The following is a 144,179-nucleotide window of genomic DNA, read 5'->3' as shown; positions in this document are numbered from 1 at the left end:
ACCTCTAACCAAGAGGTTTTCAGAACGTGAGAGGTTAAGGAAGGTTAGGATTCACAGAACAATTAAGTGATCAATAGAAGCCTCGAGCAAACAAGAAACTGGGGGGCTAGGAAGGCACAGGGGGATTCAGCCAGTCAGAAAGAGTCTTGTGTTTGCGAAAACCCAAACTTAATATAATAGCCCATCCAGCCCAAACTAGGTGGGGTCAGTGACCTGACTTGACCAAATCACTGCTGCTCCTGCTTAATATTATTAGTATTAAACAACACACCCCAGAGGAGGAGTTTTCGGCCATTTTTGAACAAGGGATGTATGATGATAGTGGGGGAGGCGACATGTTTTATACATATTAAGGGGAAACATGTAGTAGGTGTATCAGAAAGACTGTAACCCGGATAAAATGGACCAATCTGTTCTCTGAAGGGCAGGGCTTTGTCACAGGAGCAAGTATAAAGGTTCCCCCATTTCTGTACCTAGTGTTCCCTCTTCCCCAAGATGGGTAGGGCCCACTTCTGGCCAGAAACATTAAAAAGATTCCTTAATATTTTTCTTTAATAAATTTTCCTTGATATCTGATTTTCAGTGTCAAGAGTATTATTTCTAACATTTTTGAGAAGCAATTGGAGTTAGGTGATTTGCCCAGGATCACACAGCTAGTAAATATTAAGTGTCTGATGCTGGGATGCATTTTCTTTATTGAAATAAAGGAATTAGATTATATAATTTTTGAGAACCCTTTCAGTTTTAGATTCTATGATTTAATTATTAATTAACATCAACTTGTTAATTAACATCGATGATTAAATTATATTAATTGATAACAAATTAATAAATAGTTAAATATTAAGTAAATTAAATTATTAATTTGCCAAACTAAATATTAAACAGTAATAGCTGAATGAATTAAATTAATTATTAAATGAAATGCTAAACAACTTAAATAAATATTAAATAATGATAAATAATTAAATGTTAAATTAATTAATATTCAATATTAAATTATTTTTTCCTTTGCCTTGGTAGGTCCTAAGAATGTATAGATAAGAAATCAACTTTTTTTGATTCTGAACAAAACAAGCTTTAGAGTCTGTCTACTCCAGTTGACCTGATGTGAGGGACATTCCTCTTAACAACCCAGATGGGGAAAAGTTTACAAATGGGTCCAGTTTTCTTGAAAATGGGGGAGAAAAGGCAAGTTAGTCTGTGATGACCCTCAATAGCACCTTGAAGGCTAAGCCACACCCCCTCACCACTGGACTTCTGTCCAGTAGGCTGAACTCATTGTCTTTACTAGGGCTTTGGAACTGGGAATGAAAGTGAACATCTATACTGGCTGCAAATAGGCCTTCAAGTTTTGCGAGCCCGTGGGGCTATATGGAAAGCAAGGGGACTTTTGACAGCCAAAAATCCTCCTATTAAGTATGCAGGGGGAATTCTCCAAGTATTGCAAAGTGTCCATGGGCCTAGGGAGATTAGGTGATGTTTTGTAAAGGACACCAGAAGGGGGATTCATCTCAGGCCAAGGGGAACAGGCTTGCAAGCTCAGCTATCCGGGCTGCTGCCCATTTGTCCCCGGCCATGGCACCTTTAATTCTCCCTCAAAGGAACAGGCCCGGGCTAAAGAAAGGGGGCACACCCTTTCTCTTTCTAGGTGGTTTCAAACACTCTCGGACAAACTTCTAATCCCAGAGGCCAGCCAGTAGAAACTTCTCTGTGGCTTACACCAAGCTACTCACTTGGAACAAATGCTCTCCAGTCCCTCGGGAAGCCCATTTTCACTGGGCACAAGCTGGGAAACACTGAGACAGCTCTGCCAGGCCTGCCCAGTTAGTGCCCAAATCAATCCTGAAGGGCCGTTCATGCCCCCCTCTCCTGAAGGCCGCCCAGAGGAGGGGTACCCAGCCAGGGTAGGACTGGCAGATGCACTTGACAGATATGCCCCTCCTTGGGGGCTGCAAACTGCTTTGGGGTTTTGTTGACACCTTTGCTATTTGGGTAGAAGCCTTCCCTGGCAAGACTGAGAAAGCTCAGGAGGTATCAAAGGGTTTGCTCAAAGAAATCCTGCCTCGGTCCGGCCTGTGCAGCTCTTTGCAGAGTGACAAGGGCCCAGCCTTCACTTCTCCAATAACTCCAAAGGTGGTTGCTGAGGCACTTAAGATGACTTCCCAGCTCCACCTTGCCTGGCAGCCTCAGGCTTCTGGGAAGGGGAGAAAATGAATCGCACCCTCAAGAGAGTCCTGACTGAACTGTGCCTGGAGACTGGAGAGGACTGGGTGAAGAACCTCCCATTAGGACTTCTTGGAGTCCACATGGCATCTGGGGAGAACATTAAGCTGGGCCCCTTTGACGTCTGCGTGGGAGGCCCTTCCTCACCTCGGACATTCTCGTAGCCCCAGAACAGCATCGGGTCGCTCAGTTTGCCACCCGGCTCAGGGCAATGCAGAAGGCCCTTCCTGAACACCCAAACGAGCATCTCCCTAAACCTGCAGATGCTCATACTCAGACTGTCCCCACCCCAGGAAATCATGTTCCATTGTGTACTGAAAATCTTGGAAGGCTCAAGATGCTGACCCCCTGGGGATAAAGTGGAAAGGACCAGATAGGATCATTCTGAAAGCTTTCCCAGTTGGACTCATGTTTCTAGACTTGGAAGTGCTACTCCTACTGCTTCTTCTCCCTCAGATGTTCCTGAGTATTCCTGTGAACCCAGAGAGGACCTGAAACTGCTCTTCTGCGGGACTCCTGGAAACGCCAGAAACATCCTGGATAGAGAAGGGTGACATGGCCTGTGTCCTTCTCTCCCTCCCTCTAGTTTTCTTTCCTTCTGGTTATTTTCCATGTTCCAGGTGTGCCTTTAACAACGCTTGGAGGAAGAGAGCTTTGCTCCTAGTATTTTCTCTCTAGCTCTCTTGGGGTCATTCTGTGGGTCCCTGCCAGTGGGGAGATAACTCCTTAGTCAGGCTGGGGAACTCCATGGGCAGTGGGGGCATTCAGGATTGTTGGGTGGGTCCTCAGCATCCTCAGGGCAGCCCACAGACTCGACCTGATGCAGTTTTTGCAAAGGCCCCGTTCCCAAACGTCACCATCTCCACCCTGGATGCACCCCATTTGTACTAGCTACCCCCAGGGGAATAACTTTAACCTGACTATCCCCTGTTTTCTTGCCAGAAAGGATCTGTTACCCACATAATAATGGTAGGATATCCTTTCCAAAATTATCCTGGCCAAGTCACTCAATGCTTCTACACCATCTTCCATGAAGCTTCTTCATCACCTCTGGAGAACTGACATTGCTGCTGCTATAATGCCATGTAATTATAATCATCCTTAGAGAGGACTAATGGAAGCTGTTACAAAACTTGATCTCAGGTGCCATGTGCGCACCTAAGGGGTGTGTGTCTCTTTGCAAAATGGGCTGTTCATTCTCGCCAAGTTTCTGAGGGACCTGTTAAAAGGAATGCCTCTGACTGGAACCCTCCTCCACCTGGACTCCTCTCTCCCCAATGCTTTCCCCCTTTTAAACATTCTGGCGCTTGCCCCCTGAGCCACCTGAGTTCTCCTTTCACTGTGTATGATGCCACTGCTCCCACCCCTTCTAGGAGACAAAGACAGGGAAAATGGCCTTTGACACTGAAGGAGAGCTACAGCAAGGCTAGTCTCCTGGGCAGGATACTTAGAACATGAGACTATCTTCTCCAACTGGACTGCCACAGTCCACCACGGGCCAGTGAAACTTCTCACTCTCTCCGAGAGATCCAGGAATCCCTGGGCTCTCTTGCTAAGGTGGTTTTAGATCACGGATTGGCCTCGGACCATCTCCTTGCCTCCAGTGGCAGTGTCTGCCCCCTCGCCAGTTCCTCCCGCTGCAGGTACATCAACAACACGAGGGAGGTTGCACTTCCCAGCAAGAGGATCTTGGAGGAAGCGGGTTGGGGCCGAGACATTCGTGAAAGTCTCCTCTCAGCTTCCTCCCCAGCTTTCCTCTGGGTGCCGTCCCTGGTGTCTGTCCTTACCAACCCCTGTACTGACTCCACTTTTAATCATCCCTTTTGGCTCAGATTTGGCCCCTGCATTTTTAACCTACTTGTGAGGTTTGTTTCCTCCAGACTCCAAGCTATGAACTCCCAGCTGCTCGTTCAATTGGAATACCATCGGCTAACTGCTTCTGACACTTGGCACCCTTCTGAATGCTGCTGCCGCCATCATCAAGTCACCTGCCTCCCTTCCCCTCCTCTGGCTGGACCCCACTAGGCAGAGACTGCTCTACTACACCCCTTATCAGCCTGAAGCAGCTCCAGAAAATGAGGCCGCCATCCCTTTGTCCCAAATGAATTTGGGGCTCAAACTGCTTGAGAGGGGAAATGAAGGAGTATAGATTCTAGGGGACCCAGTAGAAAGGAGCTCCCCCCCCGAACCTGGGGGTGCTTCTGTTCTAACAATCTGTCAGTGATCCTAAAGTCTTCTGGCCTAAGAATAGTCCTACAAACATTACTGACTGTCAAATAATCTGTTGGTTGGTGATAACCAGTTCCTGAGATAATAGTGAATAGACCACCCCTCACACCTACTTGTAAGCCATAAAATTAGCAAATAAGTAACATGACACTCAGATCAGTTTTGTCCTATAAATCTATTTTCTCGTGTCCTTTGCTAATAATCCCTTTTGGAACTTAGCCCATTGTTATCAGCATAATAAATCTTTTGCCCCTTAATTTGGAGACAGAGTTTTGCAAATTCTTTCGCCATACCTGTGACACTGACCTGGGGACCCGCAAACGTTGTTGGGTCGCTTTATCCCTTAACAATGTTTTTATCTTGATCTCAAGATCATTTCCAAATCTGCTAGTCTTTATATAGTCCTTTAAAATTTACAAAGTGCTTTACAAATATTATCTCATTTGATCCTTGTAACAACCCTGTGAGGTGGATGCCATTATAACCATTTTACAGTTGAGTAAACTGAGGCAGACAAAAGTTAAATGATTTGTCCAGGATCACACAACTAGCAAGTGTTTGAAATTAAATTTGAATTCAGGTCTTCTTGACTGTAGGCCCAATACTGTGTCCTATGGTATCCCCTAGCTGCTTCTAGGATTCTATGAATTTTAGAGCACTGGAGCTCTTAAATGTTGAACTTGGGCAACTAGGTGGCATAGTGGATAGAGTGCTGGGCCTCCAGTCAGGAAGACCTGACTTCAAATGTAGCCTTAGCTGTGTGACTCTCACTCTGCCTCAGTTTTCCTATGTGTAAAATAGGCTGGGGAAGGAAATAGAAAACCACTCTAATATCTGCCAGAAAGAAGACAGAAAACTCCAGATGGGATCATGAAGTATCAGGGATGATTGAGCCAAATAACTAAATTAAAAGTTAAAAATACCATTCAATTGTTTTGCTCCCCTAATTAGGAAAATCTAACAGGTAGAGATTTGACTCTTTGATTTAATTTAATCTCTTAACACCTCCTTTTTTGGGGGAAGGGAGCTGACTGCAACAGAATTCAGGTTACCAAAAATATTTGGTCAAAGAAACAGCAAAGTATATTGTAATATCTATTAATAAGCAGGCCCTGGAAGGAAGAAAGCTTGGCAAAGAACCTATCACTTCCCCACCCTTTTTAGTACTTCCCTCAGTCCTTGAGGGAGTGGGGCAAACTAGTGGCATCAGTCTGAGTCTGCTGCTTCAAGATACCTATAGAGCTAATGGCTCTCTTTAATCTCTGCCCCCCCGCTTTTAGCCATAACTCAGTTCTATTTTCTCTTTTCATTAGTTGCTGCTACTTTGTCTCCACCTCAGGTATTGATGCTTCTGTTCTTTCTCTACTGCTAGATTCTAGAAATGATCTCCTCATTTCTGAATTAGTTCCTCCTTTCAGAGAATCTCTTCTATAAGAAGCAGAGATCAGGAAGCGACAAGGAGCAATAAACTCTGGCCTTTCCCCAAGTCAGAGAGCAACTCAGTAGAGTACCATCTGAGCAGTTGGTGGAATGGGATGGGACAGATGCTGGCTGGAGGTTGCCCTTGCTTTTCTATGGACTTGTTTGTACCCTTTCTATGTCCCTGATTTTGTAGATACAAGCATTTTCTATTTTAAGTGTTCATTACAGGAATTCATTGATATTCTTCGATATTGACGGCTTCAGATTCAGAATCTGAGGCAGTCAAAGACTTGGAGCCCTACAAGTCAGAAGTCCAGATGTCCATATAAGCCCTTTGTGTTAGGAGGGAGCTTTTAATACAAGGCATACATTAGGAGCCCGCATACAATCCTGCATTGTTCTTTTTTCTAAGACAGAAACAAAATGGTCTCTATGTAGTAATCCCAGGAAACAGGCTGACCTCACATTCTGTATCTAAAAGCAGGAATTTTAGGTACAAGTTGGTTCCTGGATGGAGTTACCGTATTTGTGGTCGTCCACCAAAATGTGCTGGGTTATCAACAATCAATAAGGAAGCGTTGTATGAGAAGGCTTTCCACACGATAGTCCTCAAATTGTCACAAAAATTCTCTGGGCTGGCCCTTTTATGAAGCCACTATAGATTTGCATCTATGAGAAGTCGGAGCAAAATACTAACAGGAATTCATAGGGAATATAAATAGGAAAGTAGGAAATTAGATGTAAATATGTGACATTTACAGTGTTGAGCCTAATGTAGGCTGCATCTACTCTTCCCCATCTGGCTTGCATAAGACATGAATGTAACCCAGAATGTGGTGTTGGGGTACAGCTTATCTTCCTGGCTTCCCCAAAGCAGCAAAAACAATAGCTATGGTTTCCTCCTAATAAATATTGTTAGTCCTGTGAGGCAGATCCATCCTACTTTCACATTGGTAGTGAAGGTGGCAATATATCGAAGGGACTCAAAAACAGAGATTTAGGGCCACTTAGAGATTCAGAAGTAGCTGCACACCTGTTCCAAGAGTTCAGATGAGGAAGATGCTTTTTATTCTCAGCATCAAGTGAGGCTTCTTAGTAAGCTAGCATCCAGAAAGCCAGGTGGCACATTAGGCCTGGAGTCAGAAAGAACAGAGTTCAAATCTAACCTCAGACACTTGTTAACTGTGTGACTTTGGGCAAGACATTTAACCCTTGCTTGTACAAGACCAGAGAAGGAAATTGCAAATCTCTCCAGTATCTTTTCTATGAAAACCTCATGGACAGTTGGTCCAGGGGGTCACAAAGAGTGGAATACAACCAAATGACTGAACAAACTGCTACTTGCAAATCTTTGGAAACCACCAGAAGCCCAATGAATTCCCATGATTTCTGGATCCTTCTTTAGCTAATGGATGACCACTCTTGGTCTGATCTTCTCTTGGCACTTCTCCTTTGTCCTTTCCAGTGAGGTTATATTATATTACTGCTGATTCTATGGCAAAAGGCTACAACTTGCAGCCACATTGGACTCCTGCTCCTTAAGACTTCTCATCCATGTCCTCCTTCCCTAATGTTATTGAAAACTGATTTCCTGGTTAAAAGACCATGGCTTGGAAATCTCTGCCTCATCCACCAATCAGTAGTTCCTTAGAGTGGTCCATGATGCAATGGGCTGAGCCACAACCACTGTTGCCTGGGGTGGTAGATGATAGTAATGTTGATGGGTCCCCAGCCTTTGTCCCCAGAATTTCTTCTCCCAAAAAGACAGAAAAGGGGGAGATGATAGGTCAGAGTGAGGGTCTACTCAAAACTGCATACTTAGCTAAGACATGCGGAACAATCAAACCTCTTGTTTGTTGCTCCAGATTTGTCTTCTATAAAAATCCCATCCTGTCTGACTGACAGTACCTTGCTAAAACACATCCTATCTCCTTACCTGGTCCCTTCTTATCTCTATTTCCTAATTTACAACCTTGTAAGCTATTAGCCTGCTCACTAAACCCCAATTTATCTGCATATAAAGACCTCCCAAATTATTTCTAATTTGCTAGACTCCCTTTAGCTCCCATCAGCTCTGGAATAAATTAAACTCTTTTTGACTTTAAGAGAATCTCTTTGAATTCTTTCAAATTTTGAACCATGACTCTCATACACTTCAATATCAGCTAGAAAATGAAGCTTCTTTCCTTTCGAGTCCACAAGATTTACATGATTCTTTTTCTTTATAGTTTTTAAAATTTCTTTTATTTAGTCTGCCTACTGGGTGAATTGTTCACTTTGGGAAAACCTTGACTAAAATGTTATTAAATTATTAATTGAATATATTATACTTGTACATAGAAGTTCTTTTAAAAATTTAAGGAGGCTGATGCTGAGTGAAATGAGCAGGGCCAAGAGATCATTATATATTTCAACAACAACACTATATGATGACCAATTCTGATGGACTTGGCCATCCTCAGCAATGAGATCAACCAAATCATTTCCAATGGAGCAGTAATGAATTGAACCAGCTACACCCAGCGAAAGAACTCTGGGAGATGACTAAAAACCATTACATTGAATTCCCAATCCCTCTATTTTTGCCCACCTGCATTTTGGATTTCCTTCACGGGCTAATTGTACAATATTTCAGAGTCTGATTCTTTTTGTACAGCAAAATAATGGTTTGGTCATGTGAAAAAAAAATTAAGGAGGTTCCTAGCTGTGTGATCCTGGCCAAGTCACTTAACCCCAATTGCTCAGCAAAAAAAATTAAGGAAGATTCTGTGAAGATGGCAAAGTACATCAGATAATTCCAAGCTCTCCAGATTTCCTTCACAAAGCAAAACTGCATCGCAGAGTGAATGTATATTGGTGAAAAACAAAGTAGAGTTGGTTTAGAACAGAGGTTCTCCTGGGACAATGGGAGAAGATGAAAAGAAAGACCCCAGGATAGAGGTTTGACAAATGGGAAATATAAACACCTCCAGACTAGCTCCCTTGAAACAGCAAGTGAGGAGCTCGAGAACTAGCTGAGTTTGGAGGTAGCCTTGGCACCAACCAGAGGTACTTTCATCTCCTTGAAAGTGTTGGGGCTAAGGGGTTTGAGTCCCTGAAGAATGAAGAAATTTCTGCTGATAAGGAACGCTGGGCCAAGCAATGCTGTTGAAATGTAGTCCTGGGCAAGAAGGAACCAGCACACACCGGGAGAATGCAGCAGCAGTAGGGCAAGTATGCTACTGGCTGCTGGCACTTGCAGAAGGGTGAAATTCTTGGTTTTGGATTCCAGAATCTTTTTTAAAATATTTATTTAATTATAACTTTTTATTGACAGAACATATGCATGGGTAATTTTTTACAACATTATCCCTTGCACTCACTTCTGTTCCGAACTTTTCCCCTCCCTCCTTCCCCCCCTTCCCTTAGATGGCAAGCAGTCCTATACATGTTAAATATCACAGTATATTCTAGATACAGTATATGTGTGCAGAACCGAACCGTTCTCTTGTTGCATGAGAAGATTTGGATTCAGAAGGTAAAAATAACCCGGGAAGAAAAACAAAAATGCAAACAATTCACACTCATTTCCTAGTGTTCCTTCTCTGGGTGTAGCTGCTTCTGTCCATCATTGATCAATTGGAACTGAATTAGATCTTCTCTTTGTCTAAGAAATCTACTTCCATCAGAATACATCCTCATACAATGAGATCGAGTCTTAAAAAAGAAAATGACTCTTTGGAAATTAGAATTGGGCAAGGGAAAGCCAGTGAAGTTATAACAGACCAAGAAATAATAAAACAAAATATAAAGAATGAAAAAATAGAAGAGACTGTGAGACATTTCATAAGAAAAACAACAGACCTAGAGACCAGATTAAGAAGAGAAAACAAGAATAATTGGTCTGCTTGAAAGTTATGACCAAAAAGGGAACCTTAACACAATACAAGAAATAATTAAAGAAAATTGTCCTGAAATGATAGAACAAGAAGGAAAAGTAGAAACAGAAAAAAAACCCACTGATCATCACCTCAAAGAGATCTTAGAAGGAAAACATGTAAGAACATTATTGGTAAAATTTGAAACTTCCAGATCAAAGTGAAAACTTTACAAACAACAACAAATCCTGAAAATTCAAATATTCTGGAGCTATAAATAGAATTGCATAGGATCTACCAGTGGCTACAATAAAAGACGACATGTTCTGGAATAGTATATATCAAGTATCAAAAAAACTAGGGTTGCAGCCAAAAATATACCCAGCATAATTGAGTATAATATTGAATGAAAAAAAAGAACACTCAATGAACTGTCAGATTTTCAGGATTTTGTCTGAAAAAAATTTGAACTCCAGAAAATTTACCATGTAAGAGCCAACATTAAAGATTAATGGGAATGGGATAAAAAAGGAGGGAAAAGGTGGGGGTTGCAGAAGAGTCCTTAATAGGCTGATCCTTCACTTCAAAGATTCTCATCTACCTGAGAGCCAGTATGGTTTAGAAATGGCCAAGGAATGGTTGGTGTGGTGTTTGCTGCCAAACAACTCCAGAAAAAATGCCAGTGGCAAAACAGAGGTCTGTATACAATGCTCATAATCTGACCAAGGCCTTTGATACTGGGTTCCAAGGGCTTGTGGAAGATCATGGCAAAAGCCTGGAGAAGTTTATCAGTATTGTATACCACTTCCATGACAGCATGCTTGCCCAGGTTCTAGGTAGTGGTCAATATTCTCACACATTCCCGGTCACCAAAGGAGTGAAGCAGAGCTGTGTACTTGCTCCCAAGCTTTTTAGCATGATGTGTTTTTTGTTTGTTTATAGCAATATTGTTGGATGCCTCCAATAAGGACAAAAATAGCATCAAAGTCAACTACCACACTGACAAGATATTATTTAATTTGAAAAGGCTACAAACTAAGACTAAAGAGGAGAAAGAATTTTGTTCTCAGATGATTTTGCCCTCAATACAGTTTCTAAGGCTAAGATGCAACAAAGTATGGATCTATTCTCTGCTGCTTATGCTAATTTTGGCTTAACAATTAATACCAAGAAAACACAGTTTTTCCACCAGCTAGCACTGCACCTTCCATCCAAGGAACCACTGGTTATAGCAAATAGGAAAATTTTGAATATTGTGGATAAGTTCACTTACCTTGGCAGTATTCTTTCCAGGGATATACACATAGATGATGAGGTTGATACACACATTGCCAGAACTAGCTCAGTGTTTGAGAGGCTCTGAGGGAAAATGTGGGAGAGAAGGGGTATGAATGAGGTTGCTTACCAAGCCGAAGGTCTATAGAGTTGTTGTGCTGACCTCATTGTTTCTTGGACTGTCTACCAGCACCATTACAGGAAACTTAATTGCTTCCATTTGCATTGTCTTTGGGAGATTCTGAAGATTACCTGGCAAAATAAAGTATTGGACATTGAGGTCCTTTCTTTTCTTTTTTTTTTAAGATATAATTTTTTTGTTTTTATTATAGCTTTTTATATACAAAACATATACATGGGTAATTTTTCAACATTGACCCTTGCAAAAACTTCTGTTTCAACTTTTCCCTTCCTTCCCTCTACTTCTTCCCCTAGATGCCATGTAGTGCCATACATGCTAAATATGTCAAAATATATGTTAAATGCAATGTATGTATACATAGTTATACAGTTATCTTGCTGCACAAGAAAGATCAGATTTAGAAAGAAGGTAAAAATAACCTGAGAAGAAAAACCAACAATGCAAGCAAACAGTAACAGAAAGAGTAGAAATGTTATTTTGTGGTAGATACTCATTTCCCAGTGTTCTTTCTCTGGGTGTTGCTGGTTCTGTTCATTACAGATCAATTGGAACCGATTTGGATCCTCTCATTGTTGAAGAGGGCCAAGTCCATCAGAATTGATCCTCATATAGTGTTGTTGAAGTCTATAATGATCTCCTGGTCCTGCTCATTTCACTTAACATCAGTGAATGCCAAATGCCTAAAAGACTATTTTACAAAAAAAAAAAACAAACAAACAAAAAAAAAAAACTCACACAAAGTAAGTGCTCACATGGAGGTCAGAGGAAGTGCTATAAGGATGTTCTCAGATTCTCTCTGAAGAACTTTGGAATCCATTGTGAGATATGGGAGACACAGGCACAGGACCACCCAGCATGCTATGTCCTCAGCAAAGAAGGTGCTGTGCCCTATGAACAAAGCAGAATTACAGTAGATCAAAAGAAATGTGCGATGTTGAAATTTAGAGACACCTTCAGTCCCAATGTTCATAAGGACTAGATGTGCCCCATCTGGGGTAGAATCTTTCAATCTTGCATTGATCTGATCAACCATAATCATTTTGGTCCTCTTTAAGAACAAAGGACAATAACTAATCAACATGTATACACACATATATATGTAAAATTGTACTATGCATACTTCTATTTATCAATTCTTTCTCTGGAGGTGAATAGCATCTTCATTCATAGGTCCTTCGTCACTGATTTGAGTATTTATAATACTCAGAATAACTTATTCACAGTTATTCTTTGAACATTATTGCTGTTACTGTATACAATTCCTCTTGATTATGCTAATTTTATTCTTCATCATTACATGCAAGCCTTTCGGTGTTTTTCTAAAATCAAGCTATTCATTATTTCTTTTTTTTATTATAGCTTTTTATTGACAAAACATATGCATGGGTAATTTTTCAACATTGACCCTTGCAAAAACTTCTGTTTCAACTTTTCTCCTCCTTCCCTCCATCCTCTCCCCTAGATGGCAGGCAGTCCCATACATGTTAAATATGTTAAAGTATATGTTAAATAAAATATATGTATATATATTTATACAGTTATCTTGTTACACAAGAAAAATCGGATTTAGAAAGAAGGTAAAAATAACCTGGGAAGAAAAACAAAAAGCAAGCAAACCACAACAGAAAGAGTGCAAATGCTGTTGTGGTCCACACTCATTTCCCAAAGATCACTGGGTGTAGCTGGTTCTCTTCATTACTGAACAATGGGAACTGATTTGGATCCTCTCATTGTTGAAGAGAGCCACGTCCATCAGAATTGATCCTCATATAAACTACTTATTATTTCTCACAACACAGTAGTATTCCATCATATACCACAACTTGTTTAGCTATTGCCCGATTGATGGGTTTCCCCTCAATTTCTAGTTCTTTACCATCACAAAAAAAGCTGCAAAAATATTTTAGAATATATAAATTCTTTTCCTTGTCCTCGATCACCTCGGGAAACAGACCTAATAATGATATTAGTGGGTCAAAGAATATATACAGTTTAATAACTTCTTTGCACATAATTCCAAATTGCTCTCCAAAATGGTTGGATTAGTTCATAGTTCTACCCACACTGTATCATTTAAAAGTTTTTTAACAATAGCTTTTTATTTTCAAAATACATGCAAAGATAGTTTTCAACATTCACCCTTGCAAAACTTTGTGTTCCAAATTTTCTCCCTCCCTCCCCCCACCTCCCTCCCCTAGACAGTTAATAATCCAATATATGTTAATGAGCAATTCTTCTAAGTGTATCAATTTTTATCAACAATAACCTAATTTTTCCACATCCCCTTAAACATTTGTGGTTTTCTCCTTCTATAGTTTTATAGGTATGAGATGATACTTCCAAGTTATTTTAATTTTCATTTCTCTAATTAATAATGATTTAGAGCCTTCTTCATAAGACTCTAAATTGCTTTGATTTCTTTATTGGAGTTCCAGAATCTTTATCCTAACTCCCACTCTCATAGACAAATCTTGGGTCCTAAGAGCTTGGCTGAATCTCCCCTATATGATTTTAGGGGTTACTCCAAGTAGTCAGGAGTGATTCTGTAATGGGATTAGTTTGAGCCCAGCCTATACTTCTACTACCGCCTTCATCCCCACAAGTGTATTTCCTCCTGAGATTATCAGTTGAGAATAATTTTATTCATCATAATTTTATTCATACTTAAGTAATTTTTAAAAGGGAATATTTATAGGGGCAGCTAGATGCCACACTGGCTCTAAAGTCAGGAGGACCTGAGTTCAAATTTGACTTCAGACACTTAATACTTCCTATCTGTGTGATCCTGGGCAAGTCACTGAACCTCAATTGCCTCAGAAAAAAAGAAAGGAGATATTTAATACAGTGGCACAGTGAGAAGAATTGGTACAAAATATTCCTCCATCAAAAATCTATAACACTATTTCCCACAAGTACATACAGAGTCTAGAGGAAAGTGGACATAACTTTAGAGGCTCATGTGACACAGAGGCAATTAATCCTTTTCTCCCATTCTTGGGGTACTCATGAAATTCCTGTAGGCATAATAAAGTTTTTTTGCTGGGCTCCTTTTGGCACTGAGAATCCATGTTGAGTCTGTCTTTGACTATCATTCAAACAAAGCCATCAGCTAATCTGGTGATGCAATTAAAACACCTTTATAAAAGGTGGATATTGGAGGAATCCTTTAACTTCTGGGGCATAATCATCTCTTACCATATAATTTGGAAAATTTCAGTCAACTTTTGTATGAGCAATCGACCACCCACCTTGTAAATCTCAGCTGGAATAGAAGCAGCACCAGGTGTTTTGCCACACAAAAATAGCCTAATGGTCTTCAAAATCTCTTCTTCAATTGAAACTTCAGTTGGTTTCAACTTGAGGTAAACGGTCAATAGCTTCAACATTGATGGATGGTAGTCTGTTGAGAACAGAATGGAAGTGTTCAGCCCATTTATCTAGGATCATGTTCTTATCATTAATCAGTGTAGCACCATCAGCATTGAGTAATTGAGATGCACCATAGGTCTTTGGCCCATAAATGGCCAATGGGAATACAAGGAGTTGAACATCCTTTGTATCTTTCAAAGCTTGCAAGATCCTCCTATGGTCAGCCAAAGTGAGTGGGTGAGACTCAAAGCCTAAGCTGAGGTCTCTCCTTCCCTGTAGCCTGATTCCTTCTCAGAGTTTTATTGCAATGCCATATGGACCCAATTTCTGGAAAGCCTTTAGTTCAAACTAGCTTGAGAACCACTGAGGTATAGCCAAGTTTTATTGGCCTTTTCTGAGCATGATTCTTGTGTAATGTCATTCCAGTTCACATGACTTTTAGCACTTAGTCTAGAGTCTATGAGTGATTGTATTTTCACCTAATTAAGGCAAAAATTAAGCTAGACATTTTGCTATAAAAGAATAAGATCTGATTATAAAAAGAAAGTTATTATCTAATTTGTATTGTCTAAGATAATATAAATGTAGAAAAACATGTAAAGGATAGACAAAATTTTAGAAATGTAATGGGTTTTATTAAGGTCAAGGAAACATATATGGAGAGCTTCCATGACTGATTCAAGATCATACAAGGGAGTAGAAATCAAGTCTGTAGTTACCTTCCCATTCTATTATGTTTGGATACAGTAAGTAAGGTGTGGGGATTCAAAATAAGGACAAACTCTTGAGTATTTTAGACATTTCACAGCCAGTATCATAAAGTGATCATCCTAGTTCAGACCCTGATCACTTCTTTTTCTCTCTCTCTTTCCTTCTTTCTTTCTTTTTCTCTTCCTATCTTTCTTTCTTTTCTTTTTTAAAATGATATTTTTATTTTTCAAAATACATGCAAGATAGCTTTCGACATTCACCCATGCAAAACCTTGTATTTCCATAGTTTTCTCCCTCCTCTTTCCCCTCTCACCTAAACAGCAAGTAATCCAATATAGGTTAAACATATGCAATTCTTCTAAACATATTTCTACATTTATCATGCACAAGAAAAATCAGATAGAAAAGGGGGAAAAGTGAGAAAGAGGAAAAACAAGCAAAGAGGAAAAACAAGCAAACAACAACAAAAAAGATGAAAACATTAAGTTGCGATCCACATTCAGTTCCCATAGTCCTCTTTCTGGATGCGAGTGGCTCAATTGGCCTAAATCATCTCATTGTTGAAAAGAACCACATCCATTACAGTTAATCATCACATAATCTTGTTGTTGCTGTGTATAATATTTTCTTGGTTCTATTCACTTCACCTAGCATCTCTGTGCCTCTCTGAAATCATCCCACTACTAGCCAATTTAATACACATGTGGTATTACCTCAGAATTATTTCAATGTGCATTTCTTCATTCCACAGTGACTTGCAGCATTTTTTTTTCATATGGCTACAAATAAGTTTGATTACTTTATCCTAAAACTATTCATATTTTTGATCATTTATTAATTGAGGAATGACAACTTAATTCCCTATATGTTTGAGAAATGAGGCCTTTATCAGAAAAACTTGCTTCAAAATGCTTTTCACAATTACTACTGCTATCTGTATTTCCCCCCATTTATTCTATTCTCTTTTCCTCCCTGTCCCTCCTCAAAAGTGTTTTGCTTCTGACTACCTCTTCTCCCAATATGTCTTCTCATTTATCACCCTTTTCTCTTCTCATATCCCCTTCCCCTCCTACTTTCCTCTAGGGTAAGATAGATTTCTATATTCAATTGAATGTGTATGTTATTCACTCTTTGAGCCAATTCTGATGAGAGTAAGGTTCCCTTCATTCCCCCTCATTTCCCTTCTCTTCCCCTTAACTGTAAAAGTTGTTTGTTACCTCTTTTATGGAAGATAATTTATGCCATTCTACCTCTTTCTTTCCCTTTCTCTGAGTATATTCCTTTCTTACCCCTTAATTATATTTTTAAAATATTATCCCTTCACATTCAACTCATATCTGGGTCCTCTGTCTATATATACTCCTTCTAACTGCCATAATAATGAGAAAGTTCTTGGGACTTGTAAGTCTCATCTTCCCATGTAGGAATGTAAACAGATTAATGTTATTAAGTCCCTTATGATATCCCTTTCCTGATTACCTTTTTCTCTTGAGTCTTGTATTTGAAAGTCAAATTTTCTATCAGCTCTAGCCTTGAATGCTTGAAATTCCTCTATTTCAATGAATATCCATTTTCCCCTGAAGGATTATAGTCAGTTTTTCTGGATAGATTGTAATCCTAGACGTTTTGCTTTCTGGAATTCATATTCCAAATCCTCCAAAGGATTGCCTTTAATAGAGAAGCAGTTAAACCTTACGTTATCCTATGGCTCCACAACACTTGAATTGTTTCTTTTCTGAATGACCTGGGAGTTCTGGAATTTGGCTATTATATTCATGGGAATTTTAATTTTGGGTTCTCTTTTAGGGGGTGAGTGGTGAATTCTTTCAATTTCTACTTTACGCTGTGGTTCTAGAATATTAGGACAGTTTTCCTTGTCAATTTTCTTGAAAAATAATATCCAGGCTTTTTTTTTAAATCTTATTCAATTGAGGAATCCTGGTCTGATCAGCTCAGCTGTCCCAGCCCCCCCACCTAGATAGCCAATATAACAACTTCCCTCAACTAAGGTCTTCACAGATGGCCCTAGGTAGTTTCTGCCAGCTGACAAAGCATTCTACTGAGTATTCTAGTGGGCACTGCCCAAACTCCATTTCCCAATAGGGCTTTGCCATTATAGAAGTCAGTCCCTTGGTAAACTGATTTCTATCCAACAATAAGTGAATTCTTTCACTCTAAACCTGTGGCCAATTTAAAGGGGATCCTTAACAACTCTCTTATTGCCACTAACCTCTTATGGAAGAGGAATTGAGAGCATTCAAACCGCCTCAAACATATCCCATCAGTTGACCAATCTTGTGATTTCTACTTTTCACATCTCTTCTATAGTCCCTATCTCTCTAATCTCTACATGGCTATATAACCCTAGTCTTGGCCCACATCATCTCTCACCTGGACTACTGCAATAGCTTTCTAATTCCTCTCCCTGACTCAAGGTTCTCTCAGCTCAAATTCCACCCAGCCCAAGTCACCTCCACTCCAATTAAATAAATTCTAGTAGCTCCCCATTATCTCCAGGATTAAATATCAAGTGCATTTCAAGCTCTTCACAAACTGACTCTTTTCTACCTTTTCAGTCTTCTTATACTTTACTTACCTTCTGCATCTAGAAGTCACAGTGATTTATTTCCTGTTTTTCTCATGTATCATTTCATTCCTTTTTGCCTTGGCTCAACCCATAAACTATACTATGCTGTTTTTCCTCCTCATTTATTTCTTAGAACCCTTGGCTTCTTTAATGGCTGTTCCAATCCCACTTTATACAGCAGGCTTTTCCCAACACTACCAATTGCTGGAGTCTTCTCTCTCTTGAGGTTATCATCAATTTACTATATATGTAGCTTGTATACTTATTAGAATTTAAGCTCCTTGAGGACAGGCACTAGTTAACCCTTTCTTTGTATGGCTTAGCACAATGTTTGACACGTAGTAAATGCTTAATAAATGCTTACTTATTATTTCTATGAGTTTTCTGCATGTCTGCATATGATTTTAATGAACTATTTCACTACCACCCCGATCTAGGGAACTGTTATCCCATTACCCACACCTGGAGGAAGTTTTGAAGGCCAATAGCAATCCATCTCTAGCTCTAGCTCTATGTAAAGAATATCCTTAGTACCTTTTAGGTGCAGTGTGGACTCCAAAGCTACCTTTCCTTTAGAGCATGTCTAATTTGTCCTTAGCTCCTGATGCTCTAAGGACACTCCAATAGAAGCTGTTGGGAAGTCCAGATTTTCTCGATTTTTAAAGTTCACAATCTCATCGCCTAGTCTTTTGGGGGTGGAGACAGAGAGAGAGATCAAGTCCTTCCTCCTCCACTCCTTCAAGGGTAATTCCCTCTCAAAAAAATCCCTCACCACTGGATCTTACCATTTAGCACTCAGCTCTCTATTTCTGGAATGTTTAAACTCCCAGACTAATTCAGTATTTTATTCATGGACCCACTTCATTCTCTTCAAGCAATCCTATTTCTTATGTGACATCTGCTCTGGACTAGTAATACCACCCTATCTTGGACTAGGAGTAAAAATCATAACACTTAATGAAACAGAATAACAGTAAGAGACTAACTTATAATTTACTTACCTGTATATCATTTGCAACCCCTCTTCTCTCCAACACAGGCCCTCCTATTTCAGTGTGACTTTTTAATACCTTGACATGCCAAGTTGAGAGGGCAGAGTGACTAGTGCTCAACTTGGCTCAGGAGGCTTTTAATCCAACATTAATCCCACTAATTTTGTGATCCTGGGAAACACACTTCATTTTCATTTTAGTTCCTTCACCTATAAAATGGGGAGAATAATGCCTACCTCATGGGATTGTTATGAGGATCAAATGCAATACCGTTTGTAAAGTGTTCTGTAAAAAGTTAAACCACTATGGAAAGTTATTACTTAAGAGTCATTCTAGAGGAGGACTTAAGGTAAAAAACTATAAATCCAAGGGCATGATTTAAAGAAAAGAATCCCTGGGTGTTGGTAACAGAAAAATTACCACTAGCTGAATACCACAGAACTTTCTTTTGGGGGATACTCTGGGCTTTTTTAATGACATGCACTTTAAGGGCATCACTTCCCAGAATATTATATAGAGGTCTAGTATACATGGTCTAGTATAGTGGGTTGTCTTCAAACTGGGAGCCCTGGTATGACCCCAAATGGTGTGTGCTCAACCAATTGGTAGGTAGGAAGATGGGACCCATCCTACCTGCCCGTGATAAGCAATCTTGGGGCTAGTCTCCAAAACTACACCTAGCTTTCACATTTTATCCTTCCAACACTCCCCACTCTGTTCCTTTTTATAGTTTTATAGGCTTCCAACCTCCCTTCTTCAGCAGCTGGACATTAGCCTGTCAAGCCAATTATGAACTAATTGAGACCTAGGCACCCACAACAGTACTACTATTTTCCATTTGGAAACTTACCTAGTCTCTATTCATAGTGTACCCATTTCCTGACCCCTGAACTGTGGTCATGCACAAAGAGTCCCAAAGATCAAAGGAGTGTAATTTACAAACTGTGTCATATATTAACCAAAAATCATATCCTGGTGATATGTACTAAACTAGAGAATCCATTTAGGTTTTGCTGTCAGGGCCTTTTGGTCCTGATATAGAAATCTCAGACAAGTTCCAAACATCTGCAGTAAGACCAGCAGGACACCCAGTGGTGCTGATAGTTTTGAGATGATGTGAACATATTAACATTAAAGCATTGCTGATAACTTTGAGACTATAAAAAAAAAAAAAAACTAAGCCCAATGTGATATGGAGAAGAGTTAGTCTGCCCTCCATCAAAGGGCTAAAAAATGAGACTCCTTACTCCTACCCCCTTAGCTCTTTTCCATCTCTCTCTGGGTCCATGTTGCCAAGTATTCCCAACTCTAGTTCATGGTTATTAAGTGACTCATTTCCTCTCCATCCACTTCCCCATGCTGCCTGCATTCCTTTATTACTCCATCCCATCTCCATGCCATTTGCCTCTGCACCCCTTTTGCCACTTGTGTTTGTACTCACTTCACTCCTTAAGCCCCAGGTCCCTCACTTATCAAAATGGGAACAACAATAACAAGGTTGTCATGAGAAAAGCACTTGTAAACACTAAAATGCAGGAGACTTGAGAGTTCATTGTTAGGATCCTCATCTAGGTTTGCTCCTCCCCCCCACGCCCTAAAGGAGGTCCTGATCTCTCCTCCTTGAGTCAAGTTTTCCACTGTAAGCAGGAGAGTGCCTGGATTTTTTCCCCTCCTCACTTAGGTCTTTTTGTAAACGATTACACACTTGTGGGATGGCAGCCTGGTTTCAGGACCTTTACATTCTAGTTCTAATCTAGATGTTCCAGGCTTATTTCACATGGAATTCCTTTCACATATTCTGAATCACAGCTATCTAGTCCCCAATAATGAAAATAATTCCCATTTGTACAGGACTTTAAGGTTTCTAAAGCAACTGGCCTGTGATCACACAGCTGAGGCGGCATGAGGTGCCCAGGGGTCCAAGAGCTGTTTCTGATGCCAACAAAACTCTGTGAGTGTGTAAAATTCACTGCCCCTTTGCGGGCCTTGGTTCCCTCATATGCACAAATGGGGACAACGAGATTGGTAATGATGTGATTTAGGAGGTTCAGCACCAAGTGATGAGGTTGTAGGTATCAAATGTTGGGATTTGGTCATGTGAAGAATTCACAATGTCCATTATCTTTGGCAAAAAGTAGATTTATTTAAGAGAAGAGGTTTAAGACAAAATGAAGAGATAACAATGGACAGGCATGGGAAATGTGAAATAGATTTGGGAGAGCCTATAGTTAGCAAGGAAAGGGGTTTTAATAATTAACGCTGGAAAGGATAAGTTCCCCAGTGGAACTCACAATTAACCTGGAGAGAGGGAATACCCCATGAGGTTGGAGGATGCCATAAGCTACAGGCTAACTAGCAAAAGAGATTTAGTACCCTAAGAGAGTTAGCCATAGGGAGAAAGGATGGAAGCAGTGTGTGGGGATGACAGGAGCAGCACTACATGGCAGAGGGGAGGAGGATGAGAAAGACATCACGAGGCAGACTATTGTGGTGGACTATAACCCAAAAGAGGTTCAACAAAGATGGTGTGAGCCATGGACCGATTAATAGGGGAAATTTAACCTCGGATTTCTGTCTGGACATAGCAAGGTGGGGCTACCCATGATCTCCACAGAGGATAGGACCATGAGGCTAAACTGATCCCCATTAGTATCCTTCCCTGCCTGTCCTAGGGAACAATTCCGTCAATAATGCAGTCTCTCTCTGCCAATTGCACCCAGTTACTCAGGACCTGAGCAGTACTACTGTTTCACAAAGTTGTTGTGAGGCAAGTGCTGGGTGAATATTACTGTAATTACTTTTCTAATTATGATGCTGGAATGAAATTCCTAATGTGCTTTTGGTGATCTGTGTAGATGTTTATATTGCTGTCACTCTGACCAAACTGGCAACCCAGAAAAAGTTCTGTGGGCTAAATAATGGTGATAACATAAGACAAGGATACAAAGGAAGCTTTCAGTAGGCCTTTGTTCAATCTGCTTGGCTGAAATTCCCACTCCTCAATCATACCAGAGCATGCAGAGCCAGGGCTGGTTGCCATTCTAACGATGCCACAGGCAAAGGACACAATTGGATTCTTTATGTCTAGTGTCACCAAGAAAATCTGAAGGAATTGCCATCTCAGAGAGGGGCAGATCCTGAGGACACATTATAGGAAGGGAGGGGAGAAAGAGAGTTGAGGCAAAGGAACATCCCCAACATTCCATGCCAGCCTTCTCATTTTAATTCATGTCTGGAAGCATAGAGGAATGTGGATTTTATCAGTGGTCAGAATATAAGCAATTTGTTGGACTTTTGATGGAGGTAGGGTGAGATTATTCTTGATCGACCCCCTTCAGAAAGTGCTGTGGATGACTGGGGGAGAGAGTGAGACTGATGTCTTTGTGCAACTCGTGCGAGGCTATTGGTCATCCTTGAGAATGGAGGACCGCCACCAATCCCATCACCCCTCCCCCCACTACCACCAACAGAAACAACAACAAGGGTTCTGCAATGAAATTTCTGGACAGAGAGAAAGACTTCCAGAGAAAGTGTTGTGAGTTAAACCTTGTCACACATATTTCTTGAACATGTGCCTCTATAATTATAGTGGCCTAAGTTTAAACTTCTCCCGCATAGGCTGTATTTGTGAGAAGGAGTTAGGTTCTTAGGAGAATGTTTTTGTAATAACTGTTTACTTTATCTGAAAGTAGTGGTCACTACCTTCTGAACACCAAATCTTCCAATTGGGCAGAACTTGGGGATTGATGTTATTTCTTGTTCTTGTTGTTCTTGTCGTTCTTTTAATCAAAAAGCAGGGACAATTTATTATTTATTCTGTGTCATTTCCATTTTTGATTTCTTGAAATCCAGCTCTGAAAAACCAATTATATTGAAATACAGCCATCAAAAATTTTAAAACAAACAAGTTTATGGACCTCAGGTTAAGCACCTCTTTATCTTAAAACTTTCTGGAACTGAATTTTTGTTTCTTTTTTAAAAAAATTTAATTTCCCAAAAATTCATGTAAAGATAGTTTTTAACATTCAGCCCTATAAGGCCTTCCAATTTTTTTTCCTCCCTTCCCTCCCTTCCTCCCTTCCCCAAGACAGGAAACAATCCGATAGAGGTTAAATATGTGCAATTCTTTAAAAACATATTTCCATATTTGTCATGTTGTGCAAGAAAAATACAACCAAAAGGGAAAAAACCATGAGAAAATAAAAGATAACAAACAAACCAAAAGATGAAAATACTATGCTCTGATCCACATTCAGTCTCCATAATTCTCTCTCTAGAGATGCTATTTTCCATCCCAAGTCTATTGGAATTGCCTTGAATCACCTCATTGCTGAGAAAATCCAAGTCCATCCCAGTTGGTCATCACAAAATCTTGTTGTTACTGTGTACAATGTTCTCTTAGTTCTGCTTACTTCACTCAGCATCAGTTCATGTAAGTCTTTTCAGCCTTTTCTGAAATCAGCCTGCTCATTATTTCTTATAGAACAATAATATTCCATTTTCTTCATATACCATAACTTATGTAGCCATTCTCCAACTCATGGGCATCCACTCAATTTCCAGTTCCTTGCTACTGCATAAATAGTTGCTACAAACATTTTTGCACATGTGGGTCCCTTTTTATGATCTCTTTGGGATACAGACTCAGTAGTGATGGATCAAAGGGTATGCGCAATTTTATAGCCCTTTGGGAATAGTTCCAAATTGCTCTCCAGAATGGCTAAGTTCATTGTGTCTTAAAAAGAACTATATATTAAAACCAAATCATTCTGACTTTCATTGAATGGCTATTATTGAATAATAGCCTCAACCCAAGCCTTATGGTTCATTGTTTAGGTTTTGATGGATCAGAAAGAGTGTAAATAGCAATTGTTTTCTGTTCTGGCCAAGAGGTTCTTCCCCTCCCAGATTGGTATCTTTGTAATGGTGTGAGGGATGTAGAAGACCCTTACCCAAAATGATTAGTCAGAGATCACTCAGTAGAAAGCAGAAAAGGTATTTATTAATAAATTGTCATGAGAATAAGCAATTCCACTGCAAGGAGGGAAAGAGAGAAAGCTCGCAGTAGGGGGGCTAAAGATTTAGGAAAGATATACAGTTTTTATAGGTTTGGTTACAAAGGATTACTCATAGGTTGGGGAGCATTGAGAAATAGGTGCCCTCTCCTCTAATTGAACCAATTAAACATCGGTGCCAAAGGCAGATTAGAACGGAATGCTTTGTTTCCCTGGTTCCAAGAGGAATCATCAGTCAGACCTTCAAACTTCAGATTATTGAGCTGACGGCATTTAATAATCTAAATATTGATAACATTGAACAAGGATAAATGTCATCATTTCTGGTTAAGTAAATATATCTAAAGTTTTAAGTAAATATTGGCTTGAACACACCATACTTATGCAGGTCACAGAGACATAGAAATAATAAAAAATACAGAAAAAGAATTTAAACATTCCTGTAAGTTCTCTTTATCTCTCCATTCCACACAATGGCAAAGTCATCTTTTGCCTTATACAGTTATCTAGTACTTACTCATTAAATGGGTATGGCCTCAGACAAAAGATCTTATTTTATTTTATTCTATGCTTCTAATTGTGAGGGATAGAAATCCTATCCAAAAATGACTACTCAGAGACCTCTCAAAGTAAAAAGCAGAAAAGTTGTTTATTTAATTAATTCTCATGAGAATGAGCAATTCCACTGTGAGGAGAGAAAGAGAGAGAGCTCACGGTAGAAGGGCTAAAGAAGGGGATAAGGTATACAGTTTTTATAGGGTTTAGATACAAAGGATTACATCATGAGTTGGAGAACATTAAGAGATAGATACCCCCCCCCCCCTTAATTGGATGTTATTCGTGCCAAAAACAGCAAGATTCCTAGTTCTGGGAGGAACCATACATCAGGCAACTAATTGGCCAGATGTTGGTAACTTGAACAGTGATAAATGTCATCATTCGAGGTTAAATACATATGTCTAAAATCTAAGTATATATTGGCTACCGCTCAACATACTCACACAGGTCACAGAGACCTAGAGAAACTAAAAATACAGAAGAGGAAGTTAAATGTCCTTGGAAGTTCAGCTGCTGGAAGTTCTTCACCTTATTTTTACTACATACAGCTGCTGGAAGTTCTTCAACTACACACACACACACACACACACACACACACAGCTCCCCCCTTCTAATATGTAAATGATTTTTATCATATTGTCTATGAAGAGCTTACACATTGCTCAAAGTCAGTTAACAGACTTACACATTATTTGTCAAGTTCACTATCAGAACCATCTCCTTCCAGCACCCTCCAGCCTCTTTTCTGGAGGATCATCACCTTAATAGCATCCTCTGGATGCAATAATTTTGATAGAGGACCGTTGAACTATTCTGGTTATTAATGTAATTATACAGGGTAGACATAATGGTAACAATATAATATCACTGATTGCAATTAGTCCATACCATAAAGGTCGTTTCCACCACCTACCATCAAATCAGGACCACCAACTATTAGAAAAAGGGGATTTCCACTCCTGTGCAGGCACATGAACTATTCTGAAAATGCCTTTTGTAATTTCTTTTACCACTTTCTTATTATCATCAAATTGCATGCAACAAGTGGACAAATTTAATTTTCCACAGACTCCTCCTTCATCTGCTAGCAAATAATCTAAAGCTAGTTGATGCTGTAGAACAGCTTCTTGTGTTTGAGTGACTTGATCAGCCAGCAAATCAAGAGCCTGAGCAGTGTGGTTAGTTGTTATCTCCAGAACTGCTTGTAATCTAATTAGCCTATTTAATATATATATGTATTAGTGTCCTATACCCCCAGCTTCCATCCTGAGCCCATGTGGCTGGCACATACTCTTTGATGATTCTTTCTGGGGGCCATGTATTTCCCATCCATTAGCATCACCTGTTTGAATCAAAGAAGTATCTATGCTAGTCATATTCCTAATTGTTTGTCACTATCTTCTGGAAGGAAGAAAAACTTGGCCTTATTGTACCTATATAACAACTCCCAGTCTAATTCCTTGGGGGGTGAGCATATGCCATCTGGCCACAAATCCAATAGTGTCCCCTTAAAGCTGGTTTTTTCTCATGACAGAAGATAAAACCTCCTGTTGAGGGTGGGAAATATATATCATCCTATGGGCCTAATTACGGTCCCCCTTTCATGGTTTTTGAATTACACTTCCAAAGTTGCTTTTGAGGCATCCAAGTGCAATTACAATCATTTTCCCCAGTAAAATCTATATTACTCCAAAAGTTACCAAACATTTTTCTAATAGTTCCATTACTATTTTCCCACTTCCATCTCATTACAGTACTAGCAGTACCTGGCTTTGTACTATTTAACCTTAAACATCTCCATAAATCTCAGAGTGTTTGACAAGTTGGTTTCTTTCCAAATTCCCTCAAGCATTCTTCACTACCTTCTACTGCACATGGATGAGTACATTTAATCACTGACCCATCGTCACAAACAATACTTGTTTTATTTTATCTATTTTTATATTTACTACAATCTATAATATCTACCTTCTCTGGCCGGTGGGTAAAAGTCCATTCGCATTTACTTTCTCCCATCCAAGGCCCTGTGCCTGTTTCATTTAAACCATGTTCTCCTGGGACAGTATTTGTTCGTTTCCACTGATGTTCCTCCTGATCTGACAAAAATCTTATACCATCATGTACAACTGATCTATTACTCAATATCCAGGCTGGAAATAAAGGGACAGGTACTCAGGGCCATTGTGTGAGTTGTTTGGGTCCCCTACATATCCAGCAGTCAGTCAATTTAGAGCTAGTGGCTATTGTTTGGATCAGGGTTTGAAAGGTATTTTCATACCTCACTGCTCTCGAGGTACCAGTACAAAAGTACTGCGAGGTACCCGCATAAAATCATACATGCATAGACAAGGCACAGTCTCCAACCCCTTGGGTTTGGTTCACACCCCCATTCTTCCTAATGGTATATAATATCCCTAATTCCTAACTATACAGTTCAGCAAAATGTAATATCTAATACAAACAAGAAAAGTCCCAAGAGAGTTCCCCAAATGAGACAAGTCAAAAAGATTTTACATGAACAATTCATCAGTCTTTGCTAAGTTTCCTGTAATTTCAGCCGCACTTTCAAGGTTCCTGGATCAGTCTCTACTGCCCACTTCTTTGGGGCGTCCACAGGACCTTTGACTCGCGTGTGATGTGTCCAACCTCTCTCTTTGGTGCGTATCGCCATATCTGAAGTCAACAGGATCTGGAACAGTCCTTCCCAGCTCAGGGTTAACTTGTCCTCCTTCCACATTCGAATCAGGACCCAGTCTCCAAGCTAGAATTTATGTACTGTGAATCCTAAGGGAGGAGTCTGAGCAATAAGCCCTTTTAGTTATAAAGTTTTCAGATGTTGCAGTACAGACATGACATCTTTCCTTAAAAACAAATCCTTGGTCTCAAACATTGGATCCAAGGAAGAATTTTGAATCCCTTTTGGATAAGGGTGACCATACAATACTCATAGGGTGATAATCCCACATCCCTCTGGGGTTTTGTTCTAATTCTTAATAAGGCAAGGGGAAGCACTTGGTCCAGGGCAATTGTGTCTCAGCCAATTTAGTCAGTTGCTGTTTAATTTCCTTATCCATGCTTTCCACTTTACCTGATGAGGGCAGATGCCATGGGGTGTGTAAGTCCCAGGATATTTCTAGAGGTCGGGCCACAGATCAGATGATTTTAACTGTGACATGGGTGCCTTGTTCCGAATCTACCTGCTCCACCATCCCATTACCTGGAGTGATATGTTCAGGGAGGACTTTTACGACTATTGAGGCAATTGCCCAAGCAAGTGTGGGAAGGCTTCCACCCATGAGGTCAGATGGTCCACTACGACCAACAGGTATTTGAGACACCCCACTAGTTCAGTAAAGTCCATCTGTATGCTTTGGAAAGGCCTGATACCAGAGGGACTTCATCATTTCTGGACTTGTCATTGGGCCGCCCTATTTGTCCTCTGACAAACAGGACACCCGCTGACCAGTTGCCTGCTATTGTGTACAAGCTGGTGCCACCAACTTAGCACCACACCACACAGGTCTTGGACACCTCAATGACTGCCCTGATATAAATGTGGGAGCGCGTCTCATACCTGCTGTGGTCAGTACCTCTCTGCCGTCAGGGAGGAGCCAGTGCCCCTCTTTATCCTCCTGAGTGTCAAGGTTCTGGGTTTCCTGCTTCTCTTCTGGGTAAGGGAAGGTGGAGGTAGCGGAGGCAGAAATACCAGAACTAGCACCATCATCTCTTCCATACTTACAGATTCCTCTTCTCCAGCCCGTTTCCCCTCCTCATCCTCAAAGCAGTTTCCCCTTGTCTCAAATGAATCTCCTCTTTGGTGCCCCTGCACATGAATCACTGCAACATTCTTAGGTGACATAAGATTAGTCAAAATTTCAGTGACCAATGCCCTGTGTGCCAATCCCTTTCCTTTGCTCTTCACCATTCCCTTTTCCTCCCATATTTTCCCAAATATATGAACAATTCCCCAGGCATATTTTGAATCCTTATATATATGATTCCATTCTTTCCTTCAAGCAATTTTAGGGCTTAATTTAATGCATATAATTCACAAGTTTGAGCTGACCACTCTTTTGGCAAGGATCCAGCTTGAACCAGAGTCAAGTCCTCCCCATCAACAATAGCATATCCATTTTTCCTTTTCCCCATTAACTACTCGTGAGGACCCATCTATGAACCATTGAGCTCCTTCTAACAAAGGGGCCTCCTGCAGATCTTCCCTAATCTTAGTTTGGTAATCCATCACATTTAGACAATCATGTTCAAAGGACACGTGTTCCCCAGGGGAAGCAGATAAGAACATGGCTGGATTAAGGTCATGGTCTGGTGAGAGAACCAAATCATCTCTTTCCAGTAAAATTGCTTCATATTTAAAAATCCTTGAATCAGTTAGCCCCGTCCCGGCCCTTTGATTCAGAATTGATCGAACTTGGTGCGGGACACTCACTATTAAACCGCCCCCAAAGGTTAACTTCCGACTTTCTTCTACCAAAAGTGCTGTGGCTGCCACTGCTTGAATACAAATAGGCCATCCCTTTGCCACTGGGTCCAACATTTTTTGACAAAAAGGCTACTGGGTGTTGCTGCCTTCCCCTTAATTGTTTCAATACTCCCGAAGCCACCCCATTTTAAATGAAAAGGCTTTTCTAACGAAGGCAAAAGTAATACAGGGTTAGAGTCGGGTTAGGGTCGGGAGGCATTCACGCCTGTTTAAGTTGTTCAAAACTGTTCTCCTTCTGGATCCCATTGCACTATATCTGGTTTCTCTTCTAACAAATGAGTATATAAAGACTTGTTAATAATGCATTTTCATCAATCCAGGTTCTACAGTACCCCAGCAATCCTAGAAATTTTCCACAAGAATCCCCTCCACCCGTACAGGGTCTAATCTCTTTTTCCCTTCACTTATACAATGACTTAAATATTTTACCTCACATTTCACAAATTGCAATTTGTCTTAAGAAATTCTCAGTCCCCGTGTCCCTAAATAATTTAACAAACTGATAGTGACTTGGACAGGTCACTCCTTTTTCCTCCCTGCCACAAGAGGATCATCTACATACTGTAAGACTTTTTAACAATAAGAAATTTATCTCAGAATGCTCACACAATTCTTATATACCCAAGTAGATGTTCCATAAATTGAATATTAAATCAATCATTTTGCCTTCTTTTTTTTTAAATATCCAATACATAGAAAAATCCCAAACTACATATTATCCGTAACAAAAACATTACCAAAAGGACAGAGGCAAAAACAATTATCCTTGGAGTCCCTTATAAATAATTGGTATCAATACAGTTAATTAAACCTTCCTATTTTTACATAAAAGAATCTGAAAAGTTCTTAAAAACATCAATTAAACCTTTTTGAAATAACCCTTTCAAAGTATATATCACATTTCTGATTATATTCTTTAAACACAAAAACTGTTATGTATCTAAAGAAACAAATGTTCAATCAATTAACATCTTGTAAGAGCAGTGTGTCCCCTTTAAATCAGTTTGCTTTCTTCAGCCAAAAGCGGCTGAAGCTTTCCACTGCTACTCTCCCCCTGCAAAAACACATCCCGTCTCACAGCCGTCTCTCTGTGACCCTTCTGACTAGATGCTCCATTTAAACTATTAATTGCTTTTGTAAATCAATCTCTCTTTTCCCCTTGTCTTTAATAAATCACCTTTTTTTAAACTTTAAACTTTAAGATTCACAATTTATTTTGAACCAAATTTCATAAAACTTATAATATAGTTTATAAATTACCCAATACTTTTAAAAAACAATATACCATTTAAGTAGGGAGATAAAAACATGACCTTCCCCCCCTTAAGATAAACTACTGGCATTTTGTTTAATAACAATAATTTTGAATTTCAATTTGAAGTCCAACCAAATAATAAAAAAAGAAAAGTTTTTCTTTCAGTTGTAAAGGCCACAATATTTAAATAATTTTAAGATATTTTACCAAGAATAAATCTAACCTGTGCAAGGCAACAGTAAAATTGTTTCCCCCAATTTCAATTTTATTTCAATTTCAAAATTATAGTACCTCTTTAAAATATAGTAAGTTCCCAAAACTCTTAATCAGATGTTGCAGACAAACATTTACCCAGTTTAACCTTCTTAAACTTTCTGTTCTCTAATTGCATGAAGACAAACTTTCTAATAATGATTTTTTCTTTCTTCTCCTGATACAATTTTTTTAGAAACACGCTTAGTTTTCCCACAGGTCCAAGAAGTCAGAGAGCCCCGTGTTCAGCTATTTACTTCTCGTAATCTATTTTTATTCCTCCCTTCCAATATCTGCAGTTTCTTGTTTCCAACATACCAATTTAAAATTATTTTAAAATTAACCCATACTTTAGTTCGTGAGATTTCCTGAAATCTACCTAGATATTCCATTCAAACTTCTTTTCTTTAGTAAGTCAGGAAAGAGTTAAACACCAGATCCTTGCTTAACCTTAAACATTTTTTTCCTTCTCTCCCTCCTCCCCCTTCTCCCCACAAAGCTGAAGCTGTTAGCTAAAGGTAGAGGGAGAGAGAAAAAGATTTTTCAAACTTTTTTTTCTTCCCTAACCCACTGCCTGCAACACAGAGGCTGGATTCTTATCTCTTATGAGCTCGCTAACTTTACACACAGAACAGAATGCAAAGCAGACAAACAGACACACACAGACAGACCCAGAGCTCTATTTTTCTTGAATTTCCTAGCTAACGTCCTGACATACATCTTTGGACTGCTTCTGTCCCATTTTACAACTTGGTCTCAAACCAAGTTGTCAGCTGAGGTCCTTCATTACCCTCATGCCTGCAGTCACTTGAGAGAGGCCTCCTTAGAAAGTCCTTTACCGTTGGGTCCATAGGAGTCCACCAAAGCAATTTTTAGGAGGGCTAGTCCCTCGGGTCTCCCTTGACCCAGCCAATAGACCCCAGACTTTCCAAGCTCACCTCAAGAACACGTGTTTCTTTTTAGACTGCTGCTGTGGCCTGTCAGGACTCTATTTCTCTTTTTTGTCTTCAATTCTGCTTCTCACTGAGTATCTCTGCCTCGGGTCGTTTGTCAGAGAAGGAGGGAGGCTACACACTCAGAGCCAGAGACCACGGAAAAATTAGCCGTGGGTGCGCCTATCCCGTTCGGGGTGGGCAGCTGTCTCCCCCAAAGACTCATCCCGGACTGAGCCCCCAAAGACTCATCCTGGACTGAGCCCCCCAAAACTGTGAGGGATAGAAATCCTATCCAAAAATGATTACTCAGAGACCTCTCAAAGTAAAAAGCAGAAAAGTTGTTTATTTAATTAATTCTCATGAGAATAAGCAATTCCACCGTGAGGAGGGAAAGAGAGAGAGCTCATGGTAGAAGGGCTAAAGAACGGGATAAGGTAGACAGTTTTTATAGGGTTTAGATACAAAGGATTACATCATGAGTTGGAGAACATTAAGAGATAGGTGCCCCCCATCCCTTAATTGGATGTTATTCATGCCAAAAACAGCAGATTCCTAGTTCTGGGAGGAACCATACATCAGGCAAATGATTGTCCAGATGTTGGTAACTTGAACAGTGATAAATGTCATCATTTGAGGTTAAATACATATGTCTAAAATCTAAGTCTATATTGGCTACCACTCAACATACTCATGCAGGTCACAGAGACCTAGAGAAACTAAAATATAGAAGAGGAATTTAAACGTCCTTGGAAGTTCTTCACCTTATCTTGACTACATGCAGCTGCTGGAAGTTCTTCAACTACACACACACACACACACACACACACACACATAATCATCTAGTATATTAGATGGGAGGAGAATACAGATCAGGTACAGGATACAGAGGACCTATGTTTTGAACCCCTACCTACTCTTGCTAATCAAGTAATTTTCCTTTTTTTTTTCAAGATTTTATTTAAAATTTTTATAATAATATCTTTTTGTTTTCAAAATACATACAAAGATAGTTTTCAATAACCACCATTGTGAAACCTTTGTGTTCCAAATTTTTCTATTCCCTCTCCACTTCCCCCCTCCCCTAAATAGCAAGTGATCCAATATAGGTGTAAACATGTGCAATTCTTCTAAATGTATTTCCACATTTATCATGCTACACAAGAAAAATCAGATCAAAATGGGAAAAAGCAAGCAAATAACAACAACAGCAAAGGTAAAAGTACTATGTTATTATATACATTCAGTCTCCATAGTCCTCTTTCTGGACGCAGACGGCTCTCCCCATCACAAGTCGATTGGAACTGGCCTGAAAAGAGCCAAGTCCATCAGAATTGATCATCACATAATCTTGTTATTGTTGTGTACAAGGTTCTCTTTACTCACTTCACTCAACATCAATTCATACAAGTCTCTCCAGGCCTCTCTGAAATCATCCTGCTGATCATTTTTTATAGGACTATAATATTCCATAACATTCAAATACCATAACTTATTCAGCCATTCCCCAACTAGGGCATCCACTCAGTTTCCACTTCCTTGCCACTACACAAAGGGCTGCTACATTTTTGTGCACATAGGTCCTTTTCTCTCCTTTATCTCCTTTGGGATACAGACGCAGTTGAGACATTGAGACAAATGAATCTGAAGGAGAGAGGGGAGGCTGATGACTTTGCATAGCTCTGCCCCACTCATTCAATTCACAAGCGAGTCAAAACATCATCCTTATGATGTCTTTGGACCTCTTCAAGGACAAAGGACAAACAAACAACAGTGATGTAGATCTTCTAAGGATTTGGTGGAGAGAATATTGTTTTCTTCTATCAGGTTAAATCACTTGGGCCAGACTGGGGTTATTTTTCTCCCTAAGGGAGAGACAGGGAGCAGTAGCAAGTGTCAGGCAAAGCAAATCAGGACCTCTATCTTGATTCTCATTTCTCTGCAGACCCTGATGTATAGGATCCTGGACCTGAGAGCCTTGGGAATGGCAATGCTTCTAGACCATTTCCCACAGCCATCATCCAGGGAAGCAATCTCTAGGGAGGTATCATTTGGCAACTGCTCCTGTGAATGTTATAACCATAGTTAGTAAAGATCCAGAAAGAAAAGTTCATCAAGGCCTGGACATATCTAATGGTTCAACTTCAGAAATTGATAAAATTTTTTATCAGTGGAAATTATATTAAAGAAGAGGTATCAAAGGATGGTGGCTTAGTAGTACCAAACCTAAAACTATATTATAAAGCAGCAGTCATCAAAACCATTTGGTACTGGGTAAGAAATAGAGTGGTGGATCAGTGGAATAGATTAGATACACATGACACAATAATCAAGGCCTATAGTAATCTAGTATTGGATAAATCCCCAAACTCCAGCTTCTGGAAAAAGCACTCACTATTTGACAAAAACTATTGGGAAATCTGGAAAATAAACTCGGCATAGACCTACATCTCACACTTCATACCAAAATAAGGTGAAAACGGATATGTGATTTGGGCAAAAAGAATGATACCATATACTGGCTAAGAAACAGAGTAGTCAATCAATGGAATAGATTAAGTTCACAGGACGAAATAGTCAATGACTATCATAGTCAGTGTTTGACAAACCCGAAGACCCCAGATTTTGGGATAAGAACTCAATATTTGACAAAAACTGCTGGGAAAATTGGAAACTAGTATAGAAACTTGGCATTGACCACATCTAACACCATATACCAAGATAAGGTTGAAATGGATTCATGATTTAGACATAAAGAGTGATATTATAAGCAGATTAGAAGAACATAGGATAATTTACCTCTCAGACCTGTGGAGGAGGAACGAATTTGTGAGCAAAGAAGAATTAGAGAGCATTACTGATCACAAAATAGAAAATTTTGATTATATTAAGTTAAAAAGTTTTTGTATAAACAAAACCAATACAGAGAAGATTAGAAGGGAAGCAGTAAATTGGGGAAACATTTTTACATTCAAGGCTTCTGATAAAGGCCTCATTTCTAAAATATATAGAGAATTGACTCAAATTTATAAGAATTCAAGCCATTCTCCAAATGATAAATGGTCAAAGGATATGAAAAATTTTCAGATGAAGAAATTGAAATCATTTCTAGTCACATGAGAAAGTTCTCTAAATCAATATTGATCAGAGAAATGCAAATAAAGAAAGCTCCAAGATACCACTACCCACCTCTCAGATTGGCTAAAATGACAGGAAACGATAATGATAATGTTGGAGGGGATGTGGGAAAACTGGGACAGTAATGCATTGTTGGTTGAATTGCAAACTGATCCAACCATTCTGGAGAGCAATTTGGAATTATGTTTAAAGGGTTATCAAAATGTGCATACCCTTTGATCCAGCAGTGTTACTGTAGTTTCTTCCCAAACTACAAGTTGGCCTTATATCCCAAAGAGATCATAAAGGAGTGAAAAGGACTCACATGTGCAAAAATGTTTGTGGTGTCCCTTTTTCTAGTAGCAAGAAACTGGAAACTGAGTAGATGCCCATCATTTGGAGAATGGCTGAATAAGTTATGGTATACGAATGCTTTGGAATATAATTGTTCTATAAGAAACAATCAGCAGCATGATTTGAGAGAGGCCTGGAAAGACTCCCATGAACTGATACTGAGTGAAATGAGCAGAACCAGGAGACCATCATACACAGCAACAACAAGATTATAGGATGATCAATTCTGATGTGGCTCTTCTCAACAATGAGATGATTCAGGCCAGCTCCAATGATCTTGTGATGATGAGAGCTATCTACATCCAGAGAGAGGACTGTGGGAACTGAGTGTGAATCACAACATAGCATTTTCACTTCTTTTGTTATTGTTTGCTTGAATTTTATTTTCTTTTTTGATCTGATTTTTCTTGTCAGCAAGATAATTGTATAAATATGTATGCCTATATTGAATTTACATATATTTTATGATGTTCAACACATATTGGATTACTTGCTATCTAGCGGTGGGGGTGGGGGGAAGAGGGGGAAAAATCGGAACACAAGGTTTTGCAAAGGCCGATATTGAAAAATTATCCTTGCAAATTTTGCAAGGATATTTTGAAAATGAAAAGCTTCAATAAAAAAGAATGATACTATAGACAAATTAGGAAAACAAGGGATAAATTACCTATCAGATCTTTGGAGAAAGGAAGAACTTATGACCAAAGAAGAACCAGAGAACATTATGGAAATTAAAATGGACAACTTTGATTACGTTAAATTAAAAAGGTTTTGCACAAACAAAACCGACAGAAACAAATTTAAAAGGGAAGTACAAAGCTGGGGAAAAAAAATCTTTACAGCCAGTATTTCTGATAAAGATCTCATTTCTAAAATAGATAAAGAACTGTGTTAAATTTGTAAGAATACAAGTTATTCCCCAATTGATAAATGGTCAAAGCATATGAACAATTTTCAAATGACAAAATTAAAGTCATCTATAATTATATGAAAAAATGCTCTAAATTACTATTGATTAGAGAAATGCAAAGTAAAACAACTCTGAGGTACCACCTCATACCTCTGAGATTGGCTAAGATAACAGGAAAATGTAATGATAAATGTTGAAAAGGATGTAGGAAAATTGGGACACTGATGGATTGTTGATGGAGTTGTGAACTGATCCAACCATTCTGGAGAGCAATCTGGAACTATGTATGCCCAAAGGGCTATAAAACTGTGCATGCCCTTTGACCCACCAGTGCCATTGTATCCCAAGGAAATCATAAAGGAGGGAAAAGGATGCACATGTGCAAAAATATTTGTAGGAGCTCTTTTTATGGTAGCAAAAAAATGGAAAATGAAAAGATACCCATCAATTGAGGAATGGCTGAACAAGTTGTGGTATATGAAGGTATATGAATATTATTGTTCAAAAATGAAATAAGCGAAACAAGCAGAATGAGTAATGCATTGTATACAATAACAGCAAGAATGTGCGATGGTCAACTATGAAAGACTTGGTTCTTCTCAGTGATCCAAAGCAATCTCCATAAACTTTGGGCAGAAAATGCCATCTGCATTCAGAAAAAGAACTATGGAGACTGAAGCTAAATCAGCACATGCTAGGTTCACTTCTTTTTTCTTTTTCTTTTTCTCCTGTGGTTTTCCCTTTTGCTCTGATTTTTCTCTCCCAACAATTCATAAAACAATGTGTATTAAAAACAAACAAAAAACATAAATAAATGAATAAAGAGAAGAGGTATCACTGTCCACTTTGATGCCTCACCCTAAGGACCATTGGGGCCTTTTCATTTGTGTTGAAGCTGAAACCTTTAGTATGTGCTGTTTCCATAGAATGTAAGCTTCTTAGAATAGGATCTGACTTTTGTTTGTATCCCCAGCACTTAGTACAATGCTTTGTACATAGTAGTTACTTAGTGTTAATTAATTCAACAAATATTTATCTAATGTCTATTACATGCCAGAAGGATTGGCTAAATTGTCACTATAGGGAATAGAATCCCAGGCCTGAAGTCAGGAAGACTCAAATCCGGCCTCAGACACTTACTTATTAGCTAAGTGTCCCTGGCAAGCAACTTCACTATATTTCCTTCAGTTTTCTCATTTAGAAAATGAGCTGGAGAAGAAAGATACTACAAGTTAGGAAGACCAAAGAATGAAGCAATCCTTACTCTCAATGAGTTCCTATTCTAACAGGGGAAACAATAAGTACATATAGAAGCATAGACTTGTAACTCTACTTTCCCTCTCTCTTCCCAGGCCTGGGACAGTTTAGGGGAATGACATCCCTGGGAGTTACATAAACAAAAGGCTACAAGAGTCTTGATTGGTTGAGAGGTGGGGAACATTATGTTGAATCCTAGTATTGGTGTTATTAGGATAGCCAGAGAGACTTGGGAGACACAATATGGGAAGAATAGCTCCAGGGAAGAGTGTGTGTGTGTGTGTGTGTGTGTGTGTGTGTGTGTGTGAAAGAGAGAGACAGAGACAGAGAAACAGAGAGAAGGAGAGAGGGAAGGAGGAAGGGAGAAAGGAATTGAGGATGACACCTAGGTTTCAAGCCTCAGTACCTGAGAGAATGATGGCACCCTGAAGAATAATAGAAAAATAAGGAATAAAGAAGGATTTGGGGAGAAAGATGATTACATTTTTGGACATGTTGAATTTAAGATGGCTATGAAACATCCAGTTTGGAATTTGTCTAAGACGTAGCTGCAGTTCCAAGTCTGGAGGTTAGAAGAGAGGTGAGGGCTAGATCATTGATCTGAGAATGATCAACATAGAGACAATTGAATCTATGAGAACTTTTGACATCACTAAGTAAAATAGTATAGAGAGAAGAGGGGCTAAGACGACATCCACCTTTAGTTTAACCCCCTTTCCAATAAACACTAGTTATACAAAACACCATCGTGAATAGCCATAGCAAATAAGCCTATTTATCTAAGGGACTCAATGGAAGTGGAGGGATAAAATTGTCTGACTGACTGCTGCCTCCCTTCCCAGTCTTCACCAGTTGAATTTCTATGTACTTTTTAAAAACCCAAAAGATCCAGCAAGGGAGACTGAGAAATAGTCAAGTAGTAGGAGAACTAGGAGAGATCAGTGTCACAAAAACTTAGAAAGAAGAAAGTATTATGGAGGAAAGGATGGTTGTGCATTAAAGGCTGTAGAGAGATCAAGAAGAATAAGGATTGAGAAAAGACCACTGGATTTGGCAATTAGGAAATCACTAGTAACATTGGAGAGAGCAGTTTCAGTTGAATGAAGAGGTTGGAAGCCAGAATGCAGAGATTTTAAAAAGAGTAAAGGGAAAGGAAAGGCAGTGAAGGCAGTGATTGTAGATAGCCTTTTCTTTTCTTTCTTTTTTTCATTCCAATAGTATTTTATTTTCCAAATACACGTAAAGATAGTTTTCCACATTCATTTTTGTAAGACTTGGTGTTCCAAATTTTTTACCCAAGATGGGATGAAATGGCTTTACTTTTGCATACATACTTGTGCAGAGTATTCCTTGGTAAGGACAAGGGTCACATCATCTGCAATAGGGATGAAAGAGGATAGAAGGCATATAGGTGATGCGAGATGAAGAGGAGCAAAGAAGATATCTCTTTTCAGTAAAATATGAGGCCAGGTTCTCAGCTGAGAGGGTGATGGGAGAGAGACCATGGGAGGTTTGAGGAAGGAGGGAAAGGTTTGGGAAATTTGCTTTGTTGAGTGAGTTAATTGGGGATTGCTTTGCCACAGTGAGAGCTAATTGTGTGACTGACTGCTGGCCCCCTTCCCAGTCTTCACCGGCTGAATTTCTATATATATTTAAAAAAACCCCAACCGAATTTTGCCTCCTCCAGGAAGCCTTTCCTGATTGTTTCCCTGCTCCAAATCTGTGATATCCTTTTTCCTATTGAACTTCTAGCCCTCGGCTTTTCAGTTTTCTACTGTCCTTAGAAATTTGTTATTGGGGATTATAGTTACATGTCTGTGTAAACTTCGCAAAAGCCCAATTTTGATTCTTCCCTAAATCTACATCTAGTCCTCTGCATATGACAGATGAATCGTAAAACTGTCCTGCGCTAAGTTTTATTTCTCTCTTCTATCCTGTTATTCCCTATTGATGTCCATACTTCACCTAACAATGCAAGCAGTCAAAATAGACTCTCTGGGAGCGTGGATGGGCAAGAACGTGACCTTAACTTAGGGACTCGCTCCTAATCTCACAGCTAGATAGAAAACTACAGTACAGCCCCCTGCTTCTGAACAACGGATACGTTTATCCATACGTACATTTCCATGCCATGCAGAGGGTGCTTTGCCACGGAATTGGAAGGAAGACAATTGCATTTGCTTTTCCACAGTGACCCACGTGGTTTCGGGGAGTGGTGGTTTTGAAATTCCGCCCCTTCTAATTTTTAAAGAATTATTTTCTTCATTAGCTTTTTTTACTTCTTTCTGTATATGTCCAATTGAGTTTTTAAATGTATTGTTTTGGTCTGTGGAATTTTTTCCCATTTCACTAATTTTTTTTTAGTGAATTATTTTCTTTTTCCAATTCACAGATCCTACATTCTTGCGAGTTCTTTGTCTTTTCCAATTCACAAATCCTACTTTCTAGTGAATTCTTTATTTTTTCCAATTCACCAATTTTGTTTCCCTGCACTTCCTGGGAATTTTTTAACTTTTCCAATTCGTATTTCAGGAAGTTGTTGCTCTCTTGTAAGGCTTCTCTTTCCTTTCCCCATTTATCTTCTAACTCTCTTTTGAGACTTTTAATGGTCTCTTCTATGAGAGCATCATGTAAAGGAGGACAAAAAAAAGGAGGACAAAAAAGGAGAACAAATAGAAACTAATGATTCATTGAGACAGCAAGAATCAGTCAAGCAAAAACAAAAAAATGACAAACTGGAAAAAAAACCATGAATTATCTACTTGCAAAAACGACAGACTTGGAAAATAGATCTAGGAGAGATAATCTGAGGATTATTGGACTTTCTGAAAACTATGATGAAAAAAAGAGCCTAGATACTATTTTACAAGAAATCATCAAAGAGAACTGCCCAGATGTAATAGAATCAGAAGGTAAAATAGGCATTGAAAGAATTCATCGAACACCTTCTGAAAGAAACCCTAAAATAAAAACCCCAAGGAATATTGTGGCAAAATTTCAGAACTATCAGATTAAGGAAAAAATTTTACAAGCAGCCAAAAAAAAACCATTTAAATACCGAGGTGCCACAATAAGGATCACCCAAGATCTGGCTGCCTCTACATTAAAGGAAAGAAGGGCCTGGAATATGATATTCCGAAAGGCACAAGAACTTGAGATGCAGCCAAGAATAAACTACCCAGCTAAGCTGAGCATTTTCTTCCAGGGAAGAAGATGGACATTTAATGAAACAAATGAATTCCATTTGTTTCTGAAGAAAAAACCAGAACTAAACAAAAAATTTGATCTCCAAGCATAGAACTCAAGAGATGCAGAAAAGGTAAAAATAACTCTTGAGAATTGTATTTCTGTTGTGGATATACAAAAAGAATACATGTATAATTTGATTGTACTGATATAACATAAAAAAGGGAAGTAGATATGGAAAAGGGATGATGGCAGAATAAGGTGGGAAGGAGGGATAAAAAGAGGGAAACCACATCCCACAAAGAGGCTAAGGAAACTTATCATATCTGAGGGAATTTAGAGAGGGGGAGGAACATTGTGTGAATCTTACTCTCATCAGAGTTGGCTCAAAGAAAAAATAATTGACATTTGTTTTAGAGAAAATTCTCTCTCGCCTCATTAAAAACGGGGGAGAGGAAAAGGGAAAAGAAAAAGAGTAATAAGGGAAGGAAGGGGGAAAGACTCAAAGGGGGGGAGGGAGGGATTATAAAGAGGATAAGTATCGTGATACAAGAGGGGTACATAAGTTTAAAAGGGGGAAAGAGGGTTGGGGGAGGCAAGAATAAGTAAAGCACAATCTGGGGTTATTAGGATGGCAGGAAATACAGATTTAGTAATTCTAACCGTAAATGTGAATGGGATGAACTCCCCCATAAAGAGGAGGCAGATAGCAGACTGGATCAAAAGTCAGAACCCTACAATATGTTGTTTACAAGAAACACATTTAAAGCAGGGGGATACATATAGAGTAAAGGTAAAAGGCTGGAGCAAAATCTATTATGCTTCAGGTGAAGTCAAAAAAGCAGGGGTAGCCATCCTTATCTCAGATCAAGCAAAAGTAAAAATTGATCTAATTAAAAGAGATAAGGAAGGAAACTACATCCTGCTAAAGGGTAGCATAAACAACAAAGCGATATCAATATTAAACATATATGCACCGAGTGGTATGGCATCCAACTTCCTAAAGGAGAAGTTAAGAGAGTTGCAAGAAGAAATAGACAACAAAACTGTAATAGTAGGAGATCTCAACCTTGCACTCTCAGAATTAGACAAATCAAACCACAAAACAAATAAGAAAGAAATTAAAGAAGTAAATAGAATATTAGAAAAATTAGGTATGTTGGATCTTTGGAGAAAATTGAATGGAGATAGAAGGGAATATACTTTCTTCTCAGCAGTTCATGGAACCTATTCAAAAATTGACCATATATTAGGACATAAAGACCTCAAAATTAAATGCAAGAAAGCAGAAATAGTAAATGCTTTCTTTTCAGATCATGATGCAATAAAAACTACATTCAACAAAAAGTTAGGGGGAAATAGACCAAAAAGTAATTGGAAACTAAACAATCTCATCTTAAAGAATGATTGGGTGAAGCAGCAAATTATAGATACAATTAATAATTTCACTCAAGATAATGACAATGATGAGACATCATACCAAAATTTGTGGGATGCAGCCAAAGCGGTAATAAGAGGGAATTTTATATCCTTAGAGGCTTACTTGAATAAAACAGAGAAAGAAAAGATTAATGAATTGGGCTTGCAACTAAAAAAACTAAAAAAAGACCAAATTAAAAACCCCCAATCAAATACTAAATTGGAAATTCTAAAATTAAAAGGAGAAATTAAAAATATTGAAAGTAAAAAAACTATTGAACTAATTAATAAAACTAAGAGTTGGTTCTATGAAAAAGCCAATAAAATAGATAAGCCTTTGGTAAATCTGATTAGAAAAAGGAGGGAGGAAAATGAAATTAGTAGTCTTAAAAATGAAAAGGGAGAACTTTCCACCAATGAAGAGGAAATTAGAGAAATAATAAGGAGTTATTTTGCTCAACTTTATGCCAATAAATTTGATAACCTAAGTGAAATGGATGACTACCTCCAAAAATATAGACTTCCCAGACTAACAGAGGAGGAAGTAAATTGCTTGAATAGTCCCATTTCAGAAAAAGAAATAGAACAGGCAATTAAACAACTCCCTAAGAAAAAATCCCCAGGACCAGATGGATTTACATGTGAATTTTACCAAACATTTAAAGAACAATTGGCCCCAATGCTATATAAATTATTTGATAAAATAGGGAATGAAGGAGTCCTACCAAATTCCTTCTATGACACAGACATGGTACTGATACCTAAACCAGGTAGGCTGAAAACAGAGAAAGAAAATTATAGACCAATCTCCCTAATGAATATTGATGCTAAAATCTTAAATAAGATATTAGCAAAAAGACTACAGAAAATCATCTCCAAGATAATACACTATGATCAAGTAGGATTTATACCAGGAATGCAGGGCTGGTTCAATATTAGGAAAACTATCAATATAATTGGCCATGTTAATAACCAAATTAACAAAAACCATATGATCATCTCAATAGATGCAGAAAAAGCATTTGATAAAATCCAACATCCATTCCTATTAAAAACACTTGAGAGTATAGGAATAAATGGACTTTTCCTTAAAATAATCAGCAGCATCTATTTAAAACCATCAGTAAGCATCATATGTAATGGAGACAAACTGCAACCATTCCCAATAAGATCTGGAGTGAAACAAGGTTGCCCACTATCACCGTTACTATTTAATATTGTATTAGAAACGCTAGCTATAGCAATAAGAGCTGAGAAAGAGATTAAAGGAATAAGAATAGGCAATGAGGAAGCCAAATTATCACTCTTTGCCGATGACATGATGGTATACTTAGAGAACCCCAGAGATTCTGCTAAAAAGTTATTAGAAATAATCCACAACTTTAGCAAAGTTGCTGGTTATAAAATAAACCCACATAAGTCATCAGCATTCTTATATATCACTAACAAAATCCAACAGTCAGAGTTACAAAGAGAAATTCCATTTAAAGTAACTACTGATAATATAAAATATTTAGGAATCTATCTGCCAAGGGAAAATCAGAAACTTTATGAGCAAAATTACAGACCACTTTTCACACAAATTAAGTCTGATCTAACCAATTGGAAAAATATTAAATGCTCTTGGATAGGGCGAGCAAATATCATAAAGATGACAATATTACCTAAACTAATCTATTTATTTAGCGCTATACCAATCAGACTCCCAAAAAACTATTTTAATGACCTAGAAAAAATAACAACAAAGTTCATATGGAAAAACAAAAGGTCAAGAATTTCAAGGGAATTAATGAAAAAAAAATCAAATGATGGTGGCTTAGCTGTACCAGATCTAAAATTATATTATAGAGCAGCAGTTACCAAAACTATTTGGTATTGGCTAAGGAATAGATTAGTTGATCAGTGGAATAGATTAGGTTCAAGGGATAAAACAGTCAACAAATATAGCAACCTAGTCTTTGACAAACCCAAAGATCCCAGCTTTTGGGATAAGAACTTACTGTTTGATAAAAATTGCTGGGAAAATTGGAAACTAATATGGCAGAAACTAGGCATTGATCCATACTTAACGCCGTACACCAAGATAAGGTCAAAATGGGTTCATGACCTAGGCATAAAGAATGAAATTATTAATAAATTAGAGGAACACAGGATAGTTTACCTCTCAGACCTGTGGAAGGGGAAGGTCTTTATGACCAAAGCAGAACTAGAGATCATTACTGATCACAAAATAGAAAATTTCGATTATACCAAACTGAAAAGTTTTTGTACAAACAAAACTAATGCAGACAAGATTAGAAGGGAAGCAATAAACTGGGAAAATATTTTTACAGTCAAAGGTTCTGATAAAGGCCTCATTTCCAAAATATATAGAGAATTAACTCTAATTTATAAAAAATCAAGCCATTCTCCAATTGAAAAATGGTCAAAGGATATGAACAGACAATTCTCAGATGAAGAAATTGAAACTATTTCTAGTCCTATGAAAAGATGCTGCAAGTCGTTATTAATCAGAGAAATGAAAGTTAAGACAACTCTAAGATACCACTACACACCTGTGAGATTGGCTAAGATGACAGGAAAAAATAATGATGATTGTTGGAGGGGATGTGGGAAAACTGGGACATTGATGCATTGTTGGTGGAGTTGTGAACGAATCCAACCATTTTGGAGAGTAGTTTGGAACTATGCTCAAAAAGTTATCAAACTGTGCATACCCTTTGATCCAGCAGTGTTACTACTGGGCTTATATCCCAAAGAGATTATAAAGAAGGGAAAGGGACCTGTATGTGCATGAATATTTGTGGCAACCCTGCTTGTAGTGGCTAGAAACTGGAAACTGAATGGCTGCCCATCAGTTGGAGAATGGCTGAATAAATTGTGGTATATGAATATTATGGAATATTATTGTTTGGTAAGAAATGAACCAACAGGATGATTTCAGAAAGGCCTGGAGAGACTTACACGAACTGATGCTGAGTGAAATGACCAGGACCAGGAGATCATTATATACTTCAACAACAATACTATATGATGACCAGTTCTGATGGACCAGGCCATCCTCAGCAACGAGATCAACCAAATCATTTCCAATGGAGCAGTAATAAACTGAACCAGCTACGCCCAGAGAAAGAACTCTGGGTGATGACTAAAAACCATTACATTGAACTCCCAATCCCTATATTTATGCCCACTTGCATTTTGGATTTCCTTCACAAGCTAATTGTACAATATTTCAGAGTCTGGTTCTTTTTATACAGCAAAATAACGGTTTGGTCATGTAGACTTATTGTGTATCTAATTTATATTTTAATGTACTTAACATCTACTGGTCATCCTGCCATCTAGGGGAGGGGGTGGGGGGGTAAGAGGTGAAAAATTGGAACAAGAGGTTTGGCAATTGTTAATGCTGTAAAGTTACCCATGCATATATCCTGTAAATAAAAGGCTATTAAATTAACAAAAAAAGAAAAAAAAAAAAAGAAATTCCGTCCCTAAAACGCCGGCAGCCCGGCAGGGTCCAGAGGGCGAGGCCAATCGCCAGCTCTGCCGCCGCTTTACGCAGCTCTCTAAGAAGCGGCTCCTGCACTGACAGCGGAAGGGTGCTCGGGCTGCTCCAGATGCTTGCCCCTTCTCTTTGCCTTTGCCTTTGCCGCCGCCCAGCTGTGCTGAGATCATTTCCTCGAGGAGGCGGGGCCTGGGAGGCGTGAAGAAAGGGCTGGGAAGAGAAAGGGAAAAGTGCTTGGTTTTGTGCTACGGGAAGGCTGCATCATGGCTAGCTATCGCCAGCCCTCGGAGGAGACCCTCCAGGCCCTCCGAGACATGGCCAATCGCCTGAGGATCCACTCCATCCAGGCTACGTGCGCCTCCAATTCAGGGTAATGTCACATTTTCGTTTTTCGCGGGGAAAATTGAGCGAAGGAAAAGGCGCTTTACCGTTATCCTTCCCCTTTTACTATTATCCACCCTCTTCCCCCGTTTTAGGTGAATCGATAGAGCTGGATAAGCGGAGGCATGGGAAGCTTAGGCGCTCCCGGGTGGTCTTGATTTTTGAGCCGGGGGTCTCGCCAATTCCTTTGTCACGTTTTGGTTTAGTGGATGCTTTGTTGTTCGGTTGGATGCGATGGATGGGGCGGACGCTGGGAGTGGGGGTGGGGCGTGGCAAGTCAGTCACCGCCCCTTTCAGCCCCCGCCACGTGGGCCAGGCTGAGGGAGGCTGGGGTGGGTGTGTCTCGCCTTAGCATCTTCCCAACTGAAGCCTCCTGAGAGGAGGAGGAAGTAAAATGGGGATCTTTCCAAGAAGGAAGGAATATAAAGGAGCAGGTGGCCACAGTAAATTTCATTCATTTGATTTCCCTTTTTTTTTTTTTTTCGGAGAGGGTTGTATTTCATTTTGCCTAATTATGTAATTTCATTCGTTTATGAGACAGGGCTACAGATTTCAGTTCAAATGCTTTGGAGGGGGGCGAGGAAAATTTGCTTTCTCAGATAATGGAGAGAACTTAAATTACCTTTACTTGGGATTTCTGTCCAGATTTCTATTACACGCCTAAGAGAAAGGCAACTGTTGGGGTCACATTTGATAAAGGTTTTGATTTCTCTGATAAAGACTGTCTTTGGGGACTGCTGTCTAAGATGGCTGCTGAAACAATAACAAAAGGCAGGATGCTCACCTCCCTTAGACTCACTGTAGCAAAAATCTGAAAAAAGCCAAGAAGCATTTATTAAATATTTATTATATTTCAGGCGTTGTGCTAAATACTGGAAATTTGCACCAGATTAATGATCAAAAAATGCAGTGAAAAGCCACAGCAAGGGGTGTCTAACCCAGAACTGCATTGTCAGTCATTAACCCACTGGAAATAGGAAAGGGACCCCTAGCAAAACCTGCTTTATTGCAGGGTGGAGACTCTCAGTGTGACCAGAAAATGACTAGAGACATACTTATGTATATATACATACATGTCACACACACACAGTCTGCAAGATCCTTTCAGGAGGCAGCAAGAACACAGGACTCCCCTGTAAGCCATAATATATTTGATATTACAAAAAACAACTGATTTGAAAAATGAATAAATGAGAATTTAAGAATCACCGGATTCCCTGAAAAACATGATTTAAAAAACAAACAATAACAGTTGACATTTATATAGCACTTACCATGTGCTGTACTGAATGTTTTGCATTTATTATCTCATTGATCTTCAAACCACCCCTGGGAGGTAGGCACTATTAGTATTCTTATTTTACAGCTGAAGAAACTAAGGCAGATTTACCCAGAATCACAGAGCTAGTAAATATGAGCTTAGCCCAGCACCTTATCTATTGCTGTCTAGCTGCCTAAAAAAAGTCTGAATACTATAATTCTATACTATAATCATTAATGAAATCTTTCCTGATCTATCAGAACCAGAGAGCAAAGTAAAGATAGATTTCACCATTCACTTCCCAAAAGGAATCCCAAAAGGAAACATTCCATGTAAATGTCAGCCCAAATTCTGAGCTTCCCCATCAAAGAAGAAATACTGCAGCTTATCTAGAAATAAGCTATTTAATTATCAAGAAGTAATACTCAGATCACAGAAAACCTGACAGCTTCTACTAGATACTGGAAGAGAACTTCAGAGTGCAATATTTGAAAAGTCAAAAGTTATAGGCTTCTGGTTAAGGATAACTTACTCTACAAAACTAAGTATAGTCCTACGAGGAAAATGGAATGTAGGATTTTAAAGCATTTCTGGTGAAAAGACTACAGCTGAGTAAGAGCTTTAAAATGCAAACACAGAATCCAGAGAAACATAGAAAAGGAAATTTATCGGAGCATTTAGAAGAGGTTGTATGATGATGCATTCATTGCTAACATTCGAAAGGGAGAAAAGGCCCTTTAGAACCTTGATATCTTCAAAGGATGTTGAAGGAGTTGAATAAAAAAGCCAGAGGACCTTGAAGGTTGGGTGTGGGTGTGGGTAGATTGGACCTGTTCTGAGGGTTCAAAGAGGAGAAAGAGGCGGGAGGGTAAAAGGAGAAAGGCTGTGATATGGAAAGGTGGAAGGGGATGCTGTTTCTAATAAATGAGGCAGAAGAAAAGTACCACAGAGTACTTTCTAAATAAGAGGAGAGGGTAGGGGAAATGGGCATCAGATAAACTTTACACTGTCATCTGACCCGGACAAAGAAGCATTGTATGCACACACACGCACAAACGCACACAAACATAGCAGAGTTTGGCGTAGAAATACATCAGACTCAACAGGGAAGCAAGCAGGGATGGGGGAGTACGGTTGTGAAGGAGAAAAATGTCAGGGTGGGAATAGTTACAAGCCAAACGAACTTCCTGATCCCAAAGGAGATTATAAAGAGAGGGGGAAAAAAAAAGCCAAGGCAAGAACTAGAATCTGAAGAATAACAATGAAATTTTGGTAAAGAAATATAATTTAATATTATTACTCTGTAAAAAAAAATGACCAAAGAGAATTGTATATGTTTAACCTCTCGGGGAGAGGGAGGGGTGATGGAGGGAGAAAAATTTGGAGCACAAAGTTTTGCAAAGGTGAATGTTGGAAATTATCTTGACATGTGTTTTGAAAAACAAAAAGCTATTATTACATGAAAAAGAAATGACAAAAGACAACTGTCTTTGTCCAGGATTAGAGAATGCTGGATGGTGGGAACTGATTCAGAGTGAAATTATTAGGACCAGAACAGTTTATACAAGGATAGCAAATATTGCAGAAAAATGACTTTGAAAGACTTAAGAACTCTGATGAGTGCAATGAACAATCGCCGAGAACCTGTTAGTGAATCATATTTCTCACTTTCCGACAGAGAGGTGATGGAAAGGAACAGAAAGACATACATTGTGGTATATGGACACATGTAACTATGTTTTGCTTAGTTATTACAAAGTTTTTTTTTTTAATGGGAGGATGGCTTGGGGAAGAAGAGGGCTCAATAAAAGTAATGTCAAGAATGGGATCACTGAAACATTTCAAATGTACAGAAGAAATTACAGACCAACAGGATGAATCAATCAATCAATTTATTTTTGATTTAATTTATTAAATACCTACTATGTGCCAACCACTGTGCTAAGCACAGGGGATACGAAAAAAGAGAAAGACTGTTTCTGCCTTCAGAGTGGAGGAAGGAGAGTGTACCAAGCATGGAGGACAGCCAGAGAGAAGGTCTGGAGCTGAGAAATGAAGTGTTTTATTTGTGGAATAGCTAGGAGGCCAGTGGCATTGGAACAAAGAGTAGGTTTGTAAGGTAAAAGGGGTTGAAGTGATGAAGGGCTTTGAGAGCCAAATGGAGTATTTTGTATTTGTTACTGGAGGCAGTGGGGAGCCATTAGAGTTTTATTATGTTGGGGGAGCCATGATTGAATCTCCACTTCAGGAAAATCACTTTACAGGCTGAATGGAGGATAGATTGAAGTGGAGAGAGCCGTGAGGCAGACCTCCCTCATCCCCAGGAGATATTGCAATAGTTCAGATGTGAAGTGTTGAGGGCTTACGCTAGGGTGGGACAGCGTCAGAGAAGACGAGAGGGAGCAGTGGTGTTAGAATATTTGGGAGATGCTGCAGAGAGAATTTTTATCAGACAATAATAGTAAAACTTTGGTTCTGTAGGAATTGATTTGCAAATGAGCAGTTTTGACCACTTTTGAGATAATAATGGGATTGTTCTGCTTATTATTATTGTTTTTATTTAATATATGATATGAAGAAAAGGTGCTTATTTATAAAATGGAGACAGATGCTTTAAAGTATTCACAGGTGCTCCAGGGTTAGCAAACAAATTAGTACTATGTATCTCTTATCCAAAAACTGATGAAAATTTGGGTCAGGTGCAGACTACAATTAAGTACTATCACAGGGCATCTTCATGCCTTTCATCCATTTGCATTCATCTGCCCTGTTAAAAAACTGAAGGTTCATAGCAAAGATGACCAAATTGTGTTTTATTTCATGGTGTCCTTTAGGCCATTTTTGCTACCCACCCCAACCCTCCATTCCCACTTTTCTTTGAATTTTCTAATGTTCTCTATCCTTTTACATCAAGGTTCTCAACCTTTCTTGGGCCATGGACCCCTTTGGCAGTCTGATCAAGCCTATGGACCCATTCTCAGAATACTTTAAACGCATAAAATACATAGGATTACAAAGGAAATCAATTATACTGAAAAAATATAATATTCAATATTAAGAAACAAGTTCACAGGTTCCAGATTAAGAACCCCTTTCTTCATAGAGATAGTCTTATTATTTGAAAGGAAATGAGAAAAATAAGTATACAACTATCCCTTTCATATCACAGGGGTGGTAGGGTGGTGATTAGAGGTGTGACACCTCTCTTGTCTGGAAAATTTGCATAATTTTTTGGCCTTCCCTTTGTACCAGAGAGGAAAATCTGAATTAAGTTATTCAAAGATAAAATGTTGCTATTATACAAAACTGTAAATATTATTTTATAAGTTTCTGATTTTCTGAACTTTTTCTATGTGGTCTACTGGTCTTTGCATGTTGTCTTATGGCTTCTGCAAACCTCCTCCCAAATTCCCATTTAATTTCTTATGCTGACACTCAATATATCAGAACAGCAGTGGGGTAAGTCACAATGTGGAAGGGATAATGGTAGTTTGTAAGCTTAGAGGCATCAAGGAGTCAGAAGACCTGGGTTCTAGTATGTATTAACTTTGCCACCAACAGTCAGGGAGATCTTGTGCAAGTCACTTGGTATCTCTTAACCATAGTTTTTATTAAATCAAAAAAGATTTATTTTAAATGCCTTCAAAGTTCTAGGCACTATAAATGATGGTGATCTCTAAGTTTGTAGGGCTACAAATTTGGAAGAAATCTTAGAGGTCGTCGAGTTCAACTCAGACCTAAAAAGGAAGCTACTCTTTAATATCTTGTAGTTACTTTTTGGTCTTTTCCTGGAGACCTCCTTAGGTAACACAAAGTAGGAGATTAAATGTTTGATTGATTGAAATGATTTCCAACTGAAATGTGTCTCTTTGCAACTTCCACCTACTGTTCCTATTACAAAAATTTTAATCTAAGCTAAATATCCTCACTTCCTTCCATTTATTTTCTTTTGACATGTTCTTGAGTGCAAATCCCTCATCTTGTACATGTGCAATTGATGTCTTAACCTAAATGACCTAAATCACATATTTTGTCTCAACATGCTGAAGCACCATTCTAGTTTGACATTTTGGCATCTCTATCATCCAATATGTTAGCTATTCTTCTATCTTTGTCTCATATAAAAATTTGAGAAGCATCCTTGATGTTCTTGAGTCTCTAATTTAGGAGAACCTTTTTTTCTCTGATTAAGCAATACCTGAAGACAGGCTGAAATTCCTTACCAAATTGGTGGTTTAGTTTTACAGATCCTTGGGATATTTAGTACTTGGTATGATTATTTGCTTTATATTCATCTCAATATGAGACAGTATTCCATTGAGTATGACAGTATTCCAATCAAGTGACTTTTAAAATTTGAAATTTAAAAAAATTAAAAATTAAAAAAATTTAAATTTAAAAAAATTTAAAATTATAAACAGGAACTCTCATGATGCCAGTCTATGAACTCTCTCCTCCTTTCCCTTTTTAACTTGAAGAAAAGAGTTGTTTTTAATAAGAATGATGTTTTTTATATAGTCAGTGAACGGACATAAAATTTAGTTCTCAGGATTAGATTTTTCCTTCTGTAGATTTCTAAAGAGATGGTGGTTTTGCTTGTTTTGTCCCCATGTTTTGTGTATATTTTATTAGAAATTGTTCTTAGTGCCAAATACAAAGCAATTAAAAGCACATTGATTTATTAAGAAAGAGAAATATCATTGATCTTCACAGTACATTCAGTATTTCTTGAAAGAAGTCAATATTGTATATTTGATGTTCTAGTGGATTTAATATTTTATAATATACTTAAATAAATTCTTCACTTTCTGAAAATGCCATAGATCATAATTCAAATGAGAGCAAACCCTTGATGCTTGTCAAGCCATATTCTAGAAGATGGACTTGCTTCACATATTGTAGTTGCTTGATTATTTTTGTTTTGATTTGAGAAGAGTACAGTGGACAACTTTGGTGTCTCATGATTTTAAAGTATAAGGCAATACATGCAATAAACTTTTATTAGGAAATGGTTCTTGGTTTCTTCCCTTTGGCTAGTCATCATAGGCTGATAGAAATGGTTTTATTAGTCTGAGAAACCTCATGTTTTAAGGCTGATCAGTCAGTTGTATAACTTGTCGTGAGTAGTTTAATGTATAAAAAAAGAAAATATTGTTTTTCTTTCAGCCACCCCACATCCTGCTGCAGTGCAGCTGAAATCATGTCTGTGCTGTTCTTCTACACAATGAAATACAAACCAACAGAACCAGGAAATCCAAGCAATGACCGGTTTATTCTGTCAAAGGTAAGAGTACCTGGGTACTCTTATAGACATCTTATAGATGTTATTTCTCCCTATTCTAGTTATTTCCTATTTTTGATTTTTCAAAATCTCACTAGGAAATTAGTTATAGAATTATTTAACTGGGAATACAATGTGATCAAGATTGGAGGGAGGAAGAGAAATACTCATTTTTCCTCATAGATTTAGAGCTAAAAGGAATGTCCAAGGTCATATAGCCCCTCATTTACAGTTGAAGAAACTGAAATTAAATGACTTGTTAAAGGTCACGTAAGTGTCCTACAGAATTCAGACCCAGGTTTTTTTTTACTTGAAATCTAGTACTCTTTCCAAGACTCCACAATTTTAGTTTTCAGGTGGGAATGAGAAATTTATGCACTGATATCCAGTCCTTATATTTCCTACAAGGATATTGTGAGTGTAATCCCTGTGATTTTTTTTTTTTAAATTAAAATCTTTGTTGACTGGAGAACATTTGTAAAGTCTTCAGTTTGGACCTGAGTGAACTTTATTACTTCTGAGATTCCTTAACAAATGCCACTGGAAGCTTTTCTAACCAATGCGAATTCTCCCGCAGGGTCATGCAGCTCCTATCCTGTATGCTGCTTGGGCTGAGGCTGGGGATGTTAACCGAGCTGATCTTTTGAACCTGAGGAAAATTGACTGTGACCTAGAGGGCCATCCTACTCCTGTAAGTTCATTTTTGTTAAGTCTCTGCTAGTTTAACTGACACTCATAGTGGGGGAAGAAGGGTATAGGGTTTTTGCTAATGATTTAAAGGTAAGTAAATTCTTATAATTGGGGATTGGAATGAAGAAAAGAAGAAGCAAATGCATGTAGTAGTAGAGGTAGCTGGGAGATATGAGAAAGAAGCCTTAGATATCAGGGTTGCCATAGAGGAGCAGGAGAAAATGAATCTATCCCTGCCATTTGCTTGCAAAATATACAAACAAACAAGAAAAACAAACCAGGGTGTGGCTTGCTTTTGTACTCATGTTTTTGTTTTCATTCTATTTTTTGTTTCAAAAAAAGGGAATTTCCCCTTTTAACTAAAGACTTTTAAAAAGTGGCCTGGAACACTAAGATGTTAAGTGACTTGCTTATGGTCATGAAGTTATTGTGTGTGAAAGACAGGACTTGAACCCAAAACTTCTTGATTCTGAAGCCTAAAATAATGTTTTTGAAATCATCAGCCTTGGAAATATTATGTTACTGTTCTATTATTTTCTAACATTTTACATATTAGGGATTAGTAATAATACTATTTGTTGGATATCATCTTTCCTTCAAGAGCCTGAGATGCTGTGGATACAAGTTTAAACATTTAGTCTCAAATTACAAGCAGAAAAAAAAGGGGGGGCAATTATAACTCACATTTTTATAAAATATTTCAAGGTGTACAAAGTTCTTTCTTTACAACCACCGGTGAAGTAAGTAGTAGAATGAGGGGCTGGCAAAGAGGAGAAACATTATAGTAAAGATTCACACAAAGAGTAAAGGTGATAAAATTAAGGGAGTTAGGATTCACATGAATGAAATATACATATATATTTATGCATGTCTGTATACATGTCTGTATACATATGTATATATGTATGTATGTATATGTATATGTGTATATATCTATACATGTCCTTTTACCAAACTCAGGTTCCTCCATTTATAATTAATCCTCTATAGCTAAAGCTTGTTTTGCTTGCAACTATTCCTTTATTTACCTTTTTTCTTAACAGCCCACCTCTGCTCTTTCTTTCTCTTTATTCCATTTTTCCCCGTTGATTTTAACTCTCCATGTGTGTCCAGCTTTCTTTTGCCTGGTTCAGATCAGCATGAGAGTGTCACATGATGCTTGGACTCCTCATTTCCACGTTTATATATTCTTCTGATATACTCCAGTTATGAGAAATAATTCCTCCCTCTTCATCATTTCTTTTCTTGTGTAGTCTCTTATTCTTCTCTTTTTAAATTCTCTCAAATCAGACCAAAAAAAAGCAAAAAGTAAAACTAACATCCTGAGTTTATCTTTTTTTGCTTTTTCATTGTTCCAATGAAGTAGCATTTTGAAGTGACAATGGATATAAATATTTTATCATCATATAGCCAGCCCCTTCCAATTACTCCAATGTATTTACTTTTCTGGATTTCTCTTATCTTCTATGTTTACATTTCAAAGATTCTACCCAATTAAAGTTGGATAGAAAGCTAAAGTTTTCTCAACAGTAATGCTTCAAAGTCCTCTGTTCTACTAAAGGGCCTCTTTCTCCCCACTGCAGCATCATATTCAGTTTTGCTAGGTAAGTTATTCTTATAACTTATTCAGCTCCACTTTTTCCAGTGTTAAAAGAAAGTGGATAGACTCTATTATGCCTCAGGTGAATCCATAGAAAGAGGGTTGACAGTCATGATCTTAGACAAGGCAGTAATAAAAATAAACATTATTTAAAAAGATAAGTTGGAGATACATTATGCTTAATGACACCTCATAGGTAGAGGATTCTGAAAAGATGGCAGAGAAAACTTTTGACTCTCCAAATTTCCTCCACAAAAAAGACAGACCATCACCTCAAAGCAGCAGAAATAAACTTGGGGTAAAGTAGTTATCCTCCCAAAATAATTTGAGAAGATCCCAGGAAAGACCAGGTCTCCCGGGGTGGAGGTTTGGCTTAATTTTGTACACCTACAGGTCAACTCTGCAGAAGCAACAAACAAGCCTTGGGGGGTAGTTGGGTTGAGAGGTAGCCTCAGCTTTAGAAACTTTCATTTTGTAGACAGTGTGGGGTATGATGGCTGAGTAGGAGAAGATTGAAGGACCTTTCACTGTTGAGAGATGCCAAGCATAGCTGCGCTGACCAGACCCTTCTGGCCTTATGGCTGCAGGGAGAAGGAACTAATACATACCTAGTTTTAATTCTGAAGAAGAGAGGACAGCTGTAGTTTGCAGTCACTGGAGGGCCCATAGGGAGCAAGATCATTTGTGGGACACTGGAATTGAGGGTCTTAGCTATAGTTTAGGAATGGGGAAGACAGCCTAAGATTGTGCCCTGAGATAGATTTCAGAAAATAAGTTATAAGGACCTGAGGCTTGGATCAGCATTCCCCATTTCTCTGGACTAGAACTTCATTACACTAATAGCTGATAAAACCAAAATAAAACAAATAAATAAAATGAGTCAGCAAAGGAGAAAGAACTCAATAACAGTTACTATACAGATGGAGAAAATCTGGGTTCATAGTCAGAGGAAGATAATGGAGGCTAAAAAGCCTTTTCTTTATCAATGAGAAATGTCAAATGGTCCCAAGCACCAAAAGAATTCTTGGAAGGACTTTAAAAGGACTAAAAATTAAGAAAAAAATAAGAACAACCCAAGAAAATCAAAGAAATTATGAAAAGAAAGTCAATAGACTGGAAATAGAGAATCAAAAATTTAAGGCATAAAATAATTACTTGTAAACTAGAATTGGGCAAGGAGAAGATAATGACATTCTAAGACATCAAGAAATCATAAAAGAAAATCAAAAGAGTAAAAAAAATTTCAAAGCTCCCAGGTTACAATAAGAAAAAAATTTAAATATCATGGAGCTACAATAAGCATCACACAAGAGCTAGCAACTACCATGTTGAAGCACCTTAGGTCTTAGAAGACAACGATTTGTAGAGCAAAAGAGCTGGGATTATGACCAATGATAATTTGCCTAGCAAAATTAAATATAATCCTGAATGAAAAAATGGGATTTAATAAATGGAAAGACTTTCAGGTTTTTGTGACAAAAATAACAGAACTTAAGGGAAAATTCAACTTCCAGGAGAAATATAAGGTTAACACTAAAGACCAATTATAAGGAACTCAATAAGATCAAATTGTTTACTTCTGTATATGTGAAAATATAATCAGTACTCTTATGATTGTCATCATTATGTGGGTAGTTTGAAAGAAAATCTTAGGCTATGCTGAGTAGGATGGGGCAATTCTAAAAAAAATTACAACTATGTAGGAAGAGATAAAAAGGAAGAATTATCCTCATACAAATGAGGCATAAAAGGAAAAATTGCTATAGAAGAAGTTAGTGGGAGAAAGGGAGGGAGTGCTGGAAGCTTATTCTCAATGAAAATGGGTTAAAGAGGGAAGAATATATGTCTATTTATCTATGTAGAAGGGTATAAAAGTCTTCTAAGTTCAGAAAAAATAGGAAGGCAAGGGGTTAGGGTCGGGATAGAGGATAAGGGAGGAACTCTTAGAAGGAAGGGTAGGTAGGTTAAGGAATAGAAGGGCAAGGTAGCAGGTAGAAATAAAGCAGAGGAGTAAGGAGGGATAGGAATACGGTAAGAAGGAGAGAGGAAAATAGGAAGAAGGAAAATGCACAACAAGTAATTGTAGCTTAGAATGTGAATGGATTTACCCACAAAACAGAAACAGATGGCAGATTAAAAAACTTTGAATCTAACTAGATGTTGCTTTCAGGAAACATTACAAAAAAAAAGATAAACACAAAGATAAAATAAAGAGCAGGAATAGAATTTAGTATGTAAAAAAGCAGGAATAGTAATCATGATCTTACACAAAGTTAAACTTAAAATAGATTTGATCAAAAGTGAAAAATAGAGAAACTTTGTCTTAGCAATATTATTTAAGACAGTATATAAATACCTGAGTATTTTGCCAAACTTGTCAAAACACACAGGAACTATATGAACATAAACACCAAATACTTTTTATACAAATAAACTCAGATCTAACTAATTAAAGTAGTATTGTTCATGAGTAGGTAAAGTCAATATAATTTTCAAAATAAATAAACAGATTAGGTAAAACTATCAGTCATCCCAATTTAATTACTAAAAATGATTTTACTAAGTTAGAATAAATATTAAGAAAATTCATTTGAAAGAACAAAAGGTCAAGAACTTCAAAGAAACCAGGGGGGAAAACGATGTAAAGGAAATAGATTCAACATTATCAGACCTTGTGAGAACATTGTTAAAGTGTACAAAAAATAATTTTGACTATTTTAAGTTAAAATTTTCTTGTATAAATAAAACCTATGTGGCCATGAACAGAAACAATGCAGAAAATGGAGGAAAACTTTCATAGACAATCTCCCAGATAGGATGTGATTGATGTTGGGGTACAGGAGCCACCTGCCAGTGGCTGCTGGAGGTCTAACTCAGACCTGTAGAATGGATCTCTTCCTTTGAGAGGATGATGATGATACAAGGAGACTGAGAGGCAGTTGATTGTCTGATCTCCCTCCTCTTCCCTCTTGCTTCCTATTTCATTCCCAATCCACAAGGAACATCTGCGTTAGTAAAGGCTGCTTTGCAACTCCTTCAAGTGTTAGGATTTACAGCTGTGGAGGCTTTTGGAGAATTGACCTGCCCCTTCACCTAGGCATGGTCCTTAACAGATTGAGGTGTAAGATTGCTGTAATATAGGAAGTGATGAGCTGGTTGATTTAAACATGGAAACACTTAGACTTACGAAGGAAGATGTGATCCACCTTCGGAGAAAGAGATGATAGGAGGAGATATGCATAGGCAGGTCTTACGTATATGTGTATGAGTGTCTGTGTGTACGTACATATGTATATGTTTATAGATATAGATGTATATGAATATATATCCATGCTTAATTGTAGCCTTCTTTAAGGTGATATGGGAGTGGGAAGGGAAAAAATTTTAAAAAGTGCACTGCAGAGAACAAAAAATCAACAGCGAAGCAAAGAAAAGCTGTACAGTTTGGAAAACAACGTGCAGTATTTATTATATAGGTTTTTTTCAAGTAAAAACTTATTGTTTTGTATTGAATCCTCTTTTATGGTCTGCTGTGCACATGGAAATTAAAAATTGTTTTTTCTCATTTTTGTATTTAAGTTTAAAATAAAAAAATCACAAAAAAGATACCTCCTAAGGAATTGCATAGCATATAATTACTTAAAGGCAAAACTAATTGAACTGCCAGGAGAAATAGGCAACAATTCAGCAATTGTTGGGGACTTCAATGGACCTCCCACTTTTTCTTGAAAAGACTAGTAAATAGATAAATCATTATTTAATTTGATCAAAAAGAAAGGAAAAACAAATTACTAAAATTGAAAATGAAAAAGGAGAAATAATAAAAGGTTTTAAAGGAAATAGTTACAAAGGACATATGAAGGAAGGTGCTATTTACCCTCCAGAGAAAGATATATATAGAATTATATATATATATATATGTATATATATGTATATTTGTGTTTAATGATAGCCATTTCTAGGCTTGGGGAGGGAAGAAAAAAAAGAAATGTTCACGATAACTTTATTATTTGTTTAAAAAAAGAATAGCAAGTTGTATATAATAGAATCGCAATTTCATGTGGTCTTTTTGTGTTAATGTTAATTTTTTATTACGTTATGGCAATGCTTGGTTTTATTCCTTAAGTTAAAAAAGAAACCATTTTGCCTAATTATGTGCCAGCAAATCTTATGATCTAAATGAAATATACGAATGCTTTTAAAAAACAGGAAATACCTAGATTAATAAAATAAGAGACTTTACACAATTTGATCTTAGAAAAAGAATTTGACAAAGCCATTAATGGACTTGTAAAGGAAAAAAATCCTAGATTTAACTTAGTTCTTCTTGACATATACAAGAGCAATCTAACTCCAATTTTATCTACAAATTATAGATAGGATTCCTACTTTTCTCTATTTTTGCAAACGCCTGTTAAATGACAATGTTGCTAATTCCTAAACTGGGGAAAAAATAGGAAACTGCTGGACCAATGTGTTTAATGAGTACTGATGAATAATTAGCAAAGAGGCTACAGCAACACAGTCAATTATTCACTATGATCAGGTTGGATTGATTTCAGGAATACACGATAGGTTAAACAAGATAGAAAACAATAAGCATAATAAAAATATTTTATCATTTGAGGCAGAAAAAATTTGATGAAATATATCCTTTTATGTTTAAAAATTCTTTTAATTAAAATTTTTAATTCTTTTCCCTGTCCTATTCCTACCCCAGTCATCGTAGGAGGGGGGAAGAGGAGAAGGAAAAAACCCCAAAACATAACATATCTAGGCATTTAAAGATTCTAGTGTGTTTTTTCCTGTTGACTTTTCAACATTCACCAATAATTGGCAAACTACAATGAATGGCTATCTTCTTTCTGTTAGCTGGATGGCTTTGTAGGTTCAGAGTGATAGAATTATAGATTCCCTCATGGATTGTTTTCCTGTCCTGGTTGCTTTCTTAGCTCCCGACAGCAGACTAAGTTGGATGCTCAATCTAGCACAATACTTTTAAGAGCCAGCCACACAGCTACTGCTTGCTTCTCTTCCACCTCTTTCCCAGAAGCTGTGTGGCCACATATGTGGCCTCAAGTCCACAACGATTCTGAGTCTACAACTTGCCTTGTCTTAGGTTAGGTACAGGTCATTTAGATCTCTTCCTCATCCCATCCTGGGTCTGCAACATTATTTTGGGATTAGAGGGATACGGCTCTCTGTTGGCTCTTGTTCCTGATTTCTTGGTAGTAGAGCCATACCAAAAATACTTTATTTTTCCCCTGATTTTAATCACTGAATGGGTGTTGCCTCAGTCAAACTCAGGCCTAGGAAAGACCTCAGCTTTAAAAGGCCAAGGCCTCCCACTGCATCCAGGGCCATCTCTAGTCATCGTGATCTATAGCTGGCCACTGGACCCAGATGGCTGTGGAGGGGAAAGTAAGGCAAGTGACTTTGCATCGTTCTCCTTCCCTCAAATCCAATTCCTTTGCATGTCATGGTCCTCTTCCAAAATGAAGGACAAACAACAACCATAACACTTTCTCATATACTGTCTCAATTAGAAATTCACTTGGGTGGGTCCTAATTAAAAAATGCTAATACCTCTAAGGAAGGTTAAAGAGCTTACTAATTCATATATTAGTGTAAATTAGTGAGATCTCTTTTCCTTTTAGGGCCAAAATAAGATTAACAACACTAGGATAGCAAAAATTAGGCAATTTTGGAGTTAGGGGCATTTCATTGGATACGGAAGACATAGGAATTTAGCTCAAAATTAAGTCACTGACAAGAGGTTGGAATTTGTGGGCCTGGAATAAGGGACCAAATTGTTCGGGAAGGAGGAAAACAGCATGGGGTTGTTTAAGGGTCAAATATAACAATATATAAGATACTTTATAAATGTCATATAAAGTATTAAACTTCTATACAAATATCATTCATATTAATTGTAATAATAATAATCAGGAGATCTAGGTTTGAATCCCTCTTAAGAGGTAGGCAGATATCAAACAAAAACAGTTTATTTCAAAATATTGCTTAATGCCAGTGCCCTAATCGGGAAAGGGGAGGAAAACACTCATCTTCCATCCGGTGCTGTGTGGTACCCTGGCCAAGAACTTAGGTAATACCATAGGTCAGCTATATTCAGGATTATTATATAAACAGACAAATTTCACATACACCAAAATAGAGTAGCCCTTTTTGTGGTCGACAAGAACTTGGAAACAAAGTAGATATCCATCAGTTATGGGCAGCTAAACAAATATGTGAATGTAATGGAATGCTATAAGAAAGGATGAATATGATAACTACAGAGAAGCATGGAAAGACATATAAAAACTTATGCAGTGAAGTAAATGGAACTAGGAAACTAGAGCATTGTAAATGAAAGTGAACACTAATTATAATGACCCCAAAGTTGGTCCAGGGCTAAGGGGAGAGTGAAAGACAGATACAGAGACAGACTGACAAGAGAGAGACAGAGAAATAGGAGAGAAGAGAAAAGAGAAATATAAAAGAGGAGACAGAGAAAGAGAGAAATATGAGGCAAAAAGACAGATATGAGAGACAGAGGCAGAAAGAGAAATATGAATGACAGAGAAATGTTAGAGAAAAAGAAACAGACACAGAGACAGGGAGAGAAATATGAGAGACATAGACAGAAAGGAAGACAAGTATGATGAGAAAGAGAAACCGGACTGAAAAAGAGAAATATGAAAGAAGAGACACAGAGAGATAAGAGAGAAAAAGAAACAGACACAGAAACAGAAAGGGAAAGAAATATGAGAGAAAGACAAAGAGGAAGAGAAATATGAGAAAGAGATAGACACAGACAGAGAAATATGAGACAGAGAAACAGAAAAAAGAGACAAAAATATGAAAAGACACAAAGAAATGAGAGAATATGAATATACTGTCAATTATAATTGATATATTAGTTTTATTGAACTACTTTTTTTCTCCTTTGTTACATAGAATGGCTTACTGGCCATTTTTTTTTCATTATGCAAAAAGAAAAGCTGTCACTAAAATACATCTTTTTTAAATCAAGGAAGGACATGTCCATAAAGTGCTCTGTAAGTCAAGTCAGTTCATAAACATTTATTAAGTACTGACTGTGTGCGAGGCACTGCACTAAATATAAAATATTAAAATATAAGATTTATATTTTATATGATAAATCTATATTTTTATAAAACTTTGTTTCATAAAATGTAAAATTATAATATTAAGGTATAATGTGTCAGCTTGTTATTAAACAACTCATTTCACAACAAATATTAAACATTGAGTAGGAGTTGTACTCATAGGAAGGAATCTGAAGGAAGGAAAGTGTTAAGATCGTGTATTTTAAGATCAGCACGAGACAGGAATTCAGGTTAGGGGAAAATCGTCAGTCTTTATTCTCAGTGAAGAAGGATCGGAGGTGGAAGAGAATCGGCGATAGCAATGTGTGCAGCTGAGTCAAGAAGCTAGCTCGACCAGCAGCCACACAACCAGCAGCTCGGAGTCTCGAACTCAGCCCAATCTCTCCCAGCTTGTCTTCTTCCCTCTCTCTCTGCCTCCACCCACCAAAATCGTCATTTCCTATACAACACATCAGGACTTGCACGGAGAGTGGGCAGGGACCATTCTTTATCCAATCATGTATATTAACAGAGTATAGCCCAATTACTATCTAGCCTCATGTACTTGGGACCTCAGTGCATCAGCTCAAACCTCAGCCCATTACAGGAAAGGGTCATGCGTTAAAAGGCAGATGGAATAAAACTGGGAGAGAAAAGGGAAAAGCCAAGGCAAGGGACAAGTAAGAGAAAGGCGGGTTGGTAGCATTGAAGTACCTATTGGCAATAGAGGGACTAAAAGAAAAGAGAGAGACTGAATTGGGAAGGTAACTAAAAGAAAGTCTTTCTTATCAGCTGGTGGCAATGACCCTAAATTCATGCTGGAGTCGGAAGACCTGAAAGTTCAAATCTGGTCTCAAACACTAGCTATGTGACCCTTGGACAAGCCACTTAACCTTGGACTGCCTCAGTTTTCTCAGGTGGCGAATAGCACCTCCCTCCTAGAGTTATTGGGAGGATCAAATGAGGTGATATTTGCAAAAAGCCCTTAGCCTGGCAGAAGTAAATTCTATATAAGTGCTTATTCCCTTCCCTTTCCCTTCTTGTCCTTTATCCTTATTTTGAGAGCTTTGGCATCAACTCTATATCTTTGTGTCTGAGCCTACTTATTCTTGGAAATGGTGTTCTTTGCATGCTTTCATTCTAATTTCACATGTCTTTAACATAGTACTTATGTAACAAAATTGGTTGTGCTTTTTTTTCTTTTTTTAAATAAAAAATTAAAGCTTTTTATTTACAAAACATATGCATGGGTAATTTTTCAACATTGACCCTTGCAAAACCTTCTGTTCCAAATTTTCCCCCCTTTCCTCCATACCCTCTTTTAGATGGCTGGTAGTCCAATATATGGTAAATATGTTAAACTATGTGTCAAATCCAATATATGTATACATAGTTATACAGTTATCTTGCTGCACGAGAAAAATCGGATCAAGAAAAAAAAAAAACTGAGAAAAAAAACAAAATGCAAGCAAACAACAACAGAAAGAATGAAAATGCTAGCTTATGGTCCACATTCAGCTCCCCTGGTCCTCTCTCTGGGTGTAGATGGCTCTCTTTGTCACTGAACAAGTGGAACTGGTTTGAATCATCTCATTGTTGAAGAGGGCCCCATCCATCAGAATTGATCATTATATGATCTTGTTGTTACCGTGTATAATGATCTCCTCCTGGTCCTGCTCATTTCACTCAGCATTAGTTCATGTAAGTCTCTCCAGGCCTCTCTGAAATCATCCTGCTGATTGTTTCTTACAGAACAATAATATTCCTTAACATTCATATACCATAATTTATTCAGCCATTCTCCAATTGATGGGCATCCACTCAGTTTCCAGTTTCTTGCCACTTTACAAAAAGGACTGCACAAAAAGGAAAAGGATGGGATGTGTATTTCCACAACAGTTATTCTTGTGTAATCTAAGCTTCAAATATACCATTAAATCTTGGAATTCAAAAGCAGACAAACCTGAACATGAACTCTAAAACCTACTTTCTTTAGCTTTTCTGGTTTCCATCTAAGAAAGCAAATTCTCTTTTGAAAACAAAAAACCTTCAGCATACATACTAGATACCTGGTTTGTACGTGGTTGACTTGGGAAATTGGCAAGTATTTACCATGCTTTGCATTTTCTTCTTGACTTTTAAGTTCCATTTAAACTGCCATCTGGAAGGGAAGCCTTAGGTTTGTATAAGTATGATCTAGAAAATGAACATCAGTAACAGTTTGGTGAAAGAATACATTTGTTTTTGTTTTTTTTTAATTGGTGTATACAGAATAGTGATCTATTGTGGGGAGCTACTAGTTCACAAACTCTCTCTGCAAATGATAGTCAGCAAGTATTCTGCAAGTCTGATATCTTAGGAGTTTCCTGGGGTATTAAGAGGTTAAATGCCTTGCCCAGGGTAGCATAGCTAGTATGTTCCGGTGCTGAGATTTGGACCCCAAATTTCCTGACTCCAAAGCTTCTTTAAGTGCTAAGACAAAACCAGAATAAGCCAATCTATCTTGTCTACTGTAGCTTGATAATATGACAGTTTCATAGTTTCAAATTAATTTAGTTTGTCTTTCCTTCTTTCTATGATAGAGACTTTCCTTCGTTGATGTGGCAACTGGTTCTCTTGGTCAGGGACTTGGTGCTGCCTGTGGAATGGCTTATACCGGCAAATATTTTGATAAAGCCAGGTAAGAGATTGAGCTGTAAGACTACTTATTCATTTGCTTTTGGAAGAATTTTCCTTTTGATCTCTTTTTTTTCCCCACTTTGGAAATCCAATGGATATCTTCAGGTAAAGATTATACTAAGTAGAAAGGTAATAAAGGGCACCAACTCCTTAAACTATTTCTAGAATCTCAGATTAGATTGTAAGTAATCTGCTTCTAATTCAAAAGCTGGCTTTTGGAGACATTTAACTCTTGCTTTGTATATTTTTATCCTTGAAAACACTGGCAAAGATCTAGTCCAGTGCAGGGCTTCTTAAACTTTTTTCCACTCTCGACTCCTTTTTACTGAGAAATTTTTACTCAATCCTGAGTATCTATGAATATAAAATATCTACAAATCAAATCTAGTCCAGTGCAGGGCTTCTTAAACTTTTTTCCACTCTCGACTCCTTTTTACTGAGAAATTTTTACTCAATCCTGAGTATCTATGAATATAAAATATCTACAAATCAAACATTTAGTGATAATAAATAATAATTTCACAACACCCACATTCAGTTATAAGATCCCATATAGGGTCATGAGCTACAGTTTAAGAAGCTAGACTAAGTTTAAAAATAGCACATTACAGTTTTACAAAGACGTATATTAATATATACAGAGATGGCACAGTATAATGGAGAAAAGGCTGACTTAGAGGCCAGGAAAACCTGGGCTCAAGTACTGCCTCTGACACCCATTGGCTTTGTGTGCTAGGCAAGTTATTTAAAACCTCTCATTGCTCAAGGCAACTTTCTGATACAGCAAATTGCAAAGAAGGTGCCAACCTGCATTGATAGAGGGAGATTTCTTCACGTGGCAGCTTCTCATCCCAGTTCTGATCTTTATTCTTTGTTGGTGTAGAATGAGCCGCTTCTTGATTTCTGTCGTTGCACTAAGGAGGAGAATGGGCAGTATTGTAGAAGCGAATAAGGTCATCAAAGAGTAATGTATGATGTATTACTTGTCACTGCACCTATGTAGCTTCACAGGAAGCCCTTGCTTGACAACCATTCTTTTGAATGCTTCACTATGCTGGCATTCAGACAGTAGACATATAGTATGTCACTATACTCAAAGCCTTTCTAGCTTGATATAACCTACTAGAGCTTACCCTCCACTAGACTGAAGTATAAGCCCCTTAACATTTAAAGATGAGAAATACAATATGGTGCTTTTTTATAAAAATGAAACTGCATTAACCCAAGGAAAAAATGTATAAATTCAGCTGCCTTTCCTTTGTTCCTTATTATCACTTATAGGAATTGGCTTTCTGGAAAGTTGGATTTTTTTTCCCTTTCCTTTGTGGTCCTGAAGTAATAAAAACCCTAAGGATGAACTTTAGAATTCTTTTAGTAACCCTTGGCGAAAATCTACTTTGAGTGCCAAATTTTTTTGTTAATATAGGTATTGAGTTTAAGAAGAATGGTAGCGCTGGGTAACCGTCCTCAGGAAAGCATCATCTTGTCTGTCTCTCAGTTTCTCTCTTGGACTGATTGACTCATCTTAACATGCAAGGATGATGAGATTTGTCTTTTTTGGATCCTAGTTACCGGGTGTACTGCCTCATGGGAGATGGGGAATCCTCAGAAGGTTCTGTCTGGGAAGCTTTGGCTTTTGCCTCTCACTATAAGCTGGACAACCTTGTGGCAATCTTTGATGTAAACCGTTTGGGACAAAGTGAAGCTGCTCCTTTGCAGCACTGCACAGAGATCTATCAGAAGCGTTGTGAAGCTTTTGGGTAAGGAATGACATTCCTTTTCCTAATTTCTTTTTCTTCTAGGTGCCATAAATCAATAAAGAGTCAGCAAACATTTATCACTATGTGCCTACTGTGTGCCGAGAGCTGGGGGTACAAAGAAAGCCATAAGACAGTCCTGCCCTCAAGGAATTCACAGTTTAATGAGGATGAGGGAGAATAACACCTAAAAAGAAGCTGAAAAGGGAAGGGTAGAGCATGAAGGAATCCTGCAGCTGGGGTGGGAAATTATCTGAGGAGGTGAGAGTTTCAAGATTGAATTCATCTTGCAGAATGATGAATTTTTTTGGAACTGATAAAGTCCAGGAAAGTAGTTGGGTAGAAAATGATGAGGTGAATTCCCTGGGTCCCTCTCTTAATAAAGGTGGAGGATCAGAGAGGAAGTCTTCAGTGTCTACTCTCTCCCTTTTCTAATAAGGATAGAAAAGTCTCAGGAGCAGGGGGTGCTGAGAGAGAGTGAAATTTCAGAGTTGATTTCATCTTGCAGAATAACCAGTTTTTAAATGGGATGAGGTCCAGAAAAACAGCTGAGTGGGAAATGCTAAAGAGAATCCCGTTTGCTCTCCTTAAATCTCCAAAGAGATCTTCTATAACCAATTGTCTTTTGCTAGGTGGAACACCTATGTTGTGGATGGCCATGATGTGGAGCAGCTATGTGAAATCTTTTGGCAGGCAACTCAAGTGAAGAACCAACCTACTGCTATAGTTGCTAAGACCTTCAAAGGCCGTGGTATTCCAAGTAAGCAAATGCTCCCTCTAACCCCACGGCAGGAGAGAACCGACACAAGTTTGACACTGACGTTGACGTGGGCTGAATGAATAAGCAGTGTTGTTCATGGATGAATGACCAATTTTACTTTGTGACTGTGGATTTCCTAGACTTGCAATAAGCTGGTGATATCTTCTCATTTCTAAAGTGCGAGGACATGTTCCTGTGCAAACTCAGTTCCTTGAACTCAGAGGCTACTCTATGTATTTAAGTAGAGAGAATGATTTTTTTCATACAAACTTGTATTTCATATGAGTAGGGTATTCCTAGTGTGGAAATTCCCTTCACTAATATAGATCACTTACTCATCTTAGTCAGGTACCTGGAGAACAGATAATAAAACATATCTCTTCTGGGAAGAAGGGTGGGGGACTCTTGGGTCAGAATGGTGAAGCATTGGCAACCTTGGCCAATGTTTTTACTTCAGTGTAGGGACATATTTCCAGAAATGACTGACATTAAAAAAGCAGCATCAAAAAAATTTACTATAGAGAGTAAAAGTTGCCTGGAACACTGAGTCACACGACTAGGACGCGTCAGAAGTGGACTTGAATGCAGGTCTCTCTGACTTCGAGGGAAAGTCACTCCCCTCCTCACCTCCCTCCACCTCTCACTTGGTCCTTCACCTGGGAACCCAGAAACACTACAAAATGGCGTGGGTATTGTACGCCCACTGTGTACATTCTGGCTCGGGCTCTTTGCACCTCTGGCCTACACCCTTGTGATGGCCTCCTTGCTGCTTCAGGTCTCCCAACTCTAGAAATGATCTAAAGTATGGGTTTGGCCATGTCACCATTACTTAATAAGCTCCAGTGGCTTCCCTATATTCAAAAATAAAGCCTTCTGGCAACCTAGACCCATTTCCCCAACTCTGCCTCTTCACTACTTGTTTTTCATGCCTGGAATGCTCTGCTCCATCTTTTTTCTTGATTTCTCTTTTTACTGCAAGACTCTGCTCAATCCTATCTTCTTTTCAAGTCTACTCTTCACCTCAAACTATTACTGTCCTCCCTCTGAGATTGCCTTTCTTCTACTCTGGAAATATCTTGTATGTACCTAGTTGTTTGCATATTGTCTTCCGCATTAGAATGTGAGCTTCTGGGGGGCAGGAACTTTCTTTGAGCATAGCACATGGTGAACTTATTAACCTATTAACATAGTAAGCAAGCATCGGGAGTGGTTGACTGCCTGCTGTAACTGAAATGGGCTGTTGGGAGCTTTGACCCCTGGTGGGTAAGAAATGCACATGTTGTTATGTAATGATTTATAATTTACCAAGAGCTTTATTTGCATACATTCACATTTGAATTTCACAGCAGCCCAGCATTTGCCCAAGGTCTTAAGGATGGTAAGCGGCAAAGTTGGGTTTAGAATTCACACCCTTTGGATTCCAAACCTACAACTCTTGCCACTGCTAGGAGTGGCAAGATTTTGTTGCTGAGCAATGCACAGAGTTTTCTGTTACTTTGGCAAGCTCTTTTCTCAATTACCAGCTGCTGCCAGAAATGATTGCTCATATTGCCACCAAGCTTTTAAGCCTCAGTGATAGAGAAATGTTTAGTGAACTAAACTTGAAAACAGACCAGCTGACTGTTGAGGGCCCATCACTTTCTAACATTGATGCTTTGTCTTTGTTCACTTTGCTGATCTGTGTTTATTGCTTGATTCTAGGCATTGAAGACGAAGAAGACTGGCATGGCAAACCTATGCCAAAGGACAAAGTGGATTTCATTCTTAAAGCCATTGAGAGCCAGATACAGAGTAATAAGAACCTGATTCCTCAACCACCTGTGGAAGATGTCCCTGAGATCAATATCATGAATGTGAAGATGCCTTCTCTACCTGCCTACCAAATTGGGGACAAGGTAAGCTAGGATGATAGTTTTTAAGGATTAGTGGTAATAAACTAAGTCACAAAGTTAAAATTAAAATTCTTCATTTGTCTTGTAAATAGTCTCATGAAGTATTCACTAGGCTCTTTCAATACTGGTTTATGAGCAATAAAAATAGCCTTTCCCTCTCTCTTACAGTCTAGTATTTATTCTGTGTGGTCCTATTTACTTGACTTTGAAATGTCTTTATATGGAAGAATTTCTGCATTCTTGCTGCTTGGTAGTGTCCTATTTTCACCTTGGACCTAGAACCTGTTCACATGCATTTGTGAACTGCTAAGATACTTGGGGCTCTGTTTTGGTCTTTCTGACTCATAGCTCTTCAGAAAGCCTTTCTGGATTTCTCTTCTGCTTGCTAGTGTTCTTTCCCTCCTTGGCTGATCTGGAGGAATATTATCTGTTGACATGCTATAGCCCCAAGTTTACTGTAAGCTCCTCTGGAGCAGGGCATCTTAAAGTTTTTCTACTCGTAACTCCTTTTTACCCAAGAAATTTTAACATGACTCTGGGTACATAGGTATGCAAATAAAACATTTACTGATAATAAATCATAATTTTGTGACCCTCACATTCAGTTACAGGACCCCATATAGACTAGTGGTCCACAGTTTAAGAAGCTGGGTTCTAGAGCAGGGGACCTGTATTGTCCCTTATTTGCCTCTAAATCCTCAATGCCTGCTACAGTGTCTTGCACGTAGTAGGCACTTAGAGCTGGAAGGAACCCTCCAGAGAAGGGAAGAAACTGACCTAAGTTCACAATTAGTAAGTAACAGGGCTTTGAACATGGTAGTTTAAACCCATGTCCTCACACCCCAGATCCTATAGTCTCTCCACTACATTTAATACTTGATGAATTAATTGTGTTGAATCAGGGGATCAAAACCAATATTGATAGTGATCCTGCAGTTTTTGCAGCATGGGAGTTTTGAGGTTCATATGTCAGAATCCTATTTGAAGTAAAAAGTGAAATAAAACAATTGTGCTTATTTTGTATGTCAAGGAGTCCACCACCACTTTTTTCCTAGATGGGGATTTACTAACAGATTTAGTCTCTTGGCAAAGTCCCCTCGCTGTACATCTGTAATTTATCACCCTTTTTCTTCTAGGTGGCCACCAGAAAAGCCTATGGTGCTGCCCTGGCTAAGCTAGGCCGTGTAAATGATCGTGTGATTGCTTTAGATGGAGACACGAAAAATTCCACTTTTTCAGAGCTGTTTAAGAAGGAGCATCCAGAACGCTTCATCGAGTGCTTTATTGCTGAGCAGAACATGGTGAGTGTGTCAGTTGCTGCAGGTAGCTCTCAGAGGACATGAGTTACTCTCGTCTCCTAACTCATTGCTTTCTCTGTTATAGGTAAGCGTGGCATTGGGCTGTGCCACTCGAAACCGGACCATTGTGTTTGCCAGCACCTTTGGTGCCTTCTTTACCAGAGCTTTTGATCATATCAGGATGGGAGCCATCTCTCAAACTAATATCAACCTTAGTGGTTCCCACTGTGGCGTCTCCATTGGTATGAACTGTCTCATACCTAATCAGAATTCTATCTGTTCATTGTTTTTTACTCTTAGTTACAGAGAATTAATTATTGTAAAGTATGTCCATAAAACCATGAGTCTGAATATGTTTTGTACTTGTTTTTGTGTGGGAGTGGAGATGGTACAGGGTCCAGACCTACATCCCAATGATGTAGGGAACTTCTGGTGTGAAAACTCTCTCCACAGATACAGATCAGCTGCTGCTGATCTATAACTGATAACCTCTCAGTATCCTAGATGAGTCTCTAGTTCTGCCATTTGTTCAGTATTATGCAGCTAGTATGTGTAAGAGGCAAGACTTGAGCTGACTACAAGGCCAATTTCTATCTACTTTACCATGTAACCTCTTATGTTTTAAATAAGTCTTTTGAAAGAAGAGGTCATGTGATCTTGGCTCATCAAACTACAGGCAGCCCATTAGACAGCCTGTTTCACTGTTTTCAGCTTCAGGAATTATAAATTAGCCTGTATTTATTAGGTGCCATATATGACTATTGTTGTGCTAGATCCTGTGAATGGATAGAAAAAAAATGGGATAAGTCTCATGCTTAAGAATCTACCTAAGTTAAGGTAAAGCTAAGGGATGGATTGTAAGTACATGAAAGAGATCAATATAGGACAGAGGAGATGGAGTTTGAGCTAGGTCTACAAGGCTTTAGCTAAAGGGAGAAGGGTAGCCACCCAGGTGGGGAAAATAACATTAGCAATGGCATAGAGATGAATATGGTGTTTTAGGAGGACACTGAGGAGACCAGCCTTATTGGAATGATAAATATGTGTCTGGTAGGATAGAGTCCAATAAGGGTGGCTCTAGAAAACCAAGCAGACGAGTTTGCACGTAAATGTGTGACAGACAATAAATAGACGTTGTAGGCTTAAGCAAGGGAATGACATAAGAGAAAATGGGTGCTTTAATAATAACATGGGACTTAGAGCTGGAAGGGATCTGAGAGCACATCTAATCTAGTCCAGCCCAGCCCAGAGACATGAAGGTGATATGCCCGGTCTTATGGAGCTGAGGTTCAAAAGAGGCCCTTTGATCTCAAACATGGTTATCTTTTTCTACTATACCCAGTGTACCAACTTGTGAAAATTCATATGTAGATAATGTGTAGAGATAATACTTCCAAGAAATGCTAAAGAAGTGTGAGCTGTGAGGGATCACAATTCAAGGAGACGTGAATGTTCAGCGTCAAGTGTCTCAGAGTGAGCCAAAATAATGACGATGAATTTGGTGATTTAGGTGATCACTCCTTGGTGAGCAATAACCAGTAATGACTGGTGTAGACCATATAATCATGGAGTTGATCATAACAACAATGATGATGATATTAGTTAACTTTTATCTAGCACTTGAAGATTTATGTATATATCTCCAAAAAAATTATTTCAGAAGCAAACTGGGTTTCTAAGTAGTTTTAAAACTTAAAAGTGGTTTTAAAAAGTTTGCCTAGAAACTCTCCCTGAGCTTGATTATATTAGAGGCAGAGGTGGCCAGTAATTGGGGCTATGTGTCTACTTAGATCAGATTCTGATCTTGCACAGGGGTTGTGCATTATTTTTTTTAAAAAAGTTATCTTGTGAAGCTCAGATGGTACAGTAGTTTAGATGGTTATCCCCTTCCATTATTTCCATGAAGGGCTAGAGAGAAGTTAGCTTATTGAAGAGAAAGAAGGTAACCCTACTTGTGAGGCAGGAAGACTATAAATAATGAAAGCTTGAGACCTGAACAGATCTGGCCTCTGTATATCCCTGGCACTGTGCATTCCACATATAATACATTATTTGGAGAATTGGATTGAAATGGTTGGTGCTGGCCTGAGCTAAGTTCTCTTTTTCTTATGATTCCTCTCAGGTGAAGATGGGCCCTCCCAGATGGCTCTGGAGGATCTGGCCATGTTCAGAACTGTTCCCAATTGCACTGTTTTCTATCCAAGTGATGCTGTTTCTACAGAATATGCTGTTCATTTGGCTGCCAATACCAAGGTATATTTATAGCAGAGGTTCTTAACCTGAGGTTTGTGGACTTGTTTTAAAAATATTTCAATAACCTATTTCAATATAATTGATTTCTTTTTTAATCATATATGATTTATTTTATGCATTTAAAAACATCCTGAGGCTTTACTTAACTCTCATAAAAGAAACCCTTGATTTAGAACGATACTGGCTTAGGCAGAAGATGCTTCTTAGGATCACAGGTTAAGTAAGAAGGGACCTTGAGAGTTCATTTAGACTGGCCCTCTCATTTTACACAGATGAAACTGAGGCCCAGTGAGGTAAAATAACTTGTCACTTGGAAGTAGTAAGTGATTGAGCTGGGATTTGAATCCAGGACCTCTTACCTTCCATTTAATAATGCTTTTCCCACTGTACCATGTTGCCCTTCTGGTCTCTGTTACTAATTTGGGATTAGATTTTGTCTCCATAAGGCAGTCAAATCGCCACATTTGAGGGCCTTGTAGATGAGACATGCTTTGTAGTTGGCATTGATTTATTTCATTTTCCTGTAATTTGCAATCTAATGGATTACTAACACTGAGCATTGTATGTACTTATTTCTATGTTGTTTCCCAGCTGATTAGGAAGCTCCTTGAAGGCAGCAACTGTTTTTTGAGGTTTTGCCCTTCTTTGTGTATCTAATGCTTGGTACAGAACTTGGCACATAGTAAATAGTTAATAAATGCTTATTGATTTGGTTGATTATATGACTAGAAGCCTAAGCAATTAAACGAAGAACACAGATATACAAACATTTCATATTCTCATTGCTAAAAACAAATTATTAAGATTGAGCACTTCTTCCACCGAAGTCTTTATTATGGACTCGGTGGTTTTTGACTTAATTCTCAAAGGCTCTGGCAGTGGAGCACAAATTGTTGATGTCATTGAACTGGGCCCAACCATGGAGGGTAGGTTTCTTGTTTGAGGACCAGCCAAGCTAAATTTGGAGAGTTGGAGAGGGGAATTAACCATTGAGCCACAGCAGCTTTTAAACAATAGTGTTTGAGGAATGAGAATATACTAGAGACTTTTGAAGTGCTAGACTGAATATTGAGCTCTTAAATATCTTGGGCTTCTTTATTGTGATGTGTGAGGATATTAATAGATATATTAATTAATTAATATTAATAATAATGCTTCATTTTGGTGAGAGGAGTCAAGTCATGCTAACTTGTCCCAGAATTACCTTAGTGATGGTAAAAGTGTTTTTCACATCCATCTTGTCTGAATTGTATTTGCTGAGTTTCCATCCAGTTCCCCATCCCTAAAGGAGGAAGGCTGCCTCATGAAAGACTTGCAGATATAACACAGAGTATCTCAGGTATATCTGTCAGTTCCAGTAGATATTTTAGCATGTAAAGCTTATCTCTGATGAAATTAACTGGGTGCCTCCTTTGTTTTGTGTCTGAATGGAAAGGTCATTGTAGTAATGACTTTAATTAGATCTTTCCTTGTCAGTTTTTTTGCCCAGAATACAGACTTCCTTCATTAGAAGAGATTGGCATTAACTCTTACTAACTTGTTCTTCCCCCTCCCCCCCACCTTTTTCTTTCTAATTAATAATTTTTTAAAAGAATTTATAACTTTGATTTCTGAAATATAAACTCTTGTTTTTATATTTACTTTAGGGAATGTGCTTCATCCGAACCAGCAGACCAGATACTTCAGTTATTTATTCTCCCTTTGAAAACTTTAAGATTGGACAGGCCAAGGTAAAAAAAAAAGGCTTTAAGTTCTCCCTTATTTTCTCTTCTTTTCATGTGGATGGTTTTCTGTACTTCATTCTCTCCTGTGCCTTATCCTTTCTGTTCTGAAAACTGACTACTTTTCCTCATTGCAGCAAGCCATCCGTTGTTTCTCCTCATGGAGGAGGGACATCATTCAAGTGAATAATGTTAACTCTAGCTTGAATTGAACAGTTCTTTTATTTTCCAAATTGCTCACAAGACTAGTCTACTAGTTGAATTCTAACTAAGCAGCATCCCTGAGGACTCATTTTCCTTGTCTGTAGCAGCTTCCAAAGGGTTAACACATTCAGATGTTTGCTTCATTTGTTTCAGAGCTGACTATTATTTATGCCAGTACTCCAGTCTATTGCTAAAAAGTCAGTTGACTGTTTTTAGAATTGCTATAAAAAAGCATTTTTATAGAGTCCATTGCTTACCAGTAGGCAGCTTAAAAACAATACCCTAAATCAGTGGTGTCCAACTTAAATCTGTACACAAAGATCCCTGTAGTTGCCTATTGATCTTTTTTTTTTTAAGTGTAGTGTTATTTATATGTTTTTATACTTTAAAAAGCATTTCACATTTATATTTTAATCTGGTTCAGTGGCACTTGGGAGTGTTATAGACAAATGGGCCACACTGGGGCTTGACATCTGTAGCCTAAATATTTGATTTAGCACTTAAGATTCGTGCTAATTCTAATTTTTGTAGTATGTTACCTTTAGCTCAACCTGTATGTGGTGCACATGTTTTTAACTTTTGTTTATATAGAGATGGTGCCTGTCATTCAGAGGATCTACATTTGTTTCTGCTACCACAGATTTTATATTTTAACCCATCTAAGAGATAAATTGTTTGATAATGATTTAGGATGTGAATTCATGTAACAGGTTATGAGTTTAAAGTAAGTGTATATATATATGTGTGTGTATGTATGTGTGTGTGTGTACACAAGTGAGAGAAAATCAAAACATACAACAACATGAATATAGATGTATGGTCATGGGTGGCTTAAGTGCTATATAAAAAAGGCAGAATTTTTAGAAAGACAAAAAGGACTGATTTTCAAAAAAGACAAGTATATCCCCAAACTATGGAATGAATGGCCCAATATGAATCAAATACTCATGTTACAACTAAATATTGCAAGATCCAGATTCTTGATTCCAATAGATCACAGGTTTCTGCAATTAAATGAGCAGATAGCAAGGATAAACTGAGCAGTAGCCCCACAAAATTGGGGGAAAAAACCACAGTGAAAATTTCTTTTTAGTGCTGTCATTTTGAAGAGAAATATGTGGAAGCAGCAAATAAAGAGGTGTCTTTCTAGAAGTTTGGCAATTAGAAAGGGAGTGAGGTGGATTACCCTATGTTTCCTCAGGTTTTTGGTGTATGTGGGTAGGGGTCTGTATTTCAGCATAAGGAAGACCTGAGCATCTTTGTAGACAAAGGGAACAATGGAGAGGGAAAATTGAAGGCTTGAATGGCAAGAGTTTCAGGGAAAAGCCAAGTTTCAGTCAAATTACAGGAGGAGGTGGAGGAAGAAAAAGAATTTGGAACCAAAAATAAAGTTAAAAGAAACAAAACAAAAGCCTTCTAGAATGTAAGATGCCATCTATATCCTAACTTGTGCCCCTTCTGTTTTTTAACATTTTTGCCAGGTGATCTATCAGAGTGCAGATGACAAAGCCACAGTTATTGGAGCTGGAGTTACGCTCCATGAAGCTTTAGCAGCTGCTGTGGAACTTTCTAAAGAAGGTAATATATTAAGAATTGAGAATTATATTACACACAGAATTTTTTTTAAAGAATTATGTTACACATCTGAGTAAAGATAATAAGATTTTGTGCCTGAATGCCTTGGCTGATCTTTTTATTTTCACTTTCCTCATTCCCTAAATATACTGACTGTATCTCTTAGCTCCCCTTTTGGTCTTTCAGGCATTTCTATTCGAGTAATTGACCTATTCACCATCAAGCCCTTGGATCGTGCCACAATCCTTTCTAGTGCCAGAGTCACAGAGGGGCATATTATTACTGTCGAGGATCATTATAAAGAAGGTGAGTGATTGATTGAAGCATTTTCACTCATGTGCCTGTCTGAAGAACTTTTTGATAAAGTGATACTGTGTATGGGAATAGTACTACAACTTTAAGGTCAATAAAGCAAATAATGGACTTTCAAGGGAACATATAGGAGATCAATTTCTAGCCTATAAATGGTCAGACAAAAAATCTAGAACTAATGTTGATTTTGGAGACTGATGAAAACACTAATTCCTCGAATTAAAAAAAATGTTAAACTGGGTCCAGGCCTTTCTTCACTGATCACTATTCTGGAAACTTGATTATCAGTCCCCTCTCCCCCCCACCCCCCATCTACTAGGCAATATAGAGTCAAGATTTCAACAAAGTGAACTTGCTCCTAGAATTTGAAATGCTATCTACATAGTACCTCTGTCCCTTCTATTTCTAACATTCTCCCAGGTGATATGTCAGAATAGTAATGAATAGAGTAGTCTCTATAGAAGCTGAGACATTTTGTTATGTTCTTAAGCTGACTTTTTCTCTGTTTTCTAGGTGGTATTGGGGAAGCTGTGTGTGCAGCTGTTTCTGGTATGTCTGACATCACTGTTCATCAGCTGGCAGTGTCTGGGGTGCCTCGAAGTGGAAAACCTGCAGAATTGCTTGATATGTTTGGTATTAGTGCCAGATATATCGTAAATGCTGTGAAATCAGTTGTGACCAACTTAAAAAAAAATCAGCCTTGTCAGCTGTAGTTTATGAAGTTGACATCTTTGTGGAGTTTTTGAAGTCACAGTTTGAAAAATGTGATTTTTTTTTTTTAATAACAAGGGCAGCTAATGCTTTTTCTGGTTGTTCTTCAGCAGCTCTAGGTTCTTTAAGTTCTTGTTGAAGTGTTTATTGTGCATAGAAATGCTGCTATAACTTTTCACTATATAGGGTGTAAGTGTTCTGATAAGAAGTCTAGAAGTAATGGGAGTTGGGGGGAGAGAGTAGAGTAGATGGGTGTACTTATTTTATTTGTAATTTCTAAAAGTGTGATTTTGCATGTGAAGACTGAACAGTGTGGATGGCAAAGAAATTCTACTATTCTTTTTCCCCAGTTCAAACTTGCATGAAACAATAGCATACCTGTAACTTCCCAAACAGTGGATTAATGAAGTTGCCTCTTATTTTCATAAACTGCCTGCATTTCAGGTCTCATTTTCTGGGACCATAAAACAGGATTGAGAATTTTTTATGATGTACAACTTCCCTTGCTATATTCCTTCTACAAGGAGATTATACAAAACAAACAAACAAAACCAACCCACTAGTTCTGGTCAATCTATGCCATCTTGTGGTTCTTATGTGTTGTGAGCTCTCTTAACTGTTTCGCTTTCTAGGTGTCCAAACTAAGACTACTTACTTAATTATAGCAAGACCCTTGCGGATGTGAGTCAACAATAAAAAGGTATTAAAGAACTGATGTTATTTATTGCTTCTGAATCTGCATTCTTGACTTAGGTCAACTTTCATTGTCATCCCAAGTGTTTCTACCAAAGAGTAGAAAACTGAGTTTTACCAATTTCCAATCTACCAAGATTTTTTTCTTTAAAGCCTGAAAAAAAAGGGTTTTTTTTTCCCAAAAAGTTATACCAAATCATTGCTGTATATCTAATTATGGCCTTGAATGTCCTTCCATATGCCTCTTTGAAAGTGGCATATATGTGGAGAGGATCCATACTATTAAGTAACCTTTAGATTTTTGAGTACATGATAAAGGTGAGACCTTGTCTCCAGAACTTTCTGACTCCAAATCTGGACACTTTATCCACTAAGTCAGCTCTTCTTTTCCCCCTCCTAACCCCTTTTCTTTTTTTTTTTTTCAGATGAAGAAATTTTTTTTATTATAGCTTTTTATTTACAAGATATATGCATGGGTAATTTTTCAGCATTGACAATTGCAAGACCTTTTGTTCCAACTTTTCCCCTTCTTCCCCCCACTCACTCCCCGAGATGGCAGGTAGACATGTTAAATGTGTTGAAGTATAAGTTAAATACAATATATGTATACATGTCCAGACAATTATTTCTCATGACCCCTTTTCACCTAAAACATTTTTACATGACCCCAGGTATATAGGTATATTCAAATACACACACACAAATATAGGCATCTACAAATCAAACATTTACTGAAAATAAACATAATTTCACAACCCCTACATTCAGTTACAAGACCCCATACCATGCCACCCCTCAAGTTTGAATAATACCTTCCTGGTTTTTTCCCATGTCCTTTTGTTCTTGTTAGTATTTTCACCATTGGCCCTTGCTCCAAATCTGCAGTTGGCTAACTTTTTTTTCTTATTAAATAATAGCTTTTTATTTTAAAAATATATGCAAAGATAGTTTTCAATATTCACCCTTGCAAAACCTTGTGTTCCAAAATTTTCTCCTTCCCTTCTCCTCACCCCTCCCCTAGACTGCTAGGGGAGGTCTAGATATCTGGAATGTGCAATTCTTCTACACATATTTCCCCATTTATCATGCTGCACAAGAAAAATCAGATCAGAAAGGAAAAAAATGAGAAAGAAAACAAAAAGCAAGCAAACAACAAAAAAGTGAAAATACTACATCGTGATCCATATTTAGTCCCCACAGTCCTCTTTCTGGATGCAAATGGCTCTATCCATCACAAATCTATTGGAATTGGCCTGAAACAAGTTGGTGAAATTTTACCAAGGATATGTGAGAGTTAGCTGCTACCCTAAATAGAACAAAATATGTACATAGGCATCTATCTTTAGGGCAGCAAAATGATCCTGAAGCAGAGAAGAGTGCCAGGCCTGGAGTTCAAATCTAACCTCAGATGCATCTGAACTGTGTGATCCTGAGCAAGTCACTTCCCCCGTTTGCTTCAGTTTCCTTAATTGTAAAATGAGTTGGAAAAGGAAATGGTAAACCATTCCAGTATCTTTGCCAAGAAAACCCCGAAAGGGATCACAAAGAAGAACAAAAAGCCATGTATTTTAAAGTTTATAAAGTTCTTGATTTATTTTATTTGACATTCACAACAACCCTAGTAAAATAGGTGCTTTTTTTTATTTTATAAAAGAAACCTGGGCTGAGCTTATTGAATTTACTTGTTCAGTGACTCAGCCCAGCATCTGAGGCTGGATTCGAACCCTGGTTTTATTAACTTCAGGACCAGCATAGGATCTTCTACACTAGGATTCCTTTTTTTTTTCTAGTTCATGTACTAAAGCCATTCTTTCTCAAGTCCAAAGCTATTAACTGTTGTCTTGGAAGAAATGGGCCATAGAATGGGTAACTCAACTGCACACCTTTGGCAGTTAAGAGTGTCCATTTTATCCACGTATAGCTCTGTTTTAGGTGTTATAAAATCAGGGGGAGAGAGACTACATGAGAAAGGCTTCTTTGACTCAAGAAGCTCACATGTTAACTTTGCAAGCAATGCTGATGGAAGATTGGGTGAAAGCCCCTATTTTGTTTTCCATCTTATTCCTCCAGAGACATTTTAGTTGGCAGGCAGGTTGGTTTTGGGAAATAAAAATGACTAAGGCTTTTGGGGGAAGAATGGGCAAGTCCTATCTAATCTATCCATTCCTTTAGTAAGGGGAGCAGCTTTGTCTACTTTGGGTAAAATGTCACCCCAGGTCTTGCTCTAAATTGACTATTCCTTGAGTAGTCAGGGTTTAAACACTTCTTTCCTAGTTAATTAGATGCGAACAAGGGTGGGCCCTATTTGTCTCTCTGGAACTTTTATCAAAAATGGGCTTTGTGGAGGCAAAATGAAATGATCATGGTGGGTTTTTTTGTTTCCCAACCCATTTGGGGAATTTCTGGTGTGGAAATTCCACAAATAACAAGGGAAAGAAGAAAATAAACAGTTATTTTAAGTCTTATGTACCAGATACCCCCATGTATCCCATTTGATCCTCACAATAATCCTATGAGGTAGTTGCTATTATAGTCTCCATTTTATTGTTGAAGGAAGGAAGAGGTTAAATGACTTGCCACATTTGAATTTGGGTTTTCCCAATCCCCACTATGATTATGCAGCTGCCTTCAGCAGAAACTTATTTGTATTTCAGTAGTTTTAGAAGCAACCTGACAAAGTGAGTAGAATACTGGACCTGGAGTCTGGAATTCCCGACTTCAAATCCTGCCTCAAATACTCGTTTCCTGAGCTGAAAAGTGAAGAATAGTAATTTAACTTCTTTTAAGGAATCGATGTAAGGATTTGATGAGATAATATATCTTTTACAAATCTTATGCAGAAGTCTGAGCTCCTTTTGTATGCTATCCCCAAAGTCTAGCTCACAGTGGGTACATAATAAGGACTTGTGGGGGGAGTTGATGGCTACACAGCCAACGTTAGAGAACCTCTGGAACTCAGGGCTTGTGGAGTCAGCCCTTTAGCTGTTCCTCACTGTACCAAATGCTTATCCTAAGAGATGTTTACTTGAACAAGTTGGTCCCATTCTCCCTTCCTCCCAACGGCTGTCCACGCCTGCGATGGGGTCAGCCTCCCTATCCTTCTCTGGGGAGCTCGGGGGGGGGGGGTCTCACCCCTGACCCCTAGGGGGTAGGGTATTTCTCCAGCACTTACAGCCAGCAATGCCTCATCCAGGCTTTGGCACACAATACCGCCCTAATCTTTTTCCTCTACATATTATGGTTTCCAGAACAACGTTACGGGGGGAGGGGGCGGTCTCTCCCACTTTTGTGGAGTCCTCTAACTCATCGGCCCTCCTACTCGGTCCTGTACCAATTGGGTCAATTATGTCAGCCCATAATAAAGCTCGTGCCCAAGCGGTCAGAGCCAAGGTTGCGGCTATTCCAAATGCCCCTTCAGCCCCAAGTCGGGGGCTTCGTTCCCTACGTCATGGGCTCGGGCTCGTCCCAAACGGTAGCCACTCGGGGCTGCATCGCACTTCCGCCAGGTTCCGCGTCCCTTTCGCACCCTCGACACCTACCCCGCCCCCTTCCCTATATCGTCGGACCGCCGGAGGCGGGACAAGGCCTCGGAGGCGGGTCCAGACTAAAGAAAATAGGGCCGACACTGCGGATAGACCGTCGCACCAAGCGAAGCACTGCGGCATTGAGGGGAGGGAATTAGATAGGTCAGAGAGAGAATGCGTTTCTAATTGGTTCTTTCGACGGCGGGCCTTGCCAATCAGTTTTCCTGCTCTCCAAGAGGCGCGCTAGGGGGACGGGCGAGAGAAGGGGGCGGGACAAGCGAGCCGGCAAATCGTTATCCTAGCTGTAGCCCGAGGGGACCCTTAGACGCTAGAGGAGTTTCAAACCACCGCGCCGGGCTCAACGGGCTGAGAGAGAGCTTGCCCCGGCCTCAGGAAGTATGCTAGTATATGTAAGTGGGGAGGGGGCAGCAGGCTAGCCATCCCTCCAGGTCCACTCCTCTCTCGAAGGAGCCGGAAGAGTGACGAAAGTGAAGCCGGTCCCCGCAGCCCTGGGTGGAGCTCTGAAGGGGGCGGGAGAAGGGGCGTGGCTCACACCCTAACACCGCGCACGCGCGCCGGCGAAGACCAAAGCTGCGGGTCCACGCGGCTGCGCCGGCTACCTGTGGCCGTCAAGCCCGTCCGCCCACGGCTGTCTGAGCTGCGGGTTGGAAGGCTTGCCCCACCCAGGTAGGAGGAAAAGCAGCTGCGCAACTTATTTTGGTCTGGCGTTCCGAAGCTCTCATGGAAAGGTAAGGTGGAAGATTGGGAAATAAGGGGGGACCTAGATATTTGTTAATTTATTCATAGCCACAACGTCTACCCGCCACCCCACCCAAGATGGGGCGGGTTCATCGCACAGGAGACTCATTTTTCTCACAAAACCTCCCTAACTATGAAAACAACTGGTTTAGATAACGTAGCACATAGTAAGGCTTAAAAAAATGCTTGTTAACTTTTATTTGCCGACAGTCTCCTTTTTCAAAACCCCCTCCCCCCAGCTAATATTCCTTCTCCGATGTAGAGGAAAATGGTTCAAAAGTTGTGATCCTCTGTCATCAGTATAGATAGCAAAATCCTATCGCCTTTAATTTGTAGCTTCTAGTCAGTTAATGAGCATTAAATCCCTACTATGCGCCGAGCTCTGTGCTAATAGCTGGGGAAATAAAAAGAGTCTCGAAGAGAACACAGTCTGGGGGTGGGGGGGAGAGGGGAAGACAAGCAAACAAATATATGCAAATAAGCTATATTTGGGATGAATAGGAGATAATAGGAGAGGAAAGGCACTCGAATTAAGAGGGGTTGGGGAAGGCTTCCAGTAAAAGGTAGAAGCCAGTAGTAGCCAGAACAGGAAAAGAAACCTTTCCAGGAATGGAGGAAGCCATAGAGAATGCGTGGGACCAAGAAATGGAAGGTCTTGCTCCTGGAACAGCTAGAAGGTCAATGTCTCCTGAATATGGAAAAAGGAATAAGGGATAATGTTAGGTAATTGGCTATCGAAAAGGTAGGAGGGGGTTAGGTTATGAGGGCTTTGAATGCCAAACAGAGCATTTTGTATTTGTTCCTGAAGCAGTTGGAAGCTTCTAGAATTTATTGAGTGGAAGTGAGTGATGTTGTCAGACCCGTGCTATAAGAAAATCTTTAGTGGCTAATGGAAGAGGGATTGAAGTGGAGGCAGCAACCACACCAGCAGGCTATTGCAATATATAATGAGGCCCTGCACCAGGGTGGTGGCAGTATCAGAGCATAGAAGAGAGCATGTCAGAGCTGTTGCTAAGGTAAAATCGACAGTCCCTGGCAACAGACTAGATATGGGGTGTAAGGGGGTGATAGTTAGGAGTGGAGGATGACTCCTAGGTTTCAGCTTGAGAGATTGGGAGGGTGCTGTTGCCCTCTAAAGTAATGTGGAAAGGAATAACGGGGATGGGGTGGGGGGGGGAAAGGTAATTATTAATTTTGAATATGTAAAATTCAGTATATTTAAGAATTTAAGATCCACCAGTAATTTGGAAACTAGAGATTCAGAATCAGTGAAAGAAAGGATGAGGGCTGGCTAGGTAGATTTTAAAATCATCATATAGAGATAGCAGTTAAGGGGGGAGTTTTGGGAAAAGATAATTCAAATTTGAACATGTTGAATTTAAGATGTCTTAGTTGAGTTTAGGATATCTACCTGGCATGTAGAATTTCAAGATGGGAGGTCAGCAAAGGGATTAAGACCAGGATATCCAGATTTAGGAATCATCCATGTAGAAATGGTAATTAAGGGTTTAGGCCAGTGGTCCTCAAAGCTTAGTCCAAAAAATTGTTGGGGTCTCTGAAACCCTTGCAGAGGGTCTACAAATTCAAAATCATTTTTTATTTCTAATATAGTAAATAGCTATAAATATAACCCATGTGAACAGAAATTCTTTGAAGAGATCCTCCATAGTTTTTTAACAACATGAAGATACTGAGAACAAAAGTTTGAGAACCATTGGTTTAGGGGAAAAGATAATGATTCATTTTTTAATATGTTGAGTTTAAGATATCTACCTAGCATTTGGAAATTTGAAATTGCAGGTCTGCAGAGGGCTTAGGGCTATCTAGTTAGTTTTGAGATTCATCGGCATAGAGATGGTGATAAAAGGGATATTGATGAACAGTGTTTATCACGATGCCATAATAGGCATTAATTAATTGGTGAAGTAGTACAGAAGGAGAAGAGAAGTGAGTGCAGCACAAAACCCTTGGAGACACCTGTGTTTAGAAGGCATGACCTGCAGAGGATCCAGTAAAGGAGAGGAAAGATCAATCTCATAAGAAGAAGTAAGAGGGGGTGGTGTCCCAAATACCTAGAAAGAAAAGGATATCAAAGAGAAAAGAGTGATCGAGTGTCAAAGGATGTAGAGAATCAAGAAGAATGAAGATTGAGTTAAAGGTCAGTTGAATTGGATTTGGCAGTGAGATTATTTGGTGAGGAGTATCAGTGGAATGATAAAAGTTAGAAGGAATTATGAAGAGTTTGGGAGCAGAGAAAGCGAAGGCATCAGGAGGTTAGCTACAAAGGACAGAAGAGATAGAAAGCATTGATTAAAGGATCAAGTGAGTTTTTTTTCCAGGATGGAAGAGACATGGGCATGTTTGTAGGTAGTAGGAAAGAAGTCAGTAGAGAGGGAAAGATTGAAACAAAGTAAAGAAAATAGAGGTGCCAGGGGGTAATCTGTTGGAGGGGGCAAGATGAACTGGGGTCACTTGAATGAGTAGCCTTGGTAAGAAGTAAGGCCACATCTCTTTTCACATGAGACTGGTGAAAGAGGAGTGAATGGCAGAAAGCATTTGAACTGTAGGAGGTGAAGAAGACTGAGAAAACAAAGTTTGTAGCAAATGGCCTCCATTTTATCTGTAAAATACGAAGCCAAGAGTTCAGCTGGGGGCTAGGGGTGGGGGAGGTGGAAGGGAAGCTGTGGGAGGTTTGTGGAGAGGTGAAAAGGTTTGGAAGAGCTGCTGTGGATTATGGGAGAATTGATGACCTGACTGCTCGCTATTTTATTCTCCTTTGCAGGCTCCCTCTTACCATGTCCTTGTATGCTCTATACTACCTCTCTATAGTGGACCTTCTTTCTTTTCTATTCCCCAGTAACTTCATCAGCTCCTCTGGGTTTTATTTTCTCAAGACAAATGGTTCTCAGGTCTCTTGTCTTCAATCCCACATCTCTAGTTGCCTATTAGTCATTTCCAACTGGATATCTAATAGACATTGTAAACTAAATATATGTAATAAATATGAAATATATACACCATATAAATATATAATATTACATATAAGATGTGTAATACATATAAAACAAAAGAGTATACTATTATTTCTCTAACCCTCTTCTTTACTTAACTTATTTATGTCAAGGACATAACCATTTTTCTAATTTCCCAGATTCAGAACCTCAGTTCCTCAATCGCTCACCTCATATCCTTTCAGTTGCTAAATCCTACCCTTTCTACTTTAACAACATGTTACATCTACCTTCTCACTTCTAACATCCAAGTTCAGACCTTTGTTACTTACCTCTTCTCTGAACAAACTCGGTAACCTCCCAATTACTGTCCCTAACTACAGCCTTTCTCCTCTCCAATCCATCCACTACACAGTTGTCTCACTGATTTTTCCAAAGGGCAAGACTGACTACATCATTCCCCAAATTCTTTTTGATTTTTTTGAATTAAGGTTTTATTGATATGTTTGTTACATCACCACAATTATGCCTCTTTCTTCTCCTTCCCCTCCCCGAGAGCCATTCTGTATGACAAATGATATTTTTTAAGAGAGGGAAAAAAGTCAGCACAATTAACTGATTGGTACATTGAGAAAGTCTGAAAATATGTGCAATGTATGTTATCTGTGGAACTCTCACCTCCACAAAAGGGAAGGTTGTGGGTGTCTTTTCCTATGAATTCTTTTTCTTTTTGATTTTGTTATATTTACCTTTGGTTTTTTGATGTGTCCTTGTTGTTTACATTTATATTTTTATAATTCTTGTGGATATTTTTTCTTGGCTCTGCTTACTGTACCGAAGTTCACAAAACATTTTTCCACTTCCCTTCAGGAGAAGTTTTGTCCTTTCCCCACTCCTACTGCTCTTTCCCTCCCTCCGTGCCCTTCCTCTTTTAGAAGAGATTTGTGGGTTTTCCTCCTTTCTTTATCCTGCTGTTATAAAAATGCAAACTTCTGGATAGATTGTGAGACTCTTTGGGTTCTATATCCATGTTCGTTTCTTTTGTAATAAAATAAAAATAGTTTTCATAAGTTTTGTGCATTCACCATTTACCAATAGACATATGGTCAAAGGATATTCAGTTATCAAAAGAACTGCAAAGTATTTATAACCACATGAAAAAATGCATCAAACTCTCTGCAAATTATTACCCCTATCATTTTTTTTAACAGCACAGTAATATTCCTTGACATTTACGTACCACACTTTGTTTAGCCATCTCCAGTTGATGTGCATGTACTTTTGTTTCCAATTCTTAGCTGTTATAAATATTTTAAGTAAATGGGGATTTTTTTTTCATTTTTGATGACTTTGTTGTTATTTTTCAGTTGTTTTTCTTTGTGACCTCATTTGGGGTTTTCTTGGCAGAATGGTTTCCCATTTCCTTCTCCAGCTCATTTTATGCATGAGCAAATGGAGGCAAACAGAGTTAAGTGATTTGCCCTGGGTTATATATCTGGTGAGTGCCTGAGGCTGGATTTGAACACAAGCAGATAAGTTCCCAATTTTAGGCTTGACTCTCTAACCAATGCAGCTCTACCTAGCTGCCTATGAATTATTCTATTCACCTCCAGATAGAGAGTTGATAGATTCAAGATGCAAAAAGAAATAAGCATTTTTGGACATTACCACAATTCCACCTACAATGTATTAGTGTATATTGCCTTTTTTGTCTTTTTTTTTTTTTTTTTTTTGTCAATTTTTGCAGTGTATGAGATCAAACCTCAGGGTTGTTTTGCTTTGCATTTCTTTTATTATTAGTGATTTGGTGCATTTTTTATGTGGTCATAAATACTTTGCAGTTCTTCTTTTGATAACTGAATATCCTTTGACCATATGTCTATTGGTAAATGGTGAATGCACAAAACTTATGAAAACTATTTTTATTTTATTTATTTTATTACAAAAGAAACGAACATGGATATAGAACCCAAAGAATCTCACAATCTATCCAGAAGTTTGCATTTTTATAACAGCAGGACAAAGAAAGGAGGAAAAACCACACATCTCTTCTAAAAGAGGAAGGGCACGGAGGGAGGGAAAGAGCAGTAGGAGTGGGAAAAGGACAAAACTTCTCCTGAAGGGAAGGCAAGGCAAAAGCCACATCTTTCCCCTTGGAATTGTTAGACTATAAAAATAGAACGATCTGCTTATCTACAAGGGTCCCAGCTGCACAATTAATTTCCCAGTCTGCTGCAGACTTACTGGCACCTGTCTTGACTCCCAGGGACACACAAGGAATCCAGTTTGCAATGCAAACAAAAAATTATGTGAGCTGGAGGGGAGGGGTATGGGGCTTCAGAATTCAGGTCCTCTTGAATACTCTGGGTTCAGTGTTTCTAGAAAATATGGCAACTCAAAAGCAAATTCAGGGAACCCTTTACATTATTCAACCACACATACACACACGTTTATATATCTTACGTAGCAAAATCTTATCAGAGAAATTTGATACAAAGATTTTTTTCTCATTCAATCACTTCTTATCCTATAAAGTAGTATTGTCCATGCAGAAAGAATATGTTTCTTAGCCATACCTGTGAAACTATATGATCTGTTTCTTAACTAATTTTTTTATAGTATCATCTTTCATATTAAGGTCATACCCATTTAGAAGGTATGGTGGAGCAGAGTATATGATACTAATCTAAGCCTCATTTTTGCCAGACAGCTTTCCAGTTTTTCTAACAGTTTTAATCAAATAAGGAATCTTTTTCCTAGGTAATTAATATTCTCCATTCTATCAAGCCCGGGCTTATTGAGTTTTATTATTTCTGATGCTCTCTTGTTTAGTCTGTTTCGTTGATTTATATCTTTTTTTAAAACTAATAACCAGATGAATTTGATGAATACTTTTATAATATAGTCTGAGGTCTGGAAGTGCTATTTCCCTTTTGTCCTTTTCATCATTTGCCTTGGTATTCTAGATCTTTTGTTTTTCCAAATAAATTTTGTTATCATTTTATTAAACATTGCAAAGTATATGCAGGGTAATTTGGTATCGCATTAAAACATTTTCATTTTTGTCATTTTTCATATTTGTCCTTTTTATTATGTTGGCATGGTCTAGCCATGGACAATGAATATTCTCCTACACTGAATATTTTCCCATCTATTTAGGTTGTTCCTTATTTCTTTTAAGAACTTGCAACTGAATCTATATTGGGTTTTTTATGTGTTTTGAGATGTTGATTCCTATATAGTTTATGCATTTTGTAGTTATTTGGAATAAAAAGGTGGAAGAGCTCTTGAGGGAAGACCAGTACTAAAGATGGTCCTAAGGCAGACCCCCACTGGGATAGATAGATATGGATAGAGATATATAGATATATTTATATCTATATATCTATATATATAGATTTGGAGATGGCAAGGGAAAGTAGCAGAGGTCTTCCTCACCACCCTCTTGAAAGTGGACCTGTGTTATGCAGTCTTCATGGGAGATGAGGATTGTAGAAGGGAATAATGATAAAAGTGGGTTGAATTGGTGTTGGTGGGGATGGTAATGTTTATGATTCAGAAAGTGTCCTTTTGTGGTCCTTCTGGAGGATGCCTCTGTTTTGCCCTTAGAATGACCACTTTATGTAAGAAATGCTTATTGTATGACTTAGTATTATGTAGTGGTAAGGGGAATTCCAAAAATGCTTAAAAGGAGTTAACAGCATTTTGATGTTTATTTTTGGGAAGAAAACTTAGGCAATTCATCTACTAAAACTTAGCTTTCTTGCATTGGAAGAAATGGGGTTATTTTCTTTTTTTAAAAAAGCCAATAACCAAAAAACGAAGAACCAAGATGCCTTATGCTGAAAGTCTTAGTGAAGTCTTAAGCTTTAATAACTTTGGAAATAGAAATTCTACAAAATTACCAAAAAAATCATTTGAAAGTTTAATATTTTAAATTAATAAAAGGATCCCCTCTGCCCAAAATTTAATATTTGGATGAAAAAAATTAAAGGACTGATTCAGTTCATGACCAGCCTAGATCCAGGAGATATTGAGTCATGCTTTAATAATTTCAGAAGTATGAATGCCACAGACTCAGGAAAAAAATTTGAAAGATTAATTGTTTAAATGTTGATCTTTCTCAATAAAATTCAACATAATCACCATCTTGTGTAATGCTTTGCTCTAGATGATTTTTGTATTTTAACTGCTATTCACTGACAAAAAGGATTGCATTTGTAATTCTAGACTTAGTCATCCAAAGAACAAGTTTTGATGCACACCAACAATTTTGACATGATCCTGGCCACACAGGAAAAAATTTAATAGGGATAAATAAGAAGGCCAAACAAAATGGCTTTCTCTATAGATCCACTGGACTGAGATGCTATCATTCAAAAGGTGTCACTCACACAATGCATAATGACAAGGTGCTCTGTCTTGTTGGAAAATATTGTTAAATAGATGTAGCTTCTACAGTTTGAGAAAGAAAAAATTTGGAAATGTTGCTAAGTAAGATCCACTGTTGACTTTCCCCCAAAAAAGGGGAGGGGGCAAGGATTATAAATAGTGCACCAAACATGAACTCAGGGGCTTTCTTTTTTGTTATCAGATTCCTTAGGACTTTCTGGGCCCCAAATATGGCAGTTGTGATGGTTAACTTTGCCACTTATGTGGAAAACTGCTTCATCAGACAGTCACTTCATCACATCTGCCATTGGAATTTTTCCATTTTTGATGTCATCAGTTGACCGAAGTCTAAACTTGCCTAGAAATCCTTCTCCCAAGAGTATTTGAACAGCTGTGACATAGGCTATTGGAATTATGTGCATCGCTGTCATTTCAACAAACATATAATGAACTGATTTTGTAGAAATACCCTTTCAGTTTCAGCCACAGTCTTTTCATATGCTTGATATCTCTTGGATCTAGGCTTCTCCTGAATTCAACCAATTTTCATTCAATTATTAAATTTCCATAGGAAACCTCTTTTTTTATAATGCAAAACGAAATTTCTCCTATTTTTCAACTAATCAAACAACACAGTTGACTTTTCTTCATTGTCCTCTTTAGAAGAACTGAAGTAAAAATTTAATTTAATTTTAATAATAAATTCATTGATTCAAAATTCTCAAAGTTAAATTTTAAATAAAATTAAATAATTAAAATTTCAAATGATTAAAAATATTTTTTATATCATTCTGAAGTTATTAAAACGTAAAACTGCACTAGGTGGCGCATAGTGCAGGGCCTGGAATCAGGAAGACTCTTTTTTCAGAGTTCAAATCTGGACTCAGACCATTAGCTGTGTGACCCTGTCACTTAAGTTACTTAATCTTGTTGGCCTCAGTTTCCTTAATTGTAAAATGAGTTAGAGAAGGAAATAGAAAACCATTCCAGTATTTTTGCCAAGAAAACCCCAAATGGGTTCATGAAAAGTCAAATATGATTGAAAAATGACTGAACAACAAAATTGCACTAAGACACTTGGGACACCCACCACTTGTATTCAGTTTGTACCCACATATTATTTTTAAAATAATTCCTTTTATTAGCTTAAATATTTCCTTTTATTAGTTTAAAACATGGATGATTGAAAAGTTTTTTATCTTAAATTTTAAAAAATTTAATTTAAAATCTTAAATTGCTTTCTCATTTTTGTCCATCAACATTTATTTATTTATTTTTTAATTGTGAAATGCTTTGGTGATATTATTAGCTATAGCAGAGGAAGTTAGGTGAATTCACATTAACAAAAAGAATCATGCCAGTTAAGTAAATAGTCTTTATAAACAATTATCTTACAAATAATTTTCTTTTAGTTTATCTAACATCAAATAAAGCTATATTGAATTATAAGGTATTACTAATTATAATGTGATAATATATATACATTTTCGGTGATATAAAAATAAGTCTGTGATCCTCAGATTTGATGTATAACATCTTTCAACCTTGATTATCACAGAGCTAACATTACAATAGTCAGAACTTATTTTGGAAATTTTACAAAGATAGACATAAGGGAATGGCATTTTTTTTTATGCAGAAATGAGATTTTTCTTTTCTTGCTTATATCAGACAACTACATAATGAGCAAATTTGCTTGCAAATATAAAATTACATATTTCCAAGAAACATCTAGAAAATGATATACATCCACATTCTAGTAGTAGTTTTCAAAAAAAAAAAAAAAACATTCCAAGATACAAACATAAATCCCAATACTTTTTTCTTTTCTTATTTTTTTTTACATGACCAAACTTTTTGCTGTACAAAAAGAATCAGACTCTGAAATATTGTACAATTAGCTCATCAACATTTATTAAGGCCTTTATATTATGGCACTGGTTTCTTCCCCCTTGAGCTAGCGGCCCCCTGCCTCACTGCAATTCAGTGACCCATTATGGAATGAATGAGAAACATTTCGTTTTCTTGTGATATCTGCTTATGAATCAAGATCCTCCATTTTGTCATTTTCCTATCCCTCTCCCCCTGTTTATTCATTTTTTTAAATAAAGGAATAGTGGAGATATTCTAAGTGACTAGCTTTGTCCCTTGAACTCTACATATTTTCTGGGTTCTTTTTATGAATCCTTACCCCCAGCCTTTTTTTTTTTTTTAAGTTTTTAAGTTTAAGGTTTTTTTAAGTAACTACTATCATTAGAATGTACCTTGTCCTCTGCACTCTTCCCACCCCATGCCAAACTGTATGTTTAGGTTTTCCCTATGAATCCTGCATTTGTTTAACTGTGTGCTCGATAAATCTCCTTAAGGGCTTCTCCTGTGACAAGGTACTGATTTCTTGGCTTCTACTTGGCAGGCAGCGGCCCAGCTTATCCCCAATGGAACAGGAAAGGATCTTGGCACTTCTGAGAGCAGAAGTGGAACGGTTATCCGGCGAGCTGCAGGAGACAACCCAGGAGAAAGTCCAGGCTGCAACATATGGCCTGGCAGTGCTCGAGGAAAATGCCGACTTGAAACAGAAATATGGGGACTTGGAAACAGAGCTAGAGTCCCATAGGCTGGAACTGCATCAACTGAAACAGGTAAACAGGAAACATCTACTCTGAGCCATTAGTGGCCCAGGAGAGGGTAGGAAGTACCTTACAAGACTATCTCTCTCTCTCTGCTTCTTTTCTGTGTCTGGCTTCCTTTGTATAAAAAAATTAAAAACAGATCCCAAATCAAACTTTCTTTAGTTAATCACTTTGCTTAATTCATTCTCTTTGTTGGATTCTTTTAATATATTTAATTTATATGTGGAGGTGTTTTTTGAGGGAGGGAATGGTTAAAATTTTTATTTTATCAACTAATTTGTAAGCTAGCTGCACTTTAAATAGTGCTCAGTTTTTAGCTCTTACTATTCTTGTCTCTTTTAATGTAAGACATGTCATAGGTATGCAATAACTACTTACTGATTTGTCATTGGAAAAAGTAGTTATTTGAGAAGACACATCCCTTTGAGTTATGATTTAATATTCTTATACTACATAGTGCAGTACTTTAGTTGTAAATCTCATCTTTAGTCTGTTTTCAAAATGGCTGTCTTCTTTGTCCATTGTAGGCATTAGCAGAATGTCATAGCAACCATAAGCGGGCCACATATGATGGAGAGAACAGAGAAGAATGCTTACTGCTAGAAACCGCTTCCAAGGAGGCAAAGCTGATGGAGAGAATTGAAGAGTTGCAGAATGACATTAAACAAATGAGATTTCTTGTGACTAATACATCCGCAGAAAATGATCGCCTTTCTTCCATAATCCAGGAGCTGAGAAAGGTGTGTGTCTGTATGTCTCTTGCTTCCCTGGGTGTATGGGCACCACTTTCAACTTGTGTGGGGGATAGCTTATGCAATTCCAACACGTTTCCATTGAGTGTTCCTGTTATGAAATACTTTGCTTGCTTAGTCAGTAACCTTAAGTTACCCAGATACTAAACAAAAAAATGGAAAGAAAGTACAGAAGGGTCTGAGAGTAGCCAAAATAGATGTCACTTAGGTCATGTCCTAAAACATGTATACTTTATATACATGAAGAGGCACTCTTGTCTAGTGATGGTAATTTGAAACAAAATATTAGCAACTTTATAAGAGCAGAGAGGAGATTTAATCAAGAAGCAAATGAATGTGTAAATTACAATGGCCTTTGAGTGTATCCAACATCACAGCCTGGATTGGTGCTTAAGGAAAGAACCAAGACCTTGGGAGTCTGGAGAGGCCTGACCTTTAATTCTGGCTCTGCCACCTTTGAACTGTGTGATTTTGGCCAAGCCACTTAAGTCCTCTATATCTCAGTTAACTTTTAGAGAGGGGTAACTGTGCCTCCTTATGAGGGTGTCATAAAGACAATCCATAGAGCTTTATCAAATACCATATAAAAGAGTTATTCTTAAGAAAAAGTTCTATTTGAAATATTGTTTGCACACAAATCCTCTGCTGACTTAATTTTAGAATTAAGTTTTAGATTTGCATTGAAATGATAGAAATAGGAGATCAGTAAAGATGGCAGCACAAGGAGAAACACATAGCTCGCTCTCTCCCACGATTATTCCAACAAGGTTAAGGAAGTACTTTTAGCACCACACTACAGAAAGGCCAATTTTTTTTTCAGCACAGAGAGATAGCCAGAGGCCTTTGGGAACTGGAGAGATAGTCCAGTTGGCAAGGTCCTCACAGAACCTTCTTTTAAATGGAATGAGGTTGGGCCCTGAAGCTGTATCAGTATGACCACAGCAGTGTTGAGGAAAGGTGGAGACTAGGTCCTAAATCTGTGTACCAAGACAAGGAGTGTGGATCGGGGGGAGCTTCTAGCTCTGTTTCTCTGACCCTAGAACAAGATTATGATTTAGTTCATAGGCCTGCAGCTGAGTATTCAAAATGGTGAACAGAGAGAGCAGGGACAAGACTGCAGTTGTATTGCTCAGAATTTGTACATTCTTCCATCTACTTGATGAGCTGTGGTTAGCAGCTGTCTACTGGAATTTCAACCAGAGGCAAGCCTTAAGTTATGCTGCTCAGAGGAGAATATGTGGGGAGAACTGAAAGTTGGCAATTCCCTGGTATGAGCTGATTTTAGCATCCTTGATAAATACAGCATTCAGTACCTGGAGAAGCAGTTTCAGGACCTCACAGAGTACAGTTTGGGTTCAATGTAAGACGTGTTATAGGTATGCATGTAGAGCATGGCTTTACACAAAATCCCAATTCAGGAAGTAAGTTTGCAATGAGTAAACAAACAAAAACTCACTCTAAAGAGCCGTTATGGAGCCAGAGCCACTCAAGACACCAACTCACAACAAGAGAAGAACACCACAACATATGTAAGCCAAAGCCTCAAAGAAAAATTCAGCTTTGCCCCCAACTAAGCAATAAAATAATAATTTTGAAAATTAAAAAATAGATGAATAAAATTGAAAGCAAAATGATCATCGAGTTAATAAATAAACTTGAAGCTGTTTTTTTAAAGCTAATAAAATAAAGAACTAATCTGATTTTTTTCAAAAAGGGAAAAATCAAATAATTGGTATAAAAATGAAAAACATAGGTAAATGGTTAAAAAATAGGATCAAACAGTTTTCAGAGGAGGAAATCCAAGATAACACCAACCATATGAAAAAAATGGTTCAAATCATTAATAAAACTAGAGAAATTCAAATTAAAGCAATCTGAGGTTCCACTTCACACTCCAGATGGGCAACGATGACAAAAAGGTAAAGGACAAATATTGAAAGAACTGAAGGAAAACAGGTACACTTGTGCATTGTTGGTAAGATTCCCAACTGTTCCAGCCAGTCTGGAAAGCAATCTGTGCCATGTTCCAAAAGTCACTTTAAATGATGCTTACCCTTTGACCTAGTTATATAGTTTATACCCCAAAGAGATCAAAGAAAGAGGAAAAAGATCCATATGTAAAAAGAAAAACAAAAAAAAAACTTAGGAAAGCTTATTTCAAAGTAGTCAAAAATTGGAATCAAAAGGGGTATCTATTGGGATATGGATAAACAAATTATAGTATATGAATGTAATGAAACTGTGCCATATGAAATGATAAAGTGGACATTTCAGAGGAAACTGAGAAGACCTCTGAACTGATACAGGGTGTAGCAGATCTAGAACAATTTATGCATTGACAACATTATAAAAAATAAAACAACTTCAAAGGACTTTAAGTCTCTGATCAATACAAAGATAAGGCATGGGTCCAGAAGCCTGAAGGTAAATCATGCCACCTACCTGCTACCAAGGAGGTGATGGAGTTAAAGAGATGAATGAGATGTTTTTAGACATGGCCAGTGTGGGCACTTGTTTTGCTGGACTATGCATATTTGTTTTAATTTTCTTTTTTCTTTTTTATTGATGATCTTGAAGAAAGAAAATGGAGGGGAAAAGAAGTATACTAGGAAGGCAGGGTAGGAGAATTTACTATCTCACATGATCAGGGCACATAATTATAAAAATGAAGAAGCTGGGGAGGGAAGAAGTGAATATTACTTAAATTTCATTTTCAATTTGAAGATGGTAAAATGAACATGCGCGTGCACACACACACACACACACACACACACAGAATTTGGTATAGAAGTACATTTAAGACCGAGTAAGGTTGACCACTCCTGTAATCCCTGCTAACTAGGGAGGCTGAAGCTAGTGGATCACTTGAGCTCAAGAATTTTGAGCTGTGGTGGAGCTAAAGCCAATCTGATGTCTGCAATAATCTCAATACCAACATGGTGAGTCCCAGGGAGTGGAGGGCTACTGGGCTGCCTAAGGAGGAGCAAACCAGCAGAAAACTTCTATGCCAACCAGTAGTAGTATTGGGTCTGTGAGTAGCCGCTGTACTTTCTGCCTGGTGAGAGGGAAGCCTAATCTTAAAACAAACACACAAACATTTATGTAAGTAAATAGGGAACAAATGAGAGTAAGATTGGGGTGGGAATAAGGTTGTGGATGGACTACGATATGAATTAGTCAATAGAAAACAAACTTTAGATCCAGTATCATTGAGGGGGAGGGGGTTTCAAAAGGCAAAAGGAAAAAAATGTAAAAACTTGTGATGGTGTTTAGACAAAGGGCAGAAGATTACATCAAGCCAAGGTCACTAGTCCTGAGTGTGCCTTCTCTCTCACCACCTTCTTTGTAAAAATAATTCAGTATGGTGGACTGAGCTGATATTTTTTATGACTTTTCTGCCTAAATTAATCTACTTTTTCAATGCCATTCCAGTGAAACTACAAAGAATTAGTTTATTAAGCTAGAAAAAGTGATAAAATTCATTTGAAAGAACAGAAGGTCAAGAATATTAAAGGAATTAATGGGAAAAAAAATAAATAAAGGAAGTCTAGCAGTACCAGATCTTAAACTATTGTAAAGTGATAATAATCAAAACTATCTGGTACTGGTTAAAAAGTAGAATGATGGCTCAGTAGAATAGAGCAAATATATATATTACACAGTAATAAATGATTATAGTAATCTTGTGTTTGATAAACAGAATGGTATATGCTTTTGGGAAAAGAATTCAGTATTTGGTAAAAATTTCTGGGAAAATTGGAAAGAAATCTGGCAGAACCAGCTAGAGATCAATATCTTAAACTGTTTACCAAAATAAGGTAAAAATGAATACATGCCCTAGACATAAAGGGAGATAAATAAGTAAATTAGAGGAGCAAGAAACACTTTAGCTATCAGATTTATGAGGAAGAAGAATTTATGAATAAACGAGAGAGAACATTATGAGATACAAAACTGGGAAAATATTTTTGTAACTTTTTTTTTGGATAAAGGCCTCATATCTCAAACATATAGAGAACTGAGTCAAATTTCTAAGAAGGAGTCATTCTTCATTTGCTAAATGGTCAAAAGAATATAAAAAAGCAGTTTTTGGAAAATGAAATCAAAGACATATATAGTCATATAAAAATGATCTAAATCATTTGATTAGAGAAATGCTAGCCAAAACAACTCTGAGGTATCATTCTACACCTATCAAGTTGGTTAAACTGACAGAAGGGGAAAATAACAAATGTTGGAGATGTGGAAAAGTTGGAACATATATGCTGTTGGTGGAATTGTGAACTGATCCAGTCATTTTGGAGAGCATTTGGGAAGTATGCCCAAAGAATTATAAAACTGTATACTCTTTCTAGACTCAAAAGTACTACTATTACATCTGTTTTCCAAGATGATCAGGGGAAAAGGAAAAGAATCTCTATGTTCAATAATATTTATAGCAACTTTCTTTCTGGTGCCAAAGAGTTGAAAATTGAGAGGATGTCCTTAAATTGGGGAATGGCTAATAAGTTGTGGCATATGATGTTAATGGGATACAACTATGCTGTAAGAAATAACAAGCAGGTTGGTGTTAGAAAATCATAAAAACTCTTGCATGAAATAATGAAAAGTGAAATAAGCAGAACCAAGAGAACATTATATTGCAGTAACAGCAATATTGTTTGAAGAATAACTGAATGATTAAGCTGTTCTGAGTAATGATCAATCATTCAAATCAACTATGAAGGACTTATGATGGAAAATGCTATCCACCTCCAGAGAAAGAACTGATATATGGAAGTATGTATTTTATGGTTCCACACCTCCCTCCCCCCCCCTTTCTCTCTTTTCTTTCTCTCTTTTCTTTCTTTCTCTCTCTCTCTCTCTCTCTCTCTCTCTCTCTCTCTCTCTTTTCTATCCCTTTCTCTCGCTATCCCTCCCTGTCTCTATATGTACTGTTCGTCTTTTCTATTGTAGGGTTGGGAGGGAGAGGAAAACAATTCAGAACTCTAAATGTAATAAAAAATTTAAAAGAAAAAAAACTTCAAGAGAATAGGATGGAGGAAAATATGCTATATAACTGTGAGCAGAGTAATTCATCTCTAAAACAGAAAAGTAGAAGAATGGATTAGAAAGCAAAATCTGCACTTGAAACATTCACACTGACTTAAAATAAGAGGCTGGAATAAACTATTATGCTTCACCTAAACAAACAAGCAAAAATCGGGTATAGCTATCATGATGTTAGGTAGGACAACAGCAAAAATAGACAAGATTGAAAGAGAACAGAAAACAATATTATGTTCAAAGTACATTGGTGATGAACAAATCACAGCATTTAACATATGCACCAAATGGTACAGCATCTAAACACTTCAAAGAAGAAATAAACAAGTTACAGGGAGCAATAGTAAAAGCACAATAGTTGAAGATAATTTCTTTTTTTCTTATAGCTTTTTATTTACAAGTTATATGCATGGGTAATTTTACATCATTGACAATTGCCAGACCTTTTGTTCCAGTTTTTCCCTTCCTTCCTCCCATCCCCTCCCCCCCAATGGCAGGTTGACCAATACATGTTAAATGTTAAAGTATAAATTAAATACAGTGTAAGTATACATGTCCTAACAGTTATTTGGCTGTACAAAAAAAATCAGACTTTGAAATAGTGTACTATTAGCCTGTGAAGGAAATCAAAAATGCAGGCGGACAAAAATAGAGGGATTGGGAATTCTATGTAATGGTTCTTAGTCATCTCCCAGAGTTCTTTCACTGGGTGTAGCTGGTTCAATTCATTAATGCTCTATTGGAACTGATTTGGTTCATCTCGTTGCTGGAGATGACCACGTCCATCAGAATTGATCTTGATCATATAGTATTGTTGTTGAAGTATATAATGAGAAGATAATTTCTTTAGAGAAAATGACAACAATTCAGCAACATACCACTAATTTTGTGATGTAATTAAAACAGTCTTTAGTGGAACTTTTCACTCTCTAAACTTTCATTGACAAAAAAAATAGATCAAAATTAGGGGGAAAAACATATGAAAATTGGAATTTCAAAAATCCCATCCAAGAAGTGAGATTTTTTTTGGGGGGGGTAGGGATTATTGGGAGGGAACAGGATACCACTAGATAATCAGGGGAAAAAAGAGTAAAACTAGATTGCCAACATCAAGTTGAACTAGAAATTGAATCCCTGAAGAAAAATGCCAGTACTGCATAGATGTACAAGTGAATTCTATCAGACATTAAAAGAATAAGTAGTTCCAACATTATGTAAATTGTTTGCAAAAAAAGTTAACAATGCTAAATTTCTTCTAGGATACAAGTATCTTAATATCTAAATTAGGAGAACAAAAAGAGAAAAGGGAAAACTGTAGACAAATACCTCTAATGATTATTGACACAAAAATTTTTAATTAAAATATTAGCAAAGAGACTATAGGAGCTATCAAATAGATTGTACAGTATGACCAAGTTAGATTTATGCCCAGAATGTAAGAGTTGGTTCACAATTAGCAAAAAGAATACTAAAAATTACAAGATGCAAAAAAAAAAAAGCTTTTGACAAAATATACCTTTTTTTTTTTAGACAAAAAACTGACAACCAATCTATTTAACATGTATAGGACTGCTTGCCATCTATGGGGAGAGGGCGAAGGGAGGGAGGGGAAAAATTGGAACAGAAGTGAGTGCAAGGGATAATGTTGTAAAAAATTACCCTGGCATAGGTTCTGTCAATAAAAAGTTATTTAATAAAAAAAAAAAAACTGACAACCAACAAAATTGAACAAAACTAACACATCACTAACAAGCACAGAAATGAATGAATCTTTCCTTAATGTGTTAAATACTACGTATCTAAAGCCAAGAGCCAGAAAACTTAGAGATCTTTTCTTTAAGGTCAGGGGTAAAGCTAAAATGGGCATTACCAATACTACTAATTGATATAGTACTAGAAATACTAGCAATAACAAGACATGAAAATAAATTGAAGAAATAAGCATAAACAGGGAAGAGACAAAATGATTTGCTCTTTGCAGATGATATGGTATATTTAAGATCAACTTGAGTCAATTGTAGATGGAATCAATTAAAATTAATTGAAACAATTCAACAAATTTGCAGTATCCAAAATCCATAAAAATTATCAGCATTTTAAAAAATTTTACCAATAAATTCTGTTCTGAATAATTATAGATTATATAAAATATTTGGGAGTCTAACAATATGTACTTAGGAACTATATGAATATAACTATAAACAATTGAAATAGATCTAAGTAATTAGAGAAATACTCATGCTTTATGCCATGCCAATATGATAACAGTGACAATACTACTTAATTTACTTCTTCAGTGCCATAACTAAGAGATGGCCTATACACCCAAAACGATCAAAGAAAGTAAAAAGAAAAACCCTCCAAAATACAAAAATAAAGCACCTCCTTTTATTTATAAAAACAAAGGGAATGTTCATTACTTGAGAAATGGATGAATACATTATGGTATATTTCATTTGAAATATTATTTGGGCATAATAAATGCTAAAGGGGATGGTTTTGGAGAAACCTAAGCTAAGATGACATGCAAAGTGAAGTAAGCGGAACTAGGAGAACAATTTCTGTACTTAAAGAACATTATAAAGATAATTTTGAGATTTAAGAACTTTGATCAATTAAATGATCAACTATGATTTTGGATATGACTCATGCTAATCACCCTCTGAAAGAGAGATGATAGACCCAAGATGCAAAATGAAACAGGTTTTTGGATATGGCCAGTGTAGGGATTGGTTTTGCCTGACTCAATATTTGCTGCAATTTTTTTTGGTAAGGTAGGGATAGGAATCTCCTCCCCTGTCCCCCAACAAAATTGTACAAAAGGAAGTTTTGAAGGAATCCTAGACAAGTAACTGCTTTGAAGGCTATATGTTGAATTCGTTATATTTTTAGAAAAATGAGTTTTATGTAAAAGATTCTCTAGTTGATGTATAATATTCCATAATATATTTGAAAATGCTCATTTTATTTGATGATTGTAAAGTTCAGAATAAAAGCAAAATAGAATAAAATGATATCTGATTAGATTTTAAAGGCCCTTTTTAGCTCTAAAAAAAGATAAAAATGAAAATAGGCTTGGTTAAGCAAATTCTCTAGAGAAGAGACTATATTTCAGGTATATGGAATTTCCAATATTAGTGGATAAATTAATGGTATTTTATAAAATATTTTTGATTAGGACATTGGGAATGGGAGTGTTGTTATAACTGAACTCCTCTCTAGCCTTTTCTACCAACAAGTCTGTCACAACTTTTGTCATCTGGGAATGATACAAACCCTCTGAGGATTTATATCCTTTTAGAAACGTTGCTTTTACTTTATCCAGGTGATAAGATCGTCTGTTTAGCTTGGATGAGCTTTGTTCCCTACCATAATGCTTATCACCACTCACTTTCAGGTTCATGATCTTTTTTTAAAAAATTAAAAATTTTAAACTTGATCACCAAAAAAAGAGAAGATTTCTATATATACAGTGGAGCACAAAAAGGATTGTATATGAAATTGTGGGTCTCAGTTTTGTACTGTTTAAAAAAACCCACAACTATAAAATGAATTCAGTTAGGTGGTGCTGCAGTTGATAGAATGTCAGACCTGGAGTCAGAAAGACTCATCTTTGTGAGTTTAAATCTAGCCTCAGAAACTTACTGTCCATGTGACCCTGGGCAAGTCATTTTACCCTGTTTTCCTCATTTCTTCAACTGTAACATGAGCTAGAGAAGGAAACAGCATACCAGTCCAGTATCTTTGCCAAGAAAACCCCAAATGGGGGTTACAGGGAGATAGATATGACTGAAAAATGACCCCCAAAAATGTTACTTTCAAAACTGTCCTTGTGCTTCCTCCTGCTATTCCTTCTGTTCCCTGCACTTTTAAAATATCTCAGTGGCACTCTATGTTATGTTTTTGGTGTTTCTGTTCCCAATTCCATTCCCCCTTTCCCACCACTACTCTCCCAATTAAGAATAGGAAAAAAACCCTTATAATAAATGATAATCAAGTAAAACATGGTAATATGCCCTTTGGAAAATTGTTGATCATTGTACTAATCAAGTCTTTCATAGTTTTTTTTTTACAATATTGTTGTCTATATATAAATTATTTTTCTAGCTTCCCACACTTCACTTTACATTAGTTCCTAATTCCTAGGGTTCTCTGAAATTACCTCATAATTTCTTGTGGTACGATATCAAGTAATTAATAAGCATTTATTAAGTACTTACTATTGTCAGGTATTGTGCTAAGCACTGAGGATATTAAAAAAAAAGCAAAGACAATCTTTGCCCTCAAGGAACTTACAATTGGGCAAAAGAAATACTGAATGGGATGGAAGTAGGAACTGACATTTTTTTTCAGGATGGGGTATGTTTGTAGGCAGTAGGGAGCCATTAGAGAGGGAGCAATTGAAAATAAAGGGAGAGTGGGAATGGCACAAGGGGCAGTGTGTTGGAGGTAGAGCAGGTAAAGGGTTGAGACTTGGTAAAGAGTAATGCCATACCTCCTCATGTGTCACTGGGAAGAAGAAGAAATGTCAGAAGGCATTTCAGTGATGGAGATGAGGAAGAGGGGAAAAGAGGGAGCTCATTGGTGATTGGTTTCAATTTTTTTTGGTAAAAGATGAGGCAAGGCTCTCAGTTGAGAGTGTAGGGAAGGAGGACCCATGGAATGTTTGTAGGGCGATGAAAAGTTTTGGAAGAGTTTCTGTGGAGAGTGGAAAAAATAAATTGTTAAGGAAGTATAGTAGGATTACTTAGCAGCAATGAGAGCCTAGTTAAAGTTGTGTAACATAAATTTATAGTGGACCCAATCAGAACACTTCCATGATTTTCTCTACCTTCATTTTTAACAGCACATGTGTAGGTGTAAAGGTAGTTAATGGTTGGGAGTGATCCAAGGCTGAAGATGGTTAAGTGTGATTGAGTATAAGATAAGAGGGCTAAGAATTCAAGAAAGGAGGACAGTGTAGAGTTGAATTGTTTCACCAAAGGGTTGAGATGAGAACAGGAGAAAGTGGCTAGTGCAGGGGAGATGGCCTGGGAAAGGATGGAAGGGTTAGGAAATTGGAGGTCACAGTGCCTCCAGTACTGTAGGGTTTAATAAGGCAAAGGGAGAGGTGGAAAGCCAAAAGATAAAGGGATTCCGAAATTCCTGAACATGGAAGGGGAACATTTGATGGCCAGAACTAAAGTATGACTGTCTTTGTGTGTATTTGAGGTGGGGTAGAGCAGTAGTTCACTTCATGGGAGGTGAATAGATTTAAGAAGTGGGTGGATTGGGGTGTTTTAGGGAGAATCAGTATGTATATTCAAGTTCCCTAGTATGAGGGCATATGTTGTAGAAGAGAAAGACGTTGTGATCCAGCTACCAAACTAATTGAGAAAGGAAGGGAATGACCTGGGGATATGTAGGCAACAGCTACCGGGATTTTGATTGGGTGCTAGATAAGAGTTTTATGGATGAGGAAACTGAAGCGATGACTTGCCACGAGTGACACAATTAATACGTGTTTGAGGCCTGACTTGAACTTGGAGAGATGAGTCTTTCTGATTCCAAGCCTAGCACTCCTGTCCATTATATCACCTAGCCACCATTAAATGAGCTGGAGAAAGAAATGTAAACTCCAGTATCTTTGGGATAGCTACGTGGCACAATGGAAAAAGAAGTGGAGGAGGAAGAGGAAGGAAAAAGGAAAAATAAATAATAATATCCAAGGGGTAACTACTATTACTTAGATTGTTATTCATCCTTCATTCTCGAAGAGGACCAATGACATCAGGAGAGTGATCTCTTGACTTGAAAGTGTATTGGATATAAGTGAGTGATAGCTGTACAAAGTCATCAGCCTTCCCCTTTCTTCCAGAGTCATGGAGAGTCCAGTGGCAAGACAAATCAAGATGCCTGGCGATGGCCCTGGCTTTGTTTCTCACTATGCTTTTGGGTGGGGGTGGTCAACCCTACTGTATTTTGATCTGAATTATTTGGGTTCTTGTACTAAAATCCAGGGTTAGGTCCCTGGATCTCTGAGGTTCAGAGTGAATCTCTGGGGCTCTGAATAGCATTTCAGGGCAGATGGCTAGAGACTTCAGAACTCCTTAGTTGTGAATATACTTGTGTGAATACTGGCTGCTGTGATTAATGTTTCTTGCCTCTCTTGGTTGTTTCTAAAGAGCCTTTCACTTTTGCTGTTTGCCCTTGCAGATTACGGTACCTGGTTAAGTTGGGAGATGCCTCCTTTGATTTCCTATGCTGGCTCTAGCTTTGCTCGAAGGGTCCTATTTCTTATTGCTGTGGGCTACTAATGTAATTCTGGGGTGGATGAAGTTGCTTGCTGCAGTTCCCTCATTGGATCGTTGTTTTAAACTTTGAGGTATTTGCTGGAATCAATGTGGCAGACCTGGGCTTTCTGCTTTTACTCAGGCAGTTGTCTTCACCAAGAGACTACTGTTTATTTTTCAGAGACCTCCTTGCTTGGGCTGCCAAGCTAAACTAACCACTTTTTAAAATCAGCTGTTAAATATTCTAACGATCAACTGTGAAAGCTTTAGCTATTCTGATTAATACAGTGAACTAAAACAACCCCAAACGATCCATGTTGAAAAATGCTATCCACTTCAGAGAGGGAACTGATGAACTCTGCATGCAAATTGAAGCTTACTTTGTTACTTTCTTTTTTTTTTCCTTTTGCAACATGGATAATTGGAAATATGGTTGCACAATTTAACCTGCACAATTGATATCCAATTAATGATATTGCAATGTGTGGGGAAAGGCAAGAGGAATCAAGAATTTAGAGCTCAAAATTTTTAAAAAGGAATGCTTTTTATAAACAAAATTATGTAAGTCAAAATTCCATGACACAAGGATTTGCTTTTGCCTATTACTAATGGATTCTGTGTCTGAAGCAGGAGAAATAGCTAAGCCCAAGTTATTCTAGTTCAATCTAAATGTCTATACGGAAGCATTGTGAATTCTAATGCCCTAATAAGTCAGAAGGCAAAAATGAAAATTACATTCCTTTAACCTCAAGTTACTGGTAATTGGTTAACAAGCATTATTGATCGAATATGCTGTACCAAGACCTGTGCTAAGCACTGGGGATGTGAAGAAAGGCAAAAACAGTTCTTGCCCTCAAGGAACTTACATCATAATCAGAGAGGAGCCATGTAAATAAATAGGTAGATACAAGATACATGTGGAGTAGATAGACAGTAACCTTAGAAAGGAAATACCTGAGGGAGGACTGGGAAAGTCCTTCTTTAAAAGACTCGAGTGCCTTGTACCATACCTTATGGTATAACAGAGCCTCAAGAAATGATTGGTGAACAAATAATGTTTATCACCTTCTGCCACATCCATCTGAGAGATTAAGCGTTTTTTAATTGATTTTTTTGTAAATAGAGAAATAAGCTTATCTATTTGTGCTTTTAGATCTAACCTACTGAAGCGTTGAATCGCTTTCTGAAGATGAAAGAAGAAAAATATTAAATCAGAATTGTCCTTTTCGTGATACAGTTTTTTTCTCTCCAGGAGTGTAAATGTATTGAAACTGAAAAAGCCCTATTGAAAGATGAGGTCAAACAATATAAGATGAAAGAATTGCGTCAACTGCAGGACACTGCAGAATTGAAAGAAGAAAATCTTTCTTTACAGAAGCAAATTTCTTGTCTAAAGGAGACCCAGGTAAGTGGGTCTCGAATTCCATCCACTGTAGTTACTGGAAGCTCCGAATGAACTTTGGTCATCTTGTTGTTTTCTTCTTGAAACCCCTGATGGATAGAAAGAGAAAATATTTAATTAAAAACTGTGTACCAAACACTATGCTAAGCACCAGGGACACAAATACAGGAAAAGAAGACAGTCACTTTCTGATTGGAGACGAGAAAACATAGGGAGGTGAAAAGGGGGTTGGGGGGCAGCTAAGTGACTGGAGTCAGGAAGACTTCAGTTCAAATGTGGCCTCAGATACTTATTAGCTATATGATCCTGGGCAAGTCACTTTTCTCTGTGGCCTCAGTTTCCTCATCTGTAAAATGATCTGGAGAAGCAAATGGAAAATCACTCCAGTATCTTTGCCAAGAAAACCTCAAATGGGGCCACAGAGAGTTGCACATGACTGACAAGACTGAACAACAACAGTGGAAGAGGGTTGGGAGAGGACAGAGTTGCTGGGGCAGTGGAACATTCTACAGAGTAAGTTGAGCCTGGAGTAAAGTGAAAATGGCTGGGGTCCCTCAAACAGTGGGCACTTGGGCCAGGGACTCAACCATCAGGAGAACAGTGACCAGTCCTTATGTCACTAGAGCAGAGCTGGAGCTAGGAATTTTTGTGTCTCAAGCAAGGTTTAAAAATTTTGCTCTTGAGGATTGCTCTCCCCTGAATACTTAAATTTATTTTATTAAAAAAAAGCAGAATAAGAAAAAAGAAAAGCAGAAAAGGAATACAAAACAAAATAAAACAAAACAAAAGAACATTGTCATGTGCCTAGCAGAATATTAGGGAGGATTCAAAATATATAACAACAAATTACTAGTTCAAGAAAATTCTCCCCTGAATACCGAGGCACCAAGGAAAATCATGACTTAACAGCAGAAAAAACAAATCCTTCTTTACCATGGAAGATAGTATTGGAAGAGGAACCCTCATTGTTTTCAACTGTTTATCTGCCCTAGACATCTCACTCCAATATGTGCTCTACTGTAGAACATCTTTCTCACTTGAAGTCTTACTTAGAAATGAACTGAGAAAAGATTTGTACTTTTAAGACCTTTGAAAGCAGAGGCACCTATCTTGTTCCTAAGCTTGAGATTAAATTGGAATGGGCTTCTGGCTGTGACCTTGCTCACTATGCTTTTGAATCCCAAGGATAGAGCAGGGATAGTAGGTTCTTCAATAAACTCTTGGGTGGGTATTGCTTCTTGATCAGCTAGTGAATAGGTCGTCTTTTTTAATTTATCTGGCTCTGAAATAATCCATATAATTTTTCAAAGGAAATGCCTAGTATTTTGGGAGGAGCATTTAAAATGATAACTCATTCACCTGCAAGTACTCTGTGAACATAAGGTGCAGAGTCTCAGGGTTTGGTAGGTTTTGTTTCAGATACGATGGTGTTTTTGTTTTGTAGGGTTTTTTTGGATAGGTTGTGAATGGAGGCAGATCATATGAGACCCTTATAGAGCCAGGGATCTCTTCAGTCTCTATTAATTTTTTTAAAATTAAAGTTGTATCAATGCCTCTTTATATATCAGCAATTTTCAGATACTCCTCTCTTCTCTATGCTTTCCTCCACCCCAACATGGCCAACAAGTCATGGATATTTTCATGACTTCATGAGAGATGATGGTATCATGAAGATAACAGAATTTTTATTAAATCTTTTCCTGCCTTAATTGAATTCAGTGTTCATTATGTGCAAGGCATCATGGTAGGGGTAATCACATTCTAAGGACAATATTATTCTCTGATCCATAGTTGATGAGCTGAAATCCTGATATTGATACTAGAAACAAGATTCTAGCCTTTTCTGCTAGTGCCATATGTTTGCTATGCTCTTTGGATACACTTTTTGGTTTTCTGTCCCTATAACCTAGCACAATACTTGACACTTAATGAGTGAGTGCATGTTGAATTTAACCTATTGAGTTCCATAGTGTGGCTCTTTGTACTTGACTAAATGTTCCCTTAGAGCAGTTTTCTGAGACTATTACATAGGTAAAGTCAAGTAGCAGGAATAGATAGATTAAAAGACTCGGGAATAGGGGATCCAGGCAAGAAATGGTCTCCACTGGCAAGATTGGAACTTGATACCAAGCCACAAAAAGCTCCTTGTAGACTTACAGCCAGAGTCAGAACTGGTCTTTGGCTGACTGTCCTTCCAGGGACAAACGGGGGCATCTGACTGGAGTTAAGGGATAATTTTTTTCTTTAAAAAAACTTTTTAAAGTGCCAAACCTAAACACTGAAGAAAATTTGTACATTTCCACATACAAAGCAGAATAAAAAAAGATGGTACTTAGAACATAATATTGAAGCTAAGAATTAGTTTCCTTTCCTTTTAAGATAAATTAATCTTGATATTTTCAAAGTTATCTTGCTTATCTGTGTTTCTGGGTTTTCTTCTGTTCTATTCTTTGCATTTTAAAAAATGTGTCAGACCTCTTTTTTTTTTCCTTATAAACAATCTTATAATCCCCTCCTCTCTCCTTCAATTATGGAAATATTCTGCGCCTTATATATTATTATTCTGACTCTGCTTACCTCACTGCATTAGTCTTCCAACATTTCTTCCTTATCATTTTTTACAGTGCAATGATAATATTTCATAGCATTCGTATACCATAATTTGTTCAGTTCTTCCCCAAATTATGGGCTTTACCTTAGACTGTGAGTTCTTGAGAACAAGAGCTAGGATTTTTGTTTTTTGTTTTTTTTTTGTCCCCTCCCCTTCCTCCTCTGCCATGAGACCCTCATAGAGCCAGGGATCTCTTCAGTCCCTATTAATTTTTTAATTAATAGTGGTTGGTATTTATTATACTGGACTTGACTCTCTTTGTCTCCTGTTCTTTGCCATAAAAAGCACTACTTTAAATATATTTTGTACATGTGAGTCCTCCTCATTCTTTGATCTCTTTGAGCTATAAGCCTGATAGCAGTATCAGGCCTATAAATTGTGACTGAGTCATAGTCACAATTTAGTGACTTTGGGGGCATGGTTCCAGAATGCTTTCTCTCTCTCTTTTTTTTTATTTAAATAACTTTTTATTGACAGAACCTATGCCAGGGTAATTTTTTACAACATTATCCCTTGTACTCACTTCTGTTCCGATTTTTCCCTTCCCTCCCTCCACCCCCTCCCCCAGATGGCAAGCAGTCCTATACATGTTAAATAGGTTACAGTAGATCTTGGATACAATCTATGTGTGCAGAACCGAACAGTTCTCTTGTTGCTCAGGAAGAATTGGATTTAGAAGGTATAAATAACACAGGAAGAAGAATAAAAATGCAAGCAGTTTACATTCAGTTCCCAGTGTTCTTTCTTTGGGTGTAGCTGCTTCTGCCCATCCTTGATCAATTGAAACTGAGCTAGATCTTCTCTTTGTCGAAGAAATCCACTTCCATCAGAATCCATCCTCATACAGTATCATTGTTGAGGTATATAATGATCTCCTGGTTCTGCTCATTTCATTCAGCATCAGTTCATGTAAATCTCACCAATCCTCTCTGTATTCATTCTGCTGGTCATTTCTTACAGAACAATAATATTCCATAACATTCATATATCACAATTTACTCAACCATTTTCCAATTGATGGGCATCCATTAATTTTCCAGCTTCTAGCCACTACAAACAGGGCTGCCACAAACATTTTGGCACATACAGGTCCCTTTTCCTTCTTTAGTATCTCTTTGGGGTATAAGCCTAGTAGTAGCACTGCTGGGTCAAAGGGTATGCACAGTTTGATAGCTTTTTGAACATAGTTCCAAATTGCTCTCCAGAATGGCTGGATGTGTTCACAATTCCACCAACAATGTATGGATGTCCTTGTTTTCCCACATCCCCTCCAACTTTCCGCGTTATCTTTCCCTGCCATCTTAGCCAATCTGACAGGTGTGTGGTGGTATCTCAGAGTTGTCTTAATTTGCATTTCTCTGATCCATAGTGATTTGGAACACTCTTTCATGAGTGGTAATAGTTTCAATTTTATCATCTGAAAATTGCATATCCTTTGACCATTTATCAATTGGAGAATGGCTTGATTTCTTATAAATTAGAGTCAATTCTCTATGTATTTTGGAAATGAATCCTTTATCAGAACCTTTGACTAAAAATGTTTTCCCAGTTTATTGTTTCTCTTCTAATCTTGCCTGCATTAGTTTTGTTTGTACAAAAACTTTTCAATTTGATATAATCAAAATTTTCTATTTTGTAGTCAATAGTGATCTCTAGTTCTTCTTTGGTCATAAATTCCTTCCTCTTCCACAGGTCCAGAATGCTTTCTAAAAGGGCCAGACCAATTCACAACTCTGCTAACAGTGCATTGGTGTGCCTGGTTTCCGTAATAACTGTAATTTCTCTTTGTAGTCATCTTTGACAATCTGAAGGGTATCAATCAAATGGATCAGGGTTGTTTTACTTTGCATTTCTGAAATTTTAAATAATTTAGAGCATTTTATCACATGATTGTTGAGAGCCTGGATTTATTCCTTTGAGAACTGCCTGTTCTATCCTTTGGTTTTTATCTATTGGGATTTGTTCTGAACACGACAATTTCTAGCATAAATAAAATGAAATGTAAATTCAAAACTTATGAACTGCACAAGGTAAATGTTTGGTTTAAGAAAAGACATTTAACTTTCATTTCAGGTGGAGTATGAAGGTTTAAGACGTGAAGTTCAGAGAAGAGATGAAGAAATTGAGCTTAGAAACAGTCGTCTGGCTGAAGTAACTCGACAAAAGGAGATCTCTGATCATCATCTTGAGGAAGCCCTGGAAACCCTCCAAAGTGAACGAGAACAAAAAAATGAGCTCCGCAGGGTGCTGTCTGGGTACATCAACACCTATGATTCCTTGGGGACTCTGCCGATAAATTTCGATGACCTGAATCAGTGTAATGATGATGACTTGGGAATTGGCTACAACAATCAAGTCTTCAGGAACCGCAGAGAAAACATGATGTCCATGCCTCAAAGTAGCAACAGCTCCAGGCCTCAGCCTGGTTTAGTGTGTGATCTTTTGAGTGAGCTCAGTTTATCAGAGATTCAGAAACTGAACCAGCAGCTTCTGCAGGTAGGAGGGGGCTTTTCTGTGTGTGTGTCGGCTAGGCAGCATGAGGATCTAAACATAAATGAGCCTCTTAGAAGAGTTCAGCACTCCAATCCAAGGTGGCAAAATACTTCTCAGAAGTACTCGGCTGGCTTTTTTTTTTTTTTGCTGAGCTGTGTATAGAACTTCATTCAGTGGCATAAATCCGGTGGCGTTAGTATACTTTTGCCTATAGGGCTTTCAAAGGTGAGATAGGTGAGGAGTGCTAGTGGGGCTCAGCAATAACAGAGACTGCAATGATGAGATGCAGATATGATGAAAAGGGACTAGGATATGGAAAGTCAAAGGCTTTTTCTCCACAAATGACTTTTCCTGAAAAAAAAAAAAAGAACAGATTTGGAGCACGTCTTAAAATAAGAGAATGAGAAAAAATGAGAAAACACCTTCGAGGTGGTCGAGGAGTGAGGTGGTCGAGGAGTTGTAACCTTACCTCTCTGAGACTTGTTGCAGAAACAAGATGCCCTCGATTTTGCTCTCCTGACATTTGGAAGATCATGTGATAATTTCTTAGCCATTTGGCAACTCAGACATTTTCTTCAAAGAGAGTTAACTGAAACATCTTGTTTCCCATGCTTCCATGGGTATTTTGACCTTTCACTCATTCTTGAAATACCTTTGAGAAGTTAGTGATTGAGAACAATTGTTCAGCTTTTCAGTTTATAGCAAATGAGGTTTAGGATGAATTGGGAACTGCCTGTTTCCGAGTCTGTTCCACTTGAAAACACATGGCAATAATAAATGTTTTTTGAATTGAGTTGGCAATTATTCTGCCTCATTAAGAATATTCTGGGCCTAACAGTTTTTGTTAATCAAACTGAACTGGTATAGCCCATAACAATAAACAGAATTGTGTCCCAGGATAACATCATTAGATAGATAGACAGATGGCAGAGCAAACATTAAGCTTTTACTATGTGCCAGACACTGTACTAAGTTCTAGGCATACAGATACAAGGAAACAAGACAGCATGTGTCTTCAAGGAAATTTACTTTCCAACGGGGAAAGACTTTGCCACAAGCATAGAGGATCACCTTAGCCTGCCTGCTCTAAAAAGGGTTAGGTTAAAGTGCCAAGAACTTGGGCTTTTAACTAGATTGGATAAAGAAGAATCCTCTATGGGAGGCAGCATGGTATACTAGAAAGAGCCGTATCTCTGGAGTTAGAGACTGCTGGGGGAAGCTGGGTTCGAATCCTGTCTCTGACCTGTGTGAGCTGAAGTGCAATACTTAGTCTTAACCCACCTGGGCCTCTCTTTCCTCCTCTCTAAAATGGGGGGGGGTGGATTAATGATCTTTGAGGTGTTCTTCAGCCTACTAGTAGACCTGTGACTCAGTAAGAGAGAATCTAGTTATGACTAAATAATCTCTTAGGTCCTTTCTAGCTCTAGATCTTGAATTTTTTGAATTTGTCTCTTTGAGGAAACAGGCTTCCTGTCCCTTGTCTGTTTCTGGTAGAATTTGTCTTGGTCTGGCTCTAGTGTCTTAAAAACATCTGAAAAGCACTTTCTCAGGAAATGGTGTCCCCACCATCCCATGACAGGAAAGGTTTTTTGCTAATGATAATGGGACGATTTGCTTCTAACTCGCTGTGTTGTTACAGCTGCTGACACCTCATTTAACAGTGAGTGACTCGGCTTCGTTCAGCTGTATTTCTCTTCTGGTTAAGATGATTATTTTCTAAAAGGATATTTGCCTCTGGAAAATTACTTCCCCTACTCTAAATCATTCCCACATTTGTGGCAGAAAAATGTTCTTCTGCAGCACAGATAATGACTCTCTCTCTACCAAGCCCTTCTTGGAGCCGAAGTCCTGCGACGGAGGCCAAAGGTGCTCTTCTAGCACCGACCAAGACCCATGTGGACTGGCCTCTTAGTACTGAGGAGCCAAGGTCAATGGGACTCAGGTCCGTGCTTAGTTGCACAATTGTACTTAACCACATGTTTCCTCTGCTGTAGCGGGCTATTGTACTGAGACTACGAAGTCGATAAACAGTAAGTATACAGTATGCTAGACGTGGGAAATCCAAAGACAAAAGGGAGAGACTCACTTTTCCTTCAAAGACTTCTCTTCCGTGGGATGGATGAGCAAATATAGAATATGTACAAAAGCATTACCAAGTGATTTGGGGGTGGGGCAGGCCTGACAACTAATGGGACAAGAAAGGGTATGTTGAAAGAAATGTCACTTAAGGGGAACCTTTGAAAAGAGCCTTGTAGAGGTTCCAAGAGGCAAATTTTGGAAGTTGGGGAGAAGAGAGCATTGTGATTCTGGAAGAAAGCCAAAGGCAAATAAGCAAACAAAAAGTACAAAAACCACAGAGAGATGTGAGATAAAATATCATGGTTTGAAGAACAGCCAATATGGCTGGATCCTAGAGGCAGTAAGGGGGAGTGCTGTGTAATGAGCCTGGAAAGGGGTGGGTTTGAACCAAATTGGAATATACTTTACCCCATTAACCCTAACCATAACTCTAACTCTTAGGAGTTTGTATTTGATCCTTTTGGCACTTAGAAAGTAATGGGAGATTCATGGGCAGACCTGTGTTTTGGGAATATCAATTAAACAGCTGTGTGGAAAGGGGACTGGAGAAGATGGATAGATGGCTAAAATATTTATGAAGCATTTACTGTGTGCTATATTAATTGTGCTAAATATTGGGGATACGAATATAAGCCCTCAAGGAATTCCCTCTAATGAGGGAAGACAACACATGGAGGAAATCTGATAAGGGAAGGGGTAGATATATGTATGCAGCAGCATGGTATGGAGATGGTCAAGAAGTGGTATGGAGACCTGGTTCCTGGCAAGGTAAGGCTACAGCTCATATGTCGGAGCCAGAGGACTTAGGTAGGAAGCATAATTCTGGAACTGGGGAGAGCAGGCAAGGAAAGACCATTGAAGAGGCCACTGCAGTAACACAGGCAGGAGATGGTGAAGACCTGCTTGGACTGGGGTACTTGGAAAAGCAGTAGAGGGAAGGGGTATAATGACTAGGATGACAAGCCAACTGGTCACAATTAGCCAGCCAGGAAAGTTCTGGCAGGTATTGTAAGTCAGGTGGGCCAGAGCAGTTCAGATCAAGTAGAGGCTCAAGCAGCCTCCCTAGAGGCTAGACAAAAGTCAGGTTTTAAGAATTCAGGCTACAGGAATAGGCAGGTTAGAAGACTGATGAGAAAAGAATCATCAGGTGATGAGTCCGTGCACTGAGGGTGGGGGGGTTGGTGGGTGTTCTACATTCAAGCAAGGGCTCCTACTAACAGGCTCCCAGAGCAAGCAAGAAAGGAGTCAGAGGCTTAGGAGTTGTTCTATGTACTTGTGGTAGACCTTTGGTTCTTTTTTTTTTTTTTTTTTTTAATAGCCTTTTATTTACAGGATATATACATGGGTAACTTTACAGGATTAACAATTGCCAAACGTCTTGTTCCAATTTTTCACCTCTTACCCCCCCCCACCCCCTCCCCTAGATAGCAGGATGACCAGTAGATGTTAAATATATTAAAATATAACTTAGATACACAATAAGTATACATGACCAAAACGTTATTTTGCTGTACAAAAAGAATCAGACTCTGAATTATTGTACAATTAGCTTGTGAAGGAAATCAAAAATGCAGGTGTGCATAAATATAGGGATTGGGAATTTAATGTAATGGTTTTTTAGTCATCTCCCAGAGTTCTTTTTCTGGGCATAGCTAGTTCAGTTCATTACTGCTCCATTAGAAATGATTTGGTTGATCTCGTTGCTGAGGATGGCCTGATCCATCAGAACTAGACCTTTGGTTCTTACAGTAATTGAAGCCTCAAACAGTTTACTTTAGGTTTGGGTTATCTGGTAGGAACCAATCCAATGCATAAGTAGACATAATTCATTATAAATAGCAAAAAAAGAGGCAAAATGGGAAGTCAAAGTAATGGAGCAAGATGACTTGCTCAGATCCTCTTATTGCTATTGGTAGGATACCTTGAGAAATTAAATATGTCCCAGTACAGCATCATATTTTGATGAGTTGTATGAATATTTAGAAACTTAATCTGTCAGGGCTGTTTTGCTCCAGGATCTATCTCCTGAGGGCACTTCCAGGGTGGAACTTTGACTTCTTATTATCTTCTTAATTGACTGCTGGTTGGCCCTAATTCTCTTTTAAGAAGGAATACTTCTGTCATGGAGGCCATCATGACTTGTGAAGTTTATTATTTCTCTCATTTCCTTCTTCCAGAATTGGAAAATAAATGGCTTGCAATTTTCCTCTATCTTCCTTGCCATATAAAGCTGAGAAGGCCTATGATGTCTTCTACTTGAATGTTTAATATGTTTCTATTATTTGACAGGAACTTCACCTTTAGAATAGAATAAACTACCTGTGTTTATGTTTTCTTTTTTAATCACAGAAGAGCAGTGGAGTGTCTCAGAGCCTAGGAATTAATTTCCGTCATTAAATGATGCTCAGGGTATATGGCAAGGAAGTCTTCCATTTAAGCATTTATTTATTTTCTTTCATTGTTGTGTCGGAAAAGTTCTTTGTCTTTGACTTGGCTTTCACAGCTGCTGTCATCAGTACTTCTGGTATCTGGCCACAGCAGCACCCTCCGAAATAACCTCTTGTTGTTTCTACAGAGGGGACACACACGCATCTATATACACATACACATGAATACACACATGTGTGTACATGTGACACACATATAACACAAGTATGTGCAATGTGATATAGATACATGTATGCATATGTAACGTGCATATATACATACATGTGTATATGTGTTTATATGTGTTTACCCATGCATATATACACATACACACATATAGGAAAATGGCCATCTCCTCTTAACCTGATGCTCTGGGAAGATTAGGAAAGGGAATGAGGGAGAGATCCTGGATTTTAATATGTCTGAGCTGCTTACTTGTTAGCTATTTTTAATACCACGTACTTTTAGATCAGGAAATGACCAAAAATATTCTTAAAATGCCCCATCCTGGGGCTCAAGGCTGACTGACATGATTGAAATGAGAATTGACAGCACAGAATAATGAAGCCTGGACTGCATCCTCTCAGAGCACTTTCTGTGGTTTTTAACCCTTCCTTTTGGTAGACTCAAACTTTGGAATTTGCTTCTAGCAAGGTTGGTACAATTGTTTTTTGTTTGATGCTGTGACAAAGTCAGAACAAAGTAATTATTGATGAATTTTTTAAGCCGGTATATTTTTTTATTCAACTAAAAGAGGGAGAGTTTGAAATCTAGGTAATCATTAGAGAGGACTCTAATAAATGTTGATTATGCTCCTCTTGTGTGCACTGAGGAAGATATAGAATTTAGAGAAGATAGTTCTTTGAGGTCGGGCACCCTTATGTATATAGGATATGTGTTCCTAAGACATCTCTCCAAATAGCTGTACTACACAATGTGACACAAAGACTTAGAAAGTCCACTGCTATGTGAGATTTGTAGAACAAAGTCAATACCCGACTAGGGGAACAAAGACTTTTTGGAGGAGACTTTTTGTTGGGACATTAAAAGAATTCCTTGGACAAATGGGAGGAAGATCATGCTGGGCGGAAGGGCACAAGAGTGCATATCAGGGCCAAGAGGTACTCATCTAGTCTGTTGGGAGCATAGAATGTTTAGATGTAAGTCCCAACAGAATAGACCAGAAAATGGCAAACCATTTAAGTATCTTTGCCAAGAAAACCCTAAATGCTGACACAGAGTCAGATACAATTGAACAACAACAAAAAGGAAAAGGAGTTAAAGGATGACTAATAAAAAGATAAAATCAAGGGGAAGGGGGGGGGGGAAGGGAAAGAGAGCAATTGGGAAAAGACCACTCTAAAAAAAAGAGGCTATGGTGGGCCTTGAAGAATGACAACTAGAAGATTATACTTTTTATTCATTCTTCCCTCTCTCTAAACCATCCTTTATGAAGCTGCTGAAATAATGTTCTTAAGTCACAGCAAGTCTGATCATCATCAGACCAAATCCTGTACAGGGCCCTCTTATTGCCTTGAGGATAAATGACAAACTTTTTAGGTTGGCATTTATGGTTCTTCCCATCTCCACAAGGCTCTGATCTATTCTTATCTCATAATTTCCCCCTTGTCATCTATACCATTTTTTCCACTTGTGACTCCTTTTTGCCCAAGAAATTTTATGCGACCCTTGGTATTGCATTTACTTGATAATAAGTCGTAATTTTGCAGCCCCCACATTCAGTTACATAACAGTTAAGAAGCTTTGATCTATATCCCACCTATACAGTGTTCTTGTATTCAGTACTTCTGGGAAGTTTTTACCTGATTTGTCTAATGCTTAAGATTCTCTTTTTAAAGTTTCTTAGATCAGTTTGTTAGAAGTGTTTCCTGGTCATTACTACCTACTGGAATTTAATAGTCAAGATATATGTTATAGCCTCTCAGCAGGAACCAAAGGAGGATAGGGCCTCCTTTCATATTCATCTGTGCACCCATAGTGCCTTGGAAGATTTTATTTTCATTTTTGCTTTATTTTGTTTTACTTCCTCTTTTCCTTTTCTCTTTCTTTTTTCCTCTTCTCTTCTCTTCTCTTCTCGTGAGCAGAATAATATCATCACCAAATCTCTGCATTTGGAACAGAGAAAAGAGGTGAGAGTAAGTTATTGTAATAATCTGGGTAGCTGACAAGGAGACCCTATATTATTAGCAAGACAGATGTATGAGATGTTTGGAAGTGGAATCAGCAGAACCTGGTAACTGACTGGATAGGAAAAGTCATGAAGACAGAAAAGTCCAAAGTTGGCTCCCAAATTACAAAGCTGGGAGGCTGTGTGTGAATGGTGCTACCGTGGACAAAAACTGAAGTCAGGAAGAGTAGGTGACTTTTTCCCTTCCAAGGAATCACAGGATTTCAGAATTAAAAAGATACCTCCAGATCCAGTTTGTCCAATCCCAAACTCCCAAAGGATCCCCAATGTAGCCTGCCCAACAAGTGGTCTTTCATCCTTTGCTTTGGAACAGCTCTGTCAGCCTTTCCCTGACAGTGAGTCTCTTTTCAACTTCTACCTTATTCCTAATTTGGCCCTCTGGGACCAAATAATAAAGAAAGTCTGAGCTTTCTTCTGTACCACAGCTCTTCAAATACCTGGATGGCCATTTTACCCTATCTCACCCACGTCTTTTCTCCTGCTCATTTCCTTCAACCATTTCTCATATAGCATGAATTCAAGTCTCTTCACTATCCTGGTTGCCCTCTGGATGTTTACTAGCTTCTTTACATTGTGGTATAAAAGCCACAAAAGTTTTCTCCCCTCCTCCCGAATTGAGTCTTGATTGTGAATCAGAGTTCCTTTCATTTTCCCCCCTCTCCTTGATGCCTCCCCCCCCCCCCTTGATGCCCTTTTCCAAATGTACAATGAGGAATCTCAGAGGTTAGACAAATGACCCCTGAGAATTTCTTATCCCTATAGGAATTCACTTTACAATGCGTCTAACGAGGTCATTCAGTTCAAGGCCCAGATTAGAAGGAATTTTAATCCCCGTTCGAAATTCTTTGCTTTGTACCTACAGGTTGATCATGAAAAGTCATCGCTATTAAGTAGTATAAAAGAGTTGCAGGCACAGCTTGATAGTACGAAGGATGCACTGTCCAAACAGCAAGCTCAAAATAACTACCTTCTTGAGCAAATCCAGGCTTTAAACAAACGGTATGGCAGTAATGAAGCGAGTTTGCCTTTTGGAAAAGATGGAGAGAAGAGCAGTGCCAGTGACCTCCATGGCCTGGAACACAGATGTGCGGCGTCAAACTGTTCCCAAGTAGCCAGACTAAAGACAGAACTTCAGGAGCTGCATCAGAAATACCAGGATTTTGAAGCCAAGTACAAACAGGACACAGAAGCCTGGCAAGAAGAGTCTCAAAATCTAATGGAGAAGATAAGGTTCTGGGCCAAATCAGGTAAGCAGAAGCAAGAAATCATTACTAATCTAGAGAATGAACTTCAAGCTTCAAGGAAACGATCATCAGAATTTCAGAGCAAACTAAGCCTAGCCCAGGAGGAGCTACAGGTGATTAGCGAAGACCTGGCCAACATGTATCGCCGCGTCTGTGTCTGCAACAACCTGTTACCTGATCGTGGCTTGTTAGATGGCTATAAAGATGGTCAAGAGACCCTTGTCCACACCTGCAAAAGGCATGCCAATGATGTCATGGCCAGTGTGCCTCTGTGCCGAAGCCACTCTAATGAGCTCTTCGTGAAAGTCTTGTTTAGCCCTGAGACGAGCACCGTGAAAAGTGGCAGCAGCAACCAGTCCGTTAGTGATTCTCCTTGTGAATCTGATGGAGAGGAGTCCGACAAGGAACCTGAGAGTCTCTCCAATCAAATTTCCATCATTGGAAGCCAAGTGAAGCAACTCCAGGCAGCCCTGGCGATATCATTACGCAACAAGTCCCTTGAAGCCGTGTCAACAGAGTTGAAGGATAAAAATGCTCTTGTTGATGAAATAATGAAACTGAAGTCTTTGTTGAATACCCAAAGAGAGCAAATAGCAACTTTGAGGACTGTCTTGAAGGCCAACAAACAGGTAAGTGATAATCCCAGGCATTTTTAACACTACACCGATCTGTAACATTTGGCTCAAGAGCCGAGGCAGAAAGAATAAAAGCTATGAGGACTCAAAAATGATTTTTTTTGTCAAGTTAGGAAAACCAGGCAACTGGATGCAAAGTATCCAAAAGAACACTTTTCCTTTTTCTTTTTGAAGTTAAAATAATCCAACATGTTAACTTTGAAAGATAGAAACAATCAACTCTTTTTGGTTTCTACTGCTTTAAGGTGTTGTTACTTTAACAACATACAAAATTATTTGTCAGTGCCTTGTGCAAATTAATTGTCATATAAGGCCTGTACCGTGCTTCTAGCCCCCAACATGTGGGAAGGATAACTCTAGTGGGTTAACAGTAAGTAACTACCATAATGTAAAATATGTCGAGAAATTAGTTCATCAGCAAGCATTTATTCAGCATTCACTAGGTCTGGTGCCAGGCATTGCACTAAGTTCTAGGCATACAAAAGAAGCAAAAATATGGTCCTTGCCCTCAGGTACTCGCACACTAGTGGAGTAGCCAACACACACACAACCATATACACGCAAAATAGACAAAGGGTAAAGTGGAATATCAAAAGGAAAGTAGCAGCATCGAGGGAGAAGGGAAAGGAAATTGAACCTTCTCCAACTGATAGGGCTTGGCAAATTCTCTATGACAACTCGCTTTTTTTTCTCCTCTAGGCGGCTGACGGTGCCCTTTCCAATATGAAACGCAAGTATGAAGACGAGAAGCTTGTGGTGTCAGAAACCGTGAATAAATTAAGGCATGAATTGAAAATTCTGAAGGAAGATACAGCTACTTTTTCCTCCCTTCGGGCGGTATTTGCCAGCAGGTAAGTTTCAGTTCTCTATTTCAAAAATTCCTCCACACTCTTAGGAACACTCTTCCTGGTTGTGAAGCAACATGGAGCTTGAGCCAAGGGAGAGATTTCTAGTCCTTGATTGCCCTAAAGGGGGCATGTATCCCCAAACTAATCTGTGTACACTTGGTGTATTGGGGGGGGGTGAACCCTGAAACTGTGTCCCCTTTCATCTGTAAAAGAAGGGAGATTTGGGGTCTCAGGCTCCTGGGAGAAGCATGCCTTTTCCAGACAACACCCTCTTAAGTGGTCTCATTCAGTTGGAGATCTTAGCCTGATATGGACTGGCTTGAAACTCCAAGATAAGCAATCTCTTTTCATCTGGACATCTAGGCCTGGGGCACTGACAACATTGAAGGAATCTCATTCAATTGTGAATGAGAGCCCAAGCCTCAGACTGTTTATAAAAGACAACTCTGAACCCCAAATCTTTGCAGAAGTCCGAAACAGGATTATGCTTTGCCAAGGAAGCTCTCTCCTTGGTATAGCTGCCTGCCAGGACTCTTGCCCACTGTGAAAATATTCTCTGCTCAGTGTTATTTCCCTGACAGGATCTTACCCACTGAGAATTCTGTCTTCCTAGCAAAGCTGGCTTCTCAGTGCCAATAAAATTCCCTTTTGCCATACAGACTTTTCGTGCCAACTCTTGTCCCACGAGTGATCCAGTTGGTTCTTGAAGATAAAATGCTGAGTGTGATTGCCTGCTTGGGGACCTGTGCCCGAAGGGGACCGACATGTTTAGGGACAGTGATCTGTGGGAGGTGTTGAATTGCCTTCCCCCTTCTTTTCCAGATGTGATGAATATATTTTGCAGCTCAGTGAAATACAGCAACAGCTTGCTGCTGTAGAAGATGAAAAGAAGACCTTGAAGTCTTTGCTGAGCCTAGCAATTCAGCAGAAACGGGCACTGACCCAGCGCTTAGAGGCACTGGAAGCACAGTCCAATCTGCCATTGAATAGCCAGGCAAAGTTTGGTTCTGAGTCTAAAGGAAGACCATTCAAAAGTAACTGGGTATGACAGGTTGCTCAAATATGAAGCTAGGAGGTATGGTGGGGGGAGGGAGGGGATGGAGGGGAAGAAGGAAAGGGGATGGGGAAGGGGAGGAAGGAGGAGGGAGGAGAGGAATTGGGAGACTGAGGGGTGGAGGGGGGGAAGCTTCCACACAGTGAAGATTGTTCCTAAGGGGAGCTAGCCAGCTCCATTTCCTTGGTGTGTTTATCTTCATATCTCTGAGGGGCCTCTCTTGATGAGATTCTTCTCATAAGTGTGCTTTCAGTCCTTGACTCCACAATTTGTCTGCAATCAAGCTGATGGTGTCTTCCCATCTCTCAGCTCTGTATTTCTTTAATCATCTTACTTAGCCAAATAATTGACTTCTCAGGAACTTTCTAATCTGGCTACTGAATGAAACCTGGCTGGGAAATTATTTAATTGTGATATTACCTTGCCACTTCTATAGTGGTTGTCCCAGACATTTCTCTACTAGCCATAGAATAATATTGCGGTGATGTTTTTGAATTTAGAAAAAAATAAAACAGTTTGGAATTTTATTTCCTAAATTATTGAAAATACTCAGTCACAGATGTAGGCTAGTTTTCATTGCTGTGTTTTTATGTTGTTTTTCCTTCCAACATCTACCAGAGATAAATGAATGGAATAAAGAAAGAAGACCCCCCCTTTTTCCAGCAGAGGGGAAGCAACAGTGTTGACAAGCAAATGGATCTGCACAGAACTGGCATTAAAATTTAAATCATCCAACTTCTCACCTTTAAATGGTTGTCCAAGAGTGTTTGATGTCTTTTGGGAAGATAGTCAATGTGTCATTTCAGTTACAATAAAAATATGTATAATTGTTTTGAAAATACAGGCCATTTAAAATGATGTTTGAGATTGTGTTGTGTTTAAGAGCTCATTCAGCTGAGATATCAGTGGCCCTGCAGTTCCACTTTTGAGTAGTAATGTCCCATGACTCCTTTGTGGAGTACCATATTCCCTGTTCTCATGTTGGTGTGTGAGCCTGTCTCTTTGGAAAATGTTAAAAAATATCGAACCTTGATGTTGCTCCTGTACTATGACTAATTGCTGTTGGCTTTCAAGTCCATTTCAAGCAAGACATAAAACCTTGCATGTCTTTACGTTTACAGGTTAGCTTCTCTATAATTGACATACACTTGGTGCTATTTGTATGGTGTTAGAAATTGTCTGGAAAAGTAGTTTCTATCAGTGTATGAGTGTACTATGTACTGTTTTAAACTTTAAGAAATGTATTTTTGCAAATCCTAAGTGGAACAGATCATTCTAGGAGTATTCAGGCAAAGAGTTTTGTCATCTAAGGCCTCTGAATAAGTGACAAGTATTTGAGATGCTTGGGTAATGCTGAAACTTGCTTAGATTCTTGGGCACAAGGGACTTTTTGGAAAGGGAAGGTTCCAAATGCATGGCTCTTTCTAGATGAAAGCCATCTGAAGCCTGAAGAGGGTAGATTCTTAAGTTCAAGGATTAGTCAAGTTACTCTGGTAAGGGGCTGCTTTATGCAGAATCGGAATAGTATAGTTTTGTGGAAAGGTCTCTGGGTTTTTTTTTTCTTCCTCCAATTCAGTCCCTTCAAGGTTGAGAATTAGCCACCCACAGTTCTTAATGTGATTTTTTTTATATTGGACCCTATATCTTGGGGGAAAAAGATTAAAGATGGGACACTGAATTCTTGCAGAGGATGTTATTTTGGTAACCACCTTTTTAGGCATCTTTAATAAGAGGAAACCCTTTCCTCTTCCTTTTCTTTCTTAAAGTGCATGTTGGGTAAAACTAAACACCTCAAGAGAGTTGGTGACTTGAAGGGTGAGTGGTACTATCAACCACACATCCCCAAATGTTTAGTATTAGTTTATGAGCCTTTGAGTATTTTCAGTACCAGAATGTGTTCTTGCCAGACTATCAGCTGGCTACAATGGGTTGTACAAAGGGTACGGAAAACTCGCTATAATAAAATCAGCCTGGCAAGGGGTAAGAGAATAGTTTAAATGGAATGAATATATATATACGTATATTTTTATTGGAAATTTAAATATCTATTGTTCTTTGTTTATGAAGTAACACTCTCTAAATCTCCCCACTCAATATGATGCATGTTGAAGAATCTTTTGTGTAAAGAACGAAACTCAAATAAATTGTGTTAATTGTCTGCATTTCTGGTTTTCTGTTGTTGTTTCTTGACCTTGGATAGTCCTCCCTCCCTCACATCCAACTCACTCGCATGGCATCACTTCCCTGATGTCAGGGTTGTTTTTGAGAATGAAGGACAAACAACAACCCCGGTGGGTCAGAGGTGGGTGCCCTCCTCAGGACAAGGAAACTTCCTTTCTTCCCCTCCCCTTTCCCCCTTCCCTCCCCTCCACTCCCTTTCCCCCCTTCCCTGCCCACTCCTTCCCGTCCTCCTTCCCTTCCCTTTTTGCCCCTCCCTCCCCTCCCCCTGCCTTCCTGCCTCCCTCCCCTCCCCCTTGCCTTCCTCCCCTTCCCCCTCCCTCCCTCCCTCCCTCCCTCCCTTTCGTACTTCTTCCCTTCCTAGCAATTGTTGCTGTTTTAGTTAGAAATCCTGAGGGTCTTTTCCTTCCGGAGGACTGATATTGGGCGTGTCTCTATCTGCTCTAACTAGGGATTTCACCTGTAGTTTATTTACAGAGACTCCTCAGCTTTGTGGGATAAAACCATATGCTTCATTTCCCTCCAGTCTCTACTTATAGGGGGTTTTCCCACCTGTCCCCTGCTTGGTTCATTGTCTTTTCAACTTTTTACAAAAGACCATCCCTGGCTAACTGTCTTTGCTATCACATGAGTCCATTTAACTAGGCAACTGCTTTGGGCCAGGCACTATCCAGGGCTCCTCAAACTTTTTAACTAGGGGGCCAGTTCACTGTTCCTCAGACTGTTGGAGGGCCGGACTAGAGTAAAAACAGAAACTTTGTTTTGTGGGCCTTTAAATAAAAAAACTTCATAGCCCTGGGGTGGGGGGATAATCGTCCTCAGCTGCGGCATCTGGCCCGCAGACCGTAGTTTGAGGACCCCTGCACTATGCTAAACACATAGGCATAGAGTTGATAGTGTAATGGAGAAGATAATATGCAAACAAGCTAGATTCAAAATATATTGGAGAAAAATCAGCATAAGGAAGACAGCAGATTTGAGAGACAGCAGAGCAGGCTTGCTATATAAGATGTAATTTTAGTTGGGAGTTAAAAAATCCAGGCAGGAAGTCAAAAAAGTAGAGATGAGGGCGAGCATTCCAGGCAGGAGGGACAGTCAGTGAAAATGTCCAGATTCGTTCCAAGGCATGTGTGCAACAAGATGGTGGATTTTCTCCAATCTCTATAGCCTCTCAAACCTCTCCAAAACAGAAATTATGGATCGAAGATGAAATAACTTCATCTGTTTCCATGGTTGAGCACATTTAGAATCTGAAAGAAGGTTAAAAAAATAGAAAAATCCCAACCCCCCAAAACTGACACGTGTGGACCTTGAGCTCCCTCAGTATTTCTCCCCTACTTTCCATGCTAATTTCAGTGAAATTGCACTAGCAGACTCAAGGGCAAGACAAAAAATCCACTGTAGTTCCTGATCCCTCTTTCCCGTGTAAGGGTCCAAAGAGGAAGCATGGACAGTGCAATCAGGTAGTATAAAGGCCTTGAAGCCTGAGATCTCGGGATGTGGTTTTCTGTGACCAGCACGGATCCCTCTCATGGGGCATTGAGATCCATGTCATCAATGGGAGGTGTCTCCTCTAATTGGCTGTGCGTGTGACCTCATAGACCCGATATAAGGAGTGGGGAAGAGGAAGTAGGACTAGGGCAGGATGTGAACACGGGGATTAAAAATCTTAAGCTTTCATTGGGCTGTCCTCGGGTGCGCTGCTGAATGTAGAACCACCTCTCAATGAGGCGATGGCCAGAGATCTCTGAAGGTAAGGCTGGTAAGATTGAGGTAAGAAGCACTGTACTAGACAGTAGCTAGAGATTTTTCTGAAGGCCTGGGAATTAGGAGTGACTGGTAATAGTAGTTTCTGGGTGGGAAACCATACATCAACCCCAGGTCCAGGCTATGGAAATTTTCTCAGGCCTTAATAATTGAAAGCCCCAAAGAGGCAAAAACCCAGGGGCAAGGCTGCAATCCGCAACTGTTGGTGCTGGGCCATCTGGACAAACACTCCTAATAAGTAAACCAGAGTTGATAGAACACCAAAAGAAAACTATAGGCCAATATCATTAATGAACAGTGATTCAAACATTTAAAACAAAATCCTATGAAACAGACGACAATTTATCCAAGAAATCATTCATTATGATCAAGTAATTATACCAGAAATGGAAAGATGATTCGACATTAGGAAAAATACGAAAAATTAATCCTATTGATGTGATTGAGATAGCAATACCTACCTTGAAATAAATGTGACAAATTCACAATGGCCATTCTCCTTGACAAAAGGCAGATTTATTTAGGGGACTAGGTTACAGACAAAATGAAGGCATACAATAAACACAAGGAATAGTAAAAATGAAATGGAGTTGGAAGAGAACATAGTTAGCAAGGAAAGACAAGTTGCCCAGGGACTCACAATTGAATTGAGATGGGGTGAGATCTCTCAAGACAGTTGTGAAAATCAAGTAAGGCTTCATCTACTTCAGAGTTGGAGTAGGCCTGAAGGTCCTTGAGCATTGTCTCAAGGGCATACCTAAGTCCCCTTCCACTATCTTCCCATGATATCATTTTGTCCCTACTTCAATCAAATATGGGCAACTATGTTCTTATTGACCAAGTTCAATTTCTTGGGTAGTTCCTGAGTTTAGAATGTAGGACCCTCTGTAATGCCAGAGAAACTGAGGCAGGAGAGAGATTAGAGACTTTTTTAATATTTTATTAATTGGAGAGCATAATTGACTGGACAGGACTCTCGTCTTAAAGTATCCAGCAATGAATGGGAGAATCCAAACCCTTAAATACCTTCTACAAACAAAGAAGGAGACAGAGGCGAGAAACTTCTTCACAGACCCATTTGGTTCTGTCAGGATCGGAGGGAGGCTATACTAAAAGCCAGAGTCAGGATGTCTGGATAAAGAGAAGTAAAGATGTCAATGAGGTATCCGGGATAGTCTTATCTGGTGTCATAAATTCTTGAGGACAGGAGTCAGGAAGTCTGAACTCCCCCTTATCTTGAGTCTTACATTAGCAATTTATAACCTTAGAGCAAATGGTCCTGGTCTTAATGGACCAGAGTGGGGTTTTACAACTAAGGGGATGAGGCAGAAGAGTTAAGGAAACTGAGATAGAACAATTCAGGGAAACTCAGTCAGGACAATAAGGGAAACTGATACAGGGAAACTGAGTCAAGACAGTTAAAGAGAGCTGTGGCACAACACCTCAGCCAATGAGGATGATGGTCAGTGGTGGGAGGGGTGTTTGCGTTAGGGACTATTTAAAGTGTCAAACCTGTCCCAGAAGGTGCTTCCTCCTTTCGACTGGAGGGGTGCCAGCTTTTCTTGAGAATGTACAATAAACTTTTGTTTTGCTCCTAGAGATATCTCCAGCTTTTTATTAAATGGTGACCACTCACCATTCTGAGCCACACACAACCAGGAGAAAGGAAATGCTCTGTGTAGTGGGAGAAAACCATTGTCTGGCAAGTTAGACTGGCCAGAGTTAGCTAGAGTATGGAGAAATGCACCATTAGAGGGAAAGCACTATGAGGAGGGAGAGAATTGCCTCTGAGTGGGCTAAGTCTCAAAGAGAACCTAGTAAAGATAATCATCTTTGAAATATAGCCTTGGGTACGCCCAGAGAAAGAACTCTGGGAGATGACTAAAAATCATTGCATTGAATTCCCAGTCCCTATATTTATGCCCACCTGCATTTTTGATTTCCTTCACAAGCTAATTGTACAATATTTCAGGGTCTGATTCTTTTTGTACAACAAAATAACGGTTTGGTCATGTATACTTATTGTGTATCTAATTTATATTTTAATATATTTAACATCTACTGGTCATCCTGCCATCTGGGGGAGGGGGTGGGAGGTAAGAGGTGAAAAATTGGAACAAGAGGTTTGGCAATTGTCAATGCTGTAAAGTTACCCATACATATAACCTGTAAATAAAAGGCTATGAAATAAAAAATTAATTAATTAATAAAAAAAAAGAAGAAATATAGCCTTGGGGGATTTCTCAGAGAAACCAGAGAAGTAAAGGTAGGAACTCAGAAGGAGGAGTCAGGAGCTAGCTGGCAGGTCTCAGATCTGCCTAAAGATATGCTAATTAATATCTCAAAAGGTGTTTGAAGATGCCCAGAGGTAAGTCACATCAATATGAAAAACAAAAATATTCAAAACCATATCATTTCAAAAAGTCTTTTAAAAAGTACATTTTTATGCTGAAGACCCTGCAAAATATGGCCATAGAAAGACTTTAAAATATCATAAAATCATCTATCTATAAACAAAAGCAAGCAGTATATACAATATATATATATATATATATATATATATATATATATATATACATACATACACACACACACACATATCTAATGTATTAGAACATTTCCTGATTAGACAGAGTGAAGTAAAGATGTTCACTCTTTTTTCCCCCTATTTTTCCTGGTGTTTTATTTTTCCAAATATATACAAAGATAATTTTCAACATCTTGTGTTCCAAAATTTTCTTCCTCTCCTTTCCTTTCCCCCCTCCCTGAGACAGAAGCAATTTGATACAGGTTAAATGTGTGCAATTCTTTTAAAAGTTTTTCCATATTTTTCATGCTGAGTAAAACAAGATCAAATCAAAACACAAGGAAAAAATGAAAAAAAAAAAGCAAACAGCATAAATAAAAAGATGAAAATGATATGGTATAGCTTCTAGGGAAATAGAGTGGTATTTTGGGGTTCCCTGACCTTGGGGGGCTTCTCTTCTGGCAATCTGCCACTCTGGCTTTCGAATCTGACCTAAGGGCTTCCCCATCCCCAACCTAAGAATACTATTGTTCTAACAATCTGTCAACAAACATTACTGTCCATTGGTCAGTGATAACCGAATTCCAGAGACCACTCCTTAGTCCTACCTCTGGGCCATAAAATTAGATATCTATAACATGAAGAACTCCATAAATGTGGCTCTTCTTTGCTTTGCAAAATTTTCTTGGAATTTAGACTGTTTCAATGATGTTACAATTACAATAAGCTTTGCCCCTTGACTTGGAGATGGGTCCAAGCCTGCAAATTCTTTGGAGACACCTTGTAACAGTCTGTGACTCCAACCTTTTGGGGTCCCTTCCCTTCTCAACCTCAACAGTCGTATTGTCATTTTTATTATATTGACATTGTCTAGCCATGAGCACTGAACATTTCCCCCAGATATTTAGGTTGTCCATTATATCTTTAAAGAATGCCTTGTAATTGAATCTTTACAAATCTTTGGTATGCTTTAAGAAATCGATCCCTAGGATTTTATGTATTTTGTAGTTATTGGGAATGGAATTTCCCTTTCTATTACTGCTTCCTATATTTGTTATGTAGCAATATTGGTTATTTTTGAGAATCTCTTTTGTAGCCAGCAATGCTGCTGAAGTTATTGTCTCAATTAGTGTCTTCATTGATTTCCCGGAATTTTCCAAATAAACCATCATAATCATCAAAAAATAGGAATAGTTTTACCTCCTCCTTATCCATCTTTATTCTAATTCCTTTCTCTTGCTATATTGCTATTGTTATCATTTCCTAAATAATATCAAATAATAATAGTAAGAATGAGCATCTTCTCAAGAAATTAAAGCCATTTCTATTCATATGAAAAAATGTTCTAAATCAGTATTGATTAGAGAAATGCAAATTAAGGCAACTCTGAGGTACCAATTCCCACCTCTCAGATTGGCTAAGATGACAGGAAAAGATAATAATCAATGTTGGAGGGAATGTGGGAAAACTGGGACACTAATACATTGTTGGTGGAGTTGTGAACTGATCTAACCATTCTAAAGAGCAATTTGGAATTACCCCCAGAAAGCTATCAAAATGTGCATACCCTTTGATCCAGCAGTGTGTCTACTGGGGCTGTGTCCCAAAGAGATCTCTTAAAAGAGGAAAAGGACCCACATGTGCAAGAATGTTTGTGGCAGCCCTCTTTGCAGTGGCAAGAAACTGGAAACTGAGTGGGTGCTCATCAGCTGGAGAATGGCTGAATAAGATATGTTATGTGAATGTTATGGAATATTATTATTCTTTAAGAAAAGATGAGCAGGTCGATTTTGGAAAAGCCTGGAAAGACTTACATGATGCTAAGTGAAGAGAGCAGTACCGAGAGAACACTGTACATAGTAACAGCAAGATTATATGATGATCAACTAGGATGGACTTGGCTCTTTTCAGCAATGAGGTGATCCAAAGCAATTCTAAGAGACTCTTGATGGAAAGTGCCAACCAGAGAGAAAACTATGAAGACTGAATGTGCATCAAAGCATAGCATTTTTGTTGAGATTGGGAAGGAGAGGGACCCCAAAAGGCTGGAGTCACAGACTGTTACAAGGTGTCTCCAAAGAATTTGCAGGCTTGGACCCATCTCCAAGTCAAGGGGCAAAGCTTATTGTAATTGTAACACCATTGAAACAGTCTAAATTCCAAGAAAATTTTGCAAAGCAAAGAAGAGCCACATTTATGGAGTTCTTCATGTTATAGATATCTAATTTTATGGCCCAGAGGTAGGACTAAGGAGTGGTCTCTGGAATTCGGTTATCACTGACCAATGGACAGTAATGTTTGTTGACAGATTGTTAGAACAATAGTATTCTTAGGCTGGGGATAGGGAAGCCCTTAGGTCAGATTTGAAAGCCAGAGGACTTTGGAATCAGATGATAGACTGCCAGAACAGAAGCCCCTCAAGATTAGGGGACCCCAAAATCACAACTATATTTCCCTAGAAATTATACCATATCATTTCTCCTCTCAAGTAGTTGCACCCCAAATTCATTTGGGACAAAGGGATGGCGGCCTCATTTTCTGGAGCTGCTTCAGGCTGATAAGGGGTGTAGTAGAGCAGTCTCTGCCTAGTGGGGTCCAGCCAGAGGAGGGGAGGGGAGGCAGGCGACTTGATGATGGCGGCAGCAGCATTCAGAAGGGTGCCGAGTGTCAGAAGCAGTTAGCCGATGGTATTCCGATCGAACGAGGAACTGGGAGTTCATAGCTTGGAGTCTGGAGGAAACAAACCTCACAAGTAGGTTAAAAATGCAGGGGCCAAATCTGAGCCAAAAAGGACGATTAAAAGTGGAGTCAGTACAGGGGTTGGTAAGGACAGACACCAGGGACGCCACCCAGAGGAAAGCTGGGGAGGAGGCTGAGAGGAGACTTTCACGAATGTCTCGGCCCCAACCCGCTGTCTCCAAGATCCTCTCGCTGGGAAGTGCAACCTCCCTCGTGTTGTTGATGTACCTGCAGCGGGAGGAACTGGCGAGGGGGCAGACACTGCCACTGGAGGCAAGGAGATGGTCCGAGGCCAATCCGTGATCTAAAACCGCGTTAGCAAGAGAGCCCAGGGATTCCTGGATGTCTCGGAGAGAGTGTGAAGTTTCACTGGCCCGTGGTGGACTGTGGCAGTCAAGTTGGAGAAGATAGTCTCATGTTCTAAGTATCCTGCCCAGGAGACTAGCCTTGCTGTAGCTCTCCTTCAGTGTCAAAGGCCATTTTCCCTGTCTTTGTCTCCTAGAGGGGTTGGGAGCAGTGGCATCATACACAGTGAAAGGAGCACTCAGGTGGCCCAGGGGGCAAGCGCCAGAATGTTTAAAAGGGGGAAAGCACTGGGGAGAGAGGAGTCCAGGTGGAGGAGGGTTCCAGTCAGAGGCATTCCTTTTAACAGGTCCCTCAGAAACTTGGCGAGAATGAACAACCCATTTTGCAAAGAGACACACACCCCTTAGGTGCGCACATGGCACCTGAGATCAAGTTTTGTAGCGGCTTCCGTTAGTCCTCTCTAAGGATGATTATAATTACATGGCATTATAGCACCAGCATTGTCAGTTCTCCAGAGGTGATGAAGAAGCTTCATGGAAGATGGTGTAGAAGCATTGAGTGACTTGGCCAGGATAATTTTGGAAAGGATATCCTACCATTATTATGTGGGTAACAGATCCTTTCTGGCAAGAAAACAGGGGATAGTCAGGTTAAAGTTATTCCCCTGGGGGTAGCTAGTACAAATGGGGTGCATCCAGGGTGGAGATGGTGACGTTTGGGGACAGGGCCTTTGCAAAAAATGCATCAGGTGGAGTCTACCCTGAGGATGCTGAGGACCCACCCAACAATCCTGAATGCCCCCACTGCCCATGGAGTTCCCCAGCCTGACTAAGGAGTTATCTCCCCACTGGCAGGGGCCCACAGAATGACCCCAAGAGAGCTGGAGAGAAAATACTAGGAGCAAAGCTCTCATCCTCAGAGCGTTGTTAAAGGCACACCTGGAACATGGAAAGTAACAAGAAGGAAAGAAAACTAGAGTGAGGGAGAGAAGGACACAGGCCATGTCACCCTTCTCTATCCAGGATGTTTCCAGTGTTTCCAGGATTCCCATGAAGAGCAGTTTCAGGTCCTCTCTGGGTTCACAGGAATACTCAGGAACATCTGAGGGAGAAGAAGCAGTAGGAGTAGCACTTCCAAGTCTAGAAACATGAGTCCAACTGGGAAAGCTTTCAGAATGATCCTATCCAGTCCTTTCCACTTTATCCCCAGGGGGTCAGCATCTTGAGCCTTCCAAGATTTTCAGTACACAATGGAACATGATTTCCTGGGGTGGGGACAGTCTGAGTATGAGCATCTGCAGGTTTAGGGAGATGCTCGTTTGCATGTTCAGGAAGGGCCTTCTGCATTGCCCTGAGCCGGGTGGCAAACTGAGCGACCCGATGCTGTTCTGGGTCTACGAGAATGTCCGAGGTGAGGAAGGGCCTCCCAAGCAGAAGGTCAAAGGGGCCCACCTTAATGTTCTCCCCAGATGCCATGTGGACTCCAAGAAGTACTAATGGGAGGTTCTTCACCCAGTCCTCTCCAGTCTCCAGGCACAGTTCAGTCAGGACTCTCTTGAGGGTGCGATTCATTTTCTCCCCTTCCCAGAAGCCTGAGGCTGCCAGGCAAGGTGGAGCTGGGAAGTCATCTTAAGTGCCTCAGCCACCTTTGGAGTTATTGGAGAAGTGAAGGCAGGGCCCTTGTCACTCTGCAAAGAGCTGCACAGGCCGGACCGAGGCAGGATTTCTTTGAGCAAACCCTTTGATACCTCCTGAGCTTTCTCAGTCTTGCCAGGGAAGGCTTCTACCCAAATAGCAAAGGTGTCAACAAAACCCCAAAGCAGTTTGCAGCCCCCAAGGAGGGGCATATGTGTCAAGTGCATCTGCCAGTCCTACCCTGGCTGGGTACCCCTCCTCTGGGCGGCCTTCAGGAGAGGGGGGCATGAACGGCCCTTCAGGATTGATTTGGGCACTAACTGGGCAGGCCTGGCAGAGCTGTCTCAGTGTTTCCCAGCTTGTGCCCAGTGAAAATGGGCTTCCCGAGGGACTGGAGAGCATTTGTTCCAAGTGAGTAGCTTGGTGTAAGCCACAGAGAAGTTTCTACTGGCTGGCCTCTGGGATTAGAAGTTTGTCCGAGAGTGTTTGAAACCACCTAGAAAGAGAAAGGGTGTGCCCCCTTTCTTTAGCCCGGGCCTGTTCCTTCGAGGGAGAATTAAAGGTGCCATGGCCGGGGACAAATGGGCAGCAGCCCGGATAGCTGAGCTTGCAAGCCTGTTCCCCTTGGCCTGAGATGAATCCCCCTTCTGGTGTCCTTTACAAAACATCACCTAATCTCCCTAGGCCCATGGACACTTTGCAATACTTGGAGAATTCCCCCTGCATACTTAATAGGAGGATTTTTGGCTGTCAAAAGTCCCCTTGCTTTCCATATAGCCCCACGGGCTCGCAAAACTTGAAAGGCCTATTTGCAGCCAGTATAGATGTTCACTCTCATGCCTTTCCCCAATTCTAAAACTCCGTGAGGGCAAGAACGCTCTGAACCCGGGTGGGGGGGGGGGACGCTTAGGACCTCCAATGGCTGGCCTAGGCTGAGCTTAGAGGCTCTCTCAGTTAGAAGGTCTGTGGCAGGCAGCTCTAAGGTAGGAGAGCCACCCCAGAGACATCCAGGTTCTCTGAGAAGTAAGTGAGGGGTCTGGGACAGGGCCCCCCTATCCCCTAGGACCTGACCCTGCCTTCTCTCAATGTACAGAGTAAAAGGCTTTAGATAGGGCTGAGGCCAGGCAGAGATTAGTCCTGTTTTGGGGGGCTTTAAAAGCCTTGGCGGGATCAGGCCCCATTTGATGGGAATCGTGCCAAGGCCTCAAATAGAATCATAGGAGGGCTTGACAACAACTCAAGTCAGCTCCAAACTCCAGCCATGCCCGGGAAGGTACGCAGCTGTTTCTGTGAGGAAGATTGCTTCCTCTCTGCTGTGAGCAAAAGAGAGGGGAGTTCATTCCAGACTCAGATACTCACCAGACTGATAAGACCGTGGGGGCCTTTAGACAAAGACAGTCCCTAGGCCTGGGTGGGGGAGACCTGGAAGTCAAGGGTCTGTGTGGCTGCAGCCGGAGAAGCCTCTCGGGTGGGGCTGCAGATCCAGATCTCATCTCCATGCTGGATAGCCAGGGCCTGTCCAAATGTGCGGGGGCTGCCACGGGAGCCCTGAGCTGCCTCCATGTTATGGACATGACTGCCCATGACAATCGGTGGGGGTTATGTTCCCCTGGATCTGCCTCTTCGAGGCAAAAAGAAATTTTGAGTCTTTATGCAATGGGATGCAAAAGAAAGCATCTTTAAATCTATTTGAGAATGGGCAGGAAGCAGTTTCAGAAGATGCCCCTAATGGACTTTGAGCCTCATTGATTTGGGGGGAACTGAAACTGCTTGATGAATGAATGTTAAAATTCTAACTGGGTTCCCTATTACAATGTGTTTAGGATTTAGGATGAAAATGTCAGGTTAAAATTTGGGTAACTTGCTGAAAAGGATGCTTATAGTATGTATCTGCATTATCTAACTGAATACAATGTTCCCTTCAGAACATGTAATTATTTGAGAGATCTTTAGATAAGTTCCAGAGTGGAAAACCCCTACTGTACTAGTGTGTTGTGTATAGGAACTTTAATTCACTTCCAGGACTTGTATGTGAGGTGGCTACTTGACAACTGGAGCCCTATTTACTTCCCCTTGGATGATTCCTGTGATAAAACAAGAGGGGAGGGTAAGAGATGAGGGACCCAAAGCTGATGGATTTTCCCAAAAGCACTTGAAAGAATGGGAAAAGCGCCTTCATCAAACAAGTCACCTAGGGATTGGATTGAAGGGACAGCAGCTGGGGGAGAGATGGGAAGTGGATTTGACAAAAGTTAAACTTCAGGTAACAGTTTCCCCAGGCACTACCACCCCTCCCCCCACCAGTTTAAATTGGAAGCCCTCCCAACGGTCGTTTTTTTGGTCTTTACTCCTTGCTTGGTTTATTTGTAACCCCAGCTGGACTGTGATTGCTGGTTCTGCTTTAACTTTGAACCCCTTATTCTGTTGGAATTTTCCTGGCAGACTCAGTTTCTGGGACCATTTTCTGATTGCCTGTTCTTGGGAACAACCAGAAATCATCCTTGGAAATCTCCAAAGTACAGGCACTGTCTTGTGCCTGACAGTCTCTCTGATTTACTTCTCCAGTTTTGTAACCTCAGTTCCTTAATTAGTATTTCAGCAGCAGTTTGGTATCAGGCCTCTGAAGGTTCATGGTTTGGTGAGGGTCTGACTAAATGTGTACACTCCCACACTTTGCTTAGCAATCCAGATCCTTTCTGTATCCTAGTAGCAGTGTTCCTTAGCCTGTCTGGTCTTCCAGGCAGGGATGGGTGGAGTCATTTTAGGCCCCACCCTGCCCCTTTTAATCCTCTGCACAGCGGTGCAGTGCCCCTCCTAGAAGGGCTAGCACAACTGCTTGATCACTGCCTCTCCCTTTGCCAGCAGATGCTGAGTTAAGTGCACAAATGACTGCACAACTAATTTACATTGAATTGTCCGTCTCAAACTGGATTCCCCGACTGAGATGGTGCTCCAGAATTGCAGAGGACCTGGCATGCTATTCTTGCAACAGGGAGGCCTCTGTGCCATCCTAAACAAGGCATGCTGTTAACAGCTCTGGGGTTATCAGGGAGAGACTTACCCATGCCATAGGTCCTTGAACATTTTCTAATTTTATTTTGACTTACTTGCTCCAGGTAGGGTCAGTCAAAATCATGGTGCTGAGACCCTCCAAGATAATTCAATGATTTGGATACCCACTAGTGAGAGTATAAAATGTAATGCCTCAGTTTTCCTGAATGATTATGCTATGCCCTGAATAAAATTATTATGGCCACCCCCCTTTTCTTACCCCCTTAAACTCTGGCCACTCCCATATTCCAGTGAGTCATAAAACTCTAGATGGCTTATCTCAAATGCCCGGGTATTACTCACTATCTCTTGCTCTAGATTCTCTGTCTCTTGCTCCCAACCTTCTTAACCCCCAATCTGTAAGGACTAAGTTTTATGATGCTTCCTGAAATTATGATTTATCCACTGTTCTGCCCTACCCCTTACCTTTGTTTCTCTAATAGCTGGAGCCTATAAAAGTCTCTGGAATTAATTGCTTGCTGCTGGATACTTTGAGACAAATCCCATTAATTGTTCCTCAAACTCCTATTAAAATATTTAAACCTAATCTCTGTTTTGCCTCAGTTTCTCTGGCATTACATCATCTTGGGAAACAGACCTAATTAGTTGTATACACTGGGCCCAGTTTTATAATTCTTTGGGCATAATTCCAAAATTATTGAGTTGGTTCACAGTTCTATCAACAGTGTATTAGTGTCTCAATTTTCCACATCCCCTCCAACATTTGTTATGTTTCCCTTCTATCATTTTAGCAAAATGATATGAAATAGTATCTCAAAGTTATTTTATTGTGCATTTCTTTAATCAATAATGATTCAGAGTTATTTTTTCCTATGGCTATATATAGTTCTGATTTCTTTATTGAAAAACTTCCTGTTCAAAACCTTTGATCATTTATCAATTGGAGAATAACTCATATTCTTTTTTTTTAATTATTTTATTTTTTATTTAATAGCCTTTTATTTACAGGTTATATGCATGGGTAACTTTACAGCATTAACAATTGCCAAACCTCTTGTTCCAATTTTTCACCTCTTACCCCCCCCCCCCCAGAGGAGGATAAGTAGATGTTAAATACATTAAAATATAAATCAGATACACAATAAGTCTACATGACCAAAACGGTATTTTGCTGTACAAAAAGAATCAGACTCTGAAATATTGTACAATTAGCTTGTGAAGGAAATCAAAAATGCAGGTGGGCATAAATATAGGGATTGGGAATTCAATGTAATGGTTCTTAGTCATCTCCCAGAGTTCTTTCTCTGGGCGTAGCTGGTTCAGTTCATTGCTGCTCCATTGGAATTGATTTGGTTGATCTCATTGCTGAGGATGGCCAGGTCCATCAGAACTGGTCATCATATAATATTGTTGTTGAAGTATATAATGATCTCCTGGTTCTGCTCATTTCACTCAGCATCAGTTCCTGTAAGTCTCTCCAGGCCTTTCTGAAATCATCCTGTTGGTCATTTCTTACAGAACAGTAATATTCCATAGTATTCATATACCACAATTTATTCAGCCATTCTCCAACTGATGGGCATCCATTCAGTTTCCAGTTTCTAGCCACTACAAAAAGGGCTGCCACAAACATTCGTGCACATACAGGTCCCTTTCCCTTCTTTATAATCTCTTTGGGATATAAGCCCAATAGTAACACTGCTGGATCAAAGGGTATGCACAGTTTGATAATTTTTTGAGCATAGTTCCAAACTACTCTCCAGAATGGTTGGATTCGTTCACAACTCCACCAACAATGCATCAATGAAATAACTCATATTCTTATAAGTTTGACAAAGTTCCCTAAATTGTTGAGATATGAGACCTTTATTCAAGAAATTATCTATAACCACCCCAGACTCCTATTTTCTGCTTTTCTTCTTATCTTGGCTACATTGTTTTATTTATACAAAACCTTTTAAATTTAATGTAATCAAAATTACCATTTTGCATCTCACAATGCTCTCTATATCTTGTTAATCATAAATTCTTCTATTTGTAAGTATAACATGCAATGTATTCTATATTCTTCTAGTTTTCTTATGATATATCCCTTTATATCTAAGTCATGTATTCATTTTGACTTTATCTTGGTAAACAGTGTAAGATATTAATACGTATTCAATTTCTGTCAGATCACTTTCCAGTTTTACTAACAATTTTTTAACCATAGTGTATTCTTATCCTCAAAGCTTAAATCTTTACTTTTGTCAAACACAAGGTTGCTATAATTATTTACTACTGTGTATTTTATGTCTACTCTATTCCACAGATCCACCTTGTAGAGAACCCGCAGATACTGTGGAACTCTGAGAAAAGTATACTTAAAGCAAAGATACTTACAGCAGGGTGTTTACTCAGTGTGATTGATGAGATATTGGTTCTCTAGTTCACAGATACTTAGTACTTAGTATGGTGATGTAATGGTTCTACAGCTGGCACATGCTCAGTATGCTGTAGTGATGTAATTGTACTAAGGTATATAAGGTCTGGGAGGACTTGAAATAAGCAGAGTATGTGGGCTCTAGCTCAGACTCCAGACTCTATCCCTGACCATCCTCATGGTGACTCTCCTGCAAAAATCAAGGCCTGTTCAGAGATCCTTCAGAAAGCTAGCCTGGACATTACACCACCTTTGTATTTCTTAGTCAGTACCAGATAGTTTTGATAATTACTACCTTATAATATAGTTTAAAATCTAGTACTGCTAAACTTCTTCTTTACTCTTGAAAATTAATTCTTTTGATATTCTTGTCCTTTTGTTCTTCCATATGAATTTTGCTTTTATTTTTCCAACTCAATAAAATAATTTTGGGAAGATAATTTAATTGAGATGGCATTGAATAAGTAGATTAGTTTAGGTAGAACTGTCATTTTTATTATATTGGCTCTGCCTACCCATGAACAATTAATACTTCTCCAATTATTTAAATTGACTTTATTTGTATAAAAAGCATTTTACAATTATGATCATGTAGTTCCTGGGTTTGTCTTGGTAGATATACTTTCAGGGATTTTATACAGTCTGTAGTTATTTTAAGTTGGGTATCTCTTGCCACCTCTTACAGGTTTTTGTTGGTGATATGTATACATATATAGAGATATAGAAATGTTGATGCTTTATGTGATTTTATATCCTGCTACTTTGTTAAAATTGTTTCAACCAACTTTTTAGTTACATTTCTAGGATTTTCCAAGTATTTCATCATATCATATGCAGAGAAATAATTTTATTACCTCATTGCGCATTCTGATTCTTTTCAGTTATTTTCTTCTATTATTGCTATTGCTAGCATTTTTAATACAATATTGAATAATATTGGTGATAATGGGCAACTTATTTAATTTCTAGCTTATTCTAATTACAAGTATTGCTTTCTGATGGTTTAAAGTGGCTACTTCTTATAATTTGAAAAAAATTCCATTTATATTTAATGAATGTTGTATCTTGTCAAAAGCATTTTCTGCATCTATTGATATCATATGATTTTTATCACTTTTGTTTTTGATATAATAAATTATGTTAACAGTTTTCCTGCCTTTCTGATATAAATCCCACTTAGTCAACATGTATATCATTGAAGGAATATTCCCTATTGCTGAGTAAGTTCACTCTGTCCTTTAGTTGACTTCTCAAGGAACGTATCATGTATGCATTGGCTGCTTATCTATGTTGCAGGAACTAGCCCCTCCTGAAACTCGAGGACAGTACTTGGGAGAAATGGCTAATCTCCCGTGTATGTCATTTATTAATTACAACCTTGTAGCCCCTCATGGTTATCTCCTTGATAAGCTAACACATCTGTATTGCCATGGCCAATAGCCAAGAAGATGGGCCGAAGCCCAAAGCCCCTGGCCCGAAGCTCAAAGCCCCTGACCCATACATATTCCAAATTCCTGGCCCAAAGCCTTCTTTGTCTGAAACCCCATAAAAGCCCCTGCTCTGAAATGGCTCATTGGAGTCTCATCCATGGAGAGGACGCTGTGCCTGGAAAAATTCCCAGTTCGGGACTCAGACTGAACACGGGACCCCCCCAGCCACAGTGAACAGAGTCAGTGCTCCCCTGAATTGGTGATGTTTTCTCTCTCTTTTTCTTCTATTCTGATTATTATATTAATAGTTGTAGTATGTTTAGTTATTATCCTTATATGCTGGTTTTGTTATTGCAAAAGGTCTATTCTTTGCTGCTTTTAGATGTTATTAAAGTTCCTTTATATTTGGCTTCTAAAACACATGCGTCATTTGTGATAGCTAATTAGAACTTTGAAATCTTACAACAACCCTTTGTGATATATTGATGTAGTCACCTGGCTAGTATTTTATTTAGAATTTTTGTATCCATAGTCATTAATGAAACTGGTCTATATTTTCTTTTTTCTATTTTTGATCTTCCTGGCCTAGATATCAGTACTGTAAAAAGTGTTTGGTAAAACTTCTTTGTCTATTATTCCTCATAATTTATTTAATATTAGAATTAGTTGATCTTTAAATGTTTGGTAGAATTTATTTGTAAATCCATATGGTCCTGATGCTTTTTTCTTAGGAAGCTCACTTATGCCCTGTTCAATTTCTTTTTCTAAAATAGGCTTATTTAGATATTCTATTTTCTTTTAATGTAGTTTACATTTTTATAAATATTCTTCCATTTTACTCAAATTATTAAATTTCTTGGTATATAATTAGGCAAAATAATTCCTAATAATTGCTTTGATTTAATCTTCCTTTAGTGATATATTCATCATTTTCATTTTTGATACTAGTAATTTGATTTTCTTCTTTCTTTTTTGGTGATCATATTTACCAATGGTCTACCTATTTTATTATTTTTGTTTAAAAATAAAATTGTGTGGGAAAAGGTGAAGAACTTACAGATTAAGCACATATTGGTCAGAGACTGTTAGCTAAAGTAGATCAAGCCTATAGACCTCAGTTTTGGCTTCTTCGGAGTCACGTGATTTTAGATAAGGCCTGGACTACATCCCATTGTCCAAAGAAGGGATTACATGGCCGAAGAAGCTGTACATCACCTTATCTACTGCATTTCACTGACCAAATAGGGGAATACAGTCTTATGTGACCAATCACAACATATAGAGGGTAGGATTTGGGGGGTTCTTTGTCTGAAATGTATAAAAACTCTAAGCATTTTCAAGGCTCTGACCCTCTCCTGCTGTGAATTTGGCTCACGGACCAGGATGGGGTCCGCTTCTCAAGATTCTAATAAATAATTCTGCTTTCTGTGAGTGATCTCTGTAGTAGTCAATTTGGGTAGGTCTTTTTGTCCCAAACAAAACCAATTCCTAGTTTTACTTATTAATTCAATGGTTTTTCTTACATTCAATTGTATTCATCTTTGTAATGGGCTGAGGCTTGAGTTGATGCACTGAGGTCCCAAGCACATGAGGCTAAATAGTAATTGGACTATACTCTATTAATATACATGCGTGGATAAAGAATGGCCCCTGCCCACTCTCTGTGCAAGTGCTGATGGGTTGTATAGGAAATGACAATTTTGGTGGGTGGAGGCAGAGAGACAGGAAGAGAGGCTGGGAGAGATTGGCCTGGGTTCTATGCGTGTAGCTGCTGGTCCTGCGGCTGCTGGTCTAGCTAGCTTCTTGACTCAGCTGCACTCATTGCTATCGCCCATTCTCTTCCACCTCCATTCTTTCTTCACTGAGAATAAAGACTGACGATTTTCCCCTAACCTGAATTCCTGACTCTGGCTGATTTTAAAATACACAGTCTTCACACATCTTATTTTTAATTTTTAGGATTTTCAATTTGGTGTTTAATTGGAGATTTAAAATTTGTTCTTTTCCTAGGTTTTTTAATGTATTTAATTTATTGAAGTGTTCTTTCTCTTATTTTATCACTGTATTTAGAGAATGTTTTTTTCTGATCATTACTTTTGCTGTATCCCACATGTTTTGATGTTATTTCATTATTATAATTTTCTTTAATAAATTATTTATTGTTTCTATGACTTATTCTTTTGCCCACTCATTGTTGACAGCTAGATTATTAACTCCAATTAAATTTTAATCTGTGTCTCCATAGTTCCTTAATAAAAAGTTTTTTATTCCATTATATCTGAAAAGGATGCTTTTAATATCTGTTTTTCTGCATTTATAAAGTTTTTATGCATTTATATATAATTTTTGTAAAGGTACCATGTACTACTGAAAAAAGGTGTATTCCTTTCCATTCTGATTAATTTTCTCCAGATAGCTATCATATCTAGTTTATCTAAGATTCTATTCATGTTCTTGATTTTTATTTATTTTGGGGTTAAATTTATCTAGCTCTTAGAGGGGAAAGTTGAAGTCCTCTACTATTATATTTTTGTGATCTATTTTTCCCTGTAATTCATATAATTTTTCTTTTAAAAGTTTGGCTTTTATAGCATTTGGTGCATGTAGGTTTAGAACTATCATTTCATTACTATTACTACAATGTAGTTTTACTGTTTATCTCTTTTAGTTAGATCTGTTTTGGTTTTAACCTTGTCTGAGACCATAATTGCTATCGCTGCTTTTTTTTTAAAACCTCAGCTGAAGCATAATACATTCTATTCCAGTCCTTTATTTTCACTCTATGCAAATCTCTCATTGTTAAATGTTTCTTGTAAACAACATATTGTCAGATTATATTTTTAATTAATTCTGCTATCTGTTTTTGTTTTATGGGTGCGCTCACTCCAATCACATTCAAAGTTATAATTACTAATTGTGTGTTTCCCTCCATCCTGTTTTTGTTACTGTTTATCTTTCCCTCTCCCTCTTTTGACTCTATCCCTCCTCAAACATCTAATTGACTTCTAATCACTGTTTCCCTAATCGTCAATTAAGGTGATTAAGGTGACTCCTTCTAAGAATCCTTGCCTTATCCTCTTACCTTAATCCTCTTATTCCTTAATCTACCCACATTGCTAAGAGTTCTTCCATTATCCTTTCCCCTGTTTAAGAATCCTTTTTTTATTCTCTCCCCTTATCCTCCTACTTCTTGATCTGCTCCCACTTTTAAGTGTGTTTCCCTTACTCTATTCCCTTGTCCTTCTATTTCTCTGAAAGTTAAGAAGACTTTTATATTCTTCTAGATGTATACATTCAGAACTGTTAAGAATAAGGTTTTTAACACTATCCACCCTCCATCCCATCCTACTTTCACTGCAGTAGTTCTTCCATTCACACCTCATTTGTAGGAGATAATTGCTCCATTTTGTCTTTCCCTACCCAATTTTATTTTTTAGGATTGTGATAAATGCTGAAAAGTTGGTTTTCCACAGTGTTATAAGCTTTGAGGTAGTGTGGGATTGGGTAGTGGGTACCAATAACCAAGAGGTTTTTAGAATGTGAGAGGTTAAGGAAGGTTAGGATTCACAGAACAATTAAGTGATCAATAGAAGCCTTGAACAAACAAGAAATTGGGGGGCTAGGAAGGCACAGGGGGATTCAGCCAATCAGAAAGAGTCTTGTGATTTTTGAGAAAACCCCAAACTTAAGATAATAGTCCATCCAGCCCAAAATACTTGGGGTCAATGACAGGACTTGACCAAATCACTACTGCACCTGCTTAATGGGCTAATTGAATATTAAAACAACACACCCCAGAGGAGGAGTTTTCTGCCATTTTTGAACATGCGATATATGATAAGAGGGGTGGACATGTTTTATACACATTAAGGAGAAAAATGTAAAGGGCTATCAGAAATAATATAATCCAGATAAAACATACCAATCTGCTCTCTGAAGGGAAGAACTGTGTCACATGAGCAAGTATAAAGTTTCCCCCCTTTCTGTACTCAGTGCTTCCTCTTTCCAAAGAGGAGTGGGGCCCACTTCTGGCTAGAAACATTAAGATGATTCCTTAGATTCTTCTTTAATAAATTTTCCTTGATATCTAATTTTCAGTGTCAAGAGTGCTATTTCTAACAGGATCATATTCAATTCAACCTCAAGCTCTCTATGCTTGAAAATATTTACACTTCAGTTAGGTCAAATCACTATCCTGGGAGGTCAGATCTTTCCTAAAACTAAAGTGGAGGGAGTGTTGAATGATTTTTTGCTTGCAGATGATTGTGAGCTCAATGCAGCCTCTGAAGCTGATTTGCAACAATATATGGATAAATTCTCTGCTGCTTGTGCTAATTTTGGCCTAACAAGTAATCCCAAGAAATCACAAGTCCTCCATCAGCCAGCATCCCACCATCCATATGTGGAACCATCAGTTATAGTAAATGGTGAAGTTTTGAATGCTTGTGGATAAGTTCATTTACCTTGGCAATATATTCTCTAGGGGTGTCCACATTGATAATGAAATTGATACACACATTGTCAGAGCTAGCTCAGTGTTTGGGAGGCTCCAAGGGAAAGTGTAGAAGAGATGGACTACCAAACTGAAGGTCTACAGAGCTGTTGTACTGACCTCATTGTTGTATGCCTGTGAAACCTGCACAGTATATAAGCGCCACGCCAGGAAACTGAATTGCCTCCATTTGAATTGCTTTAAGGAAGCTTCTAAAGATCACCTGGCAGGATAAAATACCAGACACTGAGGTCCTTTCTTGAACTAAATAAACTGTGACACATTTCAACTCTGCTTCAGAGAGCACAACTCCGTTGGACTAGTCACATTGTTCCAATGTCAAATGTACGCTTGCCAAAAAGACAGTTTTATGGAGAACTCACACAGGGCGAGCACTCACAAGGTGGTCAGGAAAAGAGATACAAGGATACTTTCAAGGTCTCTCTTAAGAACTTTAGAATTGATTGTATATAGGGGAGATGCAAAGATAGAAACAAATTTGGCAAAGAATTGGATATATGGAATGAGTGCAAGAGAGGAGTTGAGAATGACAGCAAAGTTGTAACTTGAATGACCAGGAAGGTGATGCACTAAGTAGTAATAGGAAAGTTCAGAAGGGACAGTTTTTTGGGGGGAAAGAGAATGAGTTCTGTTTTGGATATGTTGAGTTGGAAATGCCTACAGGACTTTTAATTCAAGATGTCCAAAACTGTAGCTAAAGAGAGAGCCCAGGACTACATATATAGATTTAGGAAACAACTACATACAGAGGTGGTGGTTGTTGTTTGCTCTTCATTTTCAAAGAGGACCCTGATGTCAGGGAGGTGATAACATAATATGCAAGTGAATTGGATTGAAGTGAGGGAGGGCTCAATATGGGCTCAGTTGATAGTAGGTAACAAATTTGCAGTGGACTTCATCAGCAGGGTTATATGACTTCTTCCTGTTCCATTCAGTGCTAAAGTGACACAACAGATAGAGCACTGAATCTGGAGACAATATGACATGAGTTTAATTTGATTTCTGACACGGTGTGACCTTGGGCAAATCACCTCAGTTTCCTCTTCTAAAAGAGGGATAAAAGTAGTAC

The 144,179-nt window shown here is 38.6% G+C and overlaps 2 protein-coding genes across 4 annotated transcripts; both read left to right on the top strand.

The window, feature by feature from the left end:
* The first annotated feature begins 45,244 nt into the window (after positions 1 to 45,244).
* On the top strand, positions 45,245 to 77,281 carry TKTL1 (transketolase like 1). The gene is made up of 14 exons (XM_003774722.4): positions 45,245 to 45,444; positions 51,883 to 52,000; positions 52,575 to 52,688; positions 63,982 to 64,079; positions 65,647 to 65,838; positions 66,468 to 66,595; positions 68,297 to 68,490; positions 69,624 to 69,788; positions 69,871 to 70,027; positions 71,908 to 72,038; positions 73,685 to 73,768; positions 75,445 to 75,541; positions 75,725 to 75,844; positions 76,364 to 77,281. Exons 1-14 carry the CDS (start codon positions 45,338 to 45,340, stop codon positions 76,561 to 76,563), a joined length of 1,905 nt encoding a protein of 634 aa, XP_003774770.1. The 5' UTR covers positions 45,245 to 45,337; the 3' UTR covers positions 76,564 to 77,281.
* A 3,767-nt stretch (positions 77,282 to 81,048) lies between these two features.
* LOC100924694 (protein bicaudal D homolog 2) lies at positions 81,049 to 122,744 on the top strand. Of its 3 annotated transcripts, XM_012553202.3 has the most exons (9): positions 81,050 to 81,527; positions 91,294 to 91,519; positions 92,038 to 92,250; positions 104,833 to 104,985; positions 109,667 to 110,089; positions 117,664 to 118,674; positions 119,380 to 119,531; positions 120,351 to 120,570; positions 121,201 to 122,744. In XM_012553202.3, exons 1-9 carry the CDS (start codon positions 81,520 to 81,522, stop codon positions 121,204 to 121,206), a joined length of 2,412 nt encoding a protein of 803 aa, XP_012408656.2. In that variant the 5' UTR covers positions 81,050 to 81,519; the 3' UTR covers positions 121,207 to 122,744. The 3 variants fall into 3 exon arrangements, with proteins under 3 accessions (XP_023362654.1, XP_012408656.2, XP_012408654.2); XM_023506886.2 differs by lacking the exons at positions 120,351 to 120,570; positions 121,201 to 122,744 and adding an exon at positions 120,188 to 120,344 and having other exon boundaries at positions 81,049 to 81,527; XM_012553200.3 differs by lacking the exon at positions 104,833 to 104,985 and having other exon boundaries at positions 81,051 to 81,527.
* The last annotated feature ends 21,435 nt before the right edge of the window (positions 122,745 to 144,179 follow it).

This window comes from Sarcophilus harrisii, chromosome X, assembly GCF_902635505.1.
Source record: "Sarcophilus harrisii chromosome X, mSarHar1.11, whole genome shotgun sequence".
Classification (NCBI taxonomy): Eukaryota; Metazoa; Chordata; class Mammalia; order Dasyuromorphia; family Dasyuridae; genus Sarcophilus; species Sarcophilus harrisii.
The sequence above is the reverse complement of the archived record's forward strand: the minus strand, read 5'-3'. Positions and strand labels throughout refer to the sequence as shown.

Coding starts and splice junctions, on each gene's coding strand:
- TKTL1 (XM_003774722.4), top strand. CDS start 45,338: ATGGCTAGCTATCGCCAGCCCTCGGAGGAGACCCTCCAGGCCCTCCGA. Junction 65,839..66,467: donor AAGCGTTGTGAAGCTTTTGG/GTAAGGAATGAC, acceptor GTCTTTTGCTAG/GTGGAACACCTATGTTGTGG. Junction 73,769..75,444: donor TTAAGATTGGACAGGCCAAG/GTAAAAAAAAAA, acceptor CATTTTTGCCAG/GTGATCTATCAGAGTGCAGA.
- LOC100924694 (XM_012553202.3), top strand. Junction 92,251..104,832: donor TAATCCAGGAGCTGAGAAAG/GTGTGTGTCTGT, acceptor TTTTCTCTCCAG/GAGTGTAAATGTATTGAAAC. Junction 118,675..119,379: donor TCTTGAAGGCCAACAAACAG/GTAAGTGATAAT, acceptor TTTCTCCTCTAG/GCGGCTGACGGTGCCCTTTC.